General features: G+C 56.6%; 4 protein-coding genes and 2 long non-coding RNA genes across 8 annotated transcripts in view; 1 reads left to right on the top strand and 5 right to left on the bottom strand.

The window, feature by feature from the left end:
* Positions 1-5,454: 5,454 nt before the first annotated feature.
* Positions 5,455-62,718, bottom strand: Clip2 (CAP-Gly domain containing linker protein 2). 2 transcript variants are annotated; one of them, XM_026396947.2, is made up of 17 exons: positions 62,473-62,718; positions 48,727-48,928; positions 38,660-39,207; positions 33,234-33,358; positions 32,158-32,371; positions 31,503-31,700; positions 30,542-30,645; positions 29,072-29,132; positions 23,096-23,200; positions 20,508-21,443; positions 17,826-17,883; positions 17,386-17,469; positions 16,337-16,493; positions 12,058-12,217; positions 10,056-10,241; positions 9,818-9,880; positions 5,455-6,750 (listed from the first exon to the last, which is right to left on the bottom strand). In XM_026396947.2, the coding sequence occupies exons 2-17, from the start codon at positions 48,851-48,853 to the stop codon at positions 6,739-6,741; spliced, it is 3,138 nt and encodes a 1,045-aa protein (XP_026252732.2). In that variant the 5' UTR covers positions 48,854-48,928; positions 62,473-62,718; the 3' UTR covers positions 5,455-6,738. The 2 variants fall into 2 exon arrangements, with proteins under 2 accessions (XP_026252732.2, XP_026252733.2); XM_026396948.2 differs by lacking the exon at positions 23,096-23,200.
* A 37,235-nt stretch (positions 62,719-99,953) lies between these two features.
* Rfc2 (replication factor C subunit 2) lies at positions 99,954-117,948 on the top strand. The gene is made up of 11 exons (XM_026396951.2): positions 99,954-100,092; positions 102,286-102,355; positions 104,757-104,798; positions 105,034-105,140; positions 107,619-107,720; positions 109,798-109,898; positions 113,515-113,672; positions 113,764-113,829; positions 114,162-114,242; positions 115,251-115,364; positions 116,868-117,948. Exons 1-11 carry the CDS (start codon positions 99,986-99,988, stop codon positions 116,976-116,978), a joined length of 1,059 nt encoding a protein of 352 aa, XP_026252736.2. The 5' UTR covers positions 99,954-99,985; the 3' UTR covers positions 116,979-117,948.
* Positions 117,949-118,678: 730 nt separating this feature from the next.
* On the bottom strand, positions 118,679-121,665 carry LOC144256834 (uncharacterized). Its single transcript, XR_013344276.1, has 3 exons — positions 121,489-121,665; positions 120,990-121,113; positions 118,679-119,271 (listed from the first exon to the last, which is right to left on the bottom strand). It is a non-coding gene; the product is annotated as an uncharacterized LOC144256834 (long non-coding RNA).
* Positions 121,666-121,693: 28 nt separating this feature from the next.
* Positions 121,694-123,898, bottom strand: Lat2 (linker for activation of T cells family member 2). Its single transcript, XM_077802890.1, has 8 exons — positions 123,864-123,898; positions 123,693-123,753; positions 123,434-123,471; positions 123,160-123,195; positions 123,060-123,090; positions 122,597-122,652; positions 121,815-121,910; positions 121,694-121,704 (listed from the first exon to the last, which is right to left on the bottom strand). The coding sequence occupies exons 2-8, from the start codon at positions 123,716-123,718 to the stop codon at positions 121,694-121,696; spliced, it is 294 nt and encodes a 97-aa protein (XP_077659016.1). The 5' UTR covers positions 123,719-123,753; positions 123,864-123,898.
* A 2,025-nt stretch (positions 123,899-125,923) lies between these two features.
* Positions 125,924-129,662, bottom strand: LOC113188510 (uncharacterized). Its single transcript, XR_003301551.2, has 3 exons — positions 129,576-129,662; positions 126,323-126,453; positions 125,924-125,992 (listed from the first exon to the last, which is right to left on the bottom strand). It is a non-coding gene; the product is annotated as an uncharacterized LOC113188510 (long non-coding RNA).
* A 3,743-nt stretch (positions 129,663-133,405) lies between these two features.
* Positions 133,406-138,108, bottom strand: part of Eif4h (eukaryotic translation initiation factor 4H) — a 23,350-nt gene continuing 18,647 nt past the window's right edge. Inside the window, exons 5-7 of one of the 2 annotated variants that reach the window (XM_026396899.2) lie at positions 137,948-138,007; positions 134,249-134,386; positions 133,406-134,006 (exon numbers count right to left, since the gene is read on the bottom strand). In XM_026396899.2, the coding sequence (XP_026252684.1) occupies positions 133,867-134,006; positions 134,249-134,386; positions 137,948-138,007 (338 nt within the window). In that variant the 3' untranslated portion in view covers positions 133,406-133,866. The remainder of the gene's footprint in view (positions 134,007-134,248; positions 134,387-137,947; positions 138,008-138,108) is intronic. The other variant, XM_026396900.2, reaches the window with a different exon arrangement.

Below are 138,108 nucleotides of genomic sequence, written 5' to 3' on the forward strand. Positions count from 1 at the left end.
CGCTAAGTGCATAAGGAAATCGGTGTGCACGAGCCGCAGGGACGCGGCCCTGTAAGGGGGCAGGTGAAGCTGCTGCGGGCCCATTTCCGGTTCCGGGCTCCTGGGAGAGGCCGTGCCAAGTCGTGGGGGTGCGGGGCTCAGGGGCCGCGGCTGCCCGGAGCCCAGGGTGTGGGCGGCTGGAGAGGCAGTGCTGCCCCCTGCTGGTCACCTCGCACCCCGCGCCCGCGGCCTCCCGAGGAGATTCTGGAAGGCTCCGGGGCTCTTCTCCCCACGGTGCCGCGTCCCGAATTCACTCCGGCTCCCGAGACTCAGGCTTAGGACATTTTCCTGCCACCCCGGAGCGGGAGAGGGGGCGGGGGAGCCCCGCAGTGGCGCGCCAGGCCTGGGACGCGGCCCGGTGGACGGTGGACGGTGGACGCGGGCAGAGCCGGCGACAGGAGCGTCCTCGGGCAGGGGGCTACCGCACTGGGTGACCGGCTGAGCAGGAGTGGGGAGGGGTCAGATCCTGGCCGCGGTGGCCCTGGACAGGGAACAAATAGCCCTTTCCCAGCTGGCCTCTGCCCCAGGGGTGGATGGTGGACACAGATACTCTCATACGCCGAGCCGAGGCCGAGAGGCCCCTGGGGCAGGAGGCTCTGGGGCAGGAGCGGCCATCGGGGTCCCGGCTGTGCTCCAGGCCACCTGCCCGACCCGCCCTCGGCATCGTGGAGGCCCCGGGACCAGCGGGTGAGCCGCGCGGAGCGAGGGTCGAGGGCGACACCTGGTGGTCAGACGGGCGCATCGCAGGCAGGACCGGCCCCCGGGTGCCAGGGCGCGTCCCTCCCAAGCCCTCCCCCCCAGACCTGGACTGGGACGCGAGGGAGCGGCCCCAGCCAGTTCCCGAGCCCCCGCCCTGCCCCATGGGGCTGTCACTGCGTCCCTGCAGCCCCGTGCAGTGGCTCTCATTGTCCCCTGTACTGAGATGGAGAACAACCACGTGGCCAGATTCTGGGATTCGGTGAAGCCCCAGGTGAGAGGCTGACTGGACCTGCCGGGTGTCTCAGGCTGAGACCTGTCCAGCTCTCCAAGGGCACTGTTGCCATCGCTGGGGGCCGTGTCACGGGGACACCCGCTCCCCTTGCTTCAGTCCATGTAGCTGCCACCCCCGGGCTCTGCTTTTAGTTCCATTGATTGATTGATTGACAGTACTGGGGACTTTTCCCATCCATGTGCCCAAGTGGGTGGCAGTCCTGTAGCTTGGCTTTGGTAGGAGTCTGGGTTCCAATTTGCCACCTGGCCAAGGCCACATTCTCTGAGCCCCAGGGTAGCCATGAAGTCCTAACCCTTCGGACATCTGACATTAGCAGATACCACCCGCCCCCCACCCCTTGAGGGCACGTTGTTGCCACTCTAAACCCCAAATTCCCCTCCCTTCTGCCGGTTGGGGGATCTCCTCTACTTTCCTTCAAACTCTGCTGTGTGCTTAAAACCTGCTCAGTTGTCCCTCTGTATTAGAGGGGACTGGTTCCAGGACTCCCTGCTCCCGTCATGGATCCCAAAACTGAAAGATTCGAGTTCCTTATATAAAATGATCCTCTCTAATATTTTTACATTACTTTCTCTCTATAATATTTTTACATCACCTACATTGTAGGTGATCCAGGTACCATGGTGTATGCTTGTAATCCCAGCAGCTGGGGAGGCGAGACCCTGTCTCTAAATAAAATACAAAACAGGGCTGGGGATGTGGCTCAGTGGTCAAATACCCCTGAGTTCAATCCCCAATACCCCCCCAAAATAAAATAAGATAAATACTTTTAGTTGTAGATGGACACAATACATTTCTTTATTTATTTACTTATGTGGTGCCGAGGATAGAACCCAAGGTTTCGTACGTGCTAGGTAGGGGCTCTACCACCCAGGCACAACCCCAACCCTCTTTCTTTCTTTCCCATTCCTTTTTATTTATTTAGTGGTGCTGGGGATTGAACCCAGGGCCTTGGGCATGTGAGGCAAGCACTCAACCGAGCTATATCCCCAGCCCATCTTTTTTATTTTTTTGAGACAGGGTCTCACTGAGTTGCTTAGGACCTTGCTAAGTTCCTGAGGTTGGCCTTGAACTTGCGATCCTCCTGCTTCGGCCTCTCCAGTTGCTGGGGTCACAGGCGTGTGCCCCCGCGCCCAGCCATAGGCGTACTTAATGGACGTTCGGGAGCACAGTGAACTACAGCACTGAACCCCTGGGTTCCCACATCTGCAGTAGCTGGATCTGTGTCCACTTGAATGAGTCTTTATTGATATATGTAACTGAATAAATAAACAAATGGGTGAGGAGAGAGAAATCTTCCTTACAGAAGAGCTCTAGTTAATGCGTGTCAGCGAGGCATGGTGGGGCATACCCACAACCCAGAGACTCAGGAAGCTGAGGCAGGAGGATGGAAAGTTTGAGACCAGCCTGGGTGACTTAGTAGGACCCTGTCTCAAAATAAAAAAAATAAAAGGGACTGGGGTGCACACCTGTAATCCCAGCTCAGGAGGCTGAGGCAGGAGGATGGAAAGTTCAAAGCCAGCCTCAGTAACTTAGCGAGGCCATGTCTCTAAATAAAATTGAAAAATGGTCTGGGGATGTGGCTAAGGGGTTAAGCTCCCCTGGGCTCAATCCCCAGTACCAGTAAGTAAATAGGGCTGGGGCGTGGCTCGGTGGTAGAGCACTTGCATAGCATAAGAGAGGCCCTGGGTTCCATCCCCAGCATGGGGGCAGGAAATAGAGCCAGATAAAGAAATCACTATTAGTACCGTATTAATTGCTGCTGGACTGTTGCACTATGGATATTTAAGTCAGTGTGAAAATTTAAAGGAGAGGCTGGATATTTGCCTGACCTCAAAGTTTCAGCTCCAGGATTTGTATGAATTATGATGTAGCGAAGAGTACTCTCTTTTATTTGGATTTTTTTGCGGTACTGGGGCTTGGGCTCAGGGCTCCCACGTGTGGGCAGGTGCTCGGCCCCAGAGCCGCACCCCGGGCCCTAGAAAGTGTGATCTGACGGTGGAGGGCCCCAGCACACATCGCCTTGAGCCGGGGGACATCCGAGAGCGTCACCAGCCATGACAAGTCCTGCGCTGCCCCAGGGGCCCATCATCTCTGCAGGGTCCTCCGATGAGGCACAACCTCAGGTAATCAGGAGAAAATGCCAGGCCACCCCAAAGGGAGGGACATTTGTCCAAAGAGCTCTTCAGTGGCCACCGGATGTGTCAAGGCAGGAAAGACAGAGGGCTGAGAAACTGTCATGGGCTGAGGAGACGAGAGGGATAAGTGAACACGGGATCCTGGGACAGGACACTTTCTACCCATGAACTTGTGAAATCAAGTCAAGCCACACGTGAGCTACCGGGCATCGTGCCCACGTGCATTTTCTTGTTGGATCTTTGTCCTGTGGTTGGGCGAGAAGTGGCCAAGGGGGATGGGATGCCACTCTTATCACAAGTCCTCTGTGAACCTTAAGCAGGCTCGAAATAATAGTTTAAAAAAATTTCTGGGTGCAGAGGTGAATGCCTAATATCCCAGCTACCTGGGAGTCTGAGGCAGGAGGATGGCAAGTTGGAGGCCAGCCTCCGTAGCTTGGTGAGATCCTGTGTCAAAATAAAAACTAAAGACGTCTGAGTGGGTGTAGCTCAGTGGTACAGTCACCGCAGGGTGGTGTGGAGATGCCCTCTGTATGCAGAGCAGCCCTCTGAACCCAGACTGGACCCTGGGGAGAGTCTCACCCCCAAACGGGACCTCAGGACAGGGACCCCTGTGACCAGCGAGGGCTGTCTGAGCTCCTGGGGCTCCTCCTGCACCCAGGAAGTCAGCCCCCCACTGACCTGACCCCTAAATGGGACCCTCAAGTGTCCCCAAGACACACCTGGGCCTGAACTCTCCGCAGGGTGGTGTTGTCTGGGACACGGCCCCAGCCCCGAGGTCACAGCCTCTTGGCTTGCTTGGCTTGGCCAGGGCTCCGTGCTCCCCACCACCACCCATCCTCCAGGGCCCCCCATCTTCTCTCAGGTTCCTTCCTTCTGCCTGCACCCGCTGGTGCCAAGCCCTGGGCAGGAGACTCGAGCCCCGTGCCATCTGGCCTCAAGGCCAGTGCACCCCAGCCCCGGGGCAGTGAGTCCACCCAGGCTCCAGCCACATACACTTTCTCTCGCACCCCAGGCTCCCTGTCCCATGTTCCCCGCTTGCTCCTCCTCCTTCTTCCCCTCAACAGCACCCTCTTCTCCACAGCTGGGAAGTCACACGCCTGTCCTCCATGGTGTGAGTGGGCTCGCCCTCTCCTGGGACCCCACACCCCAGCACGGAGTTCCCATTGAAGGTCGAACTAAATGGGCTGGGACCCACCTTACGCAGGGAAGGGTGACCTCTTAGCCTCCTGTGCTGTGGGTCAGGTGAAAAGGAGCCGGGGGTCCCAGTGGTGTTTGATGTTTGGAGGAGGAGAGGACCTCTGGCAGACTCTGAGGGCCACACCAGCTGGGCTGGTAAGTTCTGGACGCGGAGGCCACTCCTATTCTGAGCACAGAATCTCAAAGGCCAGGGTGGTGTTAGGAGCTCTCTGGGATCTGTCTCTTGAGAGAGAAGGTGATGACTGTTCTCCATGGGGTGTCACCCTTTGTTCTGGGCAGTGCCGGGGCTGGCCTCAGCCTCTCTAGCAGTGTCCCCTGCCTTGGCTTCTGGTTGGGGTCAGCCAAAGGAGTGCTATCAATGAAGGCGGAAGGGGTGGGTGTCTGTTCCCCCAGCTCCTTTGCTTTGCCCTTTAGGGAAGAAACAGCCCCTCAGGGACTGTTGTGACTCCCCTGTCCCTTCCTCTGACCCTCCAGGCCCCTTTTCACTCAGCACGTGACTGGGTTCCTGTGCTCAGCTGTTCACCTCAGGAGCCTTGCTCAGTGTGCAGTGCAGGCAACCTCCCTGCAGCAGGAGCAGCGGGCAAAGCTGCAGGAGGGGAGCCCTGGCTGCTCTCTGGCTCAGCGGCCACCTACCCACTGAGCTGTGAGCACTCTGGGCACCCAGGAGCCGGGGGAGCCTGCTGTGCTGTGGGGGGGGCCTGCTTCCCCGGACCCACCGAGCAGCTTCAAGTGCAAACTCAGCCCGAAGCAGGGGTCTTTGGTCTGTCTGGCTCTCTCTGGAGGCCTTGGGGGTCCTGGCCCTGGCTGTCCCAATGGTGCTCCTCTGTCCGCTCCCACCCAGGTTCCCCTCTTCCCAGGTCCTCCAGGACTCCTGAGCCCCGGCTCCTGCGAGGACTTGGCCAGGACTCCTCCTGAGTCCTGGCCCACGGTGCCCAGCACCGAGGGAGGCTCCGGGGACGCCCAGGAAGCCGCGGGGAGAAGCAGACAGCGCATGGTGCTGCACCTCGGTCACAAGCTTTATTGTCCCGAGCACAGAGGCGCCACACTTCCACAATTCCACTGGGGTGGGGGGGAGGCTGGGGGGCAGGGAGGCCGGGGCTCCGGGGTCGCTTCTTTCACACCTGCTACCTGCAGCCCCTGGCCCTGGTCCCTTGGGTCCCTGCTGTGGCCGAGCTGCCTGGTTTCGCAGGATGGGTGCGTTGGCCCTGATCAGCCAGAAGCATCGCATGAAGGCGGCTGTCGCTGCTACGCTGAGAAGCTGCGGAGCGTCAGGAGGGGACACCGGGAGGGGACGCCGGGTCATCGCCCTGCGGGCTGGGCTGCATTGGGGCAAGAACGGGGGTGGCCCTGCGGGGACCCGTGTGCTTGCGGGGGCGCAGGGGCTGTCTTCCGCGTGGGCTGGGCACAGGGCAGCAGCCACCGGGGCTGTCGCCAGGCTGGGCGGGCACGGCCGGGCAGCAGGTGACTCGGGAGGCTGAAGGGGCAGCCGTCACACTCTGAGGCGCCTGCGAGGGACACACGGCCCTGACCGCGGATGCGAGTGCCCTCGGGCGTGGCCCTGCCATCCCGGAGCGCGGGCATGTGCCTCTGCTGGCCGAGTGTGGCCAGCTGACAACGCCAGGCCACGTGGCGGAGTGTGGTGTGCTCCAGGGAGCAGAGGGCACATCCGGGAGGCCCGGTCCAAACAGCCGGGCGCCAGGGACGTGTGTTCCCGACCCTGTCAGGGCAGGCCCGGCTTACAGGAGGTCCCCGTGGGTGTGGAGGGGCCCCAAGCATTCCTAATACTGCAGCTGGTGGCCTTGCTGAGCGTCTGTGGGCAGCAGCTGGGGGCACATGTTGGTGAGATTCTTGGGGAGGAAGGACCCTGCCCCAACACCTTGAACCTGGACCCTGCTGGGCAGAGGCGGGGGAACTGGTACCACTGTGTGAAGGCGGCGCTGCGCGTAGGGACAAGAAGCCCCAGGTCCAGCCTTGGCCTAGAAGGGGGCAGAAAAGGGTCCTGCGCCGGCTCCTGGAGACCAGGTGTCCCTCCTCGGTGCCCTCAAGGGGAAGTTGGGCCCTGCTCTGGCCCCGGGAAAAGGGCAGGAAGCACCCAGGGCACCCAGAGGGGCCTTAGGCAAGCTCGCCCTGCGGGGAGGGCCTCCTAAACACCTCCAGACGCCGCCGGGCAGTGCCACTCCACGGAAGGCCAGCTGGAGGAGCCTCCGGGCCCAGCGGGGTTCGGGCGGGGGATTGTCCACGGCGGTGAGTCTGGCATTGGTACAAACACGGTCTTGTCTCCACGTTGACAGTCCTGACCCTGCCGGGAGGGGATGCCACCCTGCAGCCTGGCAGGGCTCTGGCGTACACTGGGCTGCTCCACCGTGTCCCTCAGTGTCAGTGCTTGTCCTAGAGGAAGCAAAGGTTTGATCAGTGAATCTTCAAGACTTTTGAGGGATACACAGGTAGCAAGAGGGTCAGAAAGAAAAGGGGGCAGGGCAGGAGAGTGTGCTGGGTAGGGAACAGCATGTGCCAAGGCCCTGAGGTAGAAGAAGCCTGGGTTTTATTAGGAGCCCTAAGGCCTATGTGGAGCTGGACTGCAAGAAACATAAGCCGGAGACTCCAAGCCTGAGTTTCTTTTTTTTGGTCCTGGGGATTGAACCCACGATGCTTAGTCACCAAGCCATAGCCCAGTTCTTCTAATTTTGCAATAGGGTCCCCTAAGTTGTGCAGGTGGGCCTCGGCCTTGCAATCTTCCTGCCTCAGCCTCCTGAGCCACTGGGATCACAGGCGTGTGCCACTGAACCTGGCTCAGTTTCTGCCTGGGAGGGGTAGACATCAACTCCAGGGCCCTGGTTGCCAAGGCAACGAGCCAACTCAGCCCTGCCTCTGCGCTGGCCTCAGCACCTGACCAGGGCACCGACTCCTGTCCCTCCCCCAGGCCAGGACCCCGTAGTCTGCTCCAAAGCTTCTCCTGTGCCTAGTGACCAGCTGTGGTCTGGGGACTCCAGTGTCGGAACTGGAAGGACAAGGAGCAAGCCCGCTCCCTGCCCTGCTTCAGCTGCCCAGGTGACAAAAGTGGCCAGGGACAGAGCTGCTCCCACACAGGTTCTTGTGACACTGTGGGTGAACACTGCACTAACCGTGGGGGCATGGAGCGTGGTGGCCACCCAGCACCTCTTAGAAACAACTCTGCCCAGGGTGGGGTGCAGTGGCACCCGCCTGTGATCCTAGCTGCTCAGGAGACTGAGGCAGGAGGATTGAGAGTTTAAGACCAACCTCAGCAAATCAGCAAGGCCCTTAGCAAGTCGGGGAGGCCCCATCTCAAAATAAGAAATGAAAAGGGCTGGGGTGTGGCTCAGTGGCACAGCACCCTGGCTTCAATCCCCGCACCAAACCCAAGACCAAGCAAAATAAAAAACAGAAAAGGGCAGAGGGTGTTCTGTAAGACATCAATGACCTAAAGATCAAAGAGAAATGGAGGAAGCGTCCAGACGAGGAGGCCCAGGAGACAGGACACTGAGGGCAGGAATCCGGCTTCCGTCTCAGCGGGACCCTGTGCTGGGAGGAAAGGGCACAGCCAACCCCTGCTCCTGGGGACATCAACATGGGAGCGCAGAGCACCAGGAAGGCCGGGTGTGACAGTGGCGTCGCGACTGGACCTGGGGCTACTTTCTTTACAAAACCTGGCCCTTTCCTCAGGACTTGTGAGGCACGTGTCCGGCCAAAGTTTCAGAAAAGTTACATTGTCTGACGTCACCCAGGGGGAGAGCGGGAGGAAGGGGCAGCAGGCGGTTCCCAGGCGGTGTCCATGCCAGCCCGCTCTGTCAGGTTTCGAGTTCTTTCAAAATAAGTGAGCACCCTGCCTCCGCGCCCAGCACGCCAGCGATCCCGTGGCGGAGGGAGGTTGGGCTCAGGCAGGTCCCCAGGAGGAGGGACGGTGAGCAGACCACAGGCTCCTGGCGCCTCTGAGAACACTGCCACTGAAACACTGACCGTCCGCCAGTCGCTCAGGACACGAGCCCAGCTGTCGCACGAGCTGCATGAAGCCCACCGACCCACATGGGGCCTGGTCACGGTCCTCTTGGGCTTGGGACACCACCCAGCCCTTTGGCACTCCTCCAGGGCGCCGTTTTGAACAGCAAAACCACCACCAACAAGCTCAAAATATGGAAATGGGGCACTAAACAGAGCCACGGAAAGGACAAGGTGACCACAAGATGATCGTGCCTTGGCAACCTCAGTTGGGAGGGTGCACACCGAGTGTTTCATCTTTTTCTAAATTTTTTTGGTACCACAGATTGAACCCAAGGGCACTCAACCACTGAGCCCATCTCCATCCCTTTAAAAAAAATCTTTTTTTTTTAAAGAAATTCCTCTGAACCAGAGTAAATCTCTGTTTTTTTTTTTTTAGAATTTTAATATTTAGTTTTTAGTTCTAGGTGGACATAGCATCTTTGTTTGTATGTGGTGCTGAGGATGGAACCTGGGCCGCATGCATGCCAGGCGAGCACACTACCACTTCAGCCATATCCCCAGCCCTAAAAAAATCTTTTATTTAGAGACAGGGTCTCGCTGAGTTGCTTAGCAACTCGTTAAGTTGCGGAGGCTGGCTTTGAACTTGCCATCCTCCTGCCTCAGCCTCCTGAGCCACTGGGATTACAGGCATGCGCCACAGTCCTGGCCTCTATTATCTTTATTTTTTGTGGCACTGGGATGGACCTGGGGCCTGGCGCATGCTAGGCAAACACTCTGCCACGGAGCAATACCCCTAGCCCAGGTCAGTTTGTCTGTCCTCTCTGCGCATGACTGGGAGGGACCCCACGTGCCAAGAGCACTGACTGTGGGATCACAAACACACCTTAGCAAACAGGGAATCTTCAAATAAGAAGGTGGACTGTGTAAGCACACACACGTCTGTGCACACACACTTGGGAAAATTCAGGAGGAACATACTTTAAAGGTTGAGGTTGGGCCGGGTGCGGTGGGGCACCCCTGTAATCCCAGTGGCTCAGGAGGCTGAGGCAGGAGGAGCGTGGGTTGAAGGCCAGCCTCAGCAATTTAGCAAGGCCCTAAGCAACTCAGTGAGACCCAGTCTCTAAATATAAAAAAGGGCTGTGGAAGTGGCTAAGTGGTTAGTCCCCTGGGTTCAATCCCCAGTACAAAAAAAAAAAAAAAAAAGCTTGGTCCCCTTGGTCCCCGGCCCCAGAAGGCCTACTGGTTGTATTTTATTACTTATACACTTGTTGGTTTCTTCCAGAAAGTCCCCAGAGGCGTGTATCACTTTGCAATAAGCACTTTTTTGTAAAAAGGAAAGAATAAGGCTCCCAAAGCAGGGGGACCCAGTTAGCAGCAGGGGCCTGTGCCCTCCCTAAATGCCCGTTCCCCCACAAAGCATGCTTGTCCTGTGTGTTCTGGTGGCTTCCAGGGATTCTGTCCCCAGGCCTGCGTGTGCAGAGGCGCTAGGCGTCCTTACCTCTGGTTTCTGGCCTTTATCCTGCTGGTGGAGGCCGTTGGCAGAACCGGAATTGCTGAGGGTCTGCAAGAGGGGCGGGGCTGAGCAGGGGCGCCCGGCCGCAGTCCCAGGCGCACCCACCAGGTGGCGCGCTGTCGCTGGCCTAGACCCCGGCGGGACCCCGAGGAGACCCAGGGCCGGGCTCCCGCCCGGCCGCCCCCGCCCCTCCCCCCGGGCTGCTGCGACCCGCACCCCACACCTGCGCCTTCTCGGGGCAGCTCCTCATGGCCTCCATCAGCTTCTCCACCTGCTGGGCCTGGTCCAGCGCGTCCCGCAGCGCGTCCTCCGTGCTCACAAGCTGGTGCTGCAGCCGCAGCAGCTCGGGCGCTGAGGCGGGGTCAATGAGCGAGTAGCGCCTCTGCTCCGACAGCGCCTTGTCCTTGTCCTGCAGCGGGAGGGCATGAATGGGCGCAGCAGGGGGACTCTCCCCCTCACCCCTGGGTGCAGGCCTGGGCGGTGCCCATGTCGCTCGGGTGGCCTTCCTCCCGCTGGTCCCCGGCCCCAGTTCCCAGCTCTGACGCACGCTCCACCTTCTCTGGGGCCCCAACTCCAGCGCACCCCGTCCTTCCCTTCCACCTGACTCCCGGCACTGACCACGGACCCTGGCCTCCTCTCACCAGCCCATGTGACCCATGCCTCCCCACTGTGACCTCCATCACTGTCAGCTTCCACCACCAAGGTCCGCCCAGATGCACCTACAGGAGGCCAGGGTGCTCTCACCCTCTGGCCATGCCCGCTCTATTCGCAGGCTTCTAGCCACCCATCAGGTCCTTCCCTGCAGGGCACAGTGCAGGGTGATGACAGGAGGCTGCCCTGGAGTGGGGGCGCCAGTGTGCCTGGGCCCTGGGAGGTGAGTCTGTGCTCAGCACAGCCACCTGCCACATGGCCATGTGTGTGTGTGTGTGTGTGTGTGTGTGTGAGAGAGAGAGAGAGAGGGGGGGGGAGGGAATTCCCCAGGCCACATCTACCCAAGGTGGTGGGCCCGAGGGTGAGGGGGTGGGCTGGTCTCCTATATCATTCGGGGACTCAGAGCCAGGAGGACCACTGAAGGCTGCTGGTCAGACATGGTGGGACTTGAAGTTGGATAGGGTGGCCCGTCCCAGGGCTGCCCATGCTGACGCCATCAGGTGGCGCCAGAGGGCTGTGGCCGGCTATGTCTGACCCTACCCCCTTCAAGCCTGAGAAGCCCCAGGGATGGGTCCCCTTTCCTTCCATCTCCCCCACAGTGTGGCAGAGCCCCGGTGGCTGGAGGGCATGAGGGGCTTCAGATCAGCTGCCCTGTCAGAAGCTTGTCCTCCAGACCCCACCAGGGGACTGACCACAGGCTCGTCAGGTGTTGACCATGGGGGGTGGGCATGGTTCTATCCTGGGCTGTCCCATCCCCCACATGGGGACTCAACGGTTGAGGCCAGGTTCCCCTTGGTGCACGTGGATGTGACAGTTTGGATGTGAGCATGCAGTTTGGCTAAAGCGTCTGTGTTAACATAGCCGTGTTGTGACAGCTGGGACCTAGCCAGTCCCTCCAGGTTTTCAGGGACTTGCTGGGTGGGGACTGTGGCTGGAGGAGGTGGGTCACTGGGGGCTGCCCTGGAGGGGTCCCTTCCCCACTCTGCTCCCTGGCTGCTGGGAGCAGGGCAGCGCTGCCCCTCCGCGTCCTCCCGCCGTGATGCTCTGCCTCCCTGGGCCCATAGCCCTGGAGCAGGCCAGCGGTGGACGAAGACCTCCGAAACCAGGAGCCCCAGGTCAACCTTCCTCCTCGAGGCTGACCCTGTCGGGTGTTCTGGTCACAGAGATGAAAAGCTGACTAGACAACGAGAAGGAATCTCAGGGCCCAGAAGCCCGCGGCTGAAGGAGACTGAGGCCGCCTCTCCTTCTGAGATGGGCGTGTGTGCGTGGATCCTCAGGGCAGGACCCTCAGCAAGGAGCTCTGGTTCCAGGCTGATTACCTCCCTGCATGGGGAGCTCACCATTTCTGCCAGCCCTGGGCCTCTTCACAGGTCAGACGGCACCCAGCCAGGTGCAAGGTCTCCTACAGGGGCTGCCCAGTCCCTCTACGGGCCCTGCTGCCGACCCTGCCTGTGACCCTAGGGGCTTTCCAAACCTCACTGTGACTTTTTCAAACCTCACTGGAGGTCACCAGTCTCCATGGCCCGGCAGCAGGGCAGCCCTACCCCACCCTGCTGCCCACTGTGCCCACGTACCAGCCCGGTTAGCTTCTCACGAAGGCCCCGGATGTCCTCCTTGAGTTTCTGCTCCTTGATCCGCCACTCAGCCTTGTGCACCTCACGGCTCAGGTCCCTCTCGGGCCCCGGGGAGTGGCGGCTGGCCTCCAGCAGCAGCACCCGCAGCTCGTTCAGGCTCCTGGGCGGGGTGAGAGCACAGAGCAGTGGTCAGCTCCCCCTCTGCCATGCGCTGAGCGCTGGAGACCCACCACCCTTGGGGACACCAGCTGCATGGGGGCCAGGACCTGGGCATGGCAAGGTCAAGAGGACTTGGCCATTCCTGCAATGTTTTTTGAAATCGTTTTGTGGTGGATGGACACATAACCTGTATTTCACTTATTTATGTGGTGCTGAGGATGGAACCCAGTGCCCCACGCTTGTGAGGCAAGGGTTTTGCCACTGAGCCCCAGCCCCCGCCCTAAGTTATTTTGAAAAAGCAAGTGAGAGAGAGAGAGAGAGAGAGAGAGAGAGAGAGAGAGAAAGGGAGAAAGGACTGGGGTGTAGCTCAGGGGTGGGCAGCTTGTCCAGTATGCATGAGGCTGTAGGCTCCAACCCAGCACAGGGGAGGGGGAGAGGGAGGGGGAGGGGAGGGAGAGAGGGAGAGGGAGAGAGGGAGGGGGAGAGGGAGAGGGAGGGGAAGAGGGAGAGGAAGAGGGAGGGGGAGAGGAAGGGGGAGGGGAGGGGGAGGGGAGAGGGAGGGGGAGGGGGAAGGAGAGAGGGAGAGGGAGGGGAAGGGGGAGAAAGGGAACATATTTAAGTTAAAAAAAATTAGAAAGTTAAACATTCATTTCTGAGAATATCCCAGGTGGCAAGGTGTTTTAAATGCCTGATGTCAAATATGCTTAATACTCCATGTCAACGCTTCGTCAACTAGCAGGAGCGGCTTGGCATACTTGGGGGGGTGGTTCCCAGGCCACACAGGGGTTCTGCAGACGAGTGCAGTGATGGATCAGCAATGCCTGCCACAGGCAGTGCCAACTCCCCAGCCCTTTCCCTTGCAGCCATGGATGAGCAGTGCCCGCCATAGGTCAGGATGCCGATGCCCTCCTGAGCCTGCTCCCTCACCTGCATGTACCAGGGAGAGGGGAACTCCATTACTGGTTAGCCACGTGTAGTTAAGAACAAAGCAGAAGCAGCAGGCACTGCCCCTTTCCCTTCCCTCCTCCTTTCCTCTGAATGTGATGGCTGGAGCTTCAGCTGCCACACTGCACTATGAGAGGTAGATGAGGTGAACTGTAAATGTGTTGGCACTGAGTTCTTTTTTGGGGAGGGACTGAACCCAGGGGTGCTCTACCATTGAGCTGCATCCTCAGTCCCCCCTCTTTTGGGTGCCAGGGATTAAACTCAGGGGCATTCAACCACAGAGCCACATCCTCCCAGCCCTATTTTGTATTTTATTTAGAGACAGTGTCTTACTGAGTTGCTTCATCATTGCTGAGGCTGGCTTTGAACTCGTGATTCTCCGGTCTCAGCATGCGCCACTGTACCCAGCCATCCTCAGCCCCTTAAGTTTTTTTTTTTTTTTTTTTTTTTGAGACAGGGTCTCCCTAAATTGCTGAAGCTGGCCTTAAACTTGGACCCTCCTGCCTCAATCTCCTGAGTTGCTGGATTACAAGTGTGGGCAGCACTGACATCTTGAGCTCCTAAACCAATTGCCAGTCACAGCCTCCTCCAGATTACTTGTTATACGAGGAAGGAAAAACTCTCCCAGTCCAATCTGCTGCTCGCTGGATGGTGTATCACAGTGACCAAAGCAGCCTGATCTCTGCCACATCTGAAGCACCACAGGGGTGTGGAGGAGCCCTCTGTGGCCTCTAGCGATTGAGAAAGGCTTGGCTGGGCGCTGGGCGCACACCTGTGATTCGAGCAGCTCGGGAGGCTGAGGCAGGAGGATTGCAAGTTCAAAGCCAGTCCTAGCAACCTAGTGAGGCCCTGAGCAACTCAGTGAGAACTTGCCTCAAAATAAAATTAAAAGGGCTGGGGTGTGGCTCCATGGTTAAGCACCCCTGGGTTCAATCTCTGGTACCGAAAGAAAAAGGGGCTTCAGAAAAGCGTTGGAGTCTGACTGGAGCCTGGGGGACTGCCTGGCCTTCATGAAATGACCCAAAGGAAGGAGGCTTTCCAGAAGGCTGTACTCGGTGCGGGGTGAGGCCAGGGAGGAAAACCCTAACCCTGACAGAGCTGAGGCCGGTCAGCTTTTGAGAGTCCCTGGGCTCCATCCCTGGCATTATAAAAACATCCCCCAAACAAAACCCCCCAACGGAGCAATGATACAACGGGTTAAAAACTCCAGGGAGCTCTAATGGGACTCAGGGGCAGGGAGCGTCCCCGTGGCCAGGACAGTCCAGGAAGACTCCTCGGAGAGGTGCCAGGGCTGGGCACCCGGCCTGACATCTCCAGGAAGACAGAGGGGAGGCGAGCAGCGCACCGCGGTCCCGAGAGGGCTTCCGCCTGCAGGGGGCGCTGTCGCTCCACCCGTTTCTGTGCTCAGGCGCCGCCCGTCCGCGCAGCGGCCCCGCGGGAGGAGTCAGCATCCTACAGAGGATGCCTGTGGCAGAGGCTGACAGCTGCAGAATCCCATCCGTGAAAGTGACAAAGGCCGTGGGGTGGGAACAGAGCTGTCAGCCGGGTGTCCGCAGGCCTCCCAATTTCAAAGGGAATCTGGGGCAATCGGATTTTATAGGACATCTTCTTGTTTCTTAGGTGCTAATCTACTTATTCATTAAAAAATAATCAAGCCCAGCGATTCTCAAAGTATAGTCTGAGGAACCCCAAGGGGATCTCCAAGGCCAAAACTATTTTCATAATAAAAACAGAACTATCTTCATTGTCACTGAGCATACCATGGGTTTTCCCAGAGCAACATGGCAAGCTGGTGATCGTCTGGAAAAAATATTATAAATACTCCAAAAACATATGTCAGGGCAGATTTTCATTAATCTACTTCAGCAGAAACGACCAACTGCAAAGAACAAATGTAGAAGATATCTGAATCTGGCTGTCTTCCTCCAAGACACTTGCAAAATCATGAGAAGACCCCAACCTGCTCGGTGAACATTTTGTGTTTGTGTGTTTGTGTGTGTGTGTGTGTGTGTGTGTGTGTGTTTTGGAAATATTTATTTTTTTACCAGAAGCATTTTCATATTACATGCCATTGGTTTATCATGCAATGGATTAAGAAATATCTTTAGCCTGAGAGGTGGCACATGCCTGTAATCCCAGTGGCTTGGAAGGCTGAGGCAGGAGGATTCTGAGTTCAAAGCCAGCCTCAGCAAAAGGGCGGCGTTAAGCAACTCAGTCAGACCCTGTCTCTAAATCGAATAACAAATAGGGCTGGGGATGTGGTTCTATGGTTGAGTGTCCCTGAGCTCAATCCCTGGTACCAATAATAATAATAATAATAATCATTAGCCTGCGTGGTGGTGCACATTCCAGTGGCTCAGGAGGGAGGCTGAAGTAGGAGGATTGCAAGTTCAAGGCCAGCCTCAGCAACTTAACAAGACCCTGCCTCAAAATAAGAACTAAAAAGGGCTGGGGATATGGCTCAGTGGTTAAGTGCCACTTGGTTTAATCCCTGGTTCAAACAAAACAAAACAAAAAAAAAAAGAAAAGAAAAAATTAAATTTCTCAGTTTTGATTTCTAATATAGTAAATAGGTAAATAAACAAAAGCTTCTTGGGGCTGGGGTTGTGGCTCAGTGGTAGAGTGCTCGCCTAGCATCCACGAGGCACTGGGTTTGATCCTCAGCACCACATAAATGTAAAATAAAGATATTGTGTCCACCTAAAACTTAAGAATAAATATTAAAAAAAAAAAAAGCTTCTTGGGGGAAACTTGATTTTTTTTTTTTTTTTTTTTTTGGTACTGAGGATTCAACCCAGGGGCGCTGAACCACATCTCCAGCCCTTTTTATATTTTATTTAGAGACCCGGTCTTGCTAAGTTGCTGAGGCTGGCTTTGAACTTGAGATCCTCCTGCCTCAGCTTCCCGAGCTGCTGGGAATACAGGCGTGCCCCACACGCCTGGTGCCAAATTGGTGATTTTTAAGAGTTTAAAAGGGTCCCTGAGAACAAGAAGTGGGGGAGCTCATCATTCCTAAGCTAAGCGAGGAGATCTGCGTTGAGAAGGGTTCTGAGGCTTCGTGGGTGCCGGCAGCTCTGGTGACCAGCCTCCTTGCCTCTAGAGAAGACTGGTGAATGCAGGGTGGAGCGAGGGACAGGCCAGAGGACGGTCACCAGCAGGAAGGCGGCAGACTCACCGCTCCTTGCGCAGAAGCTCCTGGCTGATGAGGACCAGCTGGCCCGAGGCGTCGTGGGTCTTCCGGGACAGGGCCTCCAGCTCAGCCTCCAGACGCCGCTTCTCCTTCAGGATGGCATCCATCTTCTTCTCCCCCGACTTACACTTGCTCTCCAGCGCTGGGGGTGGCCGGCAGGGAAAGGAGGCAGAGGGTTGGGATGGCCTGGGAACGCCCCCAGAGCCCCGGCTGGGCACGGAGCTGGCCTTCCCAGGGACACACTCCACCAAGGAGATTCAAAAGCTCAGGGGTCTCTGTGGCCCTAGAGAAGCAGGTGGCAAGGGGCCCAGGAGGAGCGACACCAAGCAGACCGAACCCCAAAGCACAGCAGCCCGGGCCTGGGGCGGGGGCAGCGGGCCACCCTCCCAAGAGGATGTGGCTATGGCCACTGCTGGGACAAGGAGAGGCTGCCTTGGCCCTGGCCTGCAGGAGTCTGAGGTCCACTGACCTTTGCCGGGACCCATTAGGCCACGTGAGCGTGACGGGGACTGGAGAGAAGAGGGGGTGGGAACCATTTCCCAGGAGGGGCGCCGTCTCAGGGCCACCACCACCACTGGCGTTCTGGTGGACGAGAAGCAGGGCCAGCTTGTCACGCAAATCACCCATCCAGACCCCCGCCTCTCCCCAGGTGCCCCGTGCGCCTGGCTCTTGGCCACAGCCTGCGTCCTTTCCCCCAACTGGGACTACTCCTGAAATTTCTAGCGAGGGTGACACTGAATCCAGGTGACTGTGAGAAGCCGGAGGCCTCAAGACCAGAGAGAGAGAACTCGGGCAGGACTCGGGACAGAGGGCTGGCTCTGGGGACAGAAGCCATCTGCGGGTCCCGGATTCCACTTCTTGCCTACTTGCTGTGGCCCAGGGGCCTGTCCAGGGAGGGGGAATTGGCCCCACTGCTACCTTCTCAGCCCAGAGTGTGGGGACACCAGCCAGCCACCACCCACTGCATGCTCCAGAGCCTGCGGCCCGCACAGCCCCAGGGAGGCCTGCGTCTGCCCTGCAGGGGGGAGACTTACCACTTACTTGGGCCCTGAGCACCTCGGTCTGGGACGTCAAGGCTGCCACTTCTTTGTCCCTCTTGTTCAGCTTGTCCTGCAGGCCTAGGGAGAGATAAGACGCCATCAAAGCTCCAGGGCCAACGGTGTGGGCCAGTGAGCAGTCCTCCCACGGGGATCCAAAAGCAAGGGTCCAAATCCTCCCTGAGAGCGGCCCTTTCCCTAAGAAGCCCACCCCGAGGAAGAGGGTCCCACACTGTGGTCCTGGGCAACTGGACTCTCCTCAGGAAACCCAAAACAGCGGCCGGTCAGCGGTCATGAGGATGCCACACTGGCCAGCTTGGAAGCCACCAGGTAGGTGCTTGGAAATAGTGTGACTCTCCCTGATTCCACAATCGCTGGGCAAAATAAAGGCGAGCAGAGCCGAGAGGCCCGGTCCCACCGGCCCAGCCGCCACTCACCCTCCACGATCTCCTTCATCCGGATTTTCTCCTCTGAAAGGTCACTGGACTCGATCATCTGAAAGGAGAGGCCTGTAAGGGGCGCCCTGGCCACCACCTTAGCCGCTGGATGTCTGCAGGCCTCGCCCCTCGACAGGCGGCCCATGGGAGGGACGAGCGCCTGAGCAGGGCCTGGGCAGCAGACTCCTGGGTCCCACCTTCCTAGAGACGCCTCTGTGGGAACACTGAGGACCCTGTCCTCTGTTGGGAACATCTACATTGGACAGATGTTTTTCTCCCTGGGATACCTAGAGATCTGTCCTGGGCACCTGCTGCCAGCACCTCTGCCAGAGTCAGTGTGGCTGGGCTTGGTCTCCCACCCGTAAAACAAGCTCTGAGAGCCCTGGGCACCATGTGCCACATGCCCGGGGCCAGCTCTTGGAGGGGTGACAGTGCATGTCTATTCCTTCCTCTCTAAGGCTTCTGTTTAATAATAAACTCAGAAGCCAAAGAAGAAAAAATTGATTAAAGAAAAAAAAAACATCAACTTGACAAATACTGCCAAAGGTCAGAAGACACCCACAGGCTGCCCGCCACCTGCTCCCACTGGATGTCCTAGGCCAGAAGGCCAGAGTCTAAGGCTACAGATGAGTTATCACAGGATGGGGCAGACAGTCCCCTCCCTCACCCTGCCTCTCATTCTTCTCTTCATACATCCTAAGCCCCATTCTAGTCTCCATGAGTTGTGATTGACTAAGACCCCTTGATCTTTGTTTGTTTTGAGTACTGGGGATTGAACTCAGGGGCACTCAACCACTGAGCCACATCCCCAGCCCTATTTTGTATTTTTATTTTAGAGACAGGGTCTCACTGAGTTGTGTAGCGCCTCCCTTTTGCTGAGGCTGACTTTGAACTCACAATCCTCCTGTCTCAGCTTCCTGAGCCACTGAATTACAGGTGTGTGTCACGGAGCCTGGCCAGCTCCCTTGAGTTTAATGCATAAACACTTCAGTCAAGATGAGGCACACACTAAAAGGATAATTTTTTTTTTTTAAATTCCTGTCCACACTTACAATGAGACCAAAAAGAAAAAAAAAAAAAAAACAGTTGTTGGGCTGGGGATGTGGCTCAAGCGGTAGCGCGCTCGCCTGGCATGCGTGCAGCCCGGGTTCGATCCTCAGCACCACATACCAAAGATGTTGTGTTCGCCGAGAACTAAAAAATAAATATTAAAAACTCTCTCTCTCTCTCTCCCCTCTCTCACTCTCTATTAAAAAAAAAAAAAACAAAAAAAAAAAAACCAGTTGTCTCTGGACCTAAAATTCTTTTGTTTTTGGTACTGGGGATTGAACCCAGGGGAACTTAACCCCTGAGCCACATCCCTAGCACTGTTTTGTATTTTATTTAGAGACAGGGTCTCACTGAGTTGCTTATAAATTGCTGAGGCTGGCTTTGAACTCGAGATCCCCCGGCCTCAGCCTTCAGGGCTGCTGGGATCACAGATGTGCACCACCATGCCCGGCTAAGACCTAAACTTCTGAATCTTGGGGCACACGGCGTCCAGATAGAGGCCTGCTGCACATGGGAGGATCTGTCCTGAGGCTGCCACCCTCTCTGCAGCCAGGAGCCACTGTGACTGAGGGGTTTGGGGCAAGAGGCAGGGCATCCTCAGCCTCCGTCCTCCAGCTCTGAGGGACCACAGCAGCCCAAACCTCCCTGCAAGGGGATCCAGGTTGGGGGTCGCGGGCTCTGTCCACCTGCCCCAAGTGGCCCATCTGGCCCCTGCACCCATCAGCTAACCAGAGCCGCTGCCTCCTCTTCCCCCCAGGGTCCTGGGAGAGCAACTGCTCGAAATGGCCCCTCCTGGGAGAAAGGGGCAGGGAGGCCCTGCAGGGGACGGCAAGGCACCAGCAGGAAGGTCTCCTCTGACAGGAGAAGGAATCCGCACTCGGGCTGCAGAAAACTGATCCCAAATGCTCAATTCTCAGAAAGCTCGAGCTCCCCCAGGGACGGGGAGCCGGCACCCCCGTCAGCTCTACTGCCCACGGGGTCCGGCATCTCCACCACGGCCAGGCAGGGCACCTGGGAAGGGGACTCGCTCTCGAGCCACTGCTCACCGTGATGGGAGCAATGCTGACCTCTGGGGAGTTAGGGTGAAATGGGACAATGCAGGGCCCAGCACGGATGTGCCCAGAGCCACTCAGAGGCTCTTGCAGCCCTGCTGGGGTGGACAGAGTCCCCCATGGTCCCTAGGTACTGTGCCAGGCTCAGTGGCAGGGGAAGGGCCAGACATTTAGGGGATTTCTAAAATTGAATACTGGTGCAGTGGCCCAAGGCCACCACTCTCCAGCCTCAGACCCCACCTCAGGGCCCCTGCACTGGAACAGTGGCTGGTCACTGTGGCTGAGCCTCTTCAGGGCAACCTCCTGCACCCTGTGGGTGCTTGCTGGGCTGGAGGCCCCCGGCAGGCGCACCTGCCCTGGGCGCTGTGCTGTGGGCGGAGGGGCACCTCGAGGAGAAGCCAGAGGAGCCAGTGGCCCCCAAGCCTCTCTCTAGCCTGCTCTGAGGGGGCCCCGTGGGCTCAGCCTGGCCACTGGCATCCCACTGTCCCCTCCTCTGAGCCAGGTGCCCATGATCCCCTCGGGCACGTGCCTGGGTAGGAGCGTGCTGTCTATGGACCCGCCCAGGCCCAGCCGCGCCTACGTGGGTGTGCTGGGCCGCGCACAGGGACTCCACGGCCTGCAGCCGGTTCTCAGCCACCAGCAGCTTCTCCCGAAGCCGTTCCGCCTCCTGCTTGCTCTGCGCCTCTGCCCGCTGCAGCAGCTCGTGGTCCAGCATCTTCTTCTCGGCCAGGGAGATCTGCTCCTTGAGGAACTCGATGGCCTGCGCCTGCCCGCGGTACTCGGCGTCCAGCCTCTCCAGCTCCTGCACGCGCAGCTGGGCATCGCGGCACTGGTCCTGCGCCTCCTGCAGCTCCAGCCGGTGCTGGCTGGCCTGTGCCTCCAGCTGCGCCCGCCAGTGCTGCTGCAGCCCAGCCAGCTCCTCCTGGGCCTCCTGTAGCCGCTGGCGCAGGCCCTCCTTCTCCTTCACATGCACGGCTGTCTCCAGGTCGTGCTTGGCCCGCAGGTTGCCCAGCTCCAGCTGGTGCTCCATCTTGATCCCCTCCATCACCGCCTTCAGCTCCCCGAGCTCCTTCTGCTGCGCCCCGGGGCCCGAGTTGAGTGTGGCCTTGAGGTCCTCCAGGGACTTCTGGTGGTCGGAGGCCAGCGAGTCCAGCTTGGATTTCCAGTTGTCCATGAGTCCCATGTTCTCGCTGGTGGCCTGCTGGACCTTGTCCTTGAGGTCGGCCACCTCCTGTGCGTACCGTTCGTTGGCAGCTCGGAGCTTCTCCACCTCGGCCTGATACGCCTTCAGGGCCTTCTCGTACTTGTCGCGCAGCAGGCCACTCTCCCGCTGGCGCTCCTTGCTGGCTGACAGCAGCCGCTCCCGCAGGCGCAGAGTCTCAGCCGCCTCGGGGTGGTCAGGGGGTGGGGGCCCCGAGTGCAGGAGGCACTGCTGGAGCTCCTGGATCTCGCCGCATCGGAGGGTCAGCTCCTCCTCCAGCTGCAGCACCCGGGACTTCTCGGCCACTGTGGTCAGCTACCGGGAGAGAGGGAGATGGGTCAGAGGGCTGGGACAGCAGGAGAAGGGAAGCGGCCCACTCCCACCTGGTGCTGGCTGTACCCCAACCATGAGGTCAGCCGCATGATGCGGGTGCCCCTGATGCCCAACCGGCTTGGGACAAACTGGTGGGTAAGAGGAACCACTTCTTTAAGGTGACAGCTTTGTTGATCTAAGGTCACCACTTTTAAATTTTTTGGTGGGACTGTAGACTGAATCCGGGGGTACTTTTCCACTGAGTCACATCCCTAGTCCTTTTTTTTCCCCTAAATTTTGAGACAGGGTCTCCCCAAGTTGCTGAAGCTGGCCTGGAACTTGTGATCCTCCTGCCTCAGCCTCCTGAGTCGCCAGGATTACAGGCGTGCAACACTGCACAGGTTACTAATGTTATTTTTAAAGGGCAGAGGCCAGAGTAAGTTTTGCATTATCTCACTAGAGAGAGATCAGCCTAGGCCAGAATGGGCCAACTCACAGAGGGCCTGGCTGAATAGTGGTCAAGGGCAGCTGACTTTCAAATCTTCAGCAAAACAGAACTGAGGATTCCAGACCCATCAGGGCTCCACCCTCCAAAACCCTAGCTGGTTGCCTCAGATCTGGGGGGCTGGGGATTGCACAGGGGAGTTCTACCACTGAGCTACACCGCAGCCTCTTTATTCTTTTAGACAGGGCCTTACTAAGTTGCAGAGGCTGGCCTCCAACTTGTAATCCTTCTGCCTCAGCCACTCAGGAATGGCTGGGATATCAGCTGTGCACCATCATGCAACCTATCTTAAAGATTCAAATCTTTTACAAACTTCAAAGCTTTTGTTCGTAAATGTCTTTTGGTTCAATAAACCTATTTTCATTGTGTTAGCTGATGACAAGATCAGGTGCCTCCAGTGGAGGCTCCAACCTGCCCACCATTGCAGGTGGGTTTCTGCACACAGCCTCCCTGCATACGAATGAGCACACGTGGCCACAGGGCCACGGCCATCGAGTGCCACCAGATGCCTGGGACTCTCCAACATCACACACGAGCACCCCTCCAGGGCTGTGCTGTACCAGCCCTCGTGCTGTGCAGAAGGTGTCTTCCTGTCACCGCTGTCGGCTGGGTCGGCCCGAAAAGGGTGCTGGCCTCAGTGTATGCACAGTGGCCATGCATGGGCCAGCCAGGCCTGGAGTGCGACATGGAACCATGCATGCCCTGGTGATTCAGGGGAACTCGCCTTCCAGTAGCACTTTCCTGGGGCTCCCTGTTGCACCCCCTAGGGACCCACTTCCCCAACGCCCTGTCACTTCTCAGCCCAGCTCTGTCGGGCCAGGCTTTCCTGCCACCGAGGCTAGCAACACCTGGGCCTGCGGCTGCCGGGCCTGACCACATCTAGGAGGCCCATCTTCCAACGTGCCCACGCCCCAGGCGAGGCACACGGCAGCTCACAGAGCCATCCCAATGGCCTGGGTCCTGAGCCAGATGTCCCCTCCAGTGAGCAGACGTGGCCGTGGAGCCTGAGCACACTTCTAAATCCTCCTTCCCTCGGAAAAAGGGAGCCCAAAGGAGAAGGCAGTGGGACAGCAGCCAGGACAGCAAGGGGCACAACAGAGAAGCCAGGGGCCTCCAGGCGGGGCTGGCGGGCGAGCGGTGGCGGCGTTACCCGGTTGTCCGCTAACTCTCGGAGCAGCCGCTCTGCCTGCGCCTTCTCCAGTAGCAGGCTCTGCTCCAGCTCCCCAATGCGCGCGTGCTCCAGCTGCGTCTGGGTCTGCTCCACCCGGGGACGGGGGAGGCGGGCGCGGGGGACAGGGAAGAGGAAGCCGGAGAGAGAGAGGGGGAGAGAGAGAGAGAGGAGGCGTCATCTTCCGCGAACAAGACAGAGCAGGTCGAGGAGCCAGAATTGCTCAGGGATAGAGGCCTGCAGATAGGGGTGCCCAGCTGGGTGGTTTTTGGGTGGGAGAGTTACCCTTGATTGAACCCAGAGGTGCTTAACCACTGAGCCACGGCCCCTGCCCTTTTTATATTTTAGAGACAGCCTCTTCCTAAATTGCTAAGGGCCTTGAACTTTGGATCCTCCTGCCTGTCACCCCTGTGGCCGCCCTGGGATTTTCAGGACTCCAATGTCTGCTCCGGGGAGGGCCCCTCCTCTCCCTGCTGCCCCTCAGGGAGCCTGTGGGCTGGGACTCATTTTGGGAACAGGGTTGGGCACACAGGAGGCCTTTAGGAGGAGGAGGAAATGTGGTCCCAGGAATGACAGGTCCCCAGGCCGGTGCTGACAGAGAGCAGCGGATTGGGCAGATTGCAAAGATAAACTCACATGCACCACCCTGGTTCTCCAGCCTGAGCTCTGGGTGGCGCTGGGCTGTGCCTCCCACCGCCTGCCTGGTCGCTGCCCGCCCCACCCCCTGGGTGGGGGCATGGAGGACGCCTGGTCTCCAGGAAGCACAAGAGCACTTCTGTCCCCACTACACAACACCCGCTTTATCCGCTAACAAAGCCTGGCATTCTCAGGGCGCCACGATGGCATTTGATTGCCCGTGGTGGACCCTGGTGGAGAGGCAGGGAGCGGAGGGCTCTCGCCCTGGGTACCCTGGGGAACCAGTTTGAAAACCAGGCTCATCTTCCAGGAGACAAAAGTAGCGCCAAGTCGCAGGCGCCTCCACGAAACAGCACGCATGCGCCAACAGCTGAGGCTGGTCCTCCGCTGAAGGTGTGGAGACCCTCCGCCCAGAAACAGCCCTCCATGCTGGTGGGGCAGCGTCCGCAGACCCCACTAGCCCCTAGTTGAAAATAATTTCCTTCCCCCTTTTTTTGGTCCTGGGGAATCTAAGGGTGCCTCACCACTAAGCTGCATCCCCTTTTTTATTGATATATTTTTGTTTTGAGAAAGGGCCTTGCTAAGTTGTGAGCCTGACCTCAAACTTGTGATCCTCCTGAGGTGCTGGGATCACAAGCACACTCCACCAGCCTGGTGAGAATATTTCTTAAAAACTGAACCCGGGCTGGGCGCGGTGGCGCACACACCTGTAATCCCAGCACTTGGGAGGCTGAGGCGGGAGGGTTGCAAATTCAAGGTCAGCCTCAAAACTTAGCAAGACCCTGTCTCAAAATAAAAAATAAAACCCACAAAAGGCTAGGGACATGGCTCCGTGGCCAGGGGCCCTGGCTCCACTGCCTGGTACCCCAAACAAAACACCCTCAGTCTGTACTGAGCCTATCCAGACTTTGTTCCATGTCCTCATTCCCCAGGAAGACAACTGTTTACCCAGCATCTGAGTGCCCCTGATGGTTACCTAGAGGTGACTGAAAGGACCTGGCAGGGGATGCAGGGTCTGTCTATGCAAATACTGTGCCAAGGGCTGAACATCTGACACTCTTAGTGTTTCTGGGGTCCTGGAGCCAGCCACTCCCTGGACTCCGAGGGGTGACTGCATTTCCCTTGCAACACATAAACAGCGATGGAGATGCTCAGACCCCCTGGCTCATCATCTTGTTTTCTGAATTTCCCTCAAGGAATAACAAGAGCCCCATCCAGCTGAACTGGTGTCAGTTTGGGAGGGGAGGGGCTGCTCCAGGGAGGGCCAGGGCTCGCAGCCACCAGCAGCTTCAGCAGGGCGGGGTCCAGAGCCAAGACCACCACATCCCTAAGCGGGCACTGCAACGGTTTAGATGTGTGGTGTCCCCCTGAAGCTCACATGTGGGACAAGGCAAGGTTTGGAGGTGAAGTAACTGGCTCTGAATTAGTCCCCAGGTGGGGAGTAGCTGGGGGGTACCTGGAGGCCGGCGGGGTGTGGCCAGGGGAGGTGGGCACTGGGGACAAGCCTTTGGGGTAGATATTTTGTCTCTCTGCTTCCTGGTCACCACGTGAGCTGCTTTGCTCCCCACACCCTCTGCCAAGACGTCCTGCCTCACCCTGAGCCCCAGGAATGGAGCCGACTGCCTGTCGGCTGGGTCCTCAAAAATCATGAGCCCCCAAATAAACCTTTCCCCTTTCTATTGGCGCTGGTCAGTCAGCAGTGAAACTCTGACCAGCGCAGGCGCTCGCCGGAGTCCTCAGCTCCTGCACCCGTGCACAGCAGCCAGGGGCTCCTGCAGAGGGAAGGGCAGGCTGCCTGCTGCCCTGCCCCAGCTCAAGATCTGGCAGAGCTCTGCCAACAGCCCTTCCTCGTTCCCTTGAGCGGCGTCCACCCCACCACCTGGGGACAGCTCTCTGGTAGTCCAGGGTTTGCTTCATGAGTGAGCTGGGAAGGGCCCCTGAAGGACAGAGGCCCAGGGCTTCCCTTGGTCTCCTGTGAATGACAGACCACTCAGAAGCACCAGGTGCTACCAGAGGGCACCACAGCCGGGGTGACTCACAGCAGACCCCCAGTGCTGTCAGGCCTAAAGCTGTGACATCCAGGGCAAGGCATGGACCCCAAACTTGTTCTCAGCTTGTGACCCAGGAAGCCCACCCGAGGACAAACGTGCTCCTCACCACGTCCTGGCCTCAGAGACACAGAGGTGAATAAGCTGGACAAGGTGCCACCCTCGAGGGGCAGAGATCCTGGGGAAGGATGCCAATGATAAATGCAGAGAGAAGGTCATTCTGGGAGAGACCTGGGCAGTGGGCAGAGGGAACCTGGGGTGGGCCTGGGAGAGGAGTCTACTTAAGGCAGAGTGCGGGTCAGGGGCTTCAGAGGACCCGGCACAGGCAGAGGCACGTTAGGGCACACAGGAGCCACCAGGCCTGAGACCAGGTGGAGCTGCGTCTGAGGGTCTTCTCCCAGCCACTCCAGAGCCTGGCGTTACCTGCAGGTGTGAGCAGGGAAGGGGCAGGACCTGGGGGCCACAGGGAAGCTTTGGTCATAGGGTGAGTGGGATGTGATGGGGTGGGGTGGGGGCTGAAGCAGGATCAGCCATGAGTTGGCACCTGGAGGAGCCGGTGATGGGACCTGGGAGCTCGTGACATTGTCCTCTCTGCTGTTGAACAGCTTTAAAATTTTCCACTATTAAAAATTTTACAAGATATTTTTAAAAAGGCTATGGTGGCTTCGTGTGGAGGAGCAAGGGTAAGGACCGGGGTGGGTGTGGGCTGGTGCCGTCTCCCAGGGGGACAGCTGTGGGGACAGAGGTGACCTGGGCACCAAGGTCAAGGCACTTGTTTTGGAGCGATGAGGGGGGCGAGAAGATGGGAACAGCTGGGGGGTGCTCAGGCAAGGCAGGGACAGGAAGCCAGAGCCTGTGGGGACAGGTCCCCCTGCCCAGAATCTCAGACGGGGCCTTGTCTGGAGCAGGGTCTCCGTTCTTGTCATGACTGAGATCAGCCTGGACTGGGTAGACCCCATCCCCAACCCCATGACTGGTGTCCTGGAGGAAGGCCACGCGTCAGTCATGGGAGAGCTGCCAGCAGGACGGGCGAGGGCTGGCCAGGGGCGGGCAGCTGGCAGACGCCAGGAGGGTACGCCCAGGCCTTCCGCAGCCTCCTTCCGCAGGGGACCAGCTGCGCCCAGCACCGCCAGGTTAGGCTTCTGGCCTCCAGAACTGGAAGGCTTGAGTGGGTGCCGCTTTCAGTCGCTCGGCTAGAGAGATTTGCAGCCCAGGGAATCCTGGCGGCAATGTCATGAGGGCATGCCCGGAGGGCCCCACAGGGACGCTGAGGCCCCGCCTGGACCAGAGGCCAAAGGCCCGAGTCTGCACTCGGAGGTCAGGGGGTGGAAGGCCAGCAAGAAGGCCAGGAAGTGGGAATGGGGACATGGGCTGTCACTGGGGGAGGGGACAGAAGGGGAACCGCTCTCAGGGGCAACTCCCTCGCTGTGAGCACTAACAGAGAGGTGGGGTGACACAGCCGGAGGGGGCCCAGCAGGCTCCTGGTTTTTAATTTTGACTCTTAAGATGGGTGGGGATGAGGAGACTCGGGGTCAATCTGCCTCCTGGTTGCCACGAAAATGGTCACGATTCAATTTATACATACAAACGTCACCATGGGATGCGACAGCCCTTCCCTAGGAACTGGCCATCACTGTCTGTCCTGCACCCGCCTGGCCTCTCCCGACCAGGCCGCACTGCATCTGGGGTGGGCCCCTGATCAAAGCCCACCAGCCCACTGGCTGGCCTGGGGCCAATCAGATTCTCCTGTGAGGGTAACTGGGGGGTGATGGGTGGCACCCGCAGGCTGGAGCAGGTGGGTGGAGGGGGGACAGTGAGCCAGGAAGGCAGACAGGCCCGACTCAGGAGAAGAGGGAGGTTCTGCTGGGGGGCTTGGCTCCTAGCAGATCTGCTCCAGGTCTCTGCCCCGCCTGTCCTTGCAGGGCGTGGATTCCCCATATCCCTGGGGACTGACACTGGCTGGGGCACGGGAGCTCTGTTTTAGCGACCCCAGCTGCTTTCCCACAACCCAGCCCAGCCCCTGTAGGGGGACAGCTGCCCATGAGAAAAACTGGCTAAATGTTTGGCTCTGAGGGACACAGGCGTCAAAACGGCCTGATGCCACCTCAAGTCATGCAGACCTGCTGACAGAGGCCACTGGCAGAGACTCTACGCAGGGTGCACGTCCCCCTCCCATTGCCCAGCCGGGATGGCCCAGGGACAGGATGCCCAGTGCAGTTTTGCTGGTGGGGAACTGGAAGTCAGGGGTCTTCACGTGGCTCTCGAGGTCAGAAACTATGATTTCTGATTTGAGCTCGAAGCTCACTGCTGAAGCAGTCTGCTAGGGTTCCCAGAGTGTAGCCCCTGGACGGCACCATCACATGGGGGAAGGCAGCTTCTGGGGTCCCAGGCCTGCCAGGGATGGCCCGGCCTGCCTCCAGGACACAGGCTCAGGGACTCAGGGACCCTGAGGGACTCGGCCTCCTTCCTTTACAGAGCAGGAAACAGGCCCAGGAGAGGGAACAGCCAGAACCAGAGAGGGGAAGGGAGTGACCTCGCTGTCCCCATTCCATCTGCCAGCTCTGGGAGCTCTGTCCCTTGTCACATCCCAGGAGGCAGAAGGTGCTCCGGCCCCTTCAACTGCGGCCTCAGGAGCCCTGTGGTCTCTGGGTGGTCTGGGGAGGCTCCAGGGGCCACGTCCGTTGGTCAACTGACCTGAGTAGCCCCCCCTGGACCTGACGGGTGGGTGTGACTGCAGAGGGTAGGGCGCCCTAGAGCCAGGAGTGAGGGTGACAGCTGGAGGCCCAGCGCCCAGGACAGTGAGGAATGGGGCCGAGTCCTGCTGGCTCAACTCGTCGCGTCCCTCTGCCTTTCTGAGCCTCAGTTCTCTAAGCCTTCGGTGACCCCACGAGCTTCCAGCCAGACAGCACCTGGAGTCCCAGGTGAACCGACGGCCCAAGGGACAACTCTGGGGCTACTGCCCAACGGGAAGGGACGGGAAGCCCACTACTTCATTCTCAGGCCCAGGTGGTGTCCTCACTGCCCTGGTCCATCCTGTCCCCCACCCCAGCCACCAACACAGGCTCCTGTGGGGTTCTGACAGAGCCATTCCCACCTCTGCTCTACACCGATGTCTCCTGGCGGCCTCTCCCTGCTCTTCCAGGTATGACCCCTCCTCCCTGTTCCCGTTGCGACCTCCCAGCCTCCTCCCAAGGAGGCCCACAGTGCTGCCAGCGCAAGCCGGCAAGCCCCCCAGCGGGATGCTGGGTCAGCTCAGGGAGGGCCCTAGCCTTACCTCCAAGTCCCCCTTGGTGATGGACTCCTCCTCCACCCGGAACTGCAGGTCCTCCACCTTCCTGCAGGGGGGAGAGAGGGGACTGACCGCCTGGCCCGGAGGAGGGCTGCATCAGGTCAATGGCGGCGAGAAAGGTGAGGCTGCCTGCAGCTGGAATCGAGCCCAGACCACGCGGAGGGACCGTCCCCAGGAGCAGAGCTCTCTGGAGGCCTTCAGATCTCCCAGCCCACCCTGCACTCTGAGCAGGACCTTCCTTTCTCCTGGGGCGGCTGGGGGGACAGAGGATGGTGGACTAGTAATGGAGTCACCACCATGTTAGGGAGGGCTCCGAAGGGAGCAGACGCTGCCAAGTGGACCAATCTGTGAGCTGGGAGGAAGAACAGAGGGTCAGAGAGGGCAAGTTGCCTGCCCAAGGTCACCCAGCAAGCACAGGCCAATGCTGGCCCCTACTGGACACAATTTCTGCAATGCCTTACAGAACTGCTTTCGATGATCAGCTTCAGGACCATTGCCATGGGAGCCAGATGTGTGGGCTTCGATGACCATGGCCTCTGATGACCATCTCAGCAGATAGAAATAAACCCTCGTTTCTGGGAGTCAGACAGAAACAGCAGCCTGCGGAGCCCAGGCCCTGGCTGAAAGCCCCAAACACAGATGCAAGTGGGGGCTTGGGCCTGGGGCACGTTGGGGGGCTGGAGGGTGGGAGGGGGAGAGGCTCTGGGACCAGGCAAACCCGCCCACATCACTCGGCCTCCCTCCTCGGGCTGGGCTGGTGGGAGGCGTAAACATCTGACTTTGTAGGGTTTGTTGGTACCGTGACCCCCTGGCCAGGAGCTTTCCTGGGAGGAAGGGACGTGTGCCCCATCCGTGTAGTTGCCTCAGAAAGAGACAGGATGCCCCCACGGCCCCTGTGGCGGGGCAGGAAACAGCAGCACCCCCTAGGTGCGCACCGGGTCTGCTTTCTGTCTGCGATACGGCAGCCCCCAGGCTCATCCTCGAGGGGACGGTGCTTGGCTAGCACCGCGCAAGGTGTCCCAAGTGTCCTTCTGCTGCCGTCTCTGGGCCTCAGCTTCCTAGCATGTGAAGTGGGGACCAAGCCCCAGGATAGGAGCTGGAAGCTCTGTGCAGGGGACTTGGCCCAGGGGTTCAGTGGCAGCAATGCGGGGCCCTGGCCCCAGTCTCGGCTCCCAGGAGGGCCAGGCTCGTCTCCCGTGATGAGACGCTGGCCGGTGGGAACGTGCGGTCTACAGCCGCAGACACAGCGTCTGTCTGTGCCGGGCCTCTGCAGGAGCTCTGCTCCCGTCACCCTGTGTCCCCACTCAACAGGCAGGTGACCAAGGCCCAGAGATTGGGCTCTAGTCCAGGTGACACTGCTGGGGCGGCAGAGCAGGACTGGAGCTGGGGCCTGGACCCCGGAGCCCGTGCTCCTCCCGACCTTCTGGCCCAGCAGGGTGGCCGGGCACCACGTACCTCCGCTCCTCCTCCAGCTGGTTGGACAGGTCCACCTTCTCCTTCCGCACGCTCTCCACCAGCAGCCGTGCCCGCTGCAGTTTCTCCTCTGCCTCTGCAACATACTGGCCCAAGCATGGGCCACGGCAGGGTCAGGGCCAGTCTCCTGGGGCGGGTGTGGGGTCCAGCAGGAGCAGAGGCAGGGGCAAGGAGGGCGAGGGGCAGGCCTGGATGCCCCGCAGCCCCTGCTCCCTGTGCAGGCGAAACCGGGCAGGCTGAGGCCCAGAGACCCATCAGGAATGGCAGAGGAGGCCCCACCCAGGGGATTGCCAGCCGCATGAGGTTGGCCCAAGACCATGGCCCAGTTCCTCCCACTTCCCAGCCACCAGGCGGAGGCCCCCACAGGCTTTTTAACTGAAGGGGGCTGCCCACGCTGGGCAGGCGCCACATGCCTAGCCTCGGTGAACCTGGCTTTCCTGATCTGGGCCCCCTGGGTACAGGGCGTGGGGGCTGTCACTCAGAGACATCAAGGGATGAGACAGCAGTGGCCCCAAGCTTGGGGCAAGGGCCCTGCCCCGAAACCCAACCCCAGATGTGCTCAAGAGCATGACACGTGGACGGCTGTGTCCCCAAGACGTCCCGATGGTATTATGTAGAAGAGAAAGACTAGAAACTGTAAATGACAGCAGGGGACGGCCACATCACAAGGACACAGGTCATGATGATGGCCACACAGCCACTAACTTAGTGAAGGATTTTTCGTGACCTAGAAAAGCTCGCACTCCCGCAGGACGGACGGCGGAGGTGGCTCCGTGGCCGGGTTCCCAGAAGGGCCCAGGGAGGCCACTGGGCGGCTGCGGGTCTGGAAAGTGGGGCGAGCGCGCTGCTGGTGCACGCTGGGTATCTCTCTGCGTGTGAGTGGCACTGGGGACTGGCAGGAGGGGTCCTGGTGGCCCTGGGGGCCCGGTGGCTTGGCGCCCACCTGCTCGTGCTGTGCCTTGAGCAGGGCGATCTCCTTCTCCACCTCGCAGATGTGGCTGGTAGCCTTGGCCACCTCAGCCCGCTCCAGGTCCCGCTCGGCCAGCAGCTGCTCGATGTGCTGCTGCTTCTCCTTCAGCGCCTCCTGCAGCGCCGTGGTGCCCGAGATCTTGCGGGCGTAGCGCGAGGAGGTCTCCGTGAGCTGCGGAGGTGCAGGTGGGACTTAGGGACCATGGCACCGAGGTGCCTGGACCCTGGGGCCTGCTCTCGCCTGGCCAGCGCCTGGACACCCTAAGGCGCACCGTGACGACGTGGTTCAGGGAACTCTGGGCTGGTTCCTCCCAGACCCCAAGGGGCCCTGTGCCCAGGCTGGGCCAAACAGGGTCCCGTGCCCACTCCCGGAGCAGCCTCCTTTCCACCACAAAGGGGCCTCCACCAGCCTCTCTGAACCCCGCACGGACCCTCGGTCCCCCCAGGAAGGGCGTAGGCGACCACTGCGGCAGGACACAGGAGCAGTGAATGGAAATGGCCCCATCACTCCCAGGAAACATGGGCACTTCCATGTTTGTTCAAAACCCCAGACTGTGGGACACTGGGAGCCGGGGCAAGCAGAGGGCAGACTGGGACACCGAGTCCCACCCTCCCCAAGGCCCCCTCACCAGGCCACTGCGGCTGGGTCGGCCCCCGACAGAGGAGGCCACGGAGCTGACAGAGCTGATGGAAGAGCTGCTGGGGCTGTGGGTCAGCGCGGAGACGCCCATGGCCATGCGCTTGGTCTTCTTGGCCTTGGCCGGGCTGGTGGACGGGAAGCCGATGCGGAGGACCTTGTGGATGGGCGCGAAGAGACCAAACTTGGGTGGGCACTGGAAGTACCTAGGAAGCAGGGGAGACCCACGCTGCCACCGCGGCCCCACAGCCGGGCACCACCTCACCTCCCACCTCTTCTAAGCCCAGAAGAGACGGGCACCTATCTCTGGCCACCCGCACCTGGGCAGAGCCCTCCAGGCAGAGGGACAGGATTCTCAGGAATGGAGGTGACCAGGGCCCCAGCGTCCCTGCAGCTGCGAACACCTGCTGGGAGTGCTTTTGGGGGGGTGGGGAGACACCAGTCAGAGGACTCAAGTGCCCATCCCTGTACGGGGACGTTCATCTCACCTCCCCAGTGTTGTCCACATTCACGAACGAGGACATTAGGCTCAGAGAGGTCAAGAGACTGGTTCACCATCACACAGCTGGTTTGGTGGCATGTTGGGGTACAAAGTCCCCAAACTTGGCTCCCAAAGGACCCCCAGCCATGGCTGCAGCCCTGTTCTCACAGATGTCCTTAATCACCCCCAGATCAAGGAGTCCCATGAGCTCTCTGTCCAGGAGTCCCCCACACAGAGAAGCAAAAGCCGGCAGAAGACACCTTGGGCTGGGCCAGGCAGGGGCAGCTGCCTGGCAGCTCCTGAGTTGAGAGCGGATGAGAGTCACCCACCCCCAAACAGGAAGGCATACGTTGTCATGGAAACCGTGGACTCTTCTGCTCCCAAAGCCACTCCAGTCCCAGGCGGCACACGGGACCACAAGGTCCCACCAGGTGCTCACGCGCTGGGGGGCTGCCACCGTCCCACCCCCTGGCCAGCGACCCACCTTCCTGCCAGGTAAGGGCGCTCTGGCTCAGGGCCCACCTGGCTCCCAGCCCACCCAGTCCCCGTTGCCCCTCCCCCCACAGTCCCCGGGAAGCCCCGCGTACCTGGTGCCTGCCACCGCCCCGTCATTCTTCCCAAGGGGCTCGTCCAGTTCCACGCCACACCACTCGCCCTTGGCAAAGTCTGTCTCCCCCACATACCGCACCACGCCAGTCTTCGTCCCACCAACCTGTTGGCACACAGAGAGATTTTTTGGGGGGTCTGGAGGATGAGGCAGGCACCATGGAGACAGTGTGAGCACCTGGACTTATCCCATATGGGCAGGGGGCACACGCGGAAGAGGAGGCTCACAAACAGCTGGGAGGGACGCAGGTTCCAGTGCCTCCCAGGCTGACCCATTCAAGAGCACAAACAGGCTAGGGAGGGACATGTATCTGCACTCAAATGTAGCCACCAACAGGCTGTGTGAGCCTCACCAACATTTCTGAGCCTCACCACCTTCATCCCTAAGGACTTTTGTGAAAATTAAGTACTGTGGATGGAGCTGGATACTAGAAACGCATCACAGGTAGCCCTGAAAAGCAGTTTGAAGGGTGATGTGGGGGTCCTGCCAGGAGGAAGTTACTGTTAACAGATCCAGAGTTTCTGTTTTGCAAGATGAGAAAGTTCCACGGGTCTGCTGTGCAGCAACGTGAGTGAGTTTAACGCTGCTGGCCTGTGCACTCGGCGAGGGCTGGGACGGTCGATCCTATGTCATGTGGTCTTCACCACAGTGCAAAAAAAAAAAAAAAAAAAAAAAATCACAGGACAGGATAATAAGAAAGGTGGCTCGGGAGGTGAGGCAAGTTCAAAGCCAGCCTCAGCAAAAGCAAGGCGCTGAGCAACTCAGCGAGACCCCGTCTCTAAATAAAATACAAAAGAGGGCTGGGGATGGGGCTCGGGGGTTTAATCACCCCTGGGTTCAACCCTTGGTACCAAAAAAAGAAAAGAAAGAAATGTGGACATTACTGCAGCAGCAGTTTTAAAATTCCAAAGTCCCAGCTGCACTTGTGAGTATCTGAGTCAAATACCTGCAGAGCCATCGGGAAAGCCCCAGTTTCTCTCCTCTCCCCAGAAGCAATCGCTTGGAACCGGGGGGACTCTCCTGTTGACCTCCCTGTCTCTGAGCAGCAGCACGCTGACAACCTCGAGGTTTTGATTTTTACTGTCTTAGCTGATACAAAGCTGGGGTGACATTCTGACTGCATCCCCTTCACTTGTGCCTTGGTTTCTGCAGGGCTGGGGCTGCAGTCCCGGGCCTCGAGCGTGTGAGGCGGAGGCGCCACCTCTGAGCCCCACTACCTTCGCTCTGAAGTGCAGCTGGATGGACCCTAGAGAATCTCCGAGTCCCCTGCTATCCAGGGTCCCTTGCGACTCTCAAAGCCACATGGAGTCCCAGCCCATATGTGGGAGTACCTGTCCACCCAGGAGCCCCGCGGCACTTCTATGTCCCAGGTTCTGGGGCTTGTCCTTCCCTCTGCGGGCTGCTGTCCTGGCTGCCCAGGGGTCAGGCACCTGCCGACTGTGGGGTGCTGCTCCAGTCCTTCCCCACCCCAGCCTCCCTCCCCGGGACCCCTCCTTCTGCAACCCCAGCCCCTGCGCCCTCAGTGAGTGCGAGTTCCTGCTGGTCCTCTCTGTCCTTGCCCATCCCTTTTTGCCCTCCTTTCTCAGACATCTCCGACACCTCCATGGGGCTTATTTCTGCACTCACGTCTTTCATCTCCAGAGCGCCTTGGCTCACCGAATAGGAGTCCCTGTGAACATTCAGGCCATATGAATATTCATGAGCATGAATATGCATGTGGGCATGTTGAGTGGCACCGTGTTCGGCTCATGCCTGCACCACCTTCTCTTGTTCTCATTTTCCCTGGAGAAGCTTCTTGTCATCTCCACCATGGAGGGCACAGCCTAGGTCACCAGTGTCAGCGGGTGAGAGAGGAGGAGACTGGCTGGGGACAGGGCTCCGCCTCCAGAGCTGAAGTGTTCCCCTCACCCTCCTTCCTCAGCCCACGCTGCCTGGATCCCCTCACCTGAAGGGTTGTCTTGGACCCTCTTCTGGGGCCAAGTGTCCATCCCACAGAGGGATGGAGGAACAGCCACCAGGGTCAGGGGGGGACTAAAGATTTTTCAACCAAGCCAGGCATAGTGGCCCGTGACTGTAATCCCAGCAACTTCAGAGGCTGAGGCAGGAGGATTGTAAGCTGGAGGCCAGCCTCAGTAATTTATCAAGACATTGTCTCAAAATAAAAAATAAAAATAAAAAGGGGCTAGGGGCAGCTGGGGTCATGGCTCAGCAGTAGAGCGCTCGCCTCGCACGTGCGAGACCCTGGGTTCGATTCTCAGCACCACATAAAAAAATAAATAAGTGAAATAAAAGTATTGTGTCCAACTACAACTAAAAAAATAAATATTTTTAAAAATAGGTCTGGGGTGTACCTCATGGTAGAGCCTCCCTGGTTCAACCCCCAGTTTCATTAAAAAAAAAAAAAAAAAAGGCAGCCCTGACTTTGCCTGGTCCTGAAGGTCACACAGTGGGAATAATCCAGCCCATCGACTTTTCAGGCTGGCTGTCACTTACCAATACACGTGATGGCCTTTCTAGGCCAAATGGCTTATTTCTTCCCATTGCCGAAAAATGTCCCGATGGCAGATGTGCCACCGCCCAAGGCCACACAAGGTCCTCCCAGTGGCCAGGCTGAGTTGTGGCCATTGGGAACCTGCTGCTTTGAGCAGCGGTGGAGGGTTGTATGGCTTCCAGCTCACCTGGGTGAACACCAGGGGGGTGACAGCTGGGTCACACAAAGACATGTTTACTTTTATTAGAAATGGCTAACTGTCCTGAGTGGGAGTGACAGTCACGTGGCTCCCGGCCGCCCCAGGAGCGGTGTCATCGGTGTCCGGGCCTCGCCCCCACACAGGCCGGCTCTGCACCCTGCAGAGTGGACACCCCTCACTGGGATCCGCTCCTGTCTCCACCCAGAGTCCCAGGAATGTCCGCTCCAAGGCAGGTTTTGCTGAGTGAATAAAAAAGGTGGCTGCCACTGCCCCTTCCTGTGCCCTGCAGGCTGTTGTTCAGGGCCAGGCCACCGTCCCTGTCTAGAAGATGGGACATAGCACCCACCCTGTGTGACAGTGGACAGGCCCAAGGTGACAAGGCACAGAGTGCTGGACACAGTGCCCAGGTCGGGGCTCGCTCCCAAGGACAGACTGCAGCCCCAGTGGGCTGAGAGCCCAAGTGGCAGTCCCTGGAGGACCAGCCCTGCTGCTGGCCCAGCTGGGCGGTCCTCCCTGTGTGCCCAGCCTCTGGCCACTGGACACCCGACACAGATAGAAGTGTCCACTCCCTGCAGGGAGCAGGGACCCAAGGCTGGTCAGTAGCATGCAGAGCCTGAGCCTCCCACTCCACAGGGGTCAGGAACCCGCAGGGGGTCACGCATCCTGCCTCCCCTGGGACCTGCCCTGCAGCCAGCTGGCTCTTGACCTCGGATCCCGAACCCACACTGGGCAGCAGGGAACCTGCCTCTTGGGCTTTCTGCAGTCTCCACTGTGAACAGGCGAAGCCCAGCCCCACCAGGGCCTCCCAGGCCAGCCTCGGGGTGTGGTCCTGCCCCGAGGCTCCTTGCTCCCCGCTCAGACCCCTGCTCCTCTCCAGCTTCTCTGGTCTCTCTGGCCACTGGTCAAGAAGCTCCTGGGGCTGGAGACATGGCTCAGTTGGTGGAGCGCTTGCCTCACATGCACAAGGCCCTGGGTTCACTCCCCAGCAACCCAAAAAAAGAAGCGTGTGACTCTGTCACCTGGTTATACCCAGCTGCAGACCATATCTTAAAGCCCTGGTCCTCAGGGAGGCCCTACTGGGGAAGTGGGGTGCAGTTCTTCCAGGTCCTGGAGGTGTGCCCTTGAGGGGGGCTGGGGGACCCCAGCTCTTCCTCTTTGCTCCCTGGCTATGAGGTGAGTGGTTGGGCCCCACCGCCCCCCAGCCACAATGTGCCACTCCATGCCCAAAGCCACAGGTTAATCAATCACGGACTGCAGCCCCCAAACCCCTGAGCTGAAATAAACCCTTCTTCTTTGTAAGTTAGCTGCTTGGGTATTTGCTACAACCACGACCGCTCTCAGCATGCCGGCCACTCCCCAGGCTCAGCCCTAACAACGTCCCCCAGGAAAGGCCTCTGAGCAACGGGGACTGCTGCTTCCGGGCAGTCTGTGGGGAGATAACCAGGTCTGTGACACCATCTCCCCTCCCCTGCAGGCTGGAGGCTGCCGGAGGCAGGAATCAAGTCTGGGCATGCTCACCACAGGGCCACCCCAGGAGAAGCTCCCGAGGGACGGCCAACCCTGAGGCAGCTGAGGGGGGCATGGGGCTCAGAGAGAGGTGGGCCTCAGGCTGGTCTGAATCAGGCTCTGTGCCATCACCAGACAGGTCACTCAACTTCTCCAGTCATGTAAAGCAGGGGACAAAGCTTCTTCACAGCACCAGCCCGAGGGTCCAACTGGCCCTAGGCACAGACACTTCCTCTCCCTTCTCCACCCCAAAGGCTGTTCCCAGAAGCCTCTGGGAGAAAGGCCATCACGTGTATTGGTAAGTGACAGCCAGCCTGAAAAGTTTGGGGGAGCAGGGTCTACAGGGCAAAGAGAGGGGCCCAGACAGCCATACCCTTGGGGATCCCACTCTGGGGTCTTGGGGCTCCAGGTGAGCCCCGCTCTCCCCAGTCAAATGCCTCCCATCGGCTGCTCATGCCAGGCCACCTTCAGGGACTTCCCTGTGTGTTGTCCCCTTCACAACACTGTGGTCCTGGGAGGGCAGAGACAGCTGGGACACATCAGGTGAGGCTCTGTCCCATTCATCTTGGTACCCCCTCAGTCTGGCCATAGCAGGTACCCAGGAAATACTGCCATGTTCAGAGTATAGAAGGACAGATCCAGATTCCAAAGGAACTGGGGGCCACCATCCACTTTCTAACATTTGGGACCACCAGAGAAGAGGGACTCCTGGAAGGAAGCCTTCAGTGACCCAATTCTCCTGGCCTCAACAACACTGGTCACTCAGGTTATAGCTGACTGGGCGTGGGTACCGCCTGGCCCTGGGCAGGGGCTGGGAGCACTGGTGCCCAGCCTTCTCCAGGGCACATCTGGTGCAGCCATGTTGGCAGGCTGGATAAATGGAATAATGTCAAAGATGGCCAGTATTTATGGGGCATTTGAGTAAAAATCAGTGACTATGTGAAGGCAGGACAGTAGTAACACATTTCAACCTTCCAGTCAGGTGCTATTAAAGTTGCCATTGTGTAGATGGGAAGGCTGAGGCTCAGAGAGGTTCAGATGCTCACCGAGGTTCACACAGCAAGTCTCCAGAGCCTACTTCACCTGGCTCCCTTGTCCCTTGGTGTGGTGCTGATGAGGACATGCCCAATTGTGGACTCCCTGTAAGGCCCCCAGTCCCCTTCCTGTCCCCTCCCTGCAACTTGCCTCTCTGGGTGCCACCTGCACTCACCAGCACGCGGTCTCCCAGGCGTAGGTCCTTGTCGCCCCGCTTCACGGAGCCGCTGTCCGAGAGGTTGGAGCCCGACTCGTTGCCTGTCTTGACAGAGCTGTTGAGGACGCTCTCCCGCAGCGGGATGACGCGGCTGGTCAGCGGGGGCGTGGCCGTGCCAGAATGCAGCGACAGATTCTGCGCAGTGAGCGACTCCACCGAGTGGGCATCGCTGCCCGAGCCCTCGGCCGTGGGCTGCCGGGTCAGCTTGGAGGGCCGCGTGAAGATGCCCTGCAGCGCCGGGCACTCGAAGTAGCGCACGCCGCCCACGGCGCCGTCGTTCTTGCCCACGGGGTCGTCCAGCACCACGCCCGCCCACTGGCCCGGCGCGAACTGCGTCTCGCCCAGGTACTGCACGACGCCGGGCTTCACACCGTTCACCCACACGCGCTCGCCCACCACCAGGTCCCCCAGGAAGTCGTCACCCACTTCGGCCGCTTTCGAGCTGGGCTTCTCCGGGGCTGCGGTGGAGGACGGCGAGCTCGAGGCCTGCTTGTGCAGTGGGGAGCCTGTGGACAGGGGGGCTCAGGGTTAGGACCAAGCCTGGCTGGGGCACATGAGCCCAGTGAGCAGCAGCAGCATGGCCTTGGGCAGCCCCTGGGCACTCTCCACCCTCCCAGCCCTTCTGGAAGGTCTCAGCGCTAAGAAGGGCTTCCTGGCAAGCAAGGTCACTTCCACTGCCCAAGGTCACTCAAGATTCATAGACCCATCCTAGGGGATGCCAAGCTGCCACCTCCCCACCGGAGGATTCAGGCCTCAGCTCCTAACTGGAGACCACCAGGACCCTGGTGGGACCCAGATGTTAAGGGAGTGGTCTGTGTCCTCCTCCTTGATTCAGAGGGTTCCAGAACCTACTGCAGGTTCCTAAGTTGCTCCTCGGCAGCCTCAGAGCGTCTACCACCAAACTCCCTCCCCACCTCCTCCTGCAGCAGCCCCAGCCCAGGGCCAGCCTCAGACGGTGCCAGGGGTAGCAGGCACCTAACTTGCTCCCTTCTTGGGGCTGAACCCCGGGCTCTGGTCTGAACTGGTGTTGAGGGTCCTCTGGGCTCAGAGAGGCAAGGGCCTTGCTCAAGGACACACAGCAGCAATGGGGCTCCAAGGGAGGACGTCTGCTGCCAGGCCTGGGCTTGGGCGTGCTGCGACAGGATGGGGAGCAGCTCACTCAAGGTCACCCACAGAAAGGGCAGGGCTTGAGCTGTGCTCTGGGTGTGCCTGGCTGGCTCCACTCTGAGCCGCTTGAGGGTTGGGTCCTACGCAGCCTCCTATGCCAACCATCACCCTCTGAGCCACTCCCTGTCCCCCAGCCCAGCCCAGGGTGAGGCTGCCCCCACCATGCCACCGAGTCAAGCATCAGGGGAGACTTCACAGGCAGATGGGCCTTGGCTTGGGGCTGGGGGCAGAGTACTGCCAGGCCCCCCCAGAGCTGCCCATTTCCAGTCCTTCCCACAGCCAGCCAGAGAAGGGCCAGAGGACAGCGGCTAACACCACCATGGTGCAGCCTGGCCAGGTGCTCTCAGGAGCCAGAAAGCCACTGTCCTGCAGGGCTGCAGCACAAGTATAGGGGAGAGCAGGGTGGGCTCTCTGCCACCAACACAACCACCCTGAGCCTGGGCGGTCACCACGGAGCCCAGGGGAAGGTGCATCCCGCATGAGAGCCGGGCTCTTGGGAGTCCAAAGAGCTTCCCTGCACAGGCCTCACAGACACCCATCCAGGCTCTGCGCGGGGAGCCTCCCCTCGTCCTCTGCCCCATTTACAGGTGAGACAACGGAGGCTCAGAGCTACCAGGTGCTTCACCATGGCTCCCAGATGGTGGGCAGCAGAGCCGAGCTCCAGCCAAAGGCCTCTGGCTCTTGGTGCCGGCACTTGGGTTCATCCAACAGGGTGTATCAGCACCCACCATGTGGCCATGGTCACCCCAGAATTTGGATTCCCCTGAGGGATCGGGTCCCAGAGTCTGAGGGAACCCTGCGGCTCTCTACAGAGGAATGGCATCTAACCCTCCAGCTCAAGGACCCCTGTGTCTTGCTTAGAGGGAAGCTCTGGGTGGGATCCTGGGCTGTGGAGCCCAAGACTCTCCTCTCCCACAATGACTCCAGGAGGCGGGCCCCCGTAGCTGAGGGAGCTGGCCTCAGGGCCCATGGACCTGCAGTCGGGTGCTCTCCCCGTCTCTCCATCTGCTATAGGCTTTTCCTGGGAGACAGGCATAAAGTGCTAGGCCACACAAGGGGGTTTCTATGAGAATGATTCATACTCCACCTCAGGGACTGAGACTTGGTCTGGGGGACAGGTCTCTGAGGACAGAATCCAGGGGGGCCCCAGCCCAGTCCTTTTGAAATTTTGAGAAAGGGTCTTGCTAAAGTTGCCCAAGTGGACTCGGCTTTGCAGTCCTGCCTCAGCCTCCGGGGCTGCTGGCACTGCAGGCTTGCACCACTGCACCTGAAAGGCCCAGGAGGTGCAAGAAGGGCTTCTAGGCAGGCTCTGGTGACCTCGGGCAAACTACTAGAGCCCTCGTATAGAATGAAGGGCGTGCGGATGGGCCCTCTGCAGGGTTCCTGGGAAGTGAGTCGCGATCCTGCGGCTCAGAGACCTTGGCTGGTTCTGTGCTTGTACGCTGAGCTCCTGGGAGGCCTGCCCTGCTCTGTAACAAGCAGCTGGCATCGGGGACAGGCAGGCTACACATGCTCACAGGCCATGGCCCATCAGGCTCCCATGCCCCTTGGCCTCCACCAGGTCTAACGCCCCCCCTATTATGGGAGATGCAGCCTCGAAGGAGGAAACTGCACACGCCATGATGCTCCAGCCCCCAGCCCCTCCTGACGTCACCCAAGGACCTGTGGGTTTTGCCACCATCACCAACAAGGGTCAGAGCTATGATTATTGAAACGGCAGCTGCCACTTACAGAGTGAACGGGGCGCCTTGAGTTCGCCACATTTGTACCTTGCAGACAGGAAACAGGGCAGGGAACGTGCTGAGGTCCCCGGGCCAAAGAGGGCAAGCTGGTCCGGTTCCAGAGCCGTCCCCCTGGAGCATGCAGGCAGATGAACCTGGCAAGTGGCAGCCCCTTCCTGTCTGTTTCTGGACACTTGTTGTGACAGATCACCAGAGCCCAGCAGGGCCGTCTCTACCTGCCGCCTTTGCTTAGGGCACAGAGGGGGCTTCCCGGGGCTCCGCAGACCCAGGGGACTATTCTTAGTAAGAAGCAGCCTGCTCAGCTGTCCCTGTCCCCAGCTGTCCTACCCAGGGGACCCTCAGGTAATCTCTCCCTGACCCCCGCCCCCTCCAGGGGTCCCAGGCCCATCCACCAGTTGTTTCAACAGCTGCTAAAATCCAGGTCACAAACTGGAGGCGCCTGAGCCTAGCCATCTGCTTCTTTCCCCTCTGCAGTGGTCGCAGGCTGCCCGCCTAAAGGCCACACCCTCCTCAAGTTCCCCTTCAGCTGCCTGTGGTTGGGGACAACAAAAAAATCCCCCTGGAAGCCCCCATCTCCCCAAAGAGTCCTTGGAGTCATCCTCCCCATGTCCGTGCCTCAGTTTCCCCAGGAGTCCATAAAGGACGAGGGGCCTATGGGCGTTGAACCGTGAAAATCGGCTGGGGGAGGCCTCGCTCAGCCCACACCCCCTTCCAGGTGAGCCCAAGGAAGCTCCCCAAGGGCAGGGCCTGGGCCTTAGGACCCCTGAGTCCACCACTACCCAGAGCAGCAGGGCCCAGCAAGCACTGTGCCCAGCCTCAGCCAGCACCCACTGGGTGCCTGATCCTGCGCCGGCCACTGGGGACCACAGGCGTAGCTGAGAGAGGACCAGCAAGGGGTGGGAGCAGAGGTGGGACACAGGGAACCAGCAGGTCCCATGCCACATTCCAGGCAGAGCCAAGAAATGGACCGAGGGCGTGGGAAGAGAAGGACTCGGCCCCGAGTGGTCTCCTATGATCTCTTGCCCCAGAAGTCACGGAGCCGGCGGCCACCTCACCCCCTCAGAGGGGCCTGACCCGATTGTCCTTTTTAGAGGCCATCAACCCCCAGCCCCCTCTAACAGGAGCGGAGAGCTTGGTCTCTCCTGCACCCTGTGCGACCAGCTCGGGGCAGACCCCCCCCACACCCAGGGAACTGGGCGTTGCCTCCCTGGGAGCCGGGGGGGGGGGGCTGGTAGCCCCCTTCTGGGCGTGGAGGAGTTGGCCCTGAGCTGGTCGCGCAGGGTGCTGGAGAAAGACCAAGCTCTCCGCACTACCGCAGCCAGCAGTTGGTCATTCACTAAATTCACACGGTCTATTTCTTCTTCTGCGTGTGGTGCTGGGGACGCACCCAGGCTCTCACACATGCCACCACCGAGCTGTGCCCCCAGCCTGGTTTTTAAACAATGACTCTATTATCACCTGACTTGCAAAACTCCTGAAAGTTCACAATTGGTTCTCAGGAGCCAGCTGGGCCAGTTCCCCTGGACGCAAGGCCCACCTAAGACTCACCTCCCTACAACGCAGATGGGAGGAGGAGACTGAGAAGCCACAGGTCCTGACCTGCCCCGCCCCTGTCCAGGGAGTGAGCAGGGCTGGGACCCCCTCTCACGCTGTGCCCCCTCCATGATCTAACTCACACCTGGGCAGCCCTGAAAACTGCCCACACACTACCCTGTTTCTCCCTTAAGCCGTTCATAGATCCTCCTTGTAAAAGCTCCAACGGTACAGGACGTGTAGGCCAAGCTGGTTCGCAGTGGCTCTGCCCAGCCCAGACCACGTTCCTGGCCCGTCCAGACCTGCCCATCCAGCAGCCGCGTGCTGCCAGATGTCCCCCAGGGCCTCAAACAACATCCTGATCCAGAGAGACCTCCCCAAGAGCCCGTCTCAGGAGGCCCCAGCCTGCCCTTCACTGGGCCACACCCGTCCCCTGGCTGTACCTCCCTCTCCCAGCCTGCCACTGACCAGGACCCTGAAGTTCAGAACAGCTCCAAAGGCCACACTGCCTCCTGGGTCTCAGACGATCGGAAGGGTCTCGCCCCTGCGCCATCAGGGCAGAAACCCAACCCATCTCCACGGCCCCAGCTCATTTCAACTCTCGAGTTGGGGCTGCTTTGCTTCCTCCCTCCCTCCCTCCCTCCCTCCCTCCCTCCTTCCTTCCTTCCTCCCTCCCTTCTCCCTCCTTCCTTCCTTCCCTTCCTCCTTCCTTCCTTCCCTTCCTCCCTCCCTCCATCCCTCCTTCCCTCCTCCCTCCCTCCTTCCTTCCTTCCCTTCCTCCCTCCCTCCTTTCCTCCCTCCCTCCCTCCCTCCCTCCTTCCTTCCTTCCTTCCTTCCTTCCTTCCTTCCTTCCTTCCTGTGCCGGGGATAAAACCCAGGGCCTCACACAGGCCCCAGAGTGCTGGACGGCTAAGCCACCCCAGTAGGCCCAGGGTCATTCCTGCTGAACTCTGACCTTTACCCAGAGCCCATGGAATAAAAATATTGAAATGGATAAAGTACAATCCAGGTAAAATATAATATTCTTAGGAGAAAAAAATAAAAGCAAGGGACTGTCATCCTTGACCCACTTCCCAAGGGAATGATTCAGAAAGTATAAAAACCCTTCTGACGTTCACAAAAATAAAAAGCTAGAATCCTAGCGCCCCCAGACAGAGGGGCAGGTCCCGAAGCCTCACAGTGTCACTCAGACCAGCAAGCAGCCCTTAGAAGCCATTTCTCCAGGTCACATGGAGATGCACTGGTCACACGCTGCCTGATAGGCAGCTGGCACAGATGCAGGGGGAGGGAGCAAGGGAATAGGGAGCAGGGGACACAGGGATCGATTAAGAACCACGAGGGCCCTTGCAGGGACCCGTGAAAAGAGCATGTCATGATCCACGAGCACGGAGAACTCCGTCCTCCACCCTGATAGCCTCAGAAGGGAACGAGGGTCCCAGGCCAGGACCTGGTCCCTCGGGGAGGTAGCCCCCGCCCTAACTGCTCCACAGGACACAGTTCCACAGGCTGTGACTAGATATCATGAAAAAAAATTAACCTTTAAGTTCAAATAAGCTTGGGAAACAGGATCTTCAACACAGCTAAAGGGGCTCAAGGTGTTCTCCCGCTGGACCCCCGGAGCCTTTAATGCACTCAAGAGCACCCTGGCCACACACGGGGGCTGGGAATAAAGGGAGCACCGGTCACCATCCACACCAGGACCTTCTGGAAATGGGAAGTAGTTGTAATAGAGGTAACGCCCTTGTAGTCCCAGTGGCTCGGGAGGCTGAGGCAGGAGGATCATGAGTTCAAGGCCAGCCTCAGCAACTCAGTGAGACTGTCTCTAAATAAAATAGAAAATAAGACTGGGGATGTGGCTCAGTGGTTAAGTGCCCGCGTTCAATCCCCGGTACCAAAAAAAAAAAAAAAATAGAGATAATGCCAAGGGCACAGGCACCAAGCAGGAGTGTTCCAGGTGGAGCAGGTCTCCGGCTCTTGGCATCACCTAAGAAATCTCAGCTCCAGACTGCCCTTGTCCCCGTCACCCACGGCACCTCTCCCCCTCCCACCCCACGGGGCTCCGTCCTCCCGGGGATCACAGCGTCCTGCCGGGCTGCCTGGTGTAAATCTGTGCCCACCTTGGGCACACGCCTGGGAGATGGACCCACACAGACTCCCCTCCATGCCCCAGCTGAGACGCAGCTGGTCCCCACCCCACATGCCCTCTGTGGTGGCCCCAACTCTGCGGTGGCCCCGACTAAGGAACACACATAAATTCCCACGAGGCCCAGACAGCTTCCTGCTCGAAGCCCCTCCTCTCCCCAGAGGTCACCGGGCAAAGGAGGCAGCCCACGGGGAGCCCCCCTTGCCACAGGGAGCGCCCATTGGCAGCATCCGCCAGACTTGGGAGGACTGAGTCTGTCCCTCCTGGGCCACCCTGGCTGAGGCAGGGACCCTCTGAAGGTCAGCCATCCGCTGTGGCATCCATCCAGCAACACCGCCACTATGCCACCGTCCCTAAAGAAGGGACCTCAGACCACCCACGGGGTGGCTGACTCCACAATTGCTCAGCATCCTGCCTGAGCCTAGGGAGCTCAAAGCCCCCCGTCCCCACTGCTCCCAACCTGGGGGACAGCGCTCCCACCCGGGAACCTCGGGAACCAGGAGAGGGTGACGTGGTGGCTTACCCCGGAAAGAACAAAGCCAGCTCCCCATGGAGAAGCCGTGCAGCCGCTGGGCCACTGGGCAGCTGGCGCTGGCCCCCGCTGCCCACTCTGATCAATAGTGGACGACGTCAGGAGCGTCAGGCGGCCCTGCCCCCGGCACAGCCCCGGAAGAGCTCAGCTTGGCTCCCCCATCCTGAAGCCATTAGAAAGTTTAGGATGTGGTTAGGGGAGGGGGCGGAGGAGCTGGCCCTGAAGGGAGCGGCTGACCTTGGCAGCCTGGGCAGGGACACCTGAGGCAGCGAGGGCTTCGAGGGTCCTGGTCCTGCCCTGCTAATACCCTTGAAACCACATCCCACCAGGGGTGGCTCGAGAAGGAGCCTGGGAACGGCAGGGACAGACATCACCCTGCAGTCTGGGGCCCGCTGCCACACCTGTGGGCCCTTCGCCAGCTCCGTGTCCACAGCACCCACGGGCGCAGGAGCCTGCAAGCTCAGGGCTCCAGGACAGGAAGGCTGTGGAGCCGCCCCGTGTGACGGAGCAAGAGCCCCACCCTCAGGGCCAAGTCTGTGTCTGTCACGACTCACACACTTCACTTCCACCTCCGAGTCTCCAGTGTGAGGCAAGGCCATACTGGGGACAGTAGTGACCAACATTACAAGGACACATGTTCCTCTCATTCCCACCTGCTGGCCACAGGAGCAGAGTGTCTGCAGTTGCGACTGGCCTCGGTCCCCAGGCAGCCCCTGGTGGGAGGTGGCCAGTGTCAGCTCTAGACCAGGGCTGGATCAGGAGTCTCAGCTCCGACCCCACACCCTTGGCCCTGTCACCTGGGCAACCTGACAGAGTGCTCCAAGACCGCGGCTTGTCCTCGTTTTATTGTTAACTTTTCTTGTTGCCCAGGTGGGGCTGCAATTCCTAGGCTGGAGCGACCTCCTGCCTCAGCCTCCCGAGCAGCTGGACGGCAGGCCAGTCATCTTGTCTTTACCGTGAAGAGAGGGGCGGGTCTGGGAGCGCACACCTCTGACCCCAGCTGCTCAAGAGGCTGAGGCAGGAGGATGGCAAGTTCAAGGCCAGCCTGGGCAACTCAGGAAGGCCCCAGGTCAAAATAAAAAGGTCTGGGGGGACGTGGTCCAGTGTAAAGTGCCCCAAGTGTGACCCCTAGTGTTGCTACAAATAAAAAAAAAAATTTAGAGAAGGTGACGCCGGGGTTGTTCATGAGGAAGAGCCGCCTAACCACCCCCACAGAGCTTGTGCCAGGTGGGTGACAAACACTGTCCTTCATAGGTGGGCATCTCTGGGGTGGGGCCACAGCACAGGGACTGGAGAGCCCTTCGAGGACCCACCCGCCCCGTGGGCGCCTCAAGCACAGTGGTGGCTTGTGCCTGCCTGCTCCACTCGGCCGCCCCGGGGTCCTCGGCCAGGTCCCCAGAGCCCTTCTTATTAGGCCCGGCTGCCCCTGCCTGAGGTTTAGTACCAGGCCCAGAGAAGGAATAGACCTGTGGTTCAAGGGGAGGCCACACCCTGCAGCAGCCTCTAGCCCCAGCCTCCAGGCCTGAGCCCCGCCTCCCACCTCAGGCCCCAAACAAACTGCAAGCACCTGGGCACCAGTGCCCTCACCTGGGCAAGCCTGCCCTGACTGCCTCTGGGCAGTCTCGGATACCTGTCCTGTCCTGCTCACGCAGGTGCTCCCAGACGCCCTCCTTCCTGGGCAGGTCCTGGTGGAGGCCCCTTCGCCCTCCCACACTCTGCTGTTCCTGCAGCCTTGGCTCTGGGAACCCGCAGGACCCTCCCAGCTCCATGGGGTGGGCAGGGGCAGCCGCCAGGCCACATCCCTTGCCAGACCCTCTGCCTGGGGGCTGAGCTCATGCTTTGGGAGGCAGCCGAGCACTGATTCCCAGAGCAGATGCCAACTGACACGCCAGCCCCCAGCCACTGCCAGTGCCCTCGTGCACAGTGCCAGCCTTGGACAGGGGATGGGCACCTTAGAATTAGAGAGCAGTTCTGCAGGCGAGTGAGGGAGGCCGAGAGGCCAACAGGAGGGAGGGACTGTTCTCGCCTGGCACTCCCGTCTGCCCCTCCCCCAGGGCTCCTGTCACTTGAGACCCTGGAATAGGACAAGGCAGGTCTGTGGTAGCTGGGCTCCCCTGCCCCTCGCCCAGGTTTTGCTCCCAGCTCCTGCCCCGGAGCCTGGGTGTCTGAATCCACCTGCTAAGGCAGCAGCTGGCCCCAGGGGGGAGGCAGGCACTGGGTGTCACCAATGGCCACAGGAGGGGTGGGCACACCTTCCTCTGTCTCTAGAACTGCCCAGCAGGAAGCAGACCCAGCGGTCCCCCAGCTCCTGCCCCCAGGGGCTTCCAGACCCCAGGGCCTGAGACCAGGAAGCGACCAGGGGTCACACTGCAGTCTTAAAATGATGTCACCATCACTCAGCCCAGAGACAGAGGCACAGCTGACTGGGAAGGAAGACGAACCCAGCTCATGTTTATCATCAGAAAAAAGCAAATACACAGCAGCTACCCTCTGGCAGGAAGGCCAAGGTCAGGTGACAAAGGCTGCCAGGGCAGGGGTCTTCTGGAGAAGATTGGCCGGGAGCAGGGGCTAGCCCCGAAGGACCCTGGGGCTCCTGGAGGGAGGAACTGAGGCTGGAGCACTCAACCTGGCCGTGCCCATGGCCCTAGTGACCTAGGCAGGTGCCAGACCTCCATGGGCCTTCTTTCCCCCTCTCAAAGCAGGGCCATGGGTGTGCCCACCTCCTCAAGGGGGCGGAGCACAGAGAGGACTGTTCAAAGCCTGCTCAGTAGTTAATTAAAGGGATCACAGATAGACATAAAGAACTTGCAGTGACCCACTGGCCCCCAGGTTGGTCACACAGCAGCCTGTGTTCCCAGAAAAACCCCCTTCCCCACGCAGCTCCCTGCCCACCCTTGATCCCACGCACCTTCCTTGGAGCCAGTGGCTGCTGCCGCCGCTGCAGAGGCCGAGGCTGACCCAGAAGATGTCCTACCCATGGGGCTGGAATGCTTCCCCCCGCGGCCAGGGGGCTTCAGGCCACTGGGTTTCTGCATGGTGGAGCCACTCGGAGGGTGGATGAGGGTGGGCGCAGGTCACGTTCTCTCTGACATCCTCTCTTCCTCTCCTGCCTGGAGGTAGGAAACAGAAAGCTGCATCGTAACCGTGGTCAGCACTCACAGGCGCGGGCCAGGCCAGGGCCCGTCCACTGCAAACACGGCCACGCCTGTCTCCCGGAGCCAGGTGGTGGCAGCCCCATAGCTCCAGATGCTGACAGGAACCCTCGCAGGACTTTGGCACCCCCACCCTGTGCACAAGGACCATCGCCACACCAATTCTAGGTGGGGAGACAAAGGCACAGAGACGCAGCAGACAGGGGCCCAGGTCACACAGTGTGGCAGTGGGGCCAGGTTGGAAAGCAAAGCTAACCCGTCAGGATCTGCAGGAAGGGCTACACCAAGCCCAGGGGGGCCGGGCTGAGTGGCCTCCCCCAGGCTGGGTATGGCTCTCGCCAGTCAGGCAACCCCAGGGGGCATGTTCCCAAGGCGCCAGGCCCTGCAGGACCCACGTCTCATGTCCCTCCTGAGGTGGCCCGGACCAGGCAGCACCTGATTCCAGCCATTAGCCTGTTCCTCTGCCTTGCTTTTGGGCTCATGGTCCTGCTCCCACTGCCCACTGCACTCCAGGCTGGGGACACACAGAGGAGGCTGTAGGCCACCTGCCTCACCCCACACCAGGCGGGGCCTGCCCTCTGGGTACCTCTCCACCATTACAGCTCCACCGTGCCCTGTGACAGAGACACGGGGACAGTTCAGCAGGTGGGGGACACCTCAGCAGGCGGGGGGACACCTCAGCAGGCAGAGGCGCCAGCATTCTACAAGGGGGCTCGTGGCGGGGCAGAGCTCCAGGTTCCCAGGAGACCTAGGATCGCCTGGGAATGGGCTGCCGTCAGGTTTGTTTTGAGGTGCTGCAGAAGGCACCCAGGGCCCGGGTGCTCAGCAGGAGTTGTGGCTGCACCCAGCCAGGGAAGGGTTCTTAACTCCACCGTCACACACAGGGTCCGGGGGCCGTGGGGTGCACGAGCCTTGGGCAGGGAGGGCTGGTGGGGCTCACTGTGGTCACACCCATCCCACCCAGTCCTGGGGAGCACTGTGCAATGGGGACAGGTGGAGGGGAGAGCACCGTGGCCTTGGGACCCAGGGACAGGCAGTCTGGGCACCTTGCTCTGAGGCCGTGGGGACGTCACACCCAGCAACATTCTTGTCCCACCCCTGGTGGCAGAACGTCATTCCCCTCTGAAGAACTCGACAATTTCCGTGGATGATCCTGCTCCCGCTCCTGCAGTGGAAACGTGGCCCAGGCCCGGCCATCCCAGCCCCTGTGCTTGGCTGAAGGAAGAGCATGCATCCAGGGAATATCAGGTCCGGATCTGCTGGGCCCTTTAGAAAGTGGTGCGCTCCCTGCTCTGAGGCCACTGGGTGTGGGGTGGACGCCAGGGATGTCACCTAGGTGCCATCCCGTTACCTCGTGGAAGAGCCTGCCCCAGCCTGCTCACAAGGAAAGCAGAGCCGAGCCCCTGGGTCCGGAGAGCCTGGATCCAGCCGAGCCTACAGCTGGCCCTGAGAGCTCTTCCCCACGCCAGCTCACACCCCCACCAGCTCACACCCCCACCAGCTCACACCCCCCACGCACACGTGCACTGCTTCACTTTTTTTTTTTTTCCTAAAACTATCTGAGGGACACTGTCACTTGCAACCAAAAGAGATCTGAGTGCTGGAAGCCAACCTGCACAGCAGGAATATGCAAAGAGTCCTCACAACTGGCTTAGGCCAGCAAGATGTGTCCTGGCACAGCCAGGGGAGGGGACACCAAAACCAACATTCCAAGTCCCTGGTGCGCTGGGGATTCTGGAGGCCGGGAGCCACTTGGTTGGGCCAGGGGACCGGGGGCTGCTCCCTCGCTGTCCAGAACCTGGCCCGTGGGCCTGGGGAGGCCTCACTGAACCAGCAGCAAGAGCCTGCAAGGTGGCCTCTGGTGACAGTGGATGTCACCGGGTCTTCTTTACCAGGCCATCCTTGGTCCTGACCGGGAAGCCTGGCACAAACGGTGAGTGAATGAGTAAACGAGGTGGCCCAGCGGGTGGGGCCTGGATACCTTCACCTCTTCAGAACCCTCACAGTGACCAGCTCATGTGGCCACCCAACCCGGCCGCTCTTAGGGCAACCATTCCGGCCTCCCCGCTAGCCAGCATGCACCCGGGGCGAGGACTAGGTGAGAACCGTGTCCCTGGCATTGGAGGCTGCCCAATCCCTTGCTGCCGACGCCCCGGACGTCCTCACCACCGGCTTGACACTTCCCACCTCCAGGCCCCGGGGGGAGCCTCTCCTCCTCCCGCCTCACCTCACCTACTGGACACCTACACGCCACCCCCTCGAGGGAGGCTGCCAGCAACCTGGCCCTGGAGACCTGGAACCGCTCGCCTGGGGGGTGCTCTGTGCATGGAGCCTCCTGGGAATCTGCGGGTGAGCCCAGGCTGGTCAGCGTCTGTCCCCTGAGAACACAGCCAGAGACAGCGATCCAGAAACCCTACATGGGGACACACCTGAGGTGACACAGAGGGCACAAGTCCCCGGGGACAGCTCCCACAGGTGCCCTCCTGGACCACAGCGATGCCTGTGAGCCTGCTGCAGGCCAGAGGTTCACTGGATGTGGCCTTAGTCCCCTTGGTCCCCAGGCGAGAGTTAGTGGCCTTCTTATAAGAACACCAGAGGCTCAGCAAAGTTTAAGACTCACTCAAAACTCACCGCCAGCCACTCTGTGCTGGCATCGGACCCAGGGCTGGCCCCTCCCCGCCTCCCAGCCTCCCAGCAGGGCCCTGGAACAGCATTTATGAGATCCCTGTCCTCTGGGGACAGTGTCTGCCCACTTACTGAGGCTCACAAAGGAGACCAGGGAGCTGGCAGGAGGACCAAAGGGAGGACCAAGGGGGCATTCAGTCATGGGCCACCAGCAGGGGCAGGAGAGGGAGCAAGGGGGAGCAGCCCCGGCCCAGGGACACAGGGAGGGGGAGGGAGAAGCGCATGATGGCTGGAGGGGGAGGGGCTGTGTGACTCAGCCTCGCTCATGGGACACAGGAAGCCGAGATGCTTGGGAAACATGGTGATAAACTGGCCTCTGGCCACACTGTGGCTGGGGCTGGCGGGGGAGCCAGATGGGAGGAGGGCTCCCACCCAGCCAGGAGCCCAGCTGCACCCCCTGTGCGTGGGGAACGGCGCAGAAGACTGAGGAGGGGACACACCCGGGAGCCCCAGGCACAGCCTCAACTCTCCCACCTCATCAGGATCCTCCAGGGACCAGGCTCAGCCGGGATGGGCTGGCAGGGTGGGAGACCTGAGATGGACAGGCCCTCTGTGCCCCCGTCAGTGCCTTTTACCACAGACAGACCGGCCGCACTGCAGGGTTCCCATCTCAGCGCCTGGCAGTGGCCCAGCCCTGGTGGGGACGAGGCCATGGACTCTTGGCAGGGGGTGTCAGGTGGGGCAGCAGGAGCCGGGGACCAGGAGAAGGGTGCCCTTCCAGACCCACCGCTGAGCCCCAGCCACTGCTGGCCCGTGGGCGTCTGGGCCAGGAGACCCGTGCGTGGCACAGACACTGCTGCTGGCTGAGGCTGGGCTGTGCCCACGCTCCCCTGAGCCACTGCCCATCCCTCCTACATCTGGCCCAGCAGTTCACGGTACCCAGACCCACAGCACCCCGAGGGGGACTCAGTGCTGCCCCTGACCACTTGCTGCAAGTCCTAGGCCTTCCTGGCACTGCAGAGGGACAAGAGCCCAGGGCAGGGGTCCTGGAAGGATAGAAGGCCTGGGGCCCCACAGGGGGAGCTAGAAGAAGCACAGACCACACTCGGCCAGCCAGGCAGCCAGGGGCTCAGGGTGGTGAGCCTGGAGTGGGCACCAGAGACTGGGAGGGCCAGTGGGGTCTGGTGGCCACCCCACAGCATCGGGCTGGGGGAGCTGGGAGCTAGGGAAGTACCTCAGGCAGGAGTCGGACAGCACCCAGTCAGCACCACCTGCAATTCGCAAACATGCTCGGGGTTTAGTGCCTCTGGGAGAGACAGAGAGGAGAGAGAGAGAGAGAGACAGAGAGGGGGGGGGAGAGAGAGAGAGGGAGGGAGGGAGAACGAGAGAGAGAGAGAGAGAGAGAGAGAGAGAGAGAGAGAGAGAGAGAAAGGAGAGAGAGGTGAGAGAGAGAAGAGAGTGGAGAGAGAGAGGGAGAGAGGGAGGGAGGGGAGGGAGGGAGGGAGGGAGGGAGAGAGAGAGAGAAAGGAAAGAGAGGAGAGAGAAGAGTGAAAGAGTGGAGAGAGAGAGGAGAGAGAGGGAGGGAGGGGAGGAGGAAGGGAGAGAGAGGGAGAGAGGGAGGGGAAAGAGAGAGAGAGAGAGAGGAAGGGAGGGGGGAGAGAGAGAGAAGGGAAGGAAGAAAGGGAAGGGAGGAAGGAAGGAAGGAACAAAGGAAGGAAGAGAACAGAACCCAGCGGGCCTGGAGCGGGAGGACAGCCCCCCACTCCTACACACCACCAGAGGAGGGACAAGCCCCAGACACCATGCACCCCTGGGTGCCGACACCAGGCCCAGATTCCCCAAGCCAACGGAGAGCCTCTGGGTGGGCCTGATGCGGCCCCCAAGCCCCATCTGCATTGAAAACCCAGTGATGCCCAGTGCCCAGGTGCGGCAGGACCGCTCAGAGCTGGCACCTCCTGCCCATCCCTCCAGCTTGGAAGAAGGCTCACTTTGATGGAGGCTCAGGGAACTTGAGAGGCAGACCTGGGTCACTCAGGGGTGAACCCAGCTCCCCACGTCCTCCCAGCACAGGGCAAGTAGAGGACAGGGCGGGGACGCGCCCCTCCTCAGGAGTCCTGGCAGCCTTCAGGCGGACGCCCAAGCTCTGAGCCTCACATCATCTGCCCCTCAGCCCGAGAGCCAGGGAGAGGGCGCCGTCTGCCCGAGCCCCGAGCCCCACGCCCACCCTCTGCTCTCGCCTGGTCACCGACCCCTGGCAGGAGGCTGGAGCCAGCCCTGGCAGTGCGTGCCCAGCACACACGGCTGCCAGCCACAGTACGGGCACAGAAGAGCCCAGGAAGAGCAGGGCTGGGACAGCCCCAAGTGAGGTCTCCAGTCATCCTGAGAGCACCAAGAGGCCGGTGGCCATGGAGATGAGGGGGGCAGCTGAGATCCAGGATGGGGAGGGGCCTGCTCACACCTTCCAAGCAGAGCTGGGGCTGGAACCAGGCTGCAGGGGGCGCGGCTTCAAGGAGAGGAGGGGGTGCAGCTGGCAAGATGGTGGCAGGGCAGACAGGCCACACGGGAGTGAGGACAGCAAGTGCAGGGACGGGCCATGGCAAGTGCCCCCAGGCTCGTAACCTCTCTGGCACCTGAGGCTGAGCAAGTGGGCGCCTGGGTTCTGGTCCCACCCTACATCCCCCCATCTCTGGGCGCAGGGGCCAAGTTTCCCACTTGTAAAGAAGCCAACTGCCTGGCCCTGCCAACAGCCTGGGGAGACTGCAGAGCCCTGGAAATGGCCAGTCTGTCCGTCTTGCCTGAGCCGGAGACACACATACATACACACACACACACACACACACACACACACACACAGTTGGCATTCTCAAAATCAGGGCACAGACGTGGCCCTGAGCCAGGGCCAGCTGTGTGGCCACCCACAGCTGAATGGCTGGAGCCCCCTCCTCGGGCCCACCATACCAGGCAGGCGGCAGCCTGGTCTGCTGGCTTGGCTCCCCACCAGGCCAGGGAGAAGGGCCTGGGATCAACCACAGCCCAAGCCACCCTTGGACCCCCTTTTATTCCTATTTCACAGAATGAGAAACTGAGGCCCACCGTAGAGAAGTAAGGCACCCGAGCACAGAGCAGGTGACCAGGACAGCAAGACTCTGCTGTCCAAACGGAGAGAAGCTGTGCTGGGCAGGAGGGCCGGGGCCCCGAGGATAGGGCAGACCAGGCCCCAGCATCCTCTGCCTGGAGGGTGATGACCCAGTCCAGGCAGCTGTAGAAGGTGGCCCAACTCCTGGTCTCCCTGACCCAGCCTGCCTGGTCCCCCCCAGTCAGATCTGCACAAGAACTGACATCACCCCAGCACAGGACAGGACGGCATTCACAATGCTTGAGCTGGGCCAACCAGAGGACAGCGGGCACGCACCACCCTTCTCCTGCCAGATGCCCACGCACACCCACCACTCGGCCTCCTATGTACACGCCCTTCTTCCCGCCCGCAGCCATCTTGGGCCTCTCAGGGAGAACAGCGGGTGCCCCCCCCCTTGGGCATCTTGTTCCTTGCAGGCTCTCAGGACCAAGGACAGCACCTGGCACAGCTCAGAGAGCTCAGGAACACGCGCGCCCGACACACAATGGGACGGCCTGGGCAGCTGCTCACATCCTGGCTCTGGGGAGGGGACAGGAGCACCTCAATGTCCCAACCGACTTGCACCCTGCTAGGGAACCCGGCCCTGGTGCTCGCCAGGGGCAGGTCCCACCATGGAGGAGGCAGGTGGGGTGGCCATGGCAGTGTGGCCCGGGGCTGGGTGGGCAGAGGCGGCCCCCAGGGTACTCCTACTGCAGTGGGCACAGTTGTCCTGAGGGGCTCTCCTGGGCTCACCCCCAGGGTGAGGCCACACAGGGACATCCCCAGAGCCCAGAGCAAGCCTGCTGATGACACAGTTGCCAAGAGAGGATAAGACATCAAACCAGGAACCCAGACACCTGGGCCAGAGGTTGCCCACTGCCTACTGCCCACCAGATAGGGCCACGATGCTGCCGCCCGCCGCGGAATGACAGATGTCACTCTCAGGGCCGGATTACTTTGCTAAGGCTGCTGTGACAAGGTGCCATCGACCAGGTGGGACACTGAATGGCAGAGGTGCCCTGTTCAAGTCCTGGAGCTGGAGAGTCTGAGGTCGGGGGCTGCCTGGAGCCTTTCTTTTTCTTTATGGCAGCGCTGGGTTTTGAACCCAGGGCCTGGTGCGCGCTGGGCGAGAGCTTGCCACAGAGCCACGCACACCCCAGTGTGCGTGCAGACCAGGTAGGCACAGGTGTGTCAGTATGTGTCTACAAATACATAAAAGAACACACTTACACACGCGAGTATACACACACACACACACACACACACTCACACACCTTCTGTTTTTGAAATGGGTCTTGCCCTGTTGCCCAGGTTGGCCTTGAACTCCTGGGCTCAAGCAATCCTCCTGCCTCAGCCTCCCCACCAGTAGCGGGGACTACTGTAGGTGACACCATGCCCAGCTGGGTGGGTTGGCTCCTTGTGACACCTCTCCTTGGCATACAGATGGCTGTCCTCCCGCGGGTCCCTGCATGTCCCTCTGTACATGTCTATATCCAAACTTCCTCTCTTACAAGAGCACTGGTGGTAGTGGACAAGGGCCCCGTCACCTCCCTTGACCTCCACGACTTCAGTGAAGACCCCATTCTTAAACAAGGTCACATTCTAAGGGTCCAGGGGTTAGGAATCCCCATAGAAGTTTTGGGGTGGACATAATTTAACCCTTAAGAGGCACCAAAAGCCACTTAGATATAACCACAGTCTGCGGCTCTCCAAAGGCCACAGTTGTAAAAAGAAACAAAGCCCATCCACAGGAGCAGCATGAGCCTGGTGCTGGGTCTAGACAGGGGGAGGGGCAGGGCAGTGACAAGCGTCCAGAGCTGCCAGGGACCGGAGCTGCACTCTCTGGCCTTCCCTGTTTTCATCCACACACAGGGGGTGACAAGGCACCGCTGCCCTTGGTCTCATAGGGTCTGAACAAGATTCTGTCAAACTGGTCCAGCAGACAGAGTGGGCGGCGGGGACCACCCCCCATCACCAAGGAACTGTCAAGATATCGTCACCCACCTGTCATCCCAGCAACTCGGGAGGCTGAGGCAGGAGGATCACACGTTCAAGGTCAGCCTCCACAAATTAGTGAGGGTCTGAGCAACTTAGTGACACCCTGTCCCAAAAAATAAAAAAGGGCTGGGGATGTGGCTCAGTGCTAAGAAGCCCCTGGGTTTAATCCCTGGCACTAAAAAATAAAAAACAAAACAACATCCTGGCCAGGGACGCAGCCCCAGGGAGCGCTGGCCTAGCCCGGTAAGGCCCAGTGCTGCAAAGAGAAAGCAAAAATCGCCATCTGGCCACGTCAAGTAGTTCTATTATGAGCACGTACAAATATGTGACAATGACTCCTGCTATTAGGTACTCCCGCTATTACGTACAAGCAGGATTTACCAGTAAAATCACAGGAGAAAGAAAACATCAATTGGAGCCCAGCGAGCACCCTCGGCCCCACCCCAGGCTGGCTACCACGGGGGACAAAGGGTCAGCTGATGTTCACCCACAGGGCGGCACCTGCCCCTTCACTGTGTTGGACCCAGAACCCCCCTAGGTGTTCGTGGTACTGGGGGTCCCTGCACAGTGAGCCCCTGCTGTGTGAGCCGCTCCAGCCCGTGCTGGCCAGGACGGCTACCGCTCTGGGCTCTGATGTATATCAGCTCGCTCTCACCAGCCCATGAAGACACCTGAGCGCTGCTTACCAATGGGGACACGGAGGCACAGAGTGACGGTTCCACAACTAACCAACAGCTCCTCGGGGCTTGCACTCATGCCCTCTGGCCGTGGAGTGGGTGCCCTGAGTCACACTGTCCTGACATCCTCAAGTCCAAGACCAACTCTCCTCCTGGAGCTCAGGGTGAGGCAACCAGGGCAGAGCTTCAGACTGGAGGCCAGGAGGGCACCTGCTGTGTGGAGCCCTGCAGTGCCTCCGCCCACTGGCCCTGGCCCTTGCCCGCCCCAGCTGTGTGTCCTGTGCACCTTCCACTGGGTGCCCGGCCTCCAGGAGCTCTCCATTGCTCCTGCAGACGCCCGCCTCTCCTTGCTCTGCAGGAAGTGCCTCTCCCCTCCAGCCCTTGGCACGCAACCTCTGCAAGTGGAACACGGGCTGCCTGGGGCAGGTTGGTGCACCCGGAACCATGCACACCCGCACACCCAGCCTCGCGCGCTCCGTGTGGGAGTGGGGGCTGCGCCCACCTCCAGGAGAGACCCTTCCTGGAGGAGCATAAGCCCGGCTCCTGCAATTGCCACCAAGGACCCCAAGCAGGAAGATTAACCTGATCAAAAGGTACTGCCAGCCACCACCCCCTCTAGCCCCCCTCTACTTGCATTCCGGACCCTCTGGGGCTATACTCAGGACCACAGTGCCGCCATCCCTCTGTCCTATCCACTGTCCCTCTCTTGGGCATTAATATTAAGTACGGTGACATGAAATGCCACTTCCACAAGAGGAAGTCACTCCAAACTCTGAGCTCCCTCGGTTCTGGCTGCTGGAGCACTCAGAGTCAAGTCACCTCCAAAGGACAGCAGAAGTGTCCTCCAGCTTCGTCTGATTTGGGCGACCCTGGGTTTCCTTAGCCCTGATTTCCTTTAATCTCGTTCCACCACATTTAGCGCAGTGAATCATCTGAGTCCTTTCTGGAATCGGAGGAAGAACATACGAGACCTTTCAGAGATGTGTCCCCTCCTCTCTATCCCCTCCCAGGGGAGGAAAGAAGCTGAGTGTGAGCCAAGTAGTGAAGCAGGAAATAGCTCTCGCGCTTCACACAGGGAACAGCCTGAGCAGGAGAGGGACAAGGAGGTGGAATGTCCAAGGACACAAAGTGCCACTCCTCCTGCCGTGTGGCTGCACCTGTCTGGGAGTTCAGTTTGTTGAGGGCCGTGGAGCCCAGCGCTCACACTGCGCCCTGCTGGGGAGCTCCTGCGGCCCCTCCCTGAGGGCCTCCCAGGGCTGCCTGCAGCTCAGCGCTACATGTGGAGGTGGCCAGGCAGGCAGCAGGCTGGACTAGAGCAGCTCAGGACTGCCCAGGGCACCCCAGGAGCTGGAAACTCAGGCCCTCCCTGGAAGCCGGATCTTCCACCCTCCCATCCCCAAAGGCAAGGAAGGCAAAGAAGGGAGGGAATGGGAGGAAGGGTCACCTCCCAGGCCACAGTCGGAGTGTGACCCCAGCCGAGGAATCAGAGATGCTACACCAGAGGGAAGCCGCTGCACGGGGCCCTAAACTTGGAACTTGTTGACAGTAACCACCTGCCTGGCCCCTCTGCTTGGGCAGGGAGACGGTCACTAGCCTTCTGAAGCACCCTCCCTGGAGGCAGGACTTCTGGGTTGCTGTTGTGGTGACCCTGATTGTGCAGCCCAGAGAAAAAGGAGGGGTGGGATGGTGCTGGGACGGCAGGGGCCCAGGTCCACGCTGGCAGCCTCACCCCACTCTCCAGGTCATGGAGGGAGAGTCTCCCCTTGTCCCAGACCAGGGCTGGGGCAGGCCAGGCAGCTTGGGCCACCTCGTCTATTCCACACCCCACTCCAATCAGAACAGAGCACTTGGGTCCCCCACAAGTCGCATTGCGGAGGGTGGACACCCACACTCTGTGTCCTACAGTAAACAACTGATAGACCATGGGTCTGCCTCTGCCATCAAACTGTGAGCCCCCAGGGACAGTGATGCCACAATCCTCAAGTCCTCACCCAGCACACACAGGTACCCCAACTGCAGCTGACCATTACACCAAGTGTGCCCAGCTCCGCGTCCTACTCCCAGCCCCAGAGACCATGTGGCTTGTCCCTACCCCGCCGGCAGCTGAGCAGATGGGGGATGGCCCCTTATACAGGCTGGGACATCAGTCAGGGTCTGTCTCCCTCTCCCTCTGTCTCTTAGGGAGCGCCACTCGGGGACCCAGGGACTGCAGCCGAAGCCCTCATCCAGGACGGCCACCCGGGACCAGGCCAGGCTCACACTCAGGAGCCAGGAGGGCCAGCTGCAGGGAGCAACGGCAGAGACCAGAGACGGACAGATGCACCCTGAGAGGCTGAGAAAATGAAACTACAGTCCAGAGACAGGGAAGGGGGGTTTCCAGGGCCCAGGACTGCCCTCTGCCCAAGGTCCCGTTCCCTGCTCTTAACTCCCTTTCACTTAACCTAATTGAAGGACACTTCCTTTCCCTGAGACACAATAATCCCAAAGCCGGGACATCACAGGGTGCCCCCCAACCGCAGACCACGTCCACCACTCACAGTTTATAAAGAGCCGGGTGGCCTTGGACGAGGCTCATCGGGGCCTGGCCAGCGTGGGAATGTAGGGAGAAGAACCCCAAATGGAGGGAGCCGGGAGCCCATTTGGACTTTGTTACTGAGCAGTGGGAAGGAGGTGTGGGAGGAAGGCGTGACCACAACTGTGCTGTAGGGAAGTGAACTCTGAAACAGGCAGGAGGCAGCACACTCCAAGCACACAGTAGGTGCTTAGCAAATGCAGAGGGTAAACACACAACCTCTCTGCACCAAGATGTCCTTGCCTGTAAAATGTGGACAGCGTTGTCAAAATGCCCACAAGTGACCGTGTGCATTTGAGGCACTCCAAGCAGCTCCCGGCAGAGCTGCCACCTCCTCGCACTTTTTTTGTTTAACCTGCACAAAGGCGGAAGTGGTGTCCCAAGAACCCCTGGGCAGGGGCCTAGGGGACACCAAGGCAGCTTCTGTCGAGGTGGCAGGGTCAGGAACCTAGGGGACTCCACAACAGGCAAGTCTGCCAGGGGCTATGGGCTTTCCCGCGGCCAAGGGAGGAGGTCACAGTGAGGGAGGACAGCAGGCCTGGGCAGCACCAGCAGCAGGGCCGCTGCAGATGGGCAGGACAGCCCAGGCAGCTGGTGCCTCTCTCCCCGGTGTAGGCTACAGAGCCACAGCCAGCACAGTAATGACACACACTCTGTCACAGGGCAAACAAGTTACTCAATAACTCAAAAGGCAGATACTGAAGTATCAGGTTTACAAACGGGAAATTGGGCACAGAGAGACACAGTGACTTGCCCAAGATCACACAGCTGCTAAGCAGGGCAGGCTCAGTCTCCGAACCCAGGCTTAGTCTCAGAACCCTAGAGTGCGGCCGAGGTGCTGGGAAGGGATCAGTGCCCCTGCAGGCAGATCCCCTTGCTGGGATTTCAGGTGCAAACTTCTAGCTACCCTCTTCCTGGCAGAGGATGCCAACTGCCTGGGCTGGCAGGTATGTTTTTTGGAGGGTCCTCTAAGGCCCCTCCACCTGGCTTTTCTGCCTTTGGGGTGCCTGTCTCCATCCTCCTTGTCTGTCCAGGAGCCTGCACACCAACATCACTTCCGAGCCAGGCACTGCAGACACCTATGCATCCTGTGCTCGTAGGCACCTACCGTATGCAGGCAGGTACCTGAGAGACTTCCTCTGACAGCAACCCCTCTCCTCAGCAGGGTCTCCCGGGCCTTGAAACCCATGCTCCAGGCACCTAAATCGTTGGCTGCCCCCTCTAAAGTGACTTTAGACCCCCTGCCTCCTTTCCTGACCTCAAGCCTTGGCCTGAGCTATCTCCCCAGCAACAAGCCCCCTGAGCGTCCTCACAGGAAGCTCCATCAGGCTCCTGGTCCCCCCAACACAGTCCATGGTCCCTCCCTCCTCTATGCCCCAGACTCCCCACCAATGCAACCATCAGGCACGGCTGTGCTGTGCTCCTGGGGAGCAGCCGGACTGGGGTCCTGAGTACCTGGCAGCCCCTGGCCGGGTTAGACGGGGTGGCAGCGGGTGGGTGAATGAAGAGCTCCTTGTTTACATTTACAACTCAGGGGAGGAGGCCTCTGGCACACAGCGCCCACGTGGTGCTCCCCACACACCCCAACACAGCCCAGGTCGCCCATCCCACCAGCCTCTCTGGGGCATCTTACAGGCTGGGGGAGACCCCCTCACTCCCGGCTCCAGTGTCTTACCCAGGCCCACATCCCCAACTCAACCAGAACCGAGAAGCGGGATCTCAGGTTTGGGAAAGCACTGATTGTGTCACTCCCCCCAAGGTGTCCCTGTGTCCGACTTTCCTGGGTTGGGGCTCGGCCTGCGTGGCAGTGCCCAGTGGGCACCGGCAGGGCACAGGCTCCGCCTGAAAGGTCCACGCGGGCGGGCCCAGGAGGCCCAGCCAAGCATCCTCCGCCACTGCCCCTCCCTGGGGGGAGGGCAAAAAATCTGCTGCCTCACCAGCCACCAGCGTCAGCTTTGGGGGGAAGCCCCTGTGGAAAACCGCCCGCCCGGATCTCCCCTCCCCACGCTCGGCCACGCACTTCAGCCAAGTTTTGCAAAGGCCATCGGCCGGGACCCCAGGCGGCGGGGCGGGGGCTCGCGGTGCTCCCAGACCCCGGGTCAGGAGACGGGGCTGGATGGCCGCGCCCACCAGGCTGCGCCCGGGCTCGGGAGCCGAGCACCTGCGGGCGTCCAGACGCCTGACCCTGCCCTCGGAGACAGGGCGGAAGCCCCCCGCCCCAGTCAGATGCGCCGGACCCCAGTCCGTGGGTGGGGACACGGACGGCGCCGCGATGCCTTCGCCACGGGAACCCGCAGCCCAGGATGCGTCCCCAGCCCCGCAGTCGGCTGGGAAGTGGGGTGCACCGGTCCAGCTCCCCCACGCCCACCGGCCGTCCCGGCCCTTCCGCCAGCCCACGCCGACAATGCCCCGGCCGCCGCCCGGCCTCCAGCCAGGCCGGGGCTGCCGCCGCCCCCCGCGTCTCCGTCCTTTGTTGCCCGCGACCCCCGCCCGCAGCCCCTCGGGCGGCTCCTACCTTCGCCCTCCGCAGCAGCTCGTCGGCGGGCCCGGCGCCCCGGCCTCGTCCCCCGGCCCCGGGGCCCAGGAGCTAGGATGCTGCGGCCCCTCCCTGCGCGCGCTGCCCGCCGGGGACCGCCCGTCCCGGAGCTCGGGTCGGCGCTGCGCGCTCCGGGCTTGTCTCGCGCCCCGTCTGCGGGCCGGCGGCCGCGGGAAGGCGAAAGGCGCGCCCCGAGTAGCCCGGCCGCTGCCTGCGCGCCCCGCGGCCAAGCGGAGCCGAGCCGAGCGCCGGCAGAGCAAGCGGCCGGGCTCCAGGAGGGAACAAAAGGGGCCGGCGCTGGGGCGGGCGCGGGAGGGCGGGGCCTGGCGCCGCGGGGGTCAGGCGCGCGCGCGCGGCATCGCGGTTCTTGGGCCGCCGCGCGGCGCGGAAAGAAGGCGGGCGGGCAGAAAATGCGCCGGCTCCCGCCCCCCCTGCAGCTGTCATTTGCCTGACGTCGGGGGATCGCCCACACCCACCTAAGCTAGGGACATCTACAGGAGCTCAAACCGTGCTTGGGGAGAGAGCATCCTTCAGCTCTGTTCTACTTACAAGATGTCCCAGACCACAGGCAGAGTCAGAAGCTCCGGACGGGACGATGGGGGCGGGGGTACGTCCTGGAGTTTCTGGAAGGCTTCACAGAGGAGGTGACTTGGACTACACAGAAGGGGTGCAGAGGACATTGTGAAGCCGAGGTGAGACCATCAGGTCTCGTTTTGAAGCCAAAGCCAGTATGGAGCCGCGACATGGCCTCAGAGTGACTGGTCCCCAAGCGCCTTGGAAAAAGTGGTCGCCAACAGGCAGATGCACTCCGCACCCTGGGCACCAGGACTGATCTGTCTCCTGTGGAATCAGAGGAGTTGACACAGCTGCCTGAGTCCCTTCCTGGGTGGGGAGAGACCACGTGGCATCTCAGAGACCAGGAAGTAACCTAATCCCAGCTTCCTTGGGGACCCACTGTGAGTTCTCGACCTCGCTGGTCTCTGTGCCTCCGCCCCTGCCAGTTCTTCTACCTGTAGCGCCTTCCCTCCTCCCCCCCCCCCCCGTTGGACAAATCAACCCTCCCTTCAAAGTCAGACTGCCGTTGGCTGCTGTGCTTCCCTCAGTGTGGGGATGTTGAGTGGGACAGGTATGGGCTGTTCAATGAGCTGCCACTCACTGGGGAAGGCAAGGGCCATGCACTGACTTGATGTCCCCTAAAGCACCCAGTGCAGCGCTAAACAGAGGGGAGACATCCAGTAACTGTTGAAGGAAGGAAGGAAGGAAGGCACTAACTACCACCCCTCAGCTGGCTAGCATTCCACCATCTGAGAAATCAGTTCACCGCTTACCCATTTTCCCCATCTGTACATTGGGGAGGGTGTTTCAATTCAACTCAGCAAAAGTGTGATGGTATAATGATGGTGGCTGGGTACCGGGCCACCCCTGAGGAGGCTCCCAGCTGGTGGGAGGAACTAGACCCTGAGACTGAGACAGGAGATGTGGAGTGAGCCCAGGGGAGATGGAGGGGATTTCCACCTGCAAGAAACAGAGGGGGTGTAAGGTAGAAAGTGTAGCATTTAGGAAACAGAGAGTTATGGTCCAGCGGTGAGAATCCACTCCTTCACCTGCTGGCCTCTGGGCCAGTCACTGAGCCTCTGTGTGCCTCAGTTTCCTTATCGATGAAATGGGGCTAATGACAGACTGACAGCCTCCTGTGACAGTTGTTGAGACTGAGTATACTGATCAAAGTGAGGTGCTTAGAACAAATTGTGCCTGGTATGTAGTTAGCCACCAAGAAATGTGAACTTGGGCCAGACTCAGGGGTGCATGCTTGTGAACCCAACTATTCAGGAGACTGGGGCAGGAGAATTACAAGTTGGAGGCCAGCCTGGGCAACTTAGCAAGACCCTGTCTCAAAATAAAAAACCGAAAGGGCTGGGGATGTAGCTCACTGGTAAAGTGCCCCTGAGTTGAATCCCTAGAACCAAAATAATAATAACAATAATTAAAATTTTTTAAAATAAAAAGAACTAGGGATATAGTTCAGTGGTAGAGTGCCCCTGGGTTCAATCTTCAGTGTGGAAAAGAAAAGAAGGAGGGAGTGAGGAGAAGGAACAAAGGAAAGAAGGGAATGTGAACTTTGATAATAATTTTTAATAATTAAAAATGAAAAAATTGAAGGCTGGGGATGTAGCTCGGTGGTAGAACACCACTCAGCATGCATGAGCCCCTGACTTCAGTCCCTGCCAACATTTGGGGGCGGGAATCCCACATTGAACTCAGGGCACTCGACCACTGAGCCACATCCTCAGCCCTGTTTTGAATTTTACTAGAGGCGGGATCTCACTGAATTGCTTAATGCCTCACTGAATTGTTGAGGCTGGCTTTGAACTCATGCTCCTCCTGTCTCAGCCTCCCAAGCTGCTGGGATTCCAGGCATATGCCACCACACCCTGAACTGCCAACATTTAATAAATAAATAAATAAATAAAGGAAAATTAGAAATAAAAGGTTGTAAGTCATCTGCCTAGAGGTGGTGAAAATATTTATGAGAGAATTTAATGAGTCAAGGATGCATAATTTAATCATAAGTGTAACCACCCTCCAATTTTTTACATGATTATAAAACTAACAAGTTTATAGAGGAAATAATGGATAAATAAAAATAGTTAATTCAAATAAAGTCAAGCAAAGAGTAAGAAAGCAATGTTACTTAAGTAAAAAAGCAGGGAGAATAAAATGGTTGAAATCATCTCAAACCTATCCTAACTATATTAACCCTAAAGGTACCAAATATTCATTTATTTTTAATTTTTTATAACTTTATATTTTATTATTTCTTTATGCAGTGCTGAGGATGGGACCCAGTGCCTCACACATGCTAGGCAAGCGCTTTACCACTGGGCCCCAGCCCCAGCCCATGTTCACTTATTTTGAAGAGTAAAGTGACCGATCTTGTTGGATTAGCGGGGAATTCTATTGAGCATTCTTTTATTGTTAAGCATATAAGTTTCTAATTTTTCCTTCCTGAAACCATGTTGTATGAAAATCTAAGCAGATTGCAGCTTCTATTTTCATATCTGTAAAGCATATTTTAAAATGTCTAAGCCTGGGGGAAATGGAAAATGTAGACCGAGACAGGCGCAGTGGCGCACGCCTGTCATCCCAGCAGCTCTAGAGGCTGAGGCAGGAGGATGGCAAGTTCAAAGCCAGCCTCAGCAACTTAGCAAAACCCTGGCTCAAAATAAAATATACAAACGGGCTGGCGATGTGGCTCAGGGGTAAAGCGCTGGCCCTGGGGTCAATCGCCGGCACAGAAAAGAGACTGGATTTTCCTCTGCCGTTTCTGACTGGGACTTCCCTCTCTTTGGCGAGGAGGAAGCACAAAAATTAGAGGCTAGGGATTTTTCTGGTTACTTCCTCCCCAGATGCTGCAGAAGCCTCACCTCCGTGGGCCTTGTCGAGTGTTGGGATGGGAGCCCAGAAGGGCTGCTGGGGTGGCAGCAATCTGTCCTGGCAGCTGAAGCCGCTGGGGCTCTAGAGGAGGCCATCTAGAATGTTCTTCTGGCCCCTCACGTGGGGCAGCCTGAGTGGCAGACCCTAAAAGACCAGCTGATGGCAGGAGGGGTGGCTGGACACAAGCTAGAGGCTGTGGGACCTGGACGCGGAGGGAGGGGGCCTCACCCATTCAGGTCTGAAGGTCAGGGCCCTGCACCCTGTGGGGGTCTGAAACCCCGGAAAGACGCAGAAGGTCATGGCCATGTGCACAAGGGGACAGTCACACCTAGCTTTACATATGGGCTCAGGGGTGTCCTAGGGCCCTGGAAGCCCCCCGGGTCTGCACACCCAAGTTCTATAGAGGAGGGGATTCAGAAAGGACACGGGGTGCAGGGCAGACGGGACAATGGGATTCGTCCACACAGGGGAGCTTGCTCTGGACGGACAGCCTCTTTGGCTCTGGCCACCTCTGGAAGCAGGGAGAGTCCACAGTTCCCGGACATCAGCCCTTCAGGATAAACTAAATGCTTCCTGGGCTCCAAGGACACCCTCATGTAGTCCTGGCCTGTCCTTGCACAGGTGGGGAAACTCAGGTCTGAAGAGGGGCAGGTACTGGCCCTGGTCACACAGGTCCTGCTGTGAGGCAGCTGAGCCCACCTGTCCCTGCCCAGCAGGTTCAGCAGGCTCCCTCCCTCACCCGGAGCCCCCAGAGTGATTCAGAGCAACACCGTGCCCTCAGGTCCCAGTGGCCCACAAGCCTTATCTAGTGGATGGTAGGTGGAGCCTCAAGAGGGCCACTTATCAAAGAGCAGGATCTTTGGCCCTGGCTGATGGCTGCTGGTTCTTGGTGAGAGAGGATTCGTTGGCTTCTCTCCTGCTGGAGTTTGGATCTGGAGTTTTCTACTTCTTCCAGTAGCCAGAGGGAGTAGGGAATGCTGTGAGATGTGGTGGACGGAGTTAGGTCTGGCTCCTATGGGGGCCCCAGAGATGGGGCAGGAGGACGGGGGGGGGGGGGGGGGGGCAGGGGGGAGGGCCGGATGGGGTTCTCCCCGCAGACCTCTCCCCAGGCTTTTGTCTCAGCTGAAGTGCTGACCTGCCCTTGTCTTGCCCACTGGGCTTTGGCCTGCACGAGAGGGGGATTTCATGGGCGGCTGGCTTCGTTGTGACCAGGGGCCAGGGCAGAACTCCCAGGGCACCGCAGGGGGTGGGGGCAGCTGTGGGAGAGGCCTGGGTCGCTCCCAGGTGGCTGATGCACTTTTTGATATTCACTTGGATCCAGGAGGACCTGGGCACATGGAACCCGGGCCCCGCGCATGCTAAGCATGTGCTCCCCTTTGAGCACACCGCAGCCCCTCGGTGGAACACTTTGCAGATTCTGAGTTGCTGTTTACAGGGAATCAGTGACAGCACAGGAACACCTATGTGTTTAGATCCCAGAGAACCTGTGACCTCAAACTGCAGGTCTCGGACCGCAGAGGAGAAACCAGAACCGCGGCAGCTCTTGGGGGAACAACTGGAGGGACTGTTTTCTCCCCCTCTTTGCTTTTCCTGTAACAGGAATGTGTCACTTGAAGGACAAATCAAAGGAACTTGAGTCTAAACCGGGTGCTGTGGAAATGGGGGTTTGGATGTGGCCCTGGCCTCTCCACCCGCCCTAGCAGAGGTGGCCCTGGGTGGCACCGGCTGGGCGTTACGTCGCCATGGAGACATCTGCTGAGCTGGTGGCTACACCCCTGCTTTCAAACACAGGGCCTTGGCCTGAGCCCAGTGCTCTGCCCACCAGGAAGCCCTGGCGCCTCCCTCCAGTTGGTACAGCCCTGGGCGGGGAGGGAGCAGCCGCCAGGACCCGGAGGCAGCCCTGCGGCTGGGCCTTGTGGGAGATTCTCCCAGCTGGGGCTCCTGAGGTCCTGGGGGGCTCTTCCTTGCAGCCTCCTGGATTCCTGGAGGCCAGTGGAAGGGCAGGCCTCCCTCCCCGAGGAACAAGAGCTGGCATTTCTCTGGGCACTTGTCTCAGAGCCTCAGAGGATGGCTGCAGAGGCCTCCCACTCGGATCCCACAGCCTCCGAGGCCCCAGTGCCTGGTGTTAAGGGTGACGCGTTCACACCCACCTAGGCACGGCGTCATAGCCAAAAGGAATTTGAGGACAGGTACCAGACGCAAATGGAATCTGTTGAGAGAAAGAAAGCAGTGTGCACAGGGACAGGGCGGAGTGGGCCGAGGTCAGGTTGGCCAGGGCCTCTGGGCCGGGAGCATCGTCTGTACACAGGGCACCATCTGAGAGCACGTGTCCTCGGTCGTGTGGGTAACTGGTACGTGACCAGGATGGGGGCTTTTACCAGAAATGGGTCATTTCTGGGATGGGTTATTTTCTTCCTTTGTTTCTGGTGCGTTCTGCTTTGTGAACACAGTTCTACCTCGGTGCACCTGTGAATAAGGTCTAGTAACTGACTCAATAGTGTTGTTGGTGACCATGGTATGCAATAGTGACTTCAATTTTTTTTTCCAGTACTGGGGATCGAACCCAGGGGTGCACACCACTGAGCTAAATTCCCAGTTCTCTTTTTTCTTTTTCTTTTTCTTTTTTTTTTCCCAGACAGGTTTTACTAAGTTGCTTAATCTGGCCTTCAGTTAGGATCCTCCTGCCTCAGCCTCCTGAACCATTCGGATTCCAGGCAGTTGCCACCAGGCCTGGCTAAATCTGGACTTGTAACCCACTTGAAATCTGGACTTTATTTATTTTTTTTTAAGTTTTTTTTTTTTTTTTTTTTTTTAAAGAGAGAGTGAGAGAGGAGAGAAAGACAGAGAGAGAGAGAGAGAGAGAGAATTTTTTTTTTTTTTTTTTTTTTTTTAAAGAGAGAGTGAGAGAGAGAGAGAGAGAGAGAGAGAAAGAGAATTTTTTTTAATATTTATTTTTCAGTTCTCGGCGGACACAACATCTTTGTTGGTATGTGGTGCTGGGGATCGAACCCGGGCCGCACGCATGCCAGGCGAGCGCGCTACCGCTGAGCCACATCTCCAGCCCGAGAGAGAATTTTTAATATTTATTTTTTTTAGTTCTCGGCGGACACAACATCTTTGTTGGTATGTGGTGCTGAGGATTGAACCTGGGCCGCACGCATGCCAGGCAAGCGCGCTACCGCTTGAGTCACATCCCCAGCCCGAAATCTGGACTTTAAACCATGGCCACTGTTGCAGGTCTGGTTTCTCTCCACCCCACCTCACTGCAGTAGACTTGAAATGACTGACAGATGACAGGTAATACCTGGTACAGGGTCAAGGCCAGGAGGATGGTCCTCCTACCATATTTTTCAGGGAACAACGTATTCGGTGCAGATGCAACTTTCCATTTGTGACAGGTTGAGCCGGGTCGCAGAGGCCTGGACTTATTACAAGCCACGCTGCACGCTAAGAGCCTCGCGTGGATTGTGGAGATAAACAAAGGCCTGGTGGCTCTGCCACCATGGAGACCCAAAGGCAAGCAGGGACTGTGGGAACTTTAGGGTAGAAGAAGTTGACCAGCCCGACTGGAGGCTGCAGCTGGGGAAGGTTGAGGCGGGTTGGTTGGCGTCATTGGTGAGGGGACTATACTCACCTTATCAGGTTGATCCTAAACTAGAAGTGGAGGCAAAAATTAGGGAACCTCCTGGTCAGTGATCAAGTCCTGGCCTCATCCTTTGGCCTCCTGGACTGGTTGTTACCGACACTGCTCAGATTTCTCTCTTATCTATGGTCCAGTGTTGTCCATTTGTCCAGTGTGCCTGGGCTCTTAGTATTTGTTACGGTTTGGATGTGAGGTGCCCCCAGAGGCTCCTGTGTCAATGCAGGAGAGGTGCAATGATTGGGCTGCGAGAGCCCTGACCTCTTCAGCCCACTCCAGCTGAAACGGACTGATCCGGGGTGGGTAGCTGTAGGCCGGGGGATTGGCTGGAGGAGGTGGGTCACTCGGAGCTGCCCTGGACGGTGCAAATGCCCCGAGGCCCCCTCCTCTCTCCCCTCTGCTCCCCGGCTGCCATGAACAAGGCCGCCTTCCTCTGCCACGCCCTGCCACCATGATGCTCTGCTCACCTGGGCCCAGAGCAGTGGAGTTGGCTGTCTATGAACTGAGGCCTCTGAAACTGTGGGCCCCAGATAAAGGTTTCCTCCTCTACATTGTTCTTGTCGGGTGTTGGGTTGGCAATGAAAAGCTGACTAAGCCAGTGACTCAGGAGGCTGAGGCAGGAGGATTGCAAGTTTGAGGCCAACCCTGGCAACTTAGCTAGATCCTGTCTCAAAATGAATAATAAAAAAGTGCTGAGGATGTATCTCAAGCCTCAGTACCAAAAGAGAGAGAGAAAAAGAGAGAGAGAGAGAAGCTGACTAACTGTATTAATTCATCTGGACCCTGCCACGTGAATGTGAATTGTCAACTTGACTGGATTAAGAGATGGTTAAAAGGGTTATGGATGTATGGAGGAGGGTGTGTCTAGGAATGATTGGCATGTGGGATAGCCAACTGAGACCCTCAATGGAGACCCTCCCTAAGCATGGCAGCACCGACCAATAGGATGGTGGCTTGGATGGATTAAAAGTGGGCAGATCAAGGAGGACGCAACAGCAGCAGCAGGTGCAAGCTCCGTTCTTCCTGAAGGCTTCTTGATTGCTGCTGTGAGCCTCTGAGGACATCCGCCTCTCGCTTCTTCATCTTCCAGGGCGGATCCTCCAGGAGCCTTTGGTCAGGGACTAGGGCAGCACCCTAGTCCTCTCATTCTGGGACTTCAGCCTCTTGGACTGTGCAGCTACAGGTTCTCCCAGCTCTCGGCCTGCAGACAGCCACTGGGGACTGTCCACCCCGGGCGACAAGGGCCCATCGCACACTGCGTGCCTTGTTCTCCAGACACCAGCACTTTCTCCACACCTGAGATGCAGAAGCTGGTCATTGTCACCACACTCTGGGAGGCTCTGTCCACGGTACCGAGGCAGCCACATTCACATAGTAGGCAGGTGGCAGCGCCACAGGGGGCCCATCGCTGCAGGAGGGGCCCAGCAGCTCCTAGGGCGGCTCCTGAGTGGGCTTCTTCAATGGGGAACCTTGGAATTTGGGGAAGGTGGAGCGAAGATGCCCCCTCGGTGGTGGACAGCGCCCCCTGCTGCCGTGGAAACGCCCCTTAGGTGCCCACAGCCCCTCTAGGGCCACTTCTTCCTGGGTCCTGGGCAGGGCTGCAGGCTCCCTGCCTCCTCCTGCCAAGAGAAGTCTTTGGAAGGTGCTGGCTGCAGTCCCCACTGGCCATTCTCCGCAGCTGCTGCTCCTCCTGGACCCCTCCCCTCTGAGTCCTTCATCTGCACATCTGTGCATGAGTCACTTGGCTAAGGCAGTGACACAGCCTGGACACTTGTTGACTCTGAGTCCCCATGAGCTTATGTTTTTCTTTTTTTCTTTCTTTCTTTCTTTTTTTTTTTTTTAAAAAAGAGAGAGTGAGAGAGGGTGGGGGAGAGAGAGAGAGAGAATTTTAAAAGGATCACAGCCCTTGTGATACTTTTTTTTTTTGTGAGAGAGAGGAGAGAGTGAGAGAGGAGAGAGAGAGAGAGAGAATTTTTAATATTTATTTTTTAGTTCTCGGTGGACATAACATCTTTGTTGGTATGTGGTGCTGAGGATCGAACCTGGGCCGCACGCATGCCAGGCAAGCGCGCTACCGCTGAGCCACATCTCCAGCCCCGAGAGAGAGAATTTTAATATTTATTTTTTAGTTCTCGGCGGACACAACATCTTTGTTGGTATGTGGTGCTGAGGATCGAACCCGGGCCGCACACAGGCCAGGCGAGCGCGCTACCGCTTGAGCCACATCCCCAGCCCCGAGCCTATGTTCTTCTTTTTTGCAGGGCTGGGGACTGAACCGAGACCTCATACTTGCTGGCGAGTGCTCTACTGCTGAGCTAAGTCCCCGCCTTCTGTGAGCCCTTTGCCTAGGGACAGGGCCCTGGGCCATGCAGGGCAAATCCTCCCACTGTCCCCTGCTCCCTCCACAAGACCGCACAGGCCTAAGGGGGACACCTCTTTGCAGCTTTTGGGTCTTCCCAAGAAGCCACACCAATGAGGTCTCCCAATTCTAGGGACTGATGGCAGGTCACCCAGAAATGTGGTTCCACCCAGAAAAGATGCTAGAAAAAAATAAGTGCTGTGACGGTGGTTTCCTAACAGAGAGGACCTGTGAGTCCAGGGACAGCCAGAGCGTCCTTGTGAAATGGAGGCTCGTCCTGTGCAGTGAACTTGGCTCCGTGGACAACGTGTTCCATTTCTGCGGGGGCTGGTGGGAGGGACACGTGGTCAGGGTTGTTCCTCTGGCCTGGAGGCCTTGGGGTGGTGACGTCCCTGGACCCAACCCCTCTGGTGCTCTTGGCCACCTGGACTCCTGATGGAACTGCACTGCCCCGAATGGCTCTTCTTGGTCACACCCTTCCAGCCCCCTGAGCCTTGGATGTCGCCATGCCACGGTGCCTGTGGCCAGCTGTTTGGGGAGCAGCCAGGAGTTTCCTGGCCCGACCTCTGCTGCTGTTCAGCAGGCACCGTACAGTTCCATCAGGCAGATCACCCTCAGGGGGGCTGTCCGTCCTCTTCAAAACAGAAGCCTCCTGTGCCGAACCCCTGGGCCTCGCCGTTTGTAACTGCCCCTGCATCCCACAGATGTGCACAGCCTGCAAAAGCTAGAGTTCAGGCTCAAACTACTGTCCCAGCAACAAAGCCCCTTTTGTGACTTTTATTTAAACAGGGTCTCACTATGTGGCCCAGGCTGGCCTTGAATTTCTAGTGATCCTCCGGCCTCAGCCTCCTGAGTAGCTGGGGCCACAAGCCAATTCCATCCCACCTGCCTCTTATGGCTTTTAAGTCTTCTAGCTCCTTCTGCCCAGGGTGACTCCCAAATTGCTTTAAACCAATGTAGGCATAGACAGGATCCCTGAGGGAGATAGGGGCAAGGTCCCTGGAGCCTGCTTGCTTCTTTCTTGCTTGCTCTACCACTAAGTGACAACCCCCTCCCCTTTTAATTATTTCAATTTGAGACAGTGTCTCACTAAGTCAGCTGCCCAGGCTGACCTCGAACTTGCAATCCTCCTGTCTCAGTCTTTGATTACAGTTGTGCGACACCACACACCTCCACAGCCAGGTCTAATTCTTTTTCTTTTCTTTCTTTCTTTTTTTTTTTCTTTTTTCTTTTTTGGTACTTGGGATTTAACTCAGGAGCACTTAACCCCTGAGCAACACCCCCAGCCCTTTTTATTTCATTTAGAGACAGGGTCACACTGAGTTGGTTAGGGCCTCACTAAGTTGCTGAGGCTGACCTTGAACTTCGATCCTCCTGCCCCAGCCTCCCAAGCCGCTGGGGTTATAGGTGTGTGCTACTAGGTCTATTTATTTATTTATTTATTTAGTTAGTTAGTTAGTTCTAATTAGTTATACAGGACAGCAGAATGCTCTTTGATTCACTGTATACAAATGGAGCAGAATTTTTCACTTCTCTGGTTGAACCCAAAATAGGTCTAATTCTTGATATGTGGAGCTGGTGGCTTCCTGGAGGAGGTGATTCCCTGGAGTGTCTCTATTGCAGCAGGCTGAGAGCGAGGGTGAGAAGAACCTCAGAGAGCTGGGGGGCTGGAGCCCCGGGCACTGGCCCTGCCGAGGGAGTGGAGAGGCAGCAGGTCCTGCTTTGGGGGGCCTCCCGTGATGGCCAGGTGCAAATGGCTTTTCCTTCGGGGGACAGGGAGCTCTGACCGGCTCTAGGGGGGGGGGACGTGAACTTTGGCCCTCAGTCTGACGCCCTGGCCTTTCGGGGAGCATGTGCTGACGAGGGGAGGGGGCAGGTGGTCACCGTCCAGCCTGCACGGGGACAGTGGCCTCAGAGCCCTGGAGGGAGTGGGCTGAGAAAGGACAAGCCATGCAGGACGGGAGCCCTGCATTCTGGGTACCCATCTGCTGTCTGTGGGACGCAGCTCCTGAGGCCTGAGGTTGGGGTGAAAGAAGGACCTCAGCTGTCCACCTAAGGAGCTCCTGGTGGCCCAGGCTGGCAGGGACAAGGACAAAGACACACTGGTGCCCCAGGCCTCCCAGGCCACTGCGCGCATGCTGGATCCCCACGTGGTCTGGAGGGGACACGGTGCTAGTCTCATTCTCCATGGAGAGGGCTCCAGAGCCTTCAGAGAACAGAGGCCGGAAACAGAGGAAAGCCAGAGGGAGGGGCAGGCCCAAGGGCCCCAATCACGAAGCCTACCTGGTCCCCCTACCCTGGGGGACCAAGGGCCGCTTTGGCCGAAACCCTCCTCAGGGCCCAGCAAAACCCGCAGCTACTCCTTGCCATGGATTGACCAGGTTAGACCACACTAGACAGAGAGGTCTCTGGGCTAGCCCCACTGACCTACTGCAGGAAACAGGTAATGAGGCTGTCCTGCTCACATCCTGCCAACTGGCTTTCTTAAGTGGAAGAGAGCGCAAGGGAGGCCACCGGACCCCAAGCTGCACATCAACACCGCCTGTGTCCTCTGTTTCAAGGCCCAGGCAGCATGGCCCAGGCTCTGGCAGAACCAGCAGCCATTACACATTAATTCATGATTGCACATTAATTTGCCCTGTGGAGTTCTGGAGCTATTTGGTCAAATTCCAGGTATTATGGACTGAACTGTGTCCCTACTCCCCCACAATTAACTTCTCAAAGTCCTAATTCGCATGCGACTGTACTTGAAGGTAGAACCTTTTTTGTTTTTGTTTTGTTTGTGGTACTGGGGATTGAACCCGGGGTGCTCTGCCCCTGAGCCACATCCCCAGCCCTTTTTCATTTTTTATTTGGAGACAGTCTTACTATAGTGCCCAGGCGGGCCTCAAACTCGTGATCCTCCTGCCTCAGCCTCCTGAATCACTGGGATTACAGATGTTCATCCCGTGACTCAGGAGGCTGAGGCAGGAGAATCCCAAATTCAAGGCCAGCCTGGGTAACTTAGTGAGACACTGTGAATAAAATTTATAAAGGGCACCCTGTGAAAAGCTCAGCGCGATCCTCCTGCTGGACTGAAGAGGGCCCGCAGGGGGCTGCGTGGATCAGGACTCTGCATGTCACTAAGGACACCCAGTAGCAGCTACCACAGCACCTGCATCTGCAGCGCAGGGTGTGCAGAGACGCCCCCCCGCCAGGTCTCTGCCCACAGCGTTGCTGCCTGAGGCCCAGGGATGAAAGCTGGTCCTGGTCCAGTCTCTCTCCTGCTGCCACACTTAAGAAAGTGTGGGGGACAGTCTGCTGGCTAGAATCTGACACCCCCTGGACCTTTCACCCTGGGTTTGGGGTCAGCACCACACTAGCCCTGGTCCCATCCTGGAGGCCCCTAAAAATACTGAGAGCCAAGTCAAATGGGACGGGGACTCTAGTTCAGGTGGGGGTGGGGGTGGGGGTCTCTAGGGAAGGTTGGGAGTGGAGCAGAATCCTGGGCTCCGTCCCCAACTCTTTTGAGTGGCTTTGGACAGGTTCTTTCCCCTCCCCGACCATCCTTGTCCTTGATTCATAAAGTCGAGGATGGGGTTATGCATTTGCCTGGTAAACTGCTTTGGGTTCAGATTATAAAATATTATGCATATAACATAGCCAGGAGCGGTGGCACACACCTGTAATCCCAGCAATTCAGGTGGCCGAGGCAAGAGGATCACAAGTTTGAGTCCAGCCTCAGCAACTTAGCAAGACTCTGCCTCAAAACAAGAATTTAAAATATGATGTTGGCGTAATTCAGTGTAGTGTGCTTGCCAGGCATGCACGAGGCCCAGGATTTGATCTGCAGTATTGCAAAATAAATGAATAAATAAATAAACAAAACCAAAACCTTCTCTGTGCAAGTGGCCTGCCTCAGGCATTGTGTTGCAGCTACACAAGCTGGACCACCACAGGTCATTTCCGCTTTGGCTTGGGCTTCTGGTGTTCTGGTTTTGCTGTGGGCAGGAGGGACATCTCAAGGTCCCAGAGAGCATGTGCCTTCCCTGAAAATTCCAGTGTTTCCCAAGTGGTGTTCTGGTTGACATTCTTGGAACAGAATGTGAGCTCCTTTCTCTAGAATCCATGCCACTTTGCAGATCTTTTCATTTGTTCTGGTCTAAAGTGCCAAGATTATGGGCTGGGGATGTGGTTCAAGAGGTAATGCGCTTGTCTAGCATGCGTGGGGCACTGGGTTCAATCCTCAGCACCACATAAAGGTGGAATAAAGATGTTGTGTCCACCAAAAACTGAAGGATGAATACTGAAAAATTCTCTATCTTAAATAAATAAATAAATAAAGTGCCAAGGTTGGCCTCGAAGTTATGATCCTCCTGCCTCAGCCTCCCCTGGCTGGGAGTACAAGGCGTGTGCCACTGTGCCCAGCAGTTTCTAGGAATATTTATTCCTCCATTAGTTAGAAGAGTCACCAATAACATCCCCAGCTTGAGGCTGGTCAATTTTACTTTGTTTATTTCGTCTCTGGATGGACAGACGTTTTTAATTTTAAGTGTAGTTAAATTTACCATCTTTTCCTTCATCGTCACAGTCTCTGGGGCCTTGTTGAAATCAGAGGTTTCCAATGGACTTTTTAGCACCATGTCTCTGTGTTCAAAAAAAACCCCTGCAAATGGATCCCAATAGAATGCCACCAGCTGCAGGAAATTCCTTCCTCAAGAGACATTTCTTGGCCACAGATGGAGAAGCAGCTCAGTGCTAGAGAATCTTAGCTCGAATGAAGCCACGGTTCAATCCCCAGTTTGCCATTAAAAAGGGGGAAAAAAAAGAAAAAAAATAGGCAAAGTATCATAAATCAAAGACCCAATATTTAAGTAATTATTAAACCTTTTTTTTTTTTCTTGTTTGTTTTGGTGGTGCTGGGGATTGAACCCAGGGCTTTGTGCAATAAGGCAGGCACTCTACCAACTGAGCTATATCCCCAGCCCAAGTGATTAAACCTTCGTTGCAATAATAACAAAATTCAGAAGAATAAAAACAAAAGAAAGCTATTACTGCAGGCTCTGTGGCACAGGCCTGTAATCCCAGCAACTCAGAAGGCTGAGGCAGGAGGATCACAAGTTGGAGACCAGCTTCAGTCACTTAGGGAGACCCTGTCTCAAAAAGGGCTGGGGTGTGGCTCAGTGAGACAGCACCCCACTAGCCCTCCTCACCCCCCAAAAAACAAACATCAACTAGAGAAGGAGATTACTGTCCTGCCAGAGCCACAAGAGGTTGCCCAGTGGGCTGGGGTTGTGGCTCAGTGGTAGAGCGCTTGCCTAGCATGCATGAGGCACTGGGTTTGATCCTCAGCACCACATAAAAATAATAAAAGATATTGTGTCCACCTAAAAACTAAAAAATATTTTTTTTTTAAAAAAAGAGGTTGCCCAGTGCATACCTGGCCACCCCAGAGGCTAGCCACCAGCAGACTGTTTCTTCTTCTGCCACTTTTGTCCAGATAAAATTAAGTTTGTGGATTTTACAAAATCGTCCTTTCCTCTGCCGAGTGATTTCTTTTTTTTTTATAATTAAAATTTTTCAGTATAGGTGGACACAATACCTTTATTTTTATGTGATGCTGAGGGTCGAACCCAGTGCCTCACACATGCCAGGCCAGCGCTCTACCTCTGAGCCACAACCCAGCTGCAGAGTGATTTCTGAACACAGTTGTCCTTTGGTATCATGGGGGATTAAGTCCCCTTCAGATCTGAAATCTGAGGGTGCTCAGATCCTCTATTTTTTTGTGTGTGTGTGGTGCTGGGATTGAACCCAGGGCCTTGTGCATGCGAGGTGAGCACTCTACCAGCTGAGCTACATCCCAGCCCCAGATGCCCTATTTTTAATGGCGGACTATCTGCATAGACTGATGTACCTCCTGCTGTGGACTTTAGTCTCTAACCTAAAATCCTTAATGAAATGTAAAATGCAGTGTTTTTTATTTTTTTTTTTAGAGAGAGAGAATTTTTTAATATTTATTTTTCAGTTTTCGGCGGACACAACATCTTTGTTTGTATGTGGTGCTGAGGATGGAACCCGGGCCACACGCATGCCAAGCGAGCACGCTACCGCTTGAGCCACATCCCAGCCCCTAAAATGCAGTTGTTATACTGCATGTTTTTTGCATTGCTTTTCTTTCTCTTTTTTCCCCCCAAATATTTTAAACCTGCAGTAGATTGAATCTGAGGTTGGGTGAACCCACACATACAGAGAGTTGGTGGTAAATAAGTTAGTGGTCAATAAGCTCTGCTCAGGCACTTTAAAATATAGATTTGTCACCAGACGCAGTGGCACATGCCTATCATCTCAGCGACTTAGGAGGCTGAGGCAGGAGGATCCCAAATCCGTGGCCAGCCTCAGCAACTTAGCAAGCCTCTGTCTCAAAATAAAAAATCAAAAGGACTGGGGATGTGGCTCAGTGGTAGAGCACCCTGGATTCAATCTCCACTCTCTCACACACACACACACACACACACATATATATATATGTGTGTGTGTGTGTGTGTGTGTGTGTGTGTGTGTGCGCGCGCGTACACACACGTGCACGTGTGTTACTCTTTTGTGTTTTCTTTTTTTTTAAAGCAGGAGCAGGAACACCCAATGTACTGCGTGCCTAAGGCCTGGAGCACTAGAATCCTAGGTTTATTTTTTTTTTCTTTTTATTATTAGTTGTTCAAAACATTACCTAGTTCGTGACATATCATATTTCATACATTTGACTCAAGTGGGTTATGAACTCCCATTTTTACCCCGTATACAGATTGCAGAATCACATCGGTTACACATCCACTGTTTTACATATTGCCATACTAGTGTCTGTTGTATTCTGCTGCCTTTCCTATCCTCTACTCTCCCCCCTCCCCTCCCCTCCCCTCTTCTCTCTCTACCCCATCTACTATAATTCATTTCTCCCCCTTGATTTTTTTCCCTTTCCCCCTCACTTCCTCTTATATGTAATTTTGTATAACAATGAGGGTCTCCTTCCATTTCCATGCAATTTCCCTTCTCTCTCCCTTTCCCTCCCACCTCTCTTCCCTGTTTAATGTTAATCTTCTTCTCATGCTCTTCCTCCCTGCTCTGTTCTTAGTTGTTCTCCTTGTATCAAAGAAGACATTTGGCATTTGTTTTTTTAGGAATTGGCTACCTTCACTTAGCATAATCTGCTCTAATGCCATCCATTTCCCTGCAAATTCCATGATTTTGTCATTTTTTAGTGCAGAGTAATACTCCATTGTGTATAAATGCCACATGTTTTTTTTATCCATTTATTATTGAAGGGCATCTAGGTTGGTTCCACAGTCTAGTTATTGTGAATTGTGCTGCTATGAACATCAATGTAGCAATTCCCTATAGTACGCTCTTTTAAGGTCTTTAGGGAATAGTCTGAGAAGGGGAATAGCTGGGTCAAATGGTGGTTCCATTCCCAACTTTCCCAGGAATCTCCATACTGCTTTCCAAATTGGCTGCACCAATTTGCAGTCCCACCAGCAATGTACAAGTGTACCCTTTTCCCCACATCCTCGCCATCACTTGTTGTTGTTTGACTTCATAATGGCTGCCAGTCTTACTGGAGTGAGATGGTATCTTAGGGTGGTTTTGATTTGCATTTCTCTGACTGCTAGAGATGGTGAGCATTTTTTCATGTACTTGTTGATTGATTGTATGTCCTCCTCTGAGAAGTGTCTGTTCAGGTCCTTGGCCCATTTGTTGATTGGGTTATTTGTTTTCTTATTGTTTAATTTTTTGAGTTCTTTGTATACTCTGGATATTAGGGCTCTATCTAAAGTGTGAGGAGTAAAAATTTGTTCCCAGGATGTAGGCTCCCTATTTACCTCTCTTATTGTTTCTCTTGCTGAGAAAAAACTTTTTAGTTTAAGTAAGTCCCATTTGTTGATTCCAGGTTTTTTTTTTAATTGAAGCTCACAGAAAGTGATTTAGAGGAGACACTTGCTTTAAATAACAAACTGTAAGTGCCATAAAGCTAGGACCTTGGGATGCCATGGCACTGTGGAACATTTGGGCCAGTGCCGCAGTCTGGCTGGGCACAATTCACGAGCCACTTGTCAAGCAGGAACGAACTTTATTTTTAGAACACACCCACCACACCATACGAGCTCTTCAGGAATTCCCTCAGAGCCCAACTGCCACCACTGGCTCTTCCAGAGGCTGATTGGCTGGGTCGTGTGGGCGGAGCCAAAAGAGTCCCCCAATGAGCAGCTCCATGGTCTGAAAGGGCGGGGAAACAGCCCAATGAGCATCATCACAGAGGAGCCAATCAGCTGGCAGCTGGAAGTTTGCTGGGGCCCCTTTGGCTGTGGCTCTCAACATCTCCCCCTCTCTGTTTAAACAACAAGCATGTGGCTTAGGGACCGTGCCTGCCTTAGGTTGTCCAATAGTACATATGGTCCTTACCCATCATTGGATGAGCTGACCTCAAGGCGTCAGCCTCCTGTCTTAGGTTGGTACCATTGTAATTGGATCTTACCCGTCATTGACTACAGGTCCAGCATACAGCCACACCTGTGGATAGGCCTTTGTACCAGTGAGGGGGTGAGGTTCTTTGCCTTACCTCTGTTGGCCTCCAAATTTTAGCTGAACAACCATCACAAGCAGAAGGGAGGAGGATACACCAAGCCAATTGACGGCTCCTTTTGGAAAATTTGTACCACCGATGAAACCATCAGCAAAAATACCTCGGCACTACCACAAGTCGCTGCACCAACAGATAGTTCACAATGCATACAGGTGATACGTAGTCCAGGCAAGTTCTGCAAGCAGTTCAGTGATAGCTATTGCAGAAGCTATAGATTGGTTTTATCTTTGTCTTCACCGGCACTGGGATGAAGATAGGAATTCTGGCAATAATGGCTAAAAACAAATTTATGTAACATTCTAGCAGGCACTAAAAAAAAACAATTTCTGAACAATTTACATTATCCTGAACAGAATTATTAAATATAATGAAAAGGAAAGGTGAAAGTAAACAAACAGATCTGTTAACCTCCTTTTTTGTTCACATATTAAAATAATCCTCAACAGCTGTTTACCCAATTTAAATTAAACCATTTAAATCACGTGAATAAGAAAAAAATATTTGGATCCATTTTTTCATGAGTGATCATCATATATGATATATGGACATACGCACATACAAACATACAACACAAAACACAAGTGTGCACACATAATATAATACATACAACACATAACATAATAGTAAAGGCCTTGTAACTTTTTACAGGTGAAATCTCCATTGCAATGTTTAAAAACTCCATAGTCAAAAAATAGAACTGAACAGCAAAACATTAACCTAGGTCTGTATGAGCTCAAAAAACAAAATAGAACTTTATGATGTGGGAAAGGGAAATAATAAAATAGATACTGAAAAAAAAACATCCTGATTTCATTAGCCTCCAGGTGTGGGAGAACCACTGTCGCAGATGTAATGATAGCCAAACTGGAGTTCTGGATATCAGCTGTTATGGATTTGAGCCAAATCATCTTCTTTTTGGTCTGTAGAAATCACTTTAGTTAATCTCTCTGGAATCCAAATCGGCTGCTGTTCTCCCTGTGGAAACACACAAACAGACCTCCGACTCCAGACAATCACTGGGTCAGGACCTTAGTTAATCTCTCTGGAATCCAAATTGGCTGCTGTTCTCCCTGTGGAAACACACAAACAGACCTCCGACTCCAGACAATCACTGGGTCAGGACCTTAGTTAATCTCTCTGGAATCCAAATTGGCTGCTGTTCTCCCTGTGGAAACACACAAACAGACCTCCGACTCCAGACAATCATTGGGTCAGGACCTTTGCATTGCCCTGTTAGAATATCCTTCCAAAGTACCTTGGGCTTATGTACATTTTTGGACACATATGCCTTTCCGCAGCACTAAGCCCTGATGAATTCAAATTTAAAAAGTTTAGAGTAAAAAGGGTTATTTTAAGTTTATCTTTGGGGAATATATACCCCTTCCCAATTCCTTCTTTTTGCTTTAATAAGTACATTTTAATAGTTTGATGAGCTCTTTCAACTATGCCTTGTCCCTGTGGATTGTATGGGATTCCTGTTATATGAGTAATGCCAAATGATGAGCAAAATTGTTTAAAAGAGGTAGAAGTATAACCAGGGGCATTATCTGTTTTTAACTGTTTTGGAACGCCCACAGTGGCAAAATTTTGTAAGCAATGAGCTATAATATCTTTAGTTTTTTCTCCAGCATGAAGGGGGCCCATCAAAAATCCGGAAGAAGTATCAACTGAAACATGCAAATATTTTAACTTTCCAAATTCTGGCAAGTGTGTGACGTCCATCTGCCAAATATGGTTAGGTATCAATCCTCTAGGATTGACTCCAAGATTAACTTGTGGTAAAAGGGTCACACAATTTTGACATTGTTTTATTATGTGTCTAGCTTGTTCCTTAGTTATTTTAAAACGCTTTTGTAAAATCTAATGGCCTCCTTGCACCATCGATTTGCTTTCTCAAAGGCTAGCTGTTTAATTAATGGCATTGCTTGTTCTGTGTCCCCAAAAACACTGGTAGCTGTTTGAATAAGCCTATCTACAAATTCAGCGTAAGGTTCATTCCTTGTATTACCTTAGATAATTGACCTTGTAAATCTCCATGTCCTTGTAAAGTCTTCCATGCCCTAACCACATCTACAGCAATTTATGAGTATACAGCAGGATCATATGCAATTTGTTGCTGCTGACCCTCATAAGGTCCCTTTCTTAACAACATATCTAGATTTCTCTGAGGATAACTGGCTGCTGCATTTTGCCTAGCCGTCTCCGTGCAAAATTCCTCATTGGCAACCTTCCATAACAGGTATTGTTCTCCATTTAGCACAGCTTTACACATGCTAGTCCAATCTGTTCAAGTTGTTAATGGATTCAACAATGCTTACAGTGAAGGGTGCTTGAGGACCATAGGTTGTTACAGCCTCTTTTAGATGCTTCACTGTTTTGAAATCTAAAGCATGGTGAATTCGATACCCTCCTGCCTCCTCAAATACAGGGCATGCTAATCTTTGAGGTCCTGTCTCAGGATCCCATCTATCAACTGTGGGGGTTGGGGGCCTCCCAGCATATGGAGGTGGAGTTGTTGGTTGGACACTTACGCCCTCTGGTGATAGAAAGGTGTTAGCAACAGCCTCCTGTTGTAACTTCTCCCCTGATGGCTTTTCCTCCTTTAAATTTTCTTCCTCTGTCTGACTAGCTTGAGAGACCTTCTCTTTTACTTGAATCAATATGTCTTCTCCTTCGTCTACCATTGTCTGAACTGAAGGCTTTGGACTAAGCAAACAAGATACCAACATCCACAATAGCAATGTGTCAACTGGCAGAGTTCCTGGGCTTTTCTTTTCTATTCTTTTTAAATCTTCACCATGATGGTTCCATTGTGATATATTTAACAACTCCTCCTTAAAAAGCCATGGGCTACATTTTTGTATTGTATCAACGTATGCTCTGACTGCTCTTGATTTTACTGGGAAGCCTCCTTCCTCTAACAATTTACTTAACACTCTTTCAGTTTGTTTTTTACTAATTTTCAATCCCATATTTCTACTATAACTATAATACAACCCAACAATATAACGCCAAACAAAACCAAAACAGAATGAAACAAAAATGGAACAACAAAAAATCATTATAATAGCCTTTCTATCCTCCTGACATGTGCATCCGTCCTTTCTCCGTATCTGTTCCTCAGACGCAAATAGTTTTTCCTCAGATGTGAGCGGTTTTTCTTCCGTCTCACCCATCTCCAGGGACAGGCAACTTAAAACAAAAGCGAAACAAAATGAAAGAAGAATCTTAAAATGGCTACCCATCCTCTCGCCCTGCCCTCAGGGGTGAGCAGTTTACCTTATCACTTACCCTCAGTCGTTCCTTGTGCGGGCCACCAAATGCCGAAGTCTGGCTGGGCACAATTCACGAGCCACTTGTCAAGCAGCAACGAACTTTATTTTTAGAACACACACCGCACCACACAAGTTCTCCAGGAATTCCCTCAGAGCCCACGTGCCACCACCACCGGCTCTTCCAGCGAGCGTCCCAACCCCCCCACTCCTCTCGCTCTTGAGGCCAATTGGCTGGGTCACGTGGGTGGAGCCAAAAGAGTCCCCCAATGAACAGCTCCGTGGTCTGAAAGGGCGGGGAAACAGCCCAATGAGCATCACCACAGAGGAGCCAATCAGCTGGCAGCTGGAAGTTTGCTGGGGCCGCTGTGAGCCAATCAGCTGGAAGTTTGCTGGGGCCCCTTCGGCTGTGGCTCTCAACAGGTCAGCTTCCTCATTTTCAGCATAGGGGACTAAAGGCCACCTGTGGCCACCTTGAAATGGAAGAAACCACTCTGGGATGATGGAGGCTTCCTAGAAGCCAGGGCCCATGGTGAGTGAAGCCTAGCCACTTAGGTGGGCTTCATGGCTCATGTCCAGGTGTAATGGACTGTGAAACGGACCCTCTTGTAGGGCAGCAGTGGCCAGCTCAGCCCCTCACTCCCTGGGGGGCACCTGACCACTGCCCTCTGGCAGTGGACGTGCTTGGGGCCTGGTCATCCTGGCCTCCCAGCAGTGCCCCCTGCAGGCAGAGCTCAGCCCTGTTCTATCTGACTCACATTCTGTTAAAATCTAGGTTTGTCTTCCTGCTGGGTGGCTCTGGGTACAAGGCTGGCGCCTCTGTGTGTGGGGCAGGATGGAGAGGGCTTGGGCCCATGGGTTAGAGGATGCCAGGACTGGGATAGAAGCCATGTGTCCTGTCTCCCCAGGAAGCATCTCCCGTGCCTGCACCTGGCTCTCTGGGGGACTCCTTCCTGTACCCAGCAAGCCACCACTGAGCCAGGCTGAGGCCACAGACATGGGTAGCCCTCACCTGCTGTCTCCGCCTATTTTTAGCTCAGGAAGGAAATGGGGAGACAATTGAGACCCAGGTGAGGGTACTTCCTGGGAAAGCAGGCCCTGGGGAGGTCCTGGTGGTGATTTCAAAGACAGGGCTTTAGGGTGAGGTGAGAGCCTTCAGGGAACCTCAGCCTCCATGGGAGTCCTGGTGCCATCTGCCATCTGTGCCACCTAGAAGAAGAGCCTTCCCTGTGCAATTTGGTTTCCCTTTGTATAAAATAGGGCTATGATTGCACTCACCTTTTAGGGACATTGGGGGAACAAACTAGATAATCCCTTCTCTAGAGTTCTGCACACCACAAGTACCATCCACCCCCCATCTGTATTTCACTTTGAGGTTTCAGTTACCCACAGTCAACTGTGGCCCAGAAATATTAAATGGAGTATTTCTAGAGATAAATAATTCATAAGTTTTCAATTTGTGCTGTGCTAAGTAGCGTGATGAAACCCCCACACTGTTCCCCTCCACCTGGCCCGGGATGTGAAGCATCCCGTTGGTCCAATGTTTCCACACTGTATATGCTACCTTCTTGTTAGTCACATGGTACCCGGCCCAGCTATCAGATCCACTGTCCTAGTGCTTCTATTTTATTATTAGTTATTACTGCTGATCTCTTGCTGTGTCTGACTTATAAGTTAAACTTTATCATAGATATGTATTGTAGGGGGGAAAGACAGCATGTGTTGGGTTCTGTAACTATCTACAGTTCCAGGGATCCACTGGGGTCTTGGAATGCATCCTTGAGGATGAAAGGAAATAACTGGAATTCTATAGGAAGCAGTAATCATCACTGTCACAGAGGGAGGGTGGCCAGGGACATTTTTATACCAGAGACTAGAAATGAGGATAGGGAACCACAGGATAGAGTCCCTGGGAGAGAATGACATGTGCATTCCAGGAACCACGGCCAGGCGGGCTCCCATCCGTCCTTTCAGTGCATACATCTGCGGTTCATGCCCCCCCCTCCCCCCCCCCGCAGCCCTGAGGTCTGCTCTCCCAATCCCCAACCATGGTGTTGCCCCATTAGCACAGTGGCCCCTGGCCTCCCGCGCCTTCTTGCTTCCCTCCATGACTACCTCAGGCCCACCGCCCCCTCCCCCCAGGGGGAGGGCACACACACACACACACACACACACACAAACACAGCCTGGTCCACAGCAGGACTGATTCTAGCACATTCCCAGATGGTCCTCTAAGCCGGGAATGTTTGACTTCCTGTTTTGTTTTTCATCAGCAATTCTGATCCAGAACTTTTATTTCCCATAAAAAGAAAAAAAAATGAGATTCTCAGGTTACAGACTCTTTGAAGGAGGGAAATTGGAACACTTTATTTGGCTTAAAATTAAAATGAGGGCTGGGGTTGTGGCTCGGTGGCAGAGTGCCTACCTAGCATGCCTGAGGCACTGGATTCAATCCCCAGCACCACATAAAAATGAATAAATAAAATAAAGATATTGTGTCCACCTGTTACCGCTGTCGACCGGTGACGAGTCCTTGCTTCCCCAATGTTGAAGAACAATACCAGAGAAGCACGCTGAGGAAAGGTCAGAGTGGAAAGTAGAAGTTTATTAAAGGACAGCAGAAAAGACTTCTCCTGGAGGAAGAAGGGGACCCAAGAGGTGGAATCCGTGGAAGTGCGGTTGTTTCCCCATTTTATAGTTCTTTAGTGATGGAATGTAGGTGGGAAGGCCCTAGGGGTGGGACACAGGTGGGCCAAAGAAGTAATCTGGGCAGGAAGGACTTCATTAACACTTCTTTGGAATGGGCTATCTTCAAATATGCTGGGGCGGTTCATTAACTTTTCTTTGGGATGGACTCTGGGCCTAGGGCTTTTCTTGGGACTTCATTAACATTTCAAGAGTTGCTCAACTTTTCCAGGAATTCATTCTCCTGGCCTCCATTTTAGATTTCACTCCATATTAGACCGGATTTACCTAACTACACTGACTGCCTAATTTTAAATCTGGCTTCAACCTTAGGCAAGCCCTTTGCCCTCTGAGCCTCAGTTTCCCAACCTTTAAATGAGGGCACTGAGCACGTCCCTCTTCCGGGCTGGGAAATGCTCCGCCTGGATTATAACACTTTAGAAGGATAAATGAAAGAAAGCCTGCATTTCTCAGGAAACAGATGTATAAATAAAGCTTAGTGGTTTCCTTCCAAGAAACCCCTGCAGTATCGGGAAAAATTAAAAAAAAAAAAAAAAGAAAAGAAAAGAAAAGAAAAAAAATTCCCGCCTCTGGTCACCTTGACTGGCCAATTACAATTTTCTCCAAACACCACGCGGGAGGCGACCGCAACCCAAACATTAAACTGCCTGCGGTCCCTGCCGGCAGGCGGGGGTTTCTTCCCTTCTAGGCTGGGCCTAGAGGCTCATATTTTATTCATGAAATCGAGGCCCTGGGAGGCCTGGGGATAAACAGGATGTAAATATTTGCGGTGGTGTGTGTGTGGGGGGCGATGATATTTGAGCAGAGGTCGTCCAACGTGGGGACGTCCAGGACAATGCTCACTTGGGGACCCGCCCACCTGCATCCGTGCTGTAGGGTGAGGGTGGGGGCCCCTGCAGGCTGCACCCCTGATTGGAGAGGGGTTTGGGATGCCGGTGCCCTTGAGGGGAGCAGGGAGGTACTGTGGGACCCCTTGCATTCCTTCCCCTGACCCAGGGGTCTCCCCTGCCCTCTCCCCCAGCCTCGGATTCGGGATTGGCTTCCTGGCACTTGGAAAAGTGTCCCTATGTTTCTGCAGCCCCCATCTGCCTCTGTGCACCGGGCACCCTTTATCTCAGCTGCCCCCAGTTGCCGGGGTCCCGGTTGCTAGGAGGGTGTGACCCTAACCCTGCAGGGCCTGGGCTGGGCTCCAAGACTCCTCCAGGTCTTTGCATGGACTCCACTCTCTCTGGGCACCTTGGCTGCTCAGCCATCAGCCTGGCCCAGGCGTCACTTCCTTCCTCCAAGAAGCTGTCCCCTGCAAACCTGGGTTCAGAATCCCCTGCATCCCCACAGCCCCCCAGAGCCTGAGATCCCCAAGTTTTAGCATGCACTTCGCGGTACAGACAGCCTCACGGGATCCAGACTTTTCTATCCTGTTCTCTCAATAAGTACTTGTTGAACAAGTGGATGGGTGGCTGGTTGGGTGTCCCTGGCCCACTCTGATTGGCCATCGCCTCTAGAGGCACATTGTGTATGGCTTCCACCTGGGCCCAGGAGCTCAGATCTCGGCCTGTGTGCTCTTCCCAGGCCCAAGACAGTTCCTGGAGAGTGGGAGTGGCAGTCTGCTTGGGACCCTGAAGGCAGCTAGGATTTTCACAATTACACCCTGCACCCAGCAGCCTCAGATATGAGAGCATTCCTTTCTGTGAGACGCACCTTGGAATTGACACCCTCAGGGCTTCCGAAGAATGAGGTGAGCTGTTTGTGCACATGTGTGGACTAGCAGGACTGGGCTTTTGAAACGCTCCCAATATGGCATGATGAATCCCACTCTTATGTTTAATTCTAATACACCAATACAAACAGATAAATAAATTTAAATGGAATCAAATGCTTACAATGCCTTTTCTAGGTAATCTCACTAAGGGGGTTTTGGGATTAGGGAAAACACCAACTATTCCCTCCCAAATTGGAGCAACAGCTGTCCAGATTGGACCCAGGTACATCACCCCATATAGGGTGGATGTGGTGCTGGAAGGGTGGTGTGACCTCACCTTGAGAAATCACGAGATCTCTGTTGAAAAGGAATGTCACACCACTCAGGTGAGGTGTCATCTTTTTAGAGTGTAGTCCCTCAGCCAGGTGCAGTACACCTATAATCTCAGTGATTTGGGAAGCTGGGGCAGGAGAATGGCAAGTTTGAGGCCAGACTCAGCAATTTATCGAGGCCCTAAGCAACTTGTGAGATCCTGTCTCAAAAATTAAAAAGGGCTGGGGATGTGGCTCAGTGATTAAGCACCCTGGATTCAATCCCCAGTACAAAAAAAAAAAAAAAAAAAAAAAAAAAAAAAATATATATATATATATATATATATAAATGTTTTATATATAAAATATTTTATATATATATATATATATATATATATATATATATATATATATACACTTTTCAATATCAAGCTTCCTTGCTTAAAATGGGTTCTCTCTTCTGTGCTCACATATGAATGCACGACCACTGTAATGTCACATTATAGACACCACAAGAATGGGAAGTCATATTCTATACATGTATAATAGCCCAAATACCATTCTATGTCATGTATAACTAAAAAGAACAAATTTAAATTTTTTAAAAAGTATTTACTTTTTAGTTGTAGTTGGACACAATACCTTTGTTTTATTTATTTTTATGTGGTGCTGAGGATCGAACACAGGGCCTTGCACATGCTAGGTGAGCACTCTACTGCTGAGTCACAACCCCAGCCCCTAATTTTTTTTTTTTTTTTTTTAGAGAGAGAGAGAGAGAGAGAGAGAGAGAGAGAATTTTAATATTTATTTTTCAGTTTTCAGTGGATACAACATCTTTGTTGGTATGTGGTGCTGAGGATCGAACCCGGGCCGCACGCATGCCAGGCCCCTAATTTTTTTTTTTAATAATAAAATTTTTTAAAAGAAAAAAAAATCACTCTCTCCTCTAGCCACTGAATCACTCCATGTCCAGAGAACCCAACAGGAAGCAAAAATTGACCAAGGAGCTGCCTTAGAGCTGCCTTAGGGCATGCCCTGGCACTTGGTCTTGATGGGATTCCCCAATCCCCTTCCCATGGCCCTGAAACACAGCAGGGTTCCCCAGGCCAGGGCCCCCAGAGCTGTTACATCAGAACCTTGGTGCAGCCCTGTGTACCTGGTTCCAGCTACAGGAGAGGCTGGGGTGGGATGATCCCTTAGAGGACCCAGGGCTTCAAGGCCAGCCTGAGCCGCACAGACCCAGTCCCCAAAACCAACCAACCAACCAACCTGAGGTGTAGCTCAGTGTTAGAGCTCATACTTAGCACATGTGAGGCCCTGGGTTTAAGCCCCAACACCAAATACATAAAAGTTTTAAAAATCAGGGCTGGGGATGTGGCTCAAGCGGTAGCGCGCTCGCCTGGCATGCGTGCGGCCCGGGTTCGATCCTCAGCACCACATACCTACAAAGATGTTGTGTCCGCCGAGAACTAAAAAATAAATATTAAAAATTCTCTCTCTCTCTCTCTCTCTCTCTCTCTCTCTCTCTCTCTCTCTCTCTCTCTCTCTCCTCTCTCACTCTCTCACTCTCTCTTTAAAAAATAAATCAGAACCTGTGGGGTAGAACCCTGGCCTTAGTCTATGTGACACTCAGCCGGGAGCCCATGGCTGGACACACTCCCTGGGATTCTGTACTCCAAGGAGCTTCCGGTGACGCCCATCTGCCCATCTGCTGATCCCCAGCCTGCATGTGATGTGCCAAAGACCTTAGATTATTTTTTACCTGTAATGTTCACAAGTAATTCCTGCCCAAGGAAGTGCACAGAGGGGGCCACCACAGATTGGATTTCCCGTCTCCCCCGCCCCTGCCCCTCCACAGCCCCCTCCTCCTGAGGGCCTGCTCCAGGCGGATGTATAATTTCTAATGTATGTAATTAGGGTTATATGCTTTTTTTGGCGGGGAGAGGGGAGGTTTATTGCTTTTCTGGCAAAGAAGCAGCACAGGGGACTCCTACCCCAGAGGCTGGGATTCTGCCCATCAGCAGGAACAGGGGGCTTTTAAGAGGTGACTCAAAGGCCACACTCCAATGTGTTCTCTGTCTGGAGTCGTAAGTCACTAGTTAGTTTGGGAGATGGTCATTTCTGAGACCTTCAGGTGCCATCCCCAAGTCTGGATGGCTTTGTTCCCATGGTGGGTGGTGCTCAGGACAGAGAGCTCTGCCTAGGATGGGGAGGAAGGTGACCTGTCTCCCCTGAGACTGGGGAGGGGAGAGGTTAGGGAGGATTAGGGAGAGGAGGAGAAAGAAATGCGTCCATTTTAAAAATCAGTTGCATTGGCAGAGAAGCAAGGGCTGTGTTCAGAGCGTAAAGAGGACACTGTCACGTTCCCCACTGTCAATCTCTATATTCTATTTATGCAGAAAAATGGGCGACGACATCTCCAAGCTGCTTCCTGCTGAAAGAGGGTGAGTTTGGGGGAGGTGACCCAAGTCCTTGTTTTCCACCAGGAGGGATGTGGACAGCTAAGGGCATTCAGCATCAGTCCAGAGGTCCCCAGGGGCAGATGGCAGGTGACTGGACAAGGCCTGCGTAGGCCGGGCTCATGCTTGGGGAGGCTCTGCCAGCTGGGAAAGACCACCTTGCTTTGGAGCATCTGTCTTGCGTCACGTCAGCCCCGGTCCACACACTGCAGAGTTTGTGGTGGCTTGTTTTGGAAAGTCGAGGCCAGTGCTCTGGGCTAGATGCTTTTTTTTCTGTGACTTTTTATTTATTCATTTTTGCAGTGCTGGGGATGAGCCCGGGATCTTGCCCGTGCTGCGCAGGCACCTTACCACTGGCTACCCCCCTCCCACTCCAGTGTGACAGGTGGCTCCCCACCAGCGCTTCGTTTATACTTTGTATAGAAAGGAAACATGGATAGACGGATAGGTCACAAAAAGGAAATACAAAAGGCCCACTCACATAAGTAATTGTGCTTATCAAGAAAAAAAAAATTAGCTGGGCGTGGTGGTGCCTGCTGTCATCCCAGTGACTCAGGAGGCAGGGGCAGGAGGATCCCAAGTTTAAGGATAGCTTTGGCAACTTAGCAAGGTCCTAAGCAACTCAGCGAGACCCTGTCTCTAAATAAAATATAAAGAGGCTGGGGGCGTGAGGCTCCGTGGTTAAGTACCCCTGGGTTCAATTCCCAGTACCAAAAAGAAAGTGTAGGGCTAGGGTTGTGGCTCAGTGGTAGAGCACTCGCCTAGCATGCCCAAGGCCATGGGTTTGATCCTCAGCACCACATAAAAATAAATAAAATAAAGATATTGTGTCCAACTACAAAAAAAAAAAATAAATATTTTTTAAAAAGTGTAAATAGCAATTATATGTACACGCATGTGATAATATTGCATGTACTGTGTACATTACATCACACAAACAAAGTACATATGTTTGCATGGCAGGTTGGCAAACAAATAAATATGCACCCCTGTCCCTCATCTAGCGCTGGTGGGGGAATAAATGGGACATGGGGCCAGGGCAGGCAGGCTGGCTGAGGACAGGAAGAAGGGAATGAGTCAACAGACCAAAAAGAGAAGTCAAGATTCTGCCAGCTTTGCACCCCGCCCCCAGCCGGAGCAGCGCAGGGGCAGTCCGCCCACCCACCCACAGGCTCGGTCATCCACTGCCACGTGGCCTCTGAGCGGGTGACACTAAGGCATTTGGAAAATTTGTTCTTTTAAAAAGGATTATTAAAGAGGGCCAGGAAGTGTGAGTGAGGCCTTTCTCAGAGTTTCCAGATTGTTACAGTCGAAGGAAGACCTTGGCATGTCTTCCCGCCACAGGCTCCCTGCTCCAGGAGGTGATCTAAGTAGCGCTCCTGTGGCTTACACAGAAAGCAGGACAGATGCCCTCTGGAATCGCCAGCCTTCACTGTTTTAAAATGCCACCTTGGAAGCAACGTGTCTTTTAAAAGATGCATCTAAGGATGGGGCTGGCCCTTCCCTGTCCTGAAAAATGCAGGGCTCCTGCAGATAAGAGGTGCTGAGGCCGTTGAAATGGAACAACAAGGGGCTGGGGCTAGGGCTCAGTGGCAGAGCACTTGCCTTGCCATATGGGGCCCTGGGTTCCATCCTCAGCACCACATAAAAATAAATAAATAGAATAAGGGAATTGTGTTCATCTACAACTAATAATATCTACATATTTTTTGTTTTTTATGGAAAAACAAGCCAGGGGAGGTGGCACATGCCTGTTATCCCAGCCACTCAGGTGGCTGAGGCAGGAGGATCCAAAGTTCAAAGCCAGCCTCAGAAATTTAGTGAGGCCCTAAGCAATTCAGTGAGACCCTTACTCTAAATAAAATATTTTTTTAAGAGGGCTGGGGACATGGTTCAGTGGTTAAGTGCCCCTGGGTTCCATCCTCAGCATCATGTAGGGTGCGGCTCAGTGGTGGGGCACTTGCCCTATCAGGCATCCCCCTGGGTTCCATCCCCAGCACCACATTAAAAAAAAAAAAAAAAAAAACCAAACCACAGAGCAAGAGGGTTTGCTTTACTTTATCACATGTGTGCTCCTGCAGTGCCCCGATTAGTCACCCACTCAGCAGACCTCTGCCGATGTTTGCTGAGGCCCAAGCACTGTTCAAGACCCTCAGCAAGAGCAGCGGTCAAGACAAATAAAACTCTTATTGTCTCAGAACTTCTGTGTTAGTGGGGACACACATCACACATACAAACATATTTACCTGCTATGGGTGCATCTTATAGAGAAAAGAAAAGGTAGACAGGAACACAATGGCTGACAGGGAACAGGGGAATCTCAATGAGCCAAGTCCTGAGTGGGACCAGGGCACAAGCCACATGGACATCACAGGAAAGGACATTCTAGACTGAGGGGACAATGCATGCAAAGGCCCTGAGATAGCTTAGAGCGAGCAGGCCCGTGTGGCTGGAATGGAGAATATGAGGGTAGAGGAGCTGGAACTGGAGGCCAGGGAGATGCTGTGTGGAGGCCAGACCTTAGGGGCCTCGTGGGGCCTGGGCTTTTGCTCTACCTTGACCCTGAATTTTTCTTTTAGGATTTATCAAAATCAGTTCTGCAAAACGTCATCCTAACGACACTTATTAAGTTGAAGGTGTCTGCCCCTGGGGTCCAGCAACTCCATTTCCAGGCATCTGCCCTACAGATACTATCTGAGAAGCACAGTGGACCCCAGCACAGGACATAGGCTCATGCATTCATTCAGCAAGTGAGAAGGAGGTGACAATTCATAGAACTTACACTCTAGAAGGAGAAATACACCTACACACGTGTGTCAGAGACAGTGATAGTGAAATGATTCAATTTGTAGAAAATCTGAGTACATCATAGGGATGGATCATCTGCCTCAAAGTACAAAACATACAAAACATCCAGCCCTAGCCCTCCACAGAGACTCAGGAGGCTGAGACAGGAGGATCACAAGTTCGAGGCCAGTCTCAGCAACTTAGAGAGGCCCTAAGCAACTCAGCAAGACCCTGTCTCTAAATAAAATATAAAGAGGGCTAGGGATGTGGCTCAGTGGTTAAGTGCCCTGGGTTCAATCCCTGGTACCAAAAAAGAAACATGCAACCCTGGGCTTGACCTCCTGGTGACATCCAGACCCCACCTCACACTCCCCAGGAGACCTCAGGGACCAGAGTTTGACCTCCTTGTGCTCAGTTTCCTCTTTCTTTTGGCACCGAGGATTGAGCTCAGGGGCACTTGACCATTGATTCTTTCCCCAGCCCTATTTTGTAGTTTGTTTAGAGATAGGGTCGCACTGAGTTGCTTAGCACTTTGCTGTTGCTGAGGCTGGCTTTGAACTCATCATCCTCCTGCCTCAGCCTCCCGAGCTGCTGGGATTACAGGCGTGCCCACCGCACCTGGCTCAGTTCCACTTTCTGTAAAGTGCAGGTGGAAAATGGAAGAGGAGCCAACTGACTGGAGAGCTTCAGTGGTATCCAGGAGGCGTTACCTCTTGGTTGTTGGTTTTGTTTTTTTGTTTGGTACCTGGGATTGAGCCCAGAGTGCTTAACCACTGAGCCACATCCCAGCCCTTTTATTATTTTATTTTGAGACAGGGCCTCACTAAGTTGCCGAGGCTGGCCTCAAACATGCAATCCTCCTGCCTCAGCCTCCTGAGACACAGAGATGACAGGCGTGCACAACCGTACCCAGCCACCTCTTTTTTTAAAAAAAGGAAGCAAAATTTTGCAGGATCTTGTTGGTAAGGTGCAAGAGTGTTGGTGTGTGTGGGGAGCCATTCTCGCACGTTATTGGGCATCTCCCGGATTGGGTGTGAGGCGCTCTGGCTAAACTGTGTCAGAGCTTTCCCCACCCTCTCCAGGTGTGAGAGCCTGTCCGTGTGGGGGTGTGACTGACCACTGACCCTGAGGCCAATCACTGACCCTGACCTTGGAATGCTGCCCCCCTCGACCTTCATTGGATTGAATTTTCCCCTGAATTTCTTGTTCCCCAATAAAAGGCCACTCCCTGGCGTGTTCTCTCTCTCTCTCCTGCTAGCCCTGAGAGTAAGCCTTGCTGCCCTACCGGGTGGTTTGAGGTGTGAGCCAGAGAGGTGAGAGCCGTCTTGGACCTGGTCATAGAAAAAGGTAATTGAGTCTGTGTGTTTATTTTGATCTCACTAGTTAACTTTTATGCCACAAACCTCTTTAATGAAACCAGTGCGCTGGTCGCATGGTGGAGGTGTGACTCTCAGGAGGCCTGAAAAGTCTCATAACTGTAAACTCAGAGACTACATGATCTAGCAGGGCGTGGTGGTGCTTGCCTGTAGTCCCAGCCACCCAGGAGGCTGAGGCAGAATGGCAGGGGCCCAGGAGTGCCATGCCAGCCCGCAGCACAGTGAGACCCCCTTTCAATCAGTCAACATCCCACAGCAAATACAAACTTGTCCACACACAGTTCCTCCTTGCTTCCCCCAGGCCACTTGCCACCGGAAGGAGAGTGATCTAAAATACAAACTGGGTCAGTTCCTCTGGCCTGACACCCTCAGGGGCATCTGACTGCTCTTAACAGGCCATGGTGACCTTGCTGGCCCCCAACGGCCCCCTCTCTCGACTCCCATCTGCCCTCCCCAGTGATCTAGCCATGATGTGCTCCAGGACCCTCTCGCTGAACGATCGATCACTTCATTCATTGATTTGTTGGTGCCTTCAGGAGACAGGCAGCCCCCTGACACTGGGCCAGGTGTGACAAGGACCCAGGGCACAAAGGTGCACAGGACCAAGAAAGTTCCTGTTCTCGCAGAACCGCCAACCCAGGGAGAAGGCCACTGTAAACAAGGTCTAGATCATTATCGACTAGGGCAGGTACAGTGAAGGAGAAGCCAGGGTCACGGGCAGGAGCAGGGCAGGCCGCGGCTAGCAGGACTTCCAGGCAAGCCACCAAATCGCAGATGTGCAGTTCAGATCTCAGGTGGGCGGCCCCTCCCCACAAAGCCCTTCCCACCCTCCTCAGCAGGGCTGTTGACTATTGCTGACACCTAACAAACAGCCAGTCCCTTTTCTAACTCTTAGATAATTAGAATTAAACAAAAATCTGGTTGCTGCTTGGACTGGCTGTCCCTCCCTACAGTGGCAGTGGCCACTCGGCCAGAATGTGTTAAAAGGCAGAGAGCAAGACCCAGGCTAAGTGATTTCTAACCAGCTTCTAAGTGCCATAACCCTGATCAGAGCAAAACTCAGGCGCAGTTTACCCAGATAAGAAGTCCTTGTACTGCAGTTATATTTAGGAAATATGATTTTTCACTTCATGATGAACCTTTAATATTGAAAATGCGAATGAGAATACTAGAAAACTTAAGGACATGAGACACTGTTTAGGGGAAACGTTTTATTTTATTTTATTTTTGGTACTAGGGATCTAACCCAGGGGTGCTTAACCGCTGAGCCACACCCCAGCCCTTTTTATGTGTTATTTAGAGACAGGGAGGGTCTTGCTAAATTACTTAGGGCCTTGCTAAGGTTGTTGAGGCTGGTTTTGAACTCATTATCCTCCTGCCTTGGCCTCCTGAGCCCCTGAGATTTCAGGCGTGCACCACCGCACACAATTAGTATCACCATTTGAAAAGAAAAAGTAGCTCAAAATCATAAAAAACTAGATAACAAATTTTTAAACTCCAATGTACACAAGGCCAGCAGCCAACTGGCTTGGTTTCTGGGCCAGAGGTGGCTGCAGTGGGCAGGAAGCAGGGGAGTCCGGTAGCCCTGGGTTTGGGACATCAACAGATTTTTAGCCCTGAATTCTGCAACATCACCCAGGAAGGGGGCGATACTCTAATGGTGAAAGTTAAAGTGTCATTTTAACCAAGATCTGCTGCCTGTCCTGTTTGAAAATATTACTGGGCCAGGCACCGTGGGGCACACCTGTAATCCCAGTGGCTTGGGAGGCTAAGGGAGGAGAATTGTAAGCGAGTTCAAAGCCAGCCTCAACAACTTAATGAGACTCTGTATCGCAATAAAATATAAAAGGGACTGGGAATGTGGCTCAGTGGCTGAGCACCCCTGGGTTCAATCCCCAGTACAAAAAAATTATTGGAAGTTTTGGTTTAGGCTGAGGGCTCTATTTTTCAACCCCATCTCCTGTCACTCTCTTCCCCTTTTGTCTCCTTTGCCCTCTGGTGATGAGAGCCTGGGAGCCCAGCTTCGGGGTGATTTCATAAGAGCTGTGGTCTCCCAACACTCCTGGGTCCCCAATATTGCTGCCGTGTGGCCCTGGGGGAATGGCTGAAGTCTTCAGCTCCCAGCTCTGTCTGGGCCCAAGTCCAGGAAGTGGGGAGGCTCAGTCTAGGGAAGAGAGGAATGTCCTGAAAGTGCAGTTCTGCCCCAGAGATCATCTCCTCCCCAGGCTCTCCTGGCATTCCAACACATCAGGGACAGGCTCCAAGTCCCCTCAGCTCTAGGGGGCCTCTTGTGGAGCAGGGGCTTGGAGAAGAGTCATGGAAGGAGAAGGAAGTACACACCATTCTTTTTTTTTTTTTTTTTTTGGTACTGGGGATTGAACCCCAGGGGTGCTTAACCACTGAACCACATCCCTGCCCTCCTCCGTTTTATTTAGAGACAGTGCCCTTGATAAGCTGCTGACACTGGCTCTGGACTTTCTATCTTCTGCCTCAGCCTCCCTAAACACCATTTTCTGCAGACTGAAAGTGTGTTATGTGGTGGGAAGAGAACGTGTGACAGTTGATTTATAAGGGAAATACGAATATTGCTACATGGGAACCATCTCAAGGACAAGCCACAAAGAGGAATTTTAAGCAATGTTTACATTTAAGAAAAATGTATATCTCCCCCCCAAGAGATAAGAGACATGTGAATGGCGACTTTAAAGCCATCCAAGATAGCTCCTTAAGTTGAAAGGGGAATATTCCGGAGAGAGTCTTCATCAAGCCTTCTTCTTCTTTTTTTTTTTTTTTTAATATTTTTTTAGTTGTTGAGTGACCTTTATTTATTTACTTATATGTGGTGCTGAGGATCGAACCCAGTGCCTCGCCTGTGCCAGGTGAACGCTCCACTGCTGAGCCACAACCCCAGCCTCAAGCCTTATTCTCTAATCATAAAAAAGAAGAAACAGTTGGGGCTGGGGACATAGCACAGTTGGTAGAGCACTTGCCTCACAGGCACAAGGCCTTGGGTTCAGTCCCCGGAAACAAGCTGAGAGTCCTGGATCTAGAGACCTGAATAATTACTGTCATTAAAAAAATGCTCCAGAATGTGAGTCATTTGAGGTGTCTGCCCAACTGGCAAAAACGTGAACAGAATGAAGAAGCACATTGTTCCCCCATGCCTGGGAGGACACAATGGGAAGCTGTGCCCACCTCCTGCCAGGCTGTGCCTGCTGCATATAGAGGAGCAGACAGGGTCCGTGGCCCGTCTTCCAGGAGCCACACAGCCTGGAAAGATGAAGCACTGATTTAGATGTGAAAAAGTATGATAGCAGCCATGTTCTCTCCAATACACTCTAGAATGGACAGACATTTCTTGGCAGGGGTAGGGGGAGAAAAACTCAAAAGAAAGGGTAAAAATAGAAAAAGATCTGCAGTACAGATTCTGGAACCCATCATTATTTGAATGACTAATCAGCTGTCTGTGAGACAAGGTCAGCTACCTCCATACATGAGGATTCTCCCTGAGGATGGGGATGTGATCTGTTCTCTCTGGTCAAAGCAACCCAGTTCTTCCCTGTAGATCTAGTTTATGGAAACATAGTTCTCATTGATCACTAAGGACATGAACATTCAGGGCTCTCCAGGCCTGTGCTAAGCACTGCGGATCAACAGGTCCCAATCCTTGCTTCAATTCAGATGCTAACACGCCTCATTCTCTCATTTTCACAGGTGTGAACCCAGGGTCCCAGGTATGCTGGGCAAGTGCTCTCCCATGGAGTCACTCCCAGGACAACTAGTACTAATTTTATCAGGAAATTAGGATGCGGCCAGGTGTGGTAACCCACGCCTGATATCCAGGTGACTCGGGAGGCTGTGGCAGGAAGATCCCAAGTTCGAGGCCAGTCTCAGCAATTTAGCAAGAGCCTCAGAAATTTGGAGACACTTTCTCAAAGTAAAAGGACTGGGGTAGGGTGTCCCGGGATTTAGCAAGAGCCTCAGAAATTTGGAGACACTTTCTCAAAGTAAAAGGACTGGGGTAGGGTGTCCCAGGATTCAATCCCGAAGGAGGGAGGGAGGGAGGAAGGGAGGGAGGGAGGAAGGAAGGAAGGAAGGAAGGAAGACAAAAATCACATACAACATGCTAAGTGCAATAAAACAGAATTTTACACCAAGAGCTCTGGCGCGGTGGTGGGGAATGAATGCTGGCTCCAACACTTACAGCCCAAATGACAATGGACAATTTAATCACTGCCAATCTGGAGGCTGGTCTGCCAGCTGGGCATAACACGAACACCCACCCAGCGTCTACTGCACAGCAAGGGCGCAGTGACAGTTCGTCATCGTTCATCATCGTTCCTGTGACATTTGGGCTACGGGAGAAATCAACCCCAAAGAACTGTGCATGCGAAGCGTCCGCTTCTGGGGAGTGACCGCCGAGCCCTCTGCGGGGCCGTCTCCCGCTGCGGACAGGCGGTGCGGGCTCCCACCTCGCGGCCGGGAGGGAACCGCGGAGAACCAGCGTCCGGCGCAGACTCCACCTCCGAGAGCTGCCCGCGGCCGCGCTCCCGCCTCCCCGCCGGACGCCTAGTCACGCGGTTGTCAGTTCGCGGAGCGACCTGCCCTCCCTGAAGGCGGCGCGGGCTCGCCATCCGGGGCTTAGCATCCGGGGCTCCCGGGCAGGCGCCGGGTCTCCCATCCCAACTACGGCCTCTAGCGGTCGGCAAGCTGGCGGACCTGAGCCGTCTGCGCAGGCGCGGAGACGGTGGCGCCCGCTTCCCCTGGGGAAGGGGGTGGAGCTGCGTGATGACGTCAGGGGCCGGGGCCTCGGGCGGCGCGAAGTGGAGGCGCGAGAATGGAGGGGCAACCAGGCGGCAGTGGCGTAGCAGACCGCGGGGCCGAGGACTCTGCGCCTGGCCCCAGCAAGGCCTCTGGCGGCTCCGGCCACTACGAGCTGCCATGGTGAGGGCCCAGGGCGTAGATAATGGGCGCATTTGGACGTGAGGATGGGCGAAGAGCGGGCCGTGCTCCGGGGGAACACGATGGGGGACCCAATGGGGGACCCGGGCTGGTCCTGGGGACCCTTGGGGAGCAGGAGGGCCGGGGGCGGCGAAGGGATTGTGGTTTGCAGAAGGCGAGGGACACGGGTCTCCGAGCCCACCCGGGGTCTGCAGTGGCCGGTCCCACACAGCAGGGCTAAGGACAGTCAGGACTACCCGGGGTTTTCTTAATCGCAGTTATTTTTTTAATTATTATTTTTAATATTGGTTGCATGTTGACAACGAGGGTACTCTGACTGCGTGTTAGGGTCATTTAATTAGCTTTACGCATCTTCTTTCTACCTGTTAATACGGCCACCAGAAAACTTTACACACAAGGCCCACGTTCTGTTCCTCTTACACAGCGCTGTCCAGATGCCTGAGAGACTCTGGAAGGGCACATCCGCTGCTGTCAAGGAGCTCACAGTTGACAGAGAGGCAAAGCGAATAGACAGACAAGGGCGGGCTGGGGGTGCCGCTCACCTTCACTGGCTGGGTCAGGCCCTGGGTTCAGTCCTAAGCACCGATAAATAAATAAGCCAATAAACAGACCAGTAAATGCACTGTGTGTTTGATAAGACAGGTGCTCCGAGGGGGAAATCAGTAGCTCTGGTGGTCAGGAAGGCCTCTAAGGAGGCTCTGACAGGCGAACAGGTTGTGTGCTGGAGGAGCTTTGGGCAGGGGCAGCCTGCAGACGAAGTGGACTTGCCCTTCAGGGACCAGCTCCAGGTCTGCTCCTGATGCTCCCAGGTCTGATTCTCTCCCTCCTCTGGGACTCCACAGCCCTTGGTTTATGTAATAAGACTGGCACTGTACTGGGCTCTGCTAAGCTCTGTCTCCCTGTTGGTGGTGAAGTCTTGGGGGCAGGAACATGTCCTGCTCATCCCCGTGTCTTCTGCTTTCCTCTTGTTGAGCCCCTAACTCCTTACACAGTGCTTGGCCCCTGGAAGAGGCAGAGTCTAGAGAATGAGTGGGTGGGAGCAGGTGCTCTCCTGCTGGCCTCGGATAACAGCTGTCTCTGGAGCTAGAGTGGACCCTCCTTATTTGTACAGGGTGCAACGACAAACCAGGGAGTTTAGTAATGGGCAGGCTGGGGTGTAGCCTGGTGGTAGGGTGCTTGCCGAGCTGGCATAAGGGCCTGCACTTGATCACCAGCACCTCATTAAAAAAAAACAACAAACAAATAAAGAATATACAATGGCAAAGGAGGTCCTGATAGTTAAATTGTTACAAATACACTGCCACACCTATGCTCCTTTGCTTTCCTCACATAGTTTGCGTGTTTATTTCTTGTGGTTCCCAGGGGTCCTCTACCACAGAGCTCTAGCCCCAGCCCTTTCTTATTTTTATTTTGAGACGGGATCTCACACAGTTGCTCAGGCTGGCCTTGAGCTTGCCATCCTCCTGCAACAGCCTCCTGAGTCGCTGGGATTACAAGCATGGGCAATTCAGCCCTGGCATAGCTTATTTAAAAGACCACGGTGTGAATAGGCCACTTGCCTGTTCACTCCACAGGCTCATGGGACGACAGGGTGGCCTTGGTTTCCATCTAGCTGTCATGGCTGTGTGCATGGCACCTACCTGTGGAAACTGGCAGGTAAGGGATGAGAGTTCCAGGTGTGCCACGTCTGTCAGACCTGACGATGTTGGGCTGCTTGTGCAGACCATGTCACCTTGCACTGTCACATTGCTCCATGTGGTCTGTGCTGGCCCCTGTCCAGCTGCAGCGTGTTTCTCTGCCATGGTGGGCATTGGGTTGTGGTGGGTGGACCATCCTCATGCACTTCACTTTTCAAATGGAACTTGGACACCTCATTAAATGAAACTTGTGTCCATTGGCTCTGGTTATTTCTTTGGTAGTGGTGATTGGCCCAGGGTGCTCTACCACTGAGCTACATCTTCAGCCCTTTTTCATTTTTGAGACAGGCTCTTGCTCAGTTGTTGAGGTTCTTGCTAAATTGTTGAGGCAGAGCTTGAATTTGTGATCCTCCTACCTCATCCTCCAGAGTTGCTGGGATTATAGGCATGTACCGTGTTGCCTGTTCCTTTTAATGATTTCTTTTGGGTTGCATGAAGATAACTTTGTCGGTATTTTTATGCATTTTCTTAAAAACAGGGTTGAAAAATACAGGCCAATAAAGCTGAATGAAATTGTTGGGAATGAAGACACTGTGAGCCGGCTAGAGGTGAGTGGCTTTTAAAAAATGCTGTCTTTTGATGTCCTTCTTTGACAAGCTCAAAACATTTAGAGGAAGACAGTCAACTCAGTGAAGGAGGGGCTGGGGATGTGGCTCAAACCGTAGAGTGCTCGCCTGGCGTGGTTGCAGCCCAGGTTCGATCCTCAGCACCACATACAAACAAAGATGTTGTGTCTGCTGAAAACTAAAATGTAAATAAAATATTTAAAAAAAAAAAAAACTCAGGGAAAGGTGGACCAGGAATCCAGAAGAATCAAGGGATAGAAGACATTCAATCTGAGGGACAGTGGAAACTCTGGTGGCAACCATCAGTGGTTTTAAAGGATTGGCTTTTCAGAAGTTTCAGACTTGATCTTATCCATCTCTAGCAGAAGAGCCAAACTTTTCCTGTAATGCCAGATAATATCTTCAGCATTGAGTCGCTAGCACCCTTGTAACAAAACAAAACGAAATAACAATGCTTTAAAAATGTGAAAACCAGAGCTGGGGATGTGGCTCAAGCGGTAGCGCGCTCGCCTGGCATGCGTGCGGCCCAAGTTCGATCCTCAGCACCACATACAAACAAAGATGTTGTGTACGCTGAAAACTGAAAAATAAATATTGAAATTCTAAAAAAAAAAAAAAAAAAAATGTGAAAACCAGGGCTGGGGCTCAGTGGTAGAGCGCTTGCCTAGCAGGTGTGAGGCACTGGGTTCGATTCTCAGCACCACATACCAATAAATTAAGGTCCATCGACAACTAACAAAATATGGAAAAAAAAATGTGAAAACCATTCTTAGCCAGGAGACTTACAAAAACAGACTTCGTGAAGGATTTGTCCACCCTCACCCCCAACTGGCTATCTTTTGCCAGCCCCTGCCTGGAGGAGCTAGATGGCTAAGTGACAAGGCACGACACGAGGAAGAACATGCAGAACCATTTGGCAGTAGAGCAGGCTTTGAATTCCCAGCCTTGGAGGTCTTTCTGTGCAATCTAGAAGCCCAGCTGCTTGAGAAATGACAGAGATCGTCTCTATAGTAAGCGGGGGCTTAGCTATCAGGTTTATTTTGATTTATTAATTTTACAAATACTTGAAGCCAGGCATAGTGGTGAGTGCCTATAATCTAGCAGCTCTGGAGGCTGAAGTTCAAGGCCAGCCTTAGCAACTTAGAAAGGCCCTAAGCAACCTAGCAAGACCCTGTCTCGAAAAATTAAAAAAGGCTGGGGATGTGGCTCAGTGGTGGAGTGCTTGCTCAGCATATGTGAGGCCCTGGGTTCAAGCCCCAGTACTGCAGCTATAATAAAAAACGTTTGGGCTTCAGGCCGAGGGAGCTTAGTGGGGAGCACCTGCTTGGCATGTAGAGGCCCTGGATTCTGTTCCCCAGCACTGAAAAAGAAGGTGAGGACAGGAAGGAGTCACCCCAGGGTTTCAGTTAGGTAAAATTGGGGTTTGAATGGGTTGGTGGGTGGGTTTTGCTGTACTACAGATTGAACCCAGAGCTTGTGCGTGCCAGGCAAGGGCTCTGCCACTGAGCTGCATTCCCCAGCCTTTATTTTCCTTTTGTCTTAGTTTGAGATGAGACCTCCTTAAATTGCCCTGATGGTCTCGAATTGGCCATCCTTCTGCCTCAGCTTTGGAGAAGCTGGGATTCCAGGTGTGAGCCAACGCGCTTGGCAAAGCTTTCAATGGTTGTGTAGTTTAGAAAAATAATTGTACTTACAGTACGAAAAATGAGTTGGCCTGGGGCAGAAGGAGAAGCAGGAGACAGTGGCCCTCCTCCAGGGGGGAACAGTGGGCTCAACAGTGGGAGAGGAGCTGGGGTGCAGGAGGGAAGGCGGGGCGCAGGAGGGAAGGCAGGCCTTGGAGCTGTGGTGATGGTGCCGTGAGGCCAAGGGCGAGTGTCGCCTCCAGACCCATCCAGGTCCCATCCTGGACCACCTGGGGAGGGCTGGAGAGTCCATGGGAGAAGAAACACAGGCTAGGCTTCAGGTTTGTAGGGCTGATGAGTTCCGTTTTGAATGGGCTGAGGTGCGAGTCCCACGAGCCATCCTCCTGGAGAGGTGAGTCACTCGTGTTTCACCACATGGGTCTGTGCGCTGGGAGACTCGGCCCCTGGGCCTATGGGTTAAGTGTTTTTTGTTTTGTTTTGTTTTTTAAATATCTTTTTTATTTTTCTGTGGTGCTGAGGGTCGAGCCCAGTACCTCACAGGTGCAAGGCAGGTGCTCTACCAAAAGCCCCAGCCCCAGCCCTTTTTAGTTTTCATTTTGAGACATGGTCTTGCTAAGTTGCTGAGGCTGACCTCCAACTTGTAGTCCTCCTGCCTTAGTCTCCCAAGCTGATGGGATTACAGGCTTGTGCCACTGCGCCCAGCTTGGATTAGCCAATTCTAATCAGCCTCTTTCCCGCAGGTCTTTGCGAGAGAAGGGAACCTGCCCAATATCATCATTGCGGTGAGTGCCCTGCTCTGGTTCTGCCCACTGAGTGCCTCTGCACTCTGTCCTTCCTCCCCAGAGAGGCCCTGGGCCATTTCGGTCCTGTTATGGGGAGGCCTGTGGGTCACTTGCTGTACTGTGCGGTTGTGTGCCGAGGGGTGGGGCAGGGTGGGAGTTGGGAGTGGCAGGGGCCCAGGAGCACCCTGGGGGCCTTCTGGGGGCCTGAAGCTCTGACAAGAGCCCTTGTTCCCAGGGTCCCCCAGGAACTGGCAAAACCACCAGCATCCTGTGTCTGGCCCGCGCCCTGCTGGGCCCCGCGCTGAAGGATGCTGTCCTGGAACTCAACGCCTCCAACGACAGGTGGGCCTGGGCTGGGTGTGGGGTGAGGACAGCGGTGGGGGATGGCGGTGGGGTCCGCCTTCGAAGTTCTGGCTGCGCCCCAGCTCGCTGCCCAGCCCTGTGCTTCTGGTGCCCACCTGTCCAAGCGCCAACTGAGAGTCTTGTTGTTTTCCTTTGTGTTTTGGTGGAAAGTTTTGAGAAATCATTTTAAATTGTGGTGAAGTAGACATAACACAAAAATGGCCACCATCACCCCGTGCTTGGCATGCACCAGGCAGGGCCAAGCATGTCCCCAGGATTGCACTCCCTGCAGGTGGCGTCTGGCAGAGCTGGAGCCCTGTGCCAGAACCAGCCTGCTCCCCGCCAAGCCCCGCTGCCCAGCTGCCTGCTAGAGCCCACAGGTCTGAGGAGTGGAGGAGTCACGCTACCATCCCTGGTCCCTGCTTGGTCAGGCCATGTGGCTGGAGCACCAGCGAGCTTGCCGCCCTCCTCTTGGCTGGGGAATGCCTGCCCCGCGTGTGTCCTTCCAAGTTGTGTTTATTGTCTCTGAAAAGGACAAGAGCTGTCTCTGTCCTTTGGCAATGGCAAGTGGCGGCCCTGTGACCCTGGGGGACAAGCATCTCTTCAAGTCCCTGCCTTTGATTCTATGGGGAAAGGGTCGACACCTGGAGTGGACCGGCCTCGTCCTGTGGCTTGTTCTGTTTTGGTGGTTCAGCGGCCGCCTTGCTCTACCAGATGGCTGTTCACACCCCCACCAGCTGTGCGCAGGGTCCCCATGTCCCCATGTCCTCACCAACACTGGGTATTTCTGTTTAGGGTTTGCTCCGTCCTCTCGATGGCGGGCATCTGTTCCCTTCCTGTCACCTGTAGGGACACACCCACTGCCAGCTCTCGGTCATCACACACCACACCACACAAGTGCAGGGCGGGAGCATCATAAAGACGGGGAACACTGGCTTAGTCAGCTTTCGTGCTACTGTGACCAAAGATGCCACAAGAATCATAGGAGAGGGAAAGTCCACCTGTGGCTCTCGGGCCATAGACAGCTGACTCCATCACTCTGGTCCCAGATGGGGCGGAGCATCATGGTGGGAGGGCCCAGGGGAAGAGAGCAGCTCTGGACATGGCTGCCAGGAAGCAGAGAGAGCTCCACCCACCAGGTACAAAATGAGTCCCAAAGGCATGTCCCCAGTGAGCCACCTCCTCCAGCCATTCCCCAGCTGCCCACAGTCACCACCCAGCGGATCAGGTCACAGCTCTCCCATCCCCTCCCTCCACCTCTGATCCCTGTAGTGCTGTGTCACTGTGAGCTCCTGGGGGACACCTTGGGTCTAGCCCACAGCCAGCACTGGTCAGCAGACTGTGAGTGCTGGTGCATGGGCATCCTGGGGATGGAGGAGGACTATCGTATGGGTGAGCAAGATGCGGTGTCCAGGGGGTGGTGTGACCAGGTCCTTCCTGTCCTGTGTCCACAGAGATGGAAAGAGATTTGTTTTTTTCTCTTTAGAAATACATTGTTTGGGGCTGGGGACATTTTTCAGGGCTGGGGACAGAGCACTGTTGGTCGAGCGCCTGCCTCGTGTGCACAGGGCCCTGGGTTCAGTCCCCAGCACCACACAAAAAGGAAAAAAGAAACATGCTGTCCAGCCTTGATTGAGTTACTGGAGTCATGGCCTGAGGTGAGGCCACCCGTCAGTGTCACATCAGTGGCATCCCTGGTGCTGCAGCCAGGGTCTGGGCAACCTTTGGTGATTATCTGACCGTTATGAAAACTGCCCATTTTTCCCTTTGCTGAGGTGAACAAGGCCTCAGTGTGCTGTTCTGGTGGCCAGGGCCTTGCTCACCTGGCACACCCCACCCCTGAGCCCGGGCCCGGGCAGTGGCCATGTAAATTCTCAGCCATGGTCCACGAAACCTCACGGACGGCAAAGATGGCAGTCCAGGGCTGGGTGTGGCTCGGTGGCCAAGGTGGCCTGGCGTGTTTGAACCCTGGTTCCATTCCAGCACCACAGTCCAGGCTGGCCCAGCCCCTCCTGCACCGAGAGCAGGCCCTGCGGGGCGAGCACCGCTGGCGTCCTTCCCCACGGTGTCCTCGGCCGCCCCGGCCTCCTTCAGCACAGTTGGGAATAAGCGGCAGAGCAGTCCCTGGCATGACGGGTGGCCAGCTGCTGCGCCAGGGCACAGGAGGAATGAGCACTGAGACCCAAAGGGACCCTCAGCTGTGAAGGGCCCTGGGTCCCCATGGTGGTTCAGGATAAAATGAGTTTTAGTCTGTCCAAAAGTCAGGACATGGTGGCTTTGGTCCTTGGAAGCCCTGCAGGGGAGAAGAGAAGCCCTGAAATATCAGTCCTCCTGAATCGTGAGAATTAACCCAAAAAGAAATTAAAAAACTAAAATTGAGTCCTATAGTCCCTGGTGGTTGAGAAGGTTTCAGAGTCCCTGTGAAGGGAACTGAATTTGCCTCAAAAGGTGACTTACAATTGTGGTTTATTGTTCCAGGGGCATCGATGTTGTAAGGAATAAAATCAAGATGTTTGCTCAACAGAAGGTCACCCTTCCCAAAGGCCGGCACAAGATTGTCATCCTGGACGAGGCAGACAGGTGTGCACCTGGCCAAGGCTCCTGCTGGGCTTTGTTAGAGCAGGAGAAGAATCACCTTTGTGGGAACTGGGGACATACCGCAGTTAGTAGAGCGCCTGCCTCGCATGCACGAGGCTCTGGGTTCAACCCCCAGCAGCACACACACAAGAAAGAACCACCTTTGAGGTGGGTTTGCTTACCACATCTTCAGACAGCAGTTGACCAGGGGCTCAGACCTTGGCTTTGTAGCTAACTTAGAGCCATTGGTCTAAAAGCCGGGCATGGTGACACACACCTGTGATCCCAACAGCTCAGGAGGCTGAGGCAGGAGGATCGCGAGTTCAAAGCGAGCCTCAGCAAAAAGCCAGGTGCTAAGCAACTTAGTGAGACCCTGTCTCTAAATAAAAACAAAATAGGGCTGGGGATGTGGCTCAGTGGTGGAGTGCCCCTGAGTTCAATCCCTGGTACCCCCACCCCCCAAAAAATGTCATCATCACCATGCCTTATTTCTTTTTCTGCACTTTTATTTTCACTAGTCGAATATCTCTCATTTGTGGGGTCCTACGTCTTCCTTTTAACGTTATAAGCCATGATCCACACCCTTAGAATCTTTTTGTTTGTTTGTTTTTAGTACCAGGGATTGAACTCAGTGGCCCTCGACCACTGAGCCACATCCCCAGCTCTGCTTGTGTTTTATTTACGGACAAGGTCTCACTGAGTGGGTTTAGGGCCTCGCCATTGCAGAGACTGGCTTTGAATTTGTGATCCTCCTGCCTCAGCCTCCCAAGCCACTGGGATGACAAGCATGTGCCACCGGGTCTGGCCCATCATTATAATCTCATGGATGTGTTTTGTTGTCGTTGTTGTTGTTCTGTTTTGTTCTTTTTTTTTTTTTTTAGTTGTAGTTGGACACAATACCTTTATTTTATTTATTTACTTTTATGTGGTGCTGAGGATTGAACCCAGGGCCTCACATGGGCTAGGTGAGTGTTCTATTACTGAGCCACAACCTCAGCCCTTGTTTGTTCTTGTTTTTGAGACAAGGTCTTTCTGTGTTGTCCAGGCTGGCCTCATTTCCTGGGCTCGGTGATCCTCCTGCCTCAGCCTCCTGCGTAGCTGGTACTGTGTATGTGCACCACCGTGCCAGCTGCAAACAGAGTTTTTATTTTTTTTTATTTAACTTTTAAATTTGTTTTTAATATTTTTAGTTGTAGCTGGACACAATATTTATTTATTTACTGTCATGCTGAGAGTCGAACCCAGTGCCTCAGACATGCTAAGGCAAGCGCTCTACCACGGAGCCACAATCTCAGCCCTGTTTTTTATTTTTTGCTGTACTGGGGGCTGAACCCAGGGCCTCATACATGCTAGGCAAGCTCTCTACTGCTGAGCTACACCGCCAGCCCTTTGCATTTTATTTTGAGACAGAGTCTCACTAAGTTGCCCAGGCTGGCCTTGAACTTATGATCCTCCTGCCTCAGCTTCCTGAATAGCTAGGATTTCAGGCATGAGCCACCACGTCCAGCCATGGTTTTGAATCGTCATGTCATATTCTATGGTGTGGATAGACGCTAACCATTTCACTATCTAGAGTACTAATGACAGCTAACACCTATTAACACTTGTGTGTTAATTTACGATATGCTGAGCGCTTGCTAATCACTGCACACAGCAGTATCTCATTTAATTGACAACCTCTAAGTAGGCAGCCTCATTATCTCTGACCTGTAAGTGGTAACACTGAGGCTGGGAAGATCTGTCTGAGTCCCACGTCCAGCAAGTGATGGACGCAGGGCCTCTGCTCTGAGGCCTGTGTGCAGCCTGCCTTCCTGGAGCCCAGACGGGTCCTGGGCAGGCGTGGCAGCAGCCCTGGAGACAGTGGCCTCATGCATTCACCAGGGCGCTGTTTCTGGTGCTGCAGGCGCCGGGTGCCATGTGACCCCAAGAGTGGCTCATGGGCTTTCCTACTGGGGGGTGGCCTGGTGCTGGAGACCCCTGCCCAGGGCTGGGGTGTGTGGTGCGTGCTGAGCTGTTGTGGGGAGGCTGTGGCCTGGGCCCATGCCCAGGTGTGACTTCCTCCTCATGTGTCCCCTCCCAGCATGACGGATGGAGCCCAGCAGGCCTTGAGGAGGACCATGGAGATCTACTCCAAGACCACGCGCTTCGCTCTGGCCTGTAACGCCTCCGACAAGATCATAGGTGAGCTGAGCCTGCGTGGCCGGGCCTGCGGCTGGCTCCCTGGGCAGACTCAGGCCTCGGCGTGGGGTGAGCTCTGCCCCCATGCCGCACCCCTGCTCTGGCCGGCTTCAAGCAGCAGAGAGGCCTTCTTGCCCGCCAGGCCCAGCCTCTGTGGGATCTGCACAGCCAGCTCCCTTGGTTGTCCTCAGAACTGAGAAATGAAGCGTCCATCACGTACACGTGACATTTTGAAATGCAGTCAGGTCTTAGGTGGAGCTTACGTGACTCTTTCTGGCGATGCTGTCAGCTTCACTTCCTGTTCTGTGGCCGAGCTGGGGACTGAACGCGGGTCCCCACAGGCCAGGCAGCGCTCTCTGGCCGAGCCACACCCAGCCTTGAGCTTCACTTGATTTATGTATTTTTTGTGGAGCTGGAGATTAAACCTGAGGCCTCCAGCATTGGAGGCGAGCACTCTGTCGCGGAGCTGCGCCTCCAGCTCCTTAGCTTCTCTTTGTATATGAGAAAGCAGGCTCAGAGGGGCTGAGTAGTTTGCCCAGTCACACAGCACAGAGGAGAGCTGGGGTTGAGCCCCTGCTCCATCTGCTGCCCTCTCCCGCTTCTGCGTGTGTGTGAGGTACGGGATCAAACCCCAGGGTCCCGCGTGTGCTGGACAAGCACTGGGCCACATCCCCACCCCTTTTTATTTTGAGACAGGGTCTCACTAAGTTGCTTAGGGCCTCACTACCTTGTTGAGGCTGGCCTTGAACTTGAGATCCTCCTGCCTCAGCTTCTCAGCTGCTGGATCGCAGGCGTGTGGCACTGAGCCCAACTTTGCCCTGGATTCTTACACTCGGTCCTGTCTCCGACCTCCGCCTGCCCCCTTGCTCAGGGCCTTTCGGGTGCCGCAGCTCCAGTGGGTGACCTCAGCGTCTGCCCTGCCCCCTCGCTCCTGGGCCTTTCGCAGTTCGGGTGGGTTTCACTTCCTCCCCTTTATGCTGCAGGCTTCACGCACAGCTGGTGTCCTCAGGGCTCTCTTGTCCTGCCCTGCTGATCCCCAGCCGTGGGAGCTCACCTGGCACTCCCTTCTCCACTCAGGCCGTGCATGTGGCTGCAGCCAAGCCTGCCGGCAGTGCCTAGGATCGGGGCTCCCAGCCCAGGATCAGGGCTCCCAGCCCCAGCGCCCAGTGCTGCTGGGATGCTCTGTTCTCCCACCTCTCACGGGGCTCAGAGATGCAGGAGCAGGTCTGAGTGTGGAGGTGTCCATAGCTTGTCTCCCTGATGGCTTGGAGACCGGCCTGCTGTGCAGCTGCAGCGGCCTGTGCTGCCGAGCTCGCTGGGTGCTGGGCAGCTGCATTGGTGGTTGGGAAAGGCTCTGGCCTCCCCTTCCTGGAAATTGATCTCCGATACATTCAGCATTCAGACTGTTTGAGCATTGTTTCTTTTCTTTCTTTCTTTCTTTCTTTCTTTTTTTTTTTTTTTTTTGGCGGTGCGGGGGATGGAGCCCAGGGCCTGAGCCTGCTAGGCACTCCCTGTGCGACTGGGCTGCAGCCCCTGCCCCCGTGACTATTTTCATTTTCAAGAGGGGTATACAGACATGAAGGGAAATACTTACAGACATTTGGGTTTTTGCCTCAGAGGAAATGGTCCATGGTCCAGCTGCTGCAGAGCTTGAGGGGCTGGGGGGGGGGCGGCACCAGGGATTGGATTCAGGGGGTCTTAACCACTGAGCCACATCCCCAGCCCTATTTTGTATTTTATTTAGAGTCAGGGTCTCACTGAATTACTTAGCACCCCGCTGTTGCTGAGGCTGGCTTTGAACTCAAGATCCTCCTGCCTCAGCCTCCCGACCCGTGGTGCTTTCTTTAAGGAAGGCCATGCCTGCTTGATTGATCCTGTTTTTAAAATTTCTGCGAATTAAGCTTATGGTACATCTTAAAAAAAAAAAATCCCACAGAGGGAAGACCCAGTTAGAAGAGGCTTATTTCTTTTTCTTTATTTTCTTTATTTATTTTTATGTGGTGCTGAGAATTGAACCCAACGTCTCACATGTGCTAGGCGAGCGCTCTAGAGCTGAGCCCCAGCCCGAAGAGGCTCATCTTAAGAGAGAGAAAGAGCTCTACCAAAGGAAACTTCTAGAGTAGCTTAAATATTAATTACTTTTTTTTTTCCCTGAGCCACACCCAGCTCGTCTCATTTTAAGAGGGTTTGCTAAGTTGCCAAGGCTGGCCTCGAGCGAGCCTCCTGCTTCAGCCTCCCTGTCTCAAGGGTCACAGGTGCGCATCACCACACCTGGCCTTAGGCTTTCTCGAAGGTCTCACCCCTTCTGCAGCTGGTCGCATTTTATGTACAGAACCCCATGGTGGAGGCCACCTGCCTGCTGTGGACGGACGTGGTAGAGCGGAGCTGCCCCAGCACCTCTGCCCCCACAGGCCACTCCCCAGCCAGGCAAGCCAGGTCCTCCCATGTTCTCTTTCCAGTGCTCACGTCCCCTCTGTCCTTGTGCAAGTCAAATCTGAGGGTCTCCCGGCGCAGTGGCCTCCCTAGCCCCCGTTTCCCTCAGCCCAGGCCGGGGCTCCCTCCCTCCTCTCGACCTGGTGCCGTGGCCCAGGCTTCTCCCCTGGTGGCTGCCAGGGTGGCCCTGGAGCTGCTGGGACCCCCTGCCCTGCTCACCCTCCCGTTGCTGCTCAGCGGTGGCCTGTGGTGGCCTACAGTTGCCTGGCACGAGTTGTGTCTGCCCGACCTTGGCCCCTCCCCAGCTCCTGTCCCCTGACCTGGGCTGTGCAGGTCCCTCATCCAGCCTGGGGCTCTCAGCCCGGGGCACAGCTCTGCTGAAGCACCATCTCCGGGCTGTTCCAGCCCCCACGGCTCCAGAGCCTGCATTGAGGGAGGCTGCGGGCATGTCCTGCACCCACAGAGCAGCAGGGTGCGTGACCTGGGGTGTGAGGACCTCAGGGGGTGCTTCAGGCTGGAGATTGGGCTGGCCACATGTTACGCCACGCGTGGGAGCTGGTGTGGGGTTGCCGTGTGAGGTGGTTGTGATTTGATGGGACAGACTGGGAAAGGGGACGTCTTCAGTGGGAAGAGCCCTCAGGGAGGAAGGTGGGACGAAGAGTGAGGAGCCAGCGGGAGGTCAGGTGTAGGGTGAGAGGCCGAGAGTTGGCCTTCGGGACTGGTGAAGCTTGTCCTTGGCAGAAGTGCAAGGGTCGGGGGACCTTGCTGGTGTGGACAGGTGGGCGGCCCTGTGTCAGCGTAACACCCAGGACAGGCAGAGCCGCAGGGGACAGCGCTCCTCTCTGGCCCTCGGCCCTGCCACGCAGAAGCTGCGTGGTGTCCGCTGCCACCCCTCCCTGGCCGAGCTGCAGGCTGCCTGGGGGCCTGACTCTGGAGGCTGCTGGGTGGCCAGCACTGGCCCGTGGGGCTTGTGGCACGTGGACTGTCTCAGAGGCCAACTGTCCCCGTAGGAGGCCGAGCTGGCCACGGTCGTGCTGCTCAGTGGACACTGGCGGCTCTGCCTGGCCTCCCCGTCACTCCTGCGCACCTGCCGGCCTGCAGCAGGGAAGGCACAGCTGTCCTTGTGACCGCAGGCCGCAGGTGGTGCTGGCCTTTGCCGGGCCTCACCCTCCCCGTCTCCACCCAGAGCCCATCCAGTCGCGCTGTGCGGTGCTCCGCTACACCAAGCTCACGGACGCCCAGGTGCTGGCCAGGCTCATGAGTGTCCTGGAGAAGGAGGAGGTGCGGTACAGGGACGACGGCCTGGAGGCCATCATCTTCACTGCCCAGGGGGACATGCGGCAGGTGTGTGGGCGCCAGGCTGGAGGGCGGGCGCCGCCTCAGACTGCAGGAGGGGAGGCGGGAGGTCACCGTGCCACACTTGTGTCCCCCACAGGCTCTGAACAACCTGCAGTCCACCTTCTCAGGGTTTGGCTTCATCAACAGTGAGAACGTGTTCAAGGTACAGGACCCCGGCAGTTCTCACCCGCACTCAGGAAGGGACAGATGCCCGGCCTGGGACACAGGGCTGGCCTGGCCTCTGCTGAGGAGGACCCCGGGGCACAAGCACGCCCTGCTCTCCTGTGACCTCTCTGTCACTAAGTCCTCCCCATCCTGGGAGGCAGGAGGGGCTGGACGTGTCCCGTGGGTGGGGATCTGTGAGCCCTGGGTCAGGGAAACTGCTCTGTTTGGGGACTTCTTTGGTGGCGACAGGGATGTTCCCAGAGCCCCTTCTGTTGCTGGAGACTTTGGTGTAAACAGCGAGGGCCTCCTGACGCCTCTCTGGTTTGGCAGGTCTGCGACGAGCCGCACCCGCTGCTGGTGAAGGAGATGATCCAGCACTGCGTGCACGGCGACATCGACGAGGCCTACAAGGTGCTCCTACACGAGGCTTGGCTTCTCCCGGGCCCCGGGCTGGAGCGCTCTATAGACCAGGGCCCCGTGGTCCCTCGGGGCCAGTCCATTCACCCACACTGCACTGACTGGTCAGCCTGGGGTTGAAAGTGTGTCTTTCAGCTTTAATGACATCCTCCCATGGGGAAATCTGTCACCCAGAGTCACCAGCCCAGCGCCTTCCCCAGGGACACCATCTTCCCCAGGGACAGGGGGACCTGTGTCCCTTGTCCTTCTGGGGAGCATGAAGATGGGCACTGTGGGGCTAAGCCATCCCCGTCAGCCAGGAGGGGCCTTGTCTATCAGGGCCTGGTCCCGTGGGCAGAGTCTGTGGGCACACTTGGTCCGGGTGACCTGTAGCTACCCGCCGGGCCATGGTGGTACTCGGGCACTGGTCTGGCCACAGGATTCCCTTTCTAGGCCCAGCACACGCAGCAAAGCGCGCCTGGGCTTGGGCAGCTTGGCGGGAAGGTAGAGCGCCAGTCAGGGGCTGAGGTGCGCGCCCTGGCTGGGCCTGAGGAGCCTCCAGATCTGTGGACGCAGAGCGGCCCACCCCGGGTTTGCCCCGAGGCACAAAGGCAATGGCCCTCGCCAGGCCCTGGTCTGCGTGCAGGAGGCAGGAGGCCGAGATTCCCGGGTCGCTGCCCGGCAGGCTTGGTTCTGCCCTAGGTTCACTTGTCAGCAGGTACAGTGTCGCAGGCCCCGGGTGTCTGTGACGTGGCCAGGTGGTGGACTTGGTGGTGGACTGTCTTGCAGTGCCTTCTCGGCTGCAGGGAACTGAGTTAAACTGGCTCCTGGGATCTGGGTGTGGTCAGCCCAAGGCCCGTGAGGCCCCCAGCATCCCCGTGGGGACGGGTGGTTCTCGGAACCTTGTGGGCTGTTTGGCCCGTGGCCTGCCTCAGCCCTGTGCTGGTCTGACTGGCGTGGGTTTGCCCAGCTCCCAGGTGCCTGGCCGTGGACGGGGCTCTGACCTTGCTGTGTTCCGTCTAGATCCTGGCCCACCTGTGGCATCTGGGCTATTCGCCAGAGGATGTCATCGGCAACATCTTTCGAGTGTGTAAAACTTTCCAAATGGCCGAGTACTTGAAGCTGGAGTTTATCAAGGTTGGTCAGAGGGCAGAAACGCCTCAAGGATGCACGCAGCATCCAAGTTTCTTTGTTGTTTCAGGACTGATGTCGCAGAGATGTCTGTTGTGTCCCTTGACACGGTGGGAGGGAGGGTGGATGGCTATCTAGGGGTGGAGCTGTCATCTCGTTGGTTTTGCAGTCAGCAACCTGGGTACCCTCAGGCGGCTCTCTGCATCCCAGGTCTCGCTGAGTGAGTGGCAGTGGGAGGGTTGACCCGTTGAGTCGGTGCTTGGGACACTCCCCAGGCCTTGCGCGTGCTAGGCAAGGCCCTGCCACTGAGCTGTCCCTGGCCCTTAGTCTCTTAAGGTTGGGTGGATGGAGATGTCTTTCATGTAGAGGATGATTCAGTCCTTTAGGTATTATGGTGATGGACAGGCACATAAACATGACCGCCATTCCCGTCAGAAAAATCCATATGCCCCTCTGAAGTCACTTCCTTCCACACAGCCTAGAAACCCCCATGTCTTCTGTTTTGGAGACAGAAACTTCCAGAATGTCATGCAAATAGGATCTTGCAGAGCCTTCTCGCAAGTCAGGCTTCTGCACTCAGCGTCGGCTGCGGGTTCACTGAGCTGAGGCCCAAGGGGCCCAGCCCTCTCTGTTCTGAGTGTGTTCTGCCCCGTGAGTGTGCCCCCACTGTCTGTCACCAGGCGAGGGACACTTGGGTTGCTGTGGACAAAGCCACCTGGAGGGTTTGCAGAGAGGATGCCATGTTGTCATGTCTCGTGGGTAGACCCCGGGTGCAGCTGTGTGTCCAGTGGGACGTGGGTCAGAGACCGCCAGGCTGGGGCTGCAGCTCATGCGCACGGGGAGGTGTCATCCTCCTGCCAGCGGGGCCGCCCGTGGGTGGGCTGTGGAACCTCACCAGGCTCAGGTACACGTTGTCCATCACACTCGCAGGTGCTTAGTGGCCATCTGTGGTCTCTGATAAAGCATCGTGCACATCTACCCATTTTTGAGTTTTTTTGTAAATAACTTTATTTTTATGTGGTGCTGAGGTTGGAACCTGTGCCCCCACGTGCCAGGCAAGCGCTCTGCCACTGAGCTGGCCCAGCACGTTGCTGGGTTGGAGGGTTCTTTGCATGTCCTGGGTGAGAGTCCTCCCTCAGAGAGTCACATAGAGATCTTATGAATCTCCTAGCTTGGCTTTTCTTTTTCTTTTCTCTTTTTTTCTTAAATTTTCTTAACGGGCTGGTGTGGCTCAGCGGTAGAGTGCTCGCCTAGCATGTGCAAGGTGCTGGATTTGATCCTCAGCACCTCCTAAAAATAGATAAATAAAGGTATCGTGTAAAAAAAATGTTTTTCTTAACAGTATTTTTCAAAGAAATATTTTTCATCCTTTTGGAAGTAAATTGAGCTTGAGTTGCACATGACCCACGACACCCTCGCCTCCCTCCCGGCCGGAGCAGGCTACGAGCTCAGGCTAACAGCAAACCCTCCCTGTCTGTTAACCAGACTGGAATTGGGCTTGTTTTTCAGGAAATCGGATACACGCACATGAAAGTCACCGAAGGCGTGAACTCCCTCCTGCAGATGGCGGGGCTCCTGGCCAGGCTGTGTCAGAAGACAATAGCCCCTGTGGCCAGTTAGCTGCAGTTTGAAGAGGCCTTGCCCTTGCAACGCTGGGGTCTCCACCTTCTGACAGGGAGATGCCCCACGATGGCGCTGGGCCTCCGACTGAGCTCACCTGCTCCCATGTTCCCTGACCACTTCTGCAGGAGCGCCAGGTCCCGGATGTGTGGGCAGCTGGAGGGCCCTGACCCCTGTCCCACTGACCGGTGCTAATAAAGCCTTCCTGTATCTGCTTCGTTTGACTCCCGGAGCCTCCCGGAGAACCAGCCCCCTCTGTGTGCCCTGGCACCCCCCAGGTGGAAAGGCCACTTAGGTCACGGGCTGGACCAGCTAATCTCCGTTTTCTAGAAGCTGGAAGGGCCCAGGTCAGTGGGTGAGGGCGGGTTTTCTGTGGTTTCCTGCAAAATTAAGACTTCTCGGAACAGCGGGGGTGTGCTATCCAGACAGGGAGTGGGCTGGGGGGCCTGCTTGCCCCCACTGCAAAGCCTGATTCCACCACAGCTCTGCTAAGTGGGTGAGGAATGATGAGATGAAGAGAAGATGGAGAGAGGAGAGGGGGAAGGGGAGAGGGCTTGGGGGGCTGGGTCATCCAGCAGAAGGCCCAGACCAGAGAGCTCGCCCTGTGGCCTTTCCTGTGTGGTGATGTGTGCTCTCCTGTGGGCTTCAGGATACTGTAGGCTGCCACTGTGTCTGAACAGGCACTGTTTTCCCCTTTGTGTGTGTGTGTGGTGCACGCGGTGCTGTGGTTGAACCCAGGGCCTTCCATGTGCTTAATTATGGAAATTTTCAGTTGTATATAGAAGTAAAGAGAACTGGGCACAGGGCTGCACACCCCGGTGTGATCCCAGCAATTTAGGAGGCTGAGGCAAGAGCCTTGCGAGTTCAAAGCCAGCCCCAGCAGCTCAGCAAGGTGCAAAGCAACTCAGCAAGACCCTGTCTGCAGAAATAAAAAGGGCTGGGGACGTGGCTCCCTGGTATCAAAAAAGAATAAAAGAGACTGCCTTGTGACCCTTGCCATGTTCATGTTCATTGTCCTGCCCAAGCACTGCTGTTGACACATGCCAGGCTCCTTGTGTCCCCTGCCCTCTCCCAGATGATTTTGGAGCAAATCCCAGGCATTGTTTATGCGCTGGTTTGGTTGGTCCTGGGATTGAACCTGGGGGTGCTCGACCTGTGAGCTACGGCCAAGCCCTTTGTATTTGAGAAAGGGTTTCACTAGCCAACAGTTGGGTTCTAGATGTTTCCTCTGACTTCCCAACTTGTGGCATTAATTTCTTCTTGGGAACAACTGAAGGTGGCACCTAGGAAGAGAGCTGGTCATGGGGTCCAAGTGCCTGTCCACGGCCCCTCCTCTCTGGGCCTCAGGGTCATTTCTTCTGAGTCAGGTGCAACTTTCATTCAGGTTTTTCCCAGAGAGAAAAGCAGGTGTCAGAGAACTGCTCCTGAGCCACAGAGGTTTATTGGGGGGGATTCAGTGGAGGGACACACTTTGTTCCACAGGTGGCATTTGTGGCCCCTGAGAAGGTCCCTTTTCAGCTCAGCCAAGGAGCAGAGGGCTCCGGAGGGTTCCAGGGCTGAGGAGGGAAGCCTTGGGAGGCTGTTCTGGCTCCCAGCTCCCATGCACGCCCTCCCCTTTTTAAATGAGACAGTTGCAGAAGCTGGCCTTGAACTTGAGAGCTTCCTGCCCGCCCGCCCCTCCACCCAGCTCTGATCCTGGGTGTGCTAGCCCTGTGCCCCACCACAGGCACTGTGTCCCAGCAGAGAGCAACACTACGCTGGGACACCATGCTGGCTTCATCTCTGAGTGAACAGAAGCCCAGAGGGAAGAGAAGCCCCACTGAAGGGCAGAGGGGAGGGGGCGCCCTCACTGGAGAGAAGCCGCTGGCAGTCAGAATGTCAGTATGTCCCCTCTGGATGAGTTAACTGCAGACCTGCGGTCACAGTCAGCAAGTCACAGAAGCCACATGAAAAAGCAACTTGGGATCCAAATCCAGAGCAGAAAGGACACGGAGGCCAGTGTCGCATGGTGTCAGATACGGTGCTGTCACCCTGCGTCCCTGGCGCTGTCACGCAGGAGTCGGGTGGCAGCAGGCCTGCCCCGAGGAGGTCCCAGTCAGGAGAGGGCACGGGGCTGGGGCTGCAGCTCTGGCCATTTACATACAACTGTTCCCCATGGACAGCAGGTCCTCAGGGGCGTTTGTGGGTGTCCTCTCCAGGGGTAGCCCTGGCAGGGACCCCAAAGTGGAGCAGCACTGGAAAGTGGCCCTCGAAGGACAGCAGACACGTCCGTGGTCTGGGGCTCCCTGGTCTCCTGCAGTGCACAGGGAGAGAGTGTCACACAGGAAGGACGTGGCTCAGCTGGTGCCTGTTCCTCTGGAACCACAGCAGGTCCAAGCTCAGCTTTCAGCTGCAGCCTGGCCTTCCCTGGGTCCTGCCAGGGTTTTTTTTTTGCAGGGTGCAGGGAGAGTACTGGGGACTGAACCCAGGGGCGCTTAGCCACTGGGCCCCATCCTCAGCCCTTTTTATATTTAATTTGGAGACAGGGCCTCACTGAGTTGCTTAGGGCCTCACTAAGTTGCTGAGGCTGGCTTTGAACTTGCGAACCTCCTGCCTCAGCCTCCCAAGCCGCTGGGATTACAGGTATGTGCCCCTGCAGCTGGCTGGCAGCTGGGCTTTAAGTTTGAGTCCTGCCTGTGCTGGTGGTGGATGGGGCACGTGGCCTTCACGTGCACATGACCGTCCTGTGCTTTCCTCTGCACAGGAAGGACCTCCCCCAGCTGCCCTGGGCCAGTGGAACTCTCCTGCCTGGACTTGGGCACCCCGGGTTGGCTCTGCTGTCCCTGCTCTCCGCCAGCTGTATCAGGATGCAGAGCCTCCACCAGCCTCCACCTGACCCCAAGCCACACCTCCCAGAGGTGGCATCTGTCAGCAAAAGACATGCTGTCATGGCATCTTCTTTTTTGGGTCCCTGTTAGGGATACCCCTGGAGGGGACACCCAGATGCCCCCTGAGAACCTCCAGTCCTGGTTCCCTTTCTCTGCCTTTCAAGTGAAACTTCTGGAATGATCGCCATTCGCAGTCTCTTAAAACAGGTATCCCTCCATGTCATCAAAACAGCCCTTGTCACCAACATGCGGCACTCAGCTCTGTCATCTTCTCACCTCCCCTGTGCCTGGCAGCCCCCTCCCTGAGCACTGTCACCCTCAGGGCCCCGGGAAGCTGCCTCTGCAGCTGCTTTAACCATCACCTTCTGCCTGGGTCCCCATCTGCCCTCCTTCTCTTGGTGACTCTCTGCCAGTCATCTGGCTTTCAGAGCCACCTATGCAGTGACAGTCCCCAAGGCTGTCCAGGCCCAGCTCCTGGCCTGCCCACTCCATGTTGCCTCATCGGGCACCTTGGACTTGGGTGCAGAGGCTCCTGGCCTTCCCCACAGACCCGCTCCCTGGCGCACAGGGGGCCGGCAGTGGCCTCCCTCCCGCTCAGGCCGATCCCGCAGCCCCGACCCTCGGGCCCCAGGCCACAGTCCGTCCATCCTTCAGGACACACCCATGCCAGGCCCAGGACAGCCCTGTCGGGTTCAGGCTCCACCTGCTGCTGTCCCTGCGTCTACCAGGCCTCAGCTGGACTCGAAGAACAACCCTCTGGCCCTGCCCGGCCCTCCGCCTCCCAGGCACCTCCCTGCCCAGCTCCTCTGCCTTCCTGCACCTGCCCCCAGACTTGGGGCACCTGGGGTTGCCCCTGCTGTCCCTGCTATCCTCTGGAGAGTGGGCGAGGCCCTTCGGGCTGCAGTGCCCCTGGCCGCAGACCCTGTGCCACCAACCTGTCACTTGGGCTTGCGGCTGAGAGGTTCCCTGGGCCCACAGGAGAGGGCAGGGCACCGGGTGGGCTGGACAGAAGCCAGTGGGGGAGCAGGGTCCCCAACCCTCCTGAGCACCCACAGACACGGACCATGGCCCTGCAGGGCTCCTCCAAGCTGTGGGCCCTTCCCTCAGAGCCTGGCGGGCCCCAGAAATCTGGGGGGTGCCATACCTTCCTTCCCATCTCCCCTAGGCCTCCCCGGCCATGGTCACGTCCCCATTCACATAGTCGGGCTCCCCGGCATCCTCCTCTGGGCTTCCTGCTGGACAGGGATGTCCTGCTATCGGGCCTTGCTCTGTGGATGGGGACAGGTGGCTGTGGGAGGGTTCACACCACACACTACCATTGTCCCCAGCTGGGTGCCCAGTCTCAGACCCCAGACCCCACAAAGTGGCTTGCAGGAGACGTCACACTGGAGGGGACTCGCAGCATGCATCTGTCTGTCACCAAGGCTCTCCAGAGTCCCTCGGAGCCCAGGCATGCTGCTGGATGGGCAGCCGGCCCAGGAGGGGAGTCCAGGCGGGACCAAGGCCTCCGGGGCTGCTGTGTGCTGGAAGCTCTGCTGTGGAATGAGGGGTGTGGCCGGAGGGAGGTCCACCCCATCCACCCTTGCAGGCCAGTCCCCAGCCTGCTCGAGATGCACCCTGGGCCTCTGTCCCTGGCCACATACCCACGGCCCTCCTAGACTCCCGCCACTGATGGATGGATGCTGAGTTCTGATAATCCTCAGTCTCCTCGCCACCCGCAGGGACACAGGGACAACCTGCAGAAGGGCCAGTGAGGGGCAGGCCTCCCTTCACAGAGGCCTCCTGTGCCTGTGCTAGGAGCCCACCCAGGGAGGGATCCCCCTGCTCCCTCCCCCGAGGCACAGGAGCTCATGGGCCGCCTCGAAGGACACGGGGGCACCCAAGGCACCAGAGATGGAGAGATGGCAGCCCCCCAGCAGCAGGGACCTCAGCCAGGGCCAGGCGGGGCCTGGCGGAGGACTCACCCTGCCCTGGCCCAGCCCTCGGGGTGGGGCAGCCTCACCTGACTCAAGGGTTCTGGGCTTGCAGATGAGGACGTTCTCGTAGGAGGTGGCATCATCGTCATCTGCCAGAGAGGGCAGGCACGTGGCCTGTCAGGCGGGTCTCCTCCCCCCGTGCCAGTGTCTGCTGGGGCCCCAGGACATCAGGCGTCCTCCCTGTCTCCGGAGGGCACAGCCAGATGCATGGGGAGGGCTGAGAGGAGGACTGAAGCTAGAGGGGGGCCAGGGGGCGGGAGGGGGGCAGCAGGGCCTGGCTGCTGGAGGGGCTGGACCCTTCTGATAGGGTAGGACAGGCCGAGGTCATTGGGCTTGGGGACGAAGTCTGCTGTGGCAACCCAGCCTGCACCAGGAGGCCTGTGGCCTCTGCCTCTCCCAGCGTCCATCTGTGATGAATGGACACCAAGAAACAAGCCCCCCAACCTCAGAAGTGTGCAGTGGACCCCACATTGGCATGGGCGAGCGTCCTGTTGGGGGCCCTCAGTGCTCACCAGGTGCCCCCCGCCCTGGGAGTTGGGAAGTCAGGCTGCTCACCCCCTCCCTGGCTCCCTGCTGCTCCCCACTGTGGCCCTCCCCTGCCCCCGCTCTGCCCACATCCCCACCCTCTGTGGCTGCCCCATCTCCCCAGCAGCCTCTGCACATCTCCAGACCCACTCCAGCCTCCTCCCTGTCCTTCCCTCCCCCTGCCCTGCCCTGGACCGTGGCCTCTGAGGTCAAGTGCCCACCCCACTGCACCCTCCGCCCTTCACCTAACCTTCCGGGGACTTCGTAGAGCACCCCCAATTGTAGTAGTCTGCGGCGATGGGGTCTCTGGCCAAGAAAACAGACGCAGCATAGGTTGTAGGGTGACCCCACGGGGGACAGCGGGGCTGGGGCAGCTCTGGCCATCACTCTCCTAGGAACCCCGGATCCCTCCCTCCCCTTTTCCTGAGCACCTGCGTCACCCTGGGGCTTGAGGGGTGGCAGCCAGGCTCCAGGCACCTTGCTAGGCCCTTGGCAAGTCCCCACCTGCCCGGGCCACAGTTTGCACATTGGTGACAAGAAGAGGCACCTGAGGGCCCTCCTCTCCCATGGTCACCTGAACGGAGACAGTGCCCTCCAACCCTGCCCAGCGCTTCCTCCATGGTAGAAGCAGTTCACGGTTCACAGGCAAGGAAGGGGGGGGGCAGTGGCAGGGGGACAGGGGAGGCATGTCCAGGGCAGGGGAGGCCACTCACATGTATGCTGCATCGGAGTCCCGACCGTCCCCTGGAGAGGAGCAGAGAGTCAGGCCTGAGCCCAGGGCTGGGCACCCCCCGCCCCCAGCCAGCCACCCACCTTTGCTGAAGTTCTGGTACCTGGGGGACACGGGATCTGGAAGAAAGGCCAGGCTGTCCTCCCCTGCTGACCTTGCCCCTGCCCAACCTGGTCATCCCTGTGCTCACACCTGGCACTGCTCTGTCCCCTGTGCCATCAGCCCCAGCCCCAGCTCCAGTGCCTCCTGGGAAGGCGGCCCTGGTCAGCAGGACTCCTGCACAGGAGGGTCCCAGGAGGGACCACCTGGCCCAAGTCCCTCGCTGGGCTCCCCTCTCCCCCCTCTGCTGTCACTCACCGTCCAGGGGGCTGGAGAAGTGCAGCAGCTTGTCATTCCTGCAGGGATGGGACAGGCGGGGTCTGGGGGGGGCACTGAGGGAGGCCGGGCCTTCCGGGGGTCTGGAGGCCACAGCCCCACAGCCCTGGGTGGAGCCCTCAGAGTCCAGCCCTGGGGCTCTGGGGCCTGGGAAGGGAGTGAGGTCTGGGCCCAGCTGCAGCCAAGTGGGGACCCCCAGGGCTGCAGGAGCCCAGGGCCTGTGACAGGAAGCTTGCCCTACCTTGCGGGTACCATGTCAGGGTTCATGCCCGTCGGTGGCCCTGGCCAGGGCTGCCTGACCACTGCAAAAGGCACAGAGGTGTTGGCCAGGCCCCGGGGTGTGTGTCCAGGCCACGCCCAGCCTCCGCCCCAGGACTCCTCCGCCCCAGGACTCCTCCGCCCCGGGACTCACAGGAATACGTCCGCGCCACTGCAAAGCTCTGCAGGTTCTCCTGCCTGGAAAGGTGGCGAGCTGGCTGAGCGGGCTTGGCCTCCCACAGCCCCGGGACACAGGGACAGATCGGGAGGGGACACAGAGCGCAGGGTTGGGAACTCCACAATGGGCGGGGGCTGCTGCCCCCCAGGCCTCAGACCAGGGTCCTCCTGCCTCCACCAGCAGGCCACGCCCCTCCCACTGGGCCCCCTTCCCCACGGCCTTGGATGGAAAACAGCCACCAGCCAGACCAGTCCCCCAACAGGGCCTCCACCTGGCCACATCCTGCTGGGCCCCAGGGCCTACCACCAGCCAGACCAGTCCCTCAACAGGGCCTCCACCTGGCCACATCCTGCTGGGCCCCAGGACCCAGAGATGGGGAGGGGTGTCTGGCAGGGCTATGGAGGCCGCCCTAGGCTTCTAGGGCCTCAGGGTTGGGCTGCTCAGGGACTCGTCAGTGACCAGGGGAAGTGATTTCAGCCACAGTGACCAAGAGCCTGCCCCCTGCCTGATGCCCTAGGAATGTTTGTCCTCCCCAAGACGATGTCCCCCCGGGGCATGTTCAAAGCTGCCATTTACTCCTCAATAACTGGTGAGCCACATCAACGCTCAGCTGACAGCCAGGTACCCCCCCACCACAGGGTTCCCCGTTTCCTTTGCAGAACGCTGATTTTGTTTAGGGGGCCATGAGCCCATCTAGAAGACTGTTTGCCAGCCTTTCCCACACCTAGGTGTAGCCATGATTAATCTGCGGGCAACAAAGATGCATGCCCAGGTTGTTGATGGTCCCCAGAAGTATCCTTACACAGAGAACTTCCAGCTGGGGTCCACCCTTTTTATCTTTATCCCTTCTTTATTCCTACTGCTTAGAATGCAGAGATGAGGGACCGAGCTCCAGCTGCCACCTTGGACCATAAAGCACCCTTGAAAATGGTTGCTGCCCTTACAGATGAGCCAGTTATCTATTCAAACAGGTTTCAGGGCTCCTTCCCTGAACCAGAATGGCTACCTGGTCCAGACTACCCGGAGCCAAATCAGGGAGGCCTGATTTAGGAGGGATGTCCTAAAGCCACTAGAGAAAGTGACTGGGGAGCTGGGCCTGGTGACAATTGCTTTGGGCAGACCTGCAGGACTGAGGTGAGAGAGGAGGGCAGGGGAAGGTGCTCCAGGGAGGGGACAGTCCAGGAGTGCCCCCTCCCTGCCACGAGGACATTTAGCCTCTGGCCCTGGCCATCTACAGCTCTGGGATCCACTGGGGATGGAGACCATCAGGGGCTGAGGGGGCAGGGTGGAAGAAGGAAGGCGCTTGGGAGCCACAGGGGAATCTGCAAACACATGGCTCAGAAATCAGGTGTCCACAAGAGCCCAGACAGGCCTGGCCCTGCTCTGGGTGGGCAGGAGGGGGAGATTCTATTTCCACACCTCACTGTGGTTTTTCAGTTGCAAAGGGAAATGAGGAAGTGTGTGTGCGTTTGTGTGTGCATTTCTTCTGGGTGTGCCCATGAGTGTCGTGATGCTGTGTCAGGCTGTGCCTGTCCCTGAGAGTGGTCTGTGGTCACTCTTACTCAATCACAGGACACTGAAGGCTACTGCCCAGGGTTGTTCTTGGGTCTCAGTCCCACTCTGGTTCTGCCGCATCCAGCAGGCAGCCCCATGGGGCCTTCTCTCCCAATCCTGCCCCCTCCTTGGCCTTCCTTATCCCCCAAGGGTCATAGCCAAACCCCTTCCTGAGCCCCTTGAGCATTTCCAGGGGGCCTGGGACTTTGCTCACATCCTGTGCCCAGCTCTCCCAGGGGGCCATGGCCTGTGAGGCTGGGCTCCCCTCTGCCCAGCCCAGTGGGAGCTCCTGGGCTGGGATGAGAGTGAGGCGAGGACAGGTGGCCTGGGCCTCTGAGGCTGGAGGTGGCTGGTCCTGCCCCAAGCCTTACCTGATCCAGGCTGGGGTGGGGCCTGGACAGCCCCTGGGCCCTTTCTTCCCCTGCCCTGACTGCTGGGGACCCTCTGGAGCCCGCCCCAGGGTGGAGGGGCAGGAAGGAGCGGGGTGGGTGCCCACAGGGAGGCCACTCACAGGCTCCTCTGCTGGTAGATCTTCTCGGCCTTCTTCAGCCCTGTGGGAGAGGTGGGGTACTGAGCCCCAGGGACAGGTCTGCGGCCCCTCCTCTCATGTCTCCTGTGCCCTCTGCAGGACTCAGGCAGGACTGGGGGCCCAGCGAGCCATGCTATGGGCCACCGTATGTCAGGAGAGGAGGGTGCAGCGCCGGGCACCCCAGCTACCTTCCTGGTGCAGAGTGACTCGCCCGCCCAGAGACCACCCTTGACCCCTCAAATCCAAAGCCCCCATGAAGCAGACCTGTGGTCCTCAGAGGGCAGCTTTGGGGCCAAGCCAGGTCTTGGCCTGGGAGGTCTCTGGGACATCCTCACTGTCCCCATCCCCTTACCTGGGCGCGAGCAGCGCACACACAGCCCGGCCGCGGTCCCCAGCAGCAGCAGCAGCGCGGCCCCTGGCCACAGCAGCTCGGTCCCGGCGCTCATGTCCGCCCTGGTGACCCACCTGCGCCTGCAACAGGCCCTGAGCCAGGCCGGCCCCCGCTCAGGCTCCTGGCCCCCCTGGGCCTGGACAGCCCTCATCGGAGGCCAGGCCACAGGGTCTTCCCTCCCTGCTCCCGGGACTGATGGGCTGCTGTTCCCCATGGGACCAGCCCCCAGGTCCTGCCACTGTCACCTCGGCGTGAGCTGGGGACCAAGCCCACTAACTGAGGCATGCGCACCTGCGTGCAGCCCAAAGCCCCTGCCCCTGCCCAGCCAGCCCCGAGGGACAGGTCACCCTGATTCACAGACGGAGAAACCCAGGCTGGAGTGCCCACTCATGGCTGCCCCGGCCCCAACCTGGGCTCAGCTGGCCACGACCTGCCACTGTCCTGGGCTCCATGGGACCCGGGGTCTGAGGCCCCTCCTCCCACCTCTCAGAGCCCAGGTACCCACCCGACACCCTCACACTGGCGCCCGTGGCCTCCTCTGCCTCCCAGGACCTGGGAATGGCACTTCCTCCCCCGAGCACCTGTGATCCTGAGTCCGCCCCCTGAGCCGGGAGGGAGGTCAGGAAGGGGCCCCCAGGGAGGGAACAGCTGCCCACAGCAGCTGGCGGTGGGCTGCGCCGGGGTGACAGGGGCGGAGGGAGGACAGTCGGGGTGAGGAGCTGGCAGAGGGCTGCCACACAGTCCGTGACCCTCCCTGCCTCTGGGCCTTGGTGTGCAGGCCACACGGGGAATGAACTATAATGGCACTTGGCACTGGCAGGGACACAGTTGAGGGGGCTGAGCCCTGTGATGACCACTCTGTGCCCACCAGTTCTCCCCACCTCGTCCCCAGGGGAGGGCTTGGAGTGGGCACAGGATGTAAGAGGGCTCTGTGCCACCCGCCTGCTGCCCCAGGCTGGGGCTGGAGACTAGGGCTGTCTCCTCGCTCACTCTCTGGGCTTCCGGGGTGATGGTGGCAAAGATGAGGAATCTCCATGCAGCCCTGAGCCACAGGGGGGCCGTCACGATGGCCTCCTCGCCTGCCCCAAGGCCACATGAGTCAGTGAGCACAAGTGGATCCACAGACCTGTGACCAGCACAAGCCGCGTCACCCGGGGCGGTGCCCAGGGGAGCTCGGCTCCCCTGCCCTGGCCTGCTGTGCCTTGGCACCCTTCCACCTGGGCAGCCGGGGCCACCTCTTCTCCAGCTGTGTGAAGCGAGAGCACCTGGCCTTGGGGAGGATTCCTGGGACCAAATCCCACCTGTGCCCAGAGACTCCGGGTCTCTGTTTCCTATCTACAAAATGGGGATCAGCCCCAGGCCTCCCCACGTTGTTGCTGGCCGGGCCCGCTCTCCCAGGGGACACCAGCTCGGGTCCCTCTTACTTCTGGCTGCCTGGCTTGCCCTCCCTTGCTGATCCCAGTCATCTTTGTCCTTTGGTTAGGACAGTGACTCTTTCTGCTTCCTAGGACTCGGACACAGGCATGTTGGTGGGCTGGGGGCCCCGCACCAGAGGGACAGGGGGCACAGCACAGGGAACAGTCTGCTTAAGACCCCAGGAGCTGACCTGACCTCTGCTGTTGCTCTCCGGGGTACCCCAGGCCTTCCCAGGAAAGATGGCCTTCTGCCACCAGGGCTGACTGTCCTGGGTGGGCACAACTGTGGAGTGCCCTCAGCCCTGGGCAAGGGACAGGTCAGGCCTGGTCTATGTCCTCTCACCTATTGGACAGGGGAGATAACTACACTTGTCCCTCAGGTCTGTCCCGAGGCCCGGCTTGGACTTGTGACAATGCATGTGGTGCAGGGCTGGGCCTTGGCGGCTGTGACCACTGGGACTCTTGTCACCACTGTGGTTCCCAAGGACTGTGGTATGAGATGCCACAAAGCTGAGGGTGGCCTGCAGCAAACGCTGTGGGCAGCTGTGCTGGAGCCTGCCCACCTGGCTGCCTGCAGACCGGAGGTCGGAGCTTTCCCCCAGGGCCGTGAGGGTGAAGGGCCAGGGGCCTGGGGAGGGGCAGGGCCAATGCCTGGGGCACCCGCCTGATCCGAAGCTGTTCCCCAGGGAGGCTCCTCCTTAGGGGAGCAGCGGGGCCAGAGGGCACTGTGTCCAAGGAGGCAGAGGCCGAGTGCAAGCCCAGGGCCGGGGGCTCTGCATGCCCCTCCCTCTCGGTCCCCCTGTGCCCCAGGCTGACACTCTGCCCTGTCCCTCCGCCTCCCACTGCCGTCCAGGTTCCAGAGCAGGTGGTGGCAGGCAGCAGGCTGGGCCCCTGGGGCCCTCCTGGCAGCCCTGAAAGCCCCAAGGGGCCAGGTGGGGCTGGGCGGGGCCGGCCTTGGCTCTGGAGGCCAAAATAGCGCAGAGGGAAGTGGGCAGTTTTCATATGAGCAGGGTGTGCCGAGAGCGGCTGTGGGAAAGCGCTGGGCGGCAGCACCAAGGCCCCCAACCCGGAAGGGCCTTGCACACCATCCGTCCAGTCGCCCAGCCTGCTCCACATGCTGGGGATGGGGACTCGGGCCCGAGGGCCAGGGCAGTATGAGAGGTGGCACCCGAACTCCAGGCCCTGGGCCGGCTTGATCACAGGTGCTGCCCTGGGGTCTGTCTCTTCGTCCAAATAAGCCTTGGTCTCCAATGAGGCTGGGGAGAGTCCTCTGCACGGGAGGCCGTCCGCCCAGGTAGGGGCAGGGGGAGGAGGGGTGGATGGGCCCTGCAGCCCTTGTCCCAGGGGCTGTGGTGGTGGTGGCGGCAGGGTGGCTGAGAGACTGGCCAGCCACAGCCTCCTGTCAACAAGGCTGGAACAAAGAGGCCTCCAGCCCCACCACGGCTGTCCCCTCCAGCCCACCACGGCTGTCCCCTTCAGCCCCTGGCTGAGCTGCAGGAGGGTGGGCCTGGCACACTTGCCTGGAGTGCCACAGCAGAGATAGTCCCACTTCTGGACAGTGACAGAGCCACCCTGGGGGCTCTCAGGGCCATGCTGGGCTGGGACGGCGAGGGCAGGAAAGAGGCCGGAGCCACAGGGACAGCTGCTGAGGGCCTTGGCCACAAGTGCCAGCATAGGAGGCGCCAGGTGTCCCTGTCTGCTCCAACCCACCCAATGGCCACCAACGGCTCCTTTGGGGTTGGGGACAGCCTCGGGGCCTCTGCCTCAGCCAGGCTCCAGGCACCCTGGGAAATGCTTACCTGAGAGTCAGGACACCTCACTGCAGCCACCCCATCCTGTGCCCACACACGCACCGGCACACCTGCCCGAACTGCCGCCAACGCCACAGACTGGCGGGCAGCAGGCGAGGTGACGGGCTTCCTGTCAGCCACTGAGTCATGCTCACATCCGCTGCTCGCCGGACAGGCTCAGCTATTGACAGACAGAAAGGGAGGGACAGAGGGCACAGCACAGGGAACAGAAAGACGGGGACACACACTGGCAAACACGCAAAGGCCCACAGTCACACCCAAAGAGGAGACGCACCACGGGACGGGAACAAAGAAGGAAAGCTAGGTGACGGTGGAGACAGGGAGGCAGAGAGCAGGCTCAGACACCACCACACACACACAAGGACACGGGACGCTGGGGACCGGGTGGAGAGACGTGTGGCACATGCATACCAGGGTGAAGCAGATGAGGACATGTGTGCAGAGGACAGAGAGCCATGGGTGGCAGAGGAAGGCCAGGCCTGGCGCAGGCGGTTGGCAAGGACCTGCAGCTACCCTGAATGAGGTGACCGACCTCTGTGCCCAGCGGCCCTGGTGGGGGCCATGAGAGCACATCCTCTGGAGTTGCCAGTGGCCCAGCCATCAACCACCCAAGCCCCTGTGGCCTGGAGGGGACTGAGCCAGAGTTGGCGGTGGCTTGCAGCCAACACTGTGGGCAACTTGGCCCAGCCTGCCCACCTGGGAACAGGACTTTAGCTTCCCCGCAGGGCCCCGTGGGGACGCAGGGCCTGAAGGAGGGTGGTTGCCTGCGTGCCCCCCCAGATGGGTTCAGCGGCGCATTCCCCAGGGATGGCCTCTCATTGGTGGGATTCACTCGTGCGCGGCACCCCGGATGCCAGACACCAGGGCACGGGACAGGGGGTCCCAACCCACAGCAAGTTTGGCTTCTCAGAATCTAGGCCCCCAGCCCTGGGACACCACTAGGGTCTCTCAACCTGGGTTTTGCCGTCATCTTGTCCAGGACAGCGCTGATGGGCAGCCAGACCTGCCTCTGCTGCCACCGTGTGGGGGAGGAGGGTAGCACAAGTCCAGGCCCTGGCTCAGGGAGACCTTTGGGCGCTGGCTCAGGAGTTGCCCTGAGATAGGTGTAGGGCTGGGAGTGCAAAGCACAGGCGTCCCGTGTGCCCGGCCCTGTGTCTCCTCACTGGCATACAACCGCTGGGACCAAGCACGGGTCGGTGTGCTCAGCTAGGGACACCAGTTTTTCATGGATGGTTTTCATGGATGGTGTTTTTCCTAGAAATCCATCAGCCAGGAATCTCCCAGGGTCAGAACTTCCACAAAGGCTGCTGGAAACTCAGTTTTCTTGAGGAAAACGTACTTCATGCCCACTGTGAACTGAATCTAGAACATTCCCTTATGTTCCAGATGCATTCTCTTCTCTTTTTGATCTTATTCTTTGGGTGTACTTAAACTTAGTTACACAGACGAACATGTTGTGCTTAGGCATTTGGAATTTCCCCTCCTGAGGCACTGCCACCGGCCACCCAGAGTCACATAGCTACAGGTCAGTCCCCTAACTGCGGCACAACTATCCAATATCTGAATATAGTTTCTGTCTCAAATGGACAACAAAGTTAGGTGTGGGATGTGTGCCTGTCACCCAAGCTGTTGAGGAGGTTGAGGCAGGAGCAGCCCAGGGTGAGGCCAGCCTGGGCAACTGGTCTCATGGCAGGGCTGCAGCACAGCGGTACTGGGCTTAACCCCAGCACTGCACAAAGCCAAGCAAAACGAATCCACAGGAAGTTGGCTGCTGGCTTTAGCTGCTGTGGGCCCAGCTGGGGAGGCAGCCTGGGTCAGAGAGTATGGGACAGTCCAATTTGCAAGTCAAAAGCTGAATTCCAGCCAACCCCTGGCCCTGGCGTAGCTGTTACCAGTTTGTACCCACCTCCAAGAGGCCAGCAATGGAGGTTTTCTTCTTTGTGGGTCTGGAGTCTGACCCTTGGGGCATTTTACTGCCAAGCTGTACCCCTCAGACCTAGTTTCAGACAGGGTCCCACCGAGTTGCCCAGGTGTGCACTGCTGTGCCGGCTTGTGGTCCTGGGGAGGGACCCAGGGCCTGAGCAGGCCTGAGCTGCGCTCCCCCACTCCCAACCCACAAAGGGATTGGACTCCAGAGGAGTGACCCAGGTCCTCCAGGCCCCCCCGCCCAAACCCACCTGGAATGCGTGCCTGCCTACCCGCCCCCTGGCTCATCCACCCCTCTTTGGAAGAAGACCAGAAAAACCAGCCCAGGGCAGTGTATGCTGAGCACCATGTCCACAGCTTCCACCCCCAGAGTCCTGGTGCCCCACGCTGTTGCGGGAGGACCTAGGATTTCTTTTACAAGCAGTTACTATTAAAACACACGCACACGCCCTAAGCATGGGGTGGGGGAGACTGGCATCATTTTTAGCTTTTAAAAATAACTTCACTAGCTCTGTACCTTACGTGACAGTGTGCTCTCCTAAACCTGGATAGTGCCTCCCAAATCTAAAACTGCTAATTTCACAAGCAGCTTAAAAAAAAACCCAAAAAACTCAAAAAAGTAAAGACAAGCATTAAATATTACGTAAGGTTTTCTTTTATTTAAAAGATCATTCACAAAATACCATATCCATAGATTTACTTTCTGTCATATAGCTGAATGTGTTAAGTGTTTGGAATTCCACTCTTTTCTTACATTTAAAAGTCAACTGGACTGCCCGGAGGGTTAATGAGTTTGCTTTGTTCTTTATCTTTTCCACACTGAGGATGTAAGTAGGTCATCTGAGAGCATCAGGTTGGTACAACCGCACAATGCATGTCTTTCTTAAGGTAAGTACTGTGTTACACAAATGGTTCTTATCTCAGAAGCGGAGAGGATGACAGGCGGAAGGTAAGAGAGAGAGTTCTGTAAATTGCTGAGACCTGGTCATGGGTACAAGGAGCCAGGATGACAGCTAGCCAGGAATGGCCACCAAAGCACATCACGTGCGCAGGCCAGGCTGCCCCTCCGCCCCCAGCAGTCCTGGCCTCTCTTCCCTAGGGCTCGAGGAGCTAACCAGTGTCCCACCTGCTCACACAGTGGTGTTCAAGCATAAATGCCACTGCCTAATGCCACACCCCCAGGGGAGGGCTGAACACTGTACCCAGGAGCAACAGACTGTCCCACAGACGGAGAACACACCCAGACATGTACAGCCAACCAAAGGCGCGGCGGCTCTTGACAGCTCTGCATGTAAGACTTTCAATTCATCAAGTGAAACAGTCAAGTGCTGGCCGGGCTCTAGGCCCACTTTCACAGCGAATTCATGGGGGAGTGGGAAGCAGCCTCTGTGTTGCTTGTGCTGGGGAACAGAGACACGAGGGGATGCACAGCACAGACAACAGGGGGACAGGAGGAGCTGCGTTGGCCTGGCCGTGCTGGCCAGCACCACCCCTCAGCCCCATGGCGCCCCCGCCTGGAGGGAGCAGTGCAGGCGAGCTGTCAGCGCTACACCCAGTAGAGCCCAGAGCCTCGAGCACCGGGGGGGTGGGATGGGGGGGGTGGGGTGGGGGGGGTGGGGTGGAGGGAGGACTCTGGACACTCCTGGAAGAGCTGCAGCAGAACCTGGGAGCACAGCACTGCCGGTCACGGTCACCGTGCGCCTGCCCACCGCCTGCTATTCCTCCCTCCAAGGCTTCCAGAGATGAGCCCATTTGGCCCGGACAGTCCCCCAGGGGGGCACTGTCAGGGACCCCTCTAAACAGCAGCTGGAAGCAACCTGCAGGGATAGACAGGTGTTTTTCCTTGTTTTAAAACAAGGGTCAATTTTGTCTGCTGATCACAGATTGCTGCTTCTGGAAGCCATAGCAACAGAACTCAGCATGCAGGGCAGGAGAAGCACTGAGAAAAACGAAGGGAACGCCTGGAGTCTGGCCAGTGCCAAAGTAAAACGAGGAAGTGAGGGGACAGCGGAGCAGCCCCTTGGCCGAGGCTCCCACACGGCGCTGCGTCACCCCTCGGACCCCGCGTGCTGTACGGAGAACAAGGAGCAAGGGGGGAGGACAGAGGAGGACGAGGAGGAAAGGACGAGGAGAAGAAGCACCTAACAGGCACTAGAGACAGAGCAAAGCCAAGAATGTACTAAAAACCACTTGTTAACAGCTGACATGCAGTCACAAGCTCTGTGTTTCCGTTGTAAGAAAGGAGGACAATGTCAGGCGCAGGAATGGTGACTGCAGGGCGGCCGGTCCAGGGCCACCAGGCTGTGGTCTTGCTCTAACTCCCCCACACCCCCATTCCCTCCCAACCGTGAGCTCATTCTTGCTCCTTGTGAACGACTTCCTCTCTGGGCCTGGCTCCCCCGAAGATGGCGGAGTTGGGATTGGCTACTTGATTGAGGGGCGTTGCCACTGTCCGAGGTTTGAGTTGGAGTCGCGGTCTCTGTGCTCTTTCCTCTGGGGGAGAGAAGAGGTGGTTTATGCAGAATGGGCTCCATCCTACCTCCGGGTGCGTGCTCAGCCACCCAGCCCGTCTCCCAAAATTGACAGCCTCTGTACAGAACTGAATACTGTCGCCAGACAGTCTACGGGAGGCAAACGCACTATTTAGGACAAAAGGGTGACCCAGGCAACAACTGTGAAGCTGGAGGACAAATTTATGCGGGACAGTTGGTGTGCATGCAGATGGCTCGTCGTACCTTCTGTTGGTTCTCTGAAGTCCATGTTGGATCCGCGGAGGGGAGGGCCATCTCTGAAGCGGCTTCCCATCGGAGGACCAGCTCGCCGGTCACCGGGGCGACTGCCTCCCCTGCTTCCCAAGAAGTCATCCCTGAAGCCTGGGGAGAGACAGGACACGAGTGACGTCACACTGCTGCCTCGTGGGCAAGTGTACAGTGTGCGCGAATAGACTCTGAGTTAATGTCTGATTCACTGGTTTGTCCAGTATTTGAAGATTTTCCAAAATAAAGAATACTGAAAATAAGTACAAATGACAAGTTAAGAGACTTAAAATAAAACAAGACCCAGACTCACAGAGGAGAATAAAATGAGCTCTTTAAATTCTCAGTCTGAAAGAAAAGTAGAAAAATAGCATGAGACTACAGCAGGTCTTGGTCTGGTTTCTAGTTATTTAAATAAGACAAACCCAAAATTTAAAAGCTAAAGGACACAAAAATCATAGGGAAAAGCTACCCCAAGTCTCTGGGTGATCCGTCCCATTTCCCTATTTCTGCTACAATTTAGTGTGGACTGTTCTAGAAGGAAAGCACCTGTGAGGTAGTAAGGAAAGGCCATCAGAGGAGGCTCCTCACTCCGAGGGGCATTGGAGCCCCTCCCCTGGCGCTTGTCAGTACCCTCCCTTCATACCTGCCTGAGTGAGTGGGGGCTTCCACTCACCCTCAGATGGGCTGCAGCTCAGTGTTCTAAGGAACTCATTTTTAAGGCCCCTGGGGACCCAGGCATAGTCTACATACGAACAATTCTTGCTATCCAGATTAATTTGCTAGAATTTATGTCTATCCCCAAATCAAACTGGCAGCTCTTGGAGGGCACTGTGATACACACACGCCTGTGATCCCATCGACCAGGGAGGTTGAGGCAGGAGAACCACAAGTTTAAAACCAGCCTCAGCAATTTGGTGAGACCCTGTTTCAAAATAAAGAATAAAGTGGAAGTGGTGATCTTAAGGTTTAAAACAGCCCCAAGCAGTGCAGCACTGCCTAGTGTCCCAGGGGCAGGGAGGCCACGACGGGCTTCAGACAGGCCATTCAGGTTTGGGTACCACAGGTGTGACAGAGCTCTGGTGCGAAGAGTGCAGCAATGCTACATGGTCGAGTGCTCTGAACAGAGCACACAGAGACAAGGCTAGGCACTGCCTAGGACGCAGGGACCGAGGCTCAGGGGACCCAACCCTGCACTTATGGAAGGAGTCCTGATTCGGTCCTGGCTGTTTCAGTGACCCAGTGGCTTACAGAACACAGCCATCTTAACCAATAAAACCCATCCATCTGCACAGTCCAGCCTTTCTGTTCTTTAAGGGTGGCATGGATTTTGGAAACAGACTGAGTTATCCAAAATCCAGTTCAGAGACTGAGTTGCACAACGTGAATTTTAACGAAATGTGTGATGAAGACAATTCTAAATAGATTTGAAACAACAGGATCAGGAACAGGGCTGTGGAGAAAACACACTTGGATGCTTATAGTCAAGCGTTCAGGTCTTTATGAAGCTCTTAGGACCATATTATCTGATTAAGCTTCCTCGGAGGCCTGGAGGTGGCACAGTGGCAGAGCAGTTGTCCAGCATGCACAAGGCACTGGGTTCGGATCCCCAGCACTGCAGAAAAACTAAACCAAACCAAAACCCCCAATCCAAGCCTAATCAATATCACATGCTTAACCCCACCCTCCCTCAATTAACCCAACTTTTCCATGTGTGTGTGCAAGTTAAACCCTTTTAACATGAAATTTGAAAATGTGTTGCTCTGCTGGGCATGGTGGCGCACACCTGTAATCCCAGTGGCTGGGAGGCTGAGGCAGGAGGATAGCCATTTCAAAGTCAGCCTCAGCAAAAAGCGAGGTGCCAAGCAACTCAGTGAGACCCTGTCTCTAAATAAAATACAAAATAGGTCTAGGGATGGGGCTCAGTGGTTGCGTGCCCGAGTTCAATCCCCAGTACCCCCCCCAAAAGTGTTGCTTCCAGTGATGGGTTCATACCTACCTCAATGAGGCAAATCAACAGTTACTCTGTCCAGGGGTGTGTCAAAGCACAGCAGCGTAACAAAATCAGCATCTACTAATACCAGGCCTCACTTCAAAATCCCTTATGAAAATTACACAGGAAGGAAGGTAAGGCTTGGCCCCAGGAAGCATCTTTAATCAAGTATGCTGATGGATTTCTAGGAAAAACACCATCATGAAAACCTGGAGTGGTCTCCCTAGCTGAGCACACAGGCCCGTGCTTGGTCCCAGCGGTTGTGTGCCAGTGAGGAGACGCAGGGCCGGGCACACGGGACGCCTGTGCTCTGCACTCCCAGCCCTACACCTATCTTTGCTGTTCTTTTTTGTATTTTTCTGTATTGCTAATTTTCACGTGGCTTTTAGAAAAGTACAAGAGCACATGTCATTTTTTAAAAAAACATAATTCTATTAGAGTAAAAAAGATCTATTTTGCGGGTAAGGAATAAAGCATCAAATTAGCCACGACTCTCTTTAGCGCTCCCACCGGGTTTTAGATGTCACAGTGCCAGTGGTGAAGCAGTGGCTCCGACTGCGTCTCTGCCTGGGCATCAGGGTCACACCAAGCTCGCAGGGAAGAGCTAGTCCCCCGAGAGTGCTGGGCCCATGGTGCTGTTTCAGCAGGTCTCGGGGCCACTGACCCTGCTCTGGGCTGGCTCTGAGGAGACTTCTGTTGCGTGCTTCAGTCAGAGACCAGCTTATACATAAAATTACAGACTTACTGGATGATACTGTACTTTTATGAATAAGCTCATTTCTGACTGGCTATACAGGATTTTCAAGAACTAAGTTACTCAACAAACATGTCGTTATCTGTTTAGCTCAAGCAGTGCTGGAAGTGAGTTTCAAAACTTCCCAGACTCAGACGACAGCTGCCCACAGTCCCTCCCCTGCTTGTGACTATTAAGCTCTATGTAGGTGAGGGGAGGCTGGGGTAGGGGCTGGGGTTCCCATGCTGCACAGCGGGGTGTGCAGAGTGCACCTCAAGTTTGTGGGAAAGAAAACAGGCCTGCTCTCCTGTCCACCCTCCGCCACTGCGAATGTTCTCACCACATCTGTGTTGTCCTCCACAATTATAGAACCAGAGGTCAACATGAAGTCAAGTCCCAGGGAGGGAGGTCACCCTTCCACCAGGCAACGCCCTCCTGAGCTCAGCCACCACTGGCTCCCTAGGCAGGTGGGCATGCTTAGGGCAGATGTCTGCACAAGGGACGGCAGCCCCACGCCCTGTGAGGAAAACACAGACCTCCGAACTCCCTTCTGCCATCTGAAGAGCCACCAGGAACCACAGTTCTGAGGCTTTCTGCCATTTCCAGAACCTCTAACTATGTTATTTCTAGAAGCAACTGTACTCCTCTTCGTGCCATGCACAAACCCAGTGAGGAGCTTCCCCGGGTCAGTGCCTGAGCAGATGAAGACTGCCAATGGCAGAGACCCAGGGCCGTGCCGACCAGGCACAGGTGGGCAAATGGCAGGGGCATGGGCCTGGCCTGCCCTCCACTTGGGCTCTCAGCTCTGCTCCCAGGGACAGGGAGGCTCACTGCTGCCTGTGTGCCTTTCAGGAAGGTCCTGTCTGTGAAGGGAGCTAGGCCCAGCCACTGTGGGGAGCACAGCAGCAGAGGCTGCTGGGAAGGGGAAGCGTGAGGCTTTAAATACTGATACCGGAATTGAAGTCATCCCGGGAATCCCAGCCACCTCTAGATTCTCGAGAGCCACCCATTCCTGAGGATACACAAAAAAGATAAAGTTGAGGTCGTTTCATTACCTTGCTGCACAAACATGGAAAACTTATCTGGAAGACGTACAACCCCTGAGCTGGGAGG

This window comes from Urocitellus parryii, chromosome 9 (genome assembly GCF_045843805.1).
Source record: "Urocitellus parryii isolate mUroPar1 chromosome 9, mUroPar1.hap1, whole genome shotgun sequence".
Taxonomy (NCBI): Eukaryota; Metazoa; Chordata; class Mammalia; order Rodentia; family Sciuridae; genus Urocitellus; species Urocitellus parryii.

Coding starts and splice junctions, on each gene's coding strand:
- Clip2 (XM_026396947.2), bottom strand. CDS start 48,853: ATGCAGAAACCCAGTGGCCTGAAGCCCCCTGGCCGCGGGGGGAAGCAT. Junction 17,470..17,825: donor GATGAAGGAGATCGTGGAGG/GTGAGTGGCGGC, acceptor ATCTCTCCCTAG/GCCTGCAGGACAAGCTGAAC. Junction 9,881..10,055: donor GCTGCCCCGAGAAGGCGCAG/GTGTGGGGTGCG, acceptor CCCCTCTTGCAG/ACCCTCAGCAATTCCGGTTC.
- Rfc2 (XM_026396951.2), top strand. CDS start 99,986: ATGGAGGGGCAACCAGGCGGCAGTGGCGTAGCAGACCGCGGGGCCGAG. Junction 107,721..109,797: donor ATCCTGGACGAGGCAGACAG/GTGTGCACCTGG, acceptor GTCCCCTCCCAG/CATGACGGATGGAGCCCAGC. Junction 114,243..115,250: donor ACATCGACGAGGCCTACAAG/GTGCTCCTACAC, acceptor TGTTCCGTCTAG/ATCCTGGCCCACCTGTGGCA.
- Lat2 (XM_077802890.1), bottom strand. CDS start 123,718: ATGAACCCTGACATGGTACCCGCAAG. Junction 123,472..123,692: donor CCTGACATGGTACCCGCAAG/GTAGGGCAAGCT, acceptor CCATCCCTGCAG/GAATGACAAGCTGCTGCACT. Junction 123,196..123,433: donor CTTCTCCAGCCCCCTGGACG/GTGAGTGACAGC, acceptor CCTTTCTTCCAG/ATCCCGTGTCCCCCAGGTAC.